The sequence below is a fragment of the Oncorhynchus kisutch genome, linkage group LG14, assembly GCF_002021735.2.
Source record: "Oncorhynchus kisutch isolate 150728-3 linkage group LG14, Okis_V2, whole genome shotgun sequence".
NCBI classification, from domain to species: Eukaryota; Metazoa; Chordata; class Actinopteri; order Salmoniformes; family Salmonidae; genus Oncorhynchus; species Oncorhynchus kisutch.
The window spans coordinates 49099568-49236256 of NC_034187.2; the positions used below are offsets into that span (position 1 = coordinate 49099568).

At 42.2% G+C, this 136689-nt stretch overlaps 2 protein-coding genes across 2 annotated transcripts; both read left to right on the top strand.

Moving 5' to 3' along the window:
* Positions 1-11278: 11278 nt before the first annotated feature.
* LOC109903780 (sodium/hydrogen exchanger 3) lies at positions 11279-73401 on the top strand. Its single transcript, XM_020500716.2, has 16 exons — positions 11279-11617; positions 22430-22732; positions 23026-23186; positions 26977-27055; positions 27657-27834; positions 55907-56127; positions 63866-64068; positions 64213-64302; positions 66136-66206; positions 66357-66486; positions 66796-66947; positions 67884-68004; positions 68107-68280; positions 68381-68435; positions 69169-69249; positions 72131-73401. The coding sequence occupies exons 1-16, from the start codon at positions 11416-11418 to the stop codon at positions 72436-72438; spliced, it is 2529 nt and encodes an 842-aa protein (XP_020356305.1). The 5' UTR covers positions 11279-11415; the 3' UTR covers positions 72439-73401.
* A 43267-nt stretch (positions 73402-116668) lies between these two features.
* Positions 116669-133656, top strand: LOC116352859 (protein argonaute-3-like). The gene is made up of 4 exons (XM_031788480.1): positions 116669-117255; positions 132853-133024; positions 133198-133318; positions 133444-133656. Exons 1-4 carry the CDS (start codon positions 117237-117239, stop codon positions 133654-133656), a joined length of 525 nt encoding a protein of 174 aa, XP_031644340.1. The 5' UTR covers positions 116669-117236.
* Positions 133657-136689: the final 3033 nt, after the last annotated feature.

The window sequence follows — 136689 nt, forward strand, 5'->3', positions numbered from 1 at the left end:
ATGGTGCACCTGTAGAACTTTTTGAGGATCTGAGTGCCCATGCCAAATATTTTCAGCCTCCTGATGGGGATGTGGCATTGTCGTGTCTTCTTCAAGACTGTTGGTGTGTGTGGACTATGTTAATTCCTTAGTGATGTGGACACCAAGGAACTTGAAGCTCTTAACCCGATCCACTACAGCCCCGTTGATGTGGATGGGGTGTGCTCAGCCCTCCGTTTCCTGTAATCCATGATCAGCTCCTTTGTCTTGCTTACGTTGAGGAAGAGGTTGTTGTCCTGGCACCACACTGCCGGGTCTCTGACCTCTTCCCTATAGGCTGTCTCATCGTTGTCGGTGTTCAGTCCTACCACCGTGAAGTCATCAGCAAACGACCACAAAGTCATGGATGTTTTATTTATTACACTCATATAGCAGTCAATACAAACTGAAAACCATGAGTTAATGGATAAGAGCAAAAAAAAGGGGGGTTTTATCCAGATTCCAAGAACACAGGATGAGATGTTACTATCCTTTGTGCAAGCACTTCCAAGAGTTAATCAAGAGTGAGCCTGGTGAAATTTGGGGAGCGCATCGTCAGTAGTGTACCTTTGGTTCCTAGGGTGTTTCGGCCTTTCACACTATACACCCTCCCCAAAGGTGGCCAGGGTGATCAATCCTACGCTTGCGTCCCATTCCCAATTAGTCATAGGAGTTGCCTTGTTGATGATAGCCAACATCCCATGGGACTATGCATGGCAGGGGCGTCCTCCTCCCTGAGTCAAGCATTGTTGACCGCATACCTCCTGGCCCTCTCACTTCGGGGCCCAGCTGGGGTCTTTCCTCTTCATCCAGAGCCACTGACTGCTGCCTTCTGCCGCCTCGAATACAGCTTTGCCGAACGCTGGCTCTGGCCCTAAATTCCAAGGTCTCTAAGCAGTCTGGTTGTAGATGTTGCCACAAAAACTCAGCCCACCTCCACTGGTCGGACTTCTGTGTTCCAGCCATGATGCCGTGCTTCGGCAGCTAGATCGGCATAGCGCAGATGCTTTCGCTCATAAGCCTCATCTACTGAGTCCTCCCAGGGTACTGTGAGCTCAATGATGAAGACCTTCTTGAGCGAACGGGACCAGAGCACCATGTCAGGTCTTAGGGTGGTGGTTGTGATCTCCGGAGGAAACACAAGTTGCCGGCCAATGTCAGCTAGCATTTTCCAGTCGCGGGCCAAGCGCAGCTGGTCTCGCTCTAATGGTGTCGAGCCGCGCTTCGGTGGTTTAGCCCCTTCGCGGACAAAGTTTGTCCGTAAGGGGTGTGATGCTGCTGGGGGTGGTAGGGAGTTGGTGGCAGCTCGCTTGTCCCCCAGGGCGGATGCAAGGTTTTTAAGGACTTGGTTGTGACGCCAAGTGTAGCGTCCTTGGGTGAGGCTTGTTTTACACCCTGTGAGAATGTGCCTGAGGTTGGCTGGCATGGAACAGAGGGCACAGTCCGGATCTTCACCATACCATTGGTGAAGATTAACTGGAGTTGGAAGGACGTCATATGTTGCTCTGATGGAAAGCTCAACCGCCTCACTTCCATGGCCCACAGATCCTTCCAGCTGATCTTCCTCTTCTCCACACTGTCCCATCGAGTCCATTGTCCCTGTTTGGAAAGAGAGACTGCCTTGGCCCACCTTGCAGCCTCCTCCTGATGGCGTACTTCCTGCACTACCATCTTCCACCACTGCAGTATTAAAGTGACTCCTTAATCATGTACCATTCAGTTCTAGACTTTGGTATAGTCAGTTGGTTCTGGCTGCGGGTGTTCCCGGCTGTTACTGTGATTCGATCAGGGGGTAGCCAGTCTCTGAATTTATGTTTTAGGAGGCTGACAGAGAAGTCATGCAGAGTTGTGTCTGTCTTTCTTGAAGCCAGGGTAGGGACAGGGTCTGAAGTGCCTCAGTATAACTGGAGTATCCTCCTAGAAGAGTGTGGCATGCTCTCTTCTGAATAGACTGGAATAGACTGGGCCTGGGTCAGTGAGCTGTTCTAAGCGGTAGCAGTATACTCCAGGGTAGGGAATATGTAGCCGGTGTAAATGCTCACCAGTTCTTCCTGTGGCACATGGAACCTTTTAAGGCGGCAAAGGAGAAAACGCTTTCTGTTGCTCTTGGTAGCAACCTGCTCTTCACATTGTCCTTCTGTACCTTCTGTACCATTACCCCTAAAACATTCACACTAATTGATTGATCAAATTTCATAGACCATTTAAAAAAAATACATACGTAAGGGCGCTCCAGCAGGTGACGCATACAATTTAAGAAAATCATCAAGGATAACACAATGAAGCTTAAAAGCTTATTTCCATGGTGGTCCTTTTGGGCCACACACTTTGAGATCCTGGCCCTCGATCTGTAGAGGGCATGGGACAGTGACGGTCACTGATATGGACCTTTTACTTGGCAGGGTTCAGTGACATTCTGCTTGCATGATACCATGTGTCGAAGTTGTTCAGGGCCTGCTGTGGTGTACTGATGTTTCTTGTTGTACACGTGTGGACCAAATTTAGATTGTCAACATATTTCCCCCTATTGTGGACATCCTGGGCTGCACTGTCTATGACCGCAAGGAAGATTAGAGGACCCAGAAGAGTTCATTTAGCCACACCTCCCGTCAGCTCCTGCCAGTCTGAGAGGCCGTCTTGGTAGCGTACCTATTGTTTGCGGCCGGTCACAAAAGTGCAGCCATGCTGTGAGGGCAGGTGTGACACCCAGTTGTATTAGGTGTTCAATGGCGAAGGTGTGGTCAATTTTGTCAAAGGCCTTGTAGAAGTCAGTGGTGATTTAGTGATTTTGGTTATGGTGGAGATGATGTCTGATTGCTTGTATAAACAGTCCAGGAGGCTAACAAATGCAGGGGTACATGATCTTTCTGGTCTGCATCCAAACTGTCTGCGGTCTATGTTGCGTGTAATGTCTTCCTTCATCCAGGTGGCAGTGAAGCTCTCAGCAATTTTTGATAGTTGTGGTGTCAGGGATATTGGCCGTAGCTGGTCGATTTATGGAGGGTGGGTCTTGGGGATGGGCACGATGGTGGCTTCTTTCCACTGGGAGGGGAATTCACATTGCTGGATTGAGGATGTCACAGATGGGTTGACTCAACTTGCAGGCAAATTCTCGTAGGATCCGCTGTGGCACACCGCGGGCTTTGTTGGTTGTGATCACATGCAGCTTGTCATACACCTCCAAGGGTTCGAGGCTGGGAGGATTGTTGTGTCCAGTGATTGGCTGACCTGAGAAAACTGGTTGTTAATTTAATTTGCTATTCCAACTTTATTGTTCTGATCACGTCTAGGAATATAGATTTCAGAGGGGCTTTTTTTATAAAAACATTTTTTAGGATGAGCAATCTGGTGAGAATAAAATGTCTGTTTAGATGACTGATGGCTTTCTGAACTTTGTTCCCGTAGAAGCTTTCCAAGCCCATATTCCTTTTGACAACAAGTGATCAGGTTCTTGATATCAGCTGTCATCCAAAGTCTGTCAGTAGGGTACATTTTCACCGCTAGGACAGAGAAAGTGATAGTTACACACAGAGGTCAATGTGCTATAGAAGGCAGCAGTCTTGGATGTTGCATCACGGATGTTGTGTACAGTTTGGTTGTGATCCACTTTCCAAAACTGTTCAGGTTCGATTGTCTGATTGGGCAATACTCTAGCTTCTGGTTTTTTTGGCTCTTGTTTATGAGACCATAGGACTGCCTGGTGATCACTGAGGACAATGGGTGGTAGGATGGTTGGTTTATTGTACAATTGTGTCATTTTTGTAATGATTAGGTCCAGTATTGCCTCACCTCTGGTACCATCTTGCACAACTTGCGTTAGCCCATTTCCTTGATAGACAGTGTTTGGGTAAAATCTATTAGTCTTAGAGTGTGACAAGACCATAGTTAGGATACTCCATTTTTAATAGGTCTGATGATGGTCTCTATAAGATGGTCTCAACGCATTTTGGTGAGGAAACTGAGGGGGGATGTAAACAGTACATATGGCAATAGAGAGGAGGTGAGGCCGGTGGCAAGGTCTCACCCAAAACCACAGGCACTCCAAATATTCTGGGACAGAGATATATGACAGCTTGCGGGATGGGATGCTATCTCTAATGCACAGAGACATGCCTCCTCCGCTACTAAAAATATTTAATTTTCATGAAATCACAAGTGCAATATAGCAAAACACAGCTTAGCTTGTTGTTAATCCACCTGGCGTGTCAGATAAATAAAAAAAACTGTACAGCGAGAGCAAACCAAGTGTTTATGTGAGGACATCTGTCCCAGCAGACAAAACATTACAAACAGCTAGCAGCAAAGTAGATTGGTCACAAAAGTCAGAAAAGCAATAAAATTAATCGCTTACCTTTGATGATCTTCGGATGTTTGCACTCACGAGACTCCCAGTTACACAATAAATGTTCCTTTTGTTCGATAAAGATTAATTTTATATCCAAAAACCTCCATTTGGTTGGCGCGTTTTGTTCAGAAATCCACAGGCTCGTGCAGGTCATGACGAGCAGACGAAAATTCCAAATAGTATCCGTAAAGTTCGTAGAAACATGTCAAATGTTTTTTATAATCAATCCTCAGGTTGTTTTTACAATAAATAATATTTCAACCGGACCATAGCTTTTTCAATAGGAGAGAGAGAGAAAATGTCTGCTCCAAGCTGTTGCGCATGCAAAACTCTGGGGACACACAGCCATCCACTGACGCGATGTGATCGTTCTCGCTCATTTTTCAGAATAAAAGGCTGAAACTATGTCTAAAGACTGTTCACACCATGTGGAAGCCATAGGGAAATGAATCTTGTTGATATCCCTTTAAATGGAGCTAAGGCATGCAATGGAACTGGGAGCTTTCCAAATAAGAGGCACTTCCTGGTTGGATTTTCCTCAGGTTTTCGCCTGCAATATCAATTCTGTTATACTCACAGACAATATTTTTTACAGTTTTGGAAACTTTAGAGTGTTTTCTATCCTAATCTGACAATTATATGCATATTCTAGCTTCTGGGCCTGAGAAATATTCAGTTTCATTTGGGTACGTTTTTCATCCAAACATCAAAATACTGCCCCCTACACTCAACAGGTTAATGGACAAGGTTGCTTCTAGCCCCCCCACACAGCTTTTTTGCCCTACAAACAGCCTCAATTTATCAGGGCATGGACTCTACAAGATGTCAAAAGCGTTCCACAGGGATGCTGGCCCATGCTTCCAATGCTTCCCACAGTTGTGACAAGTTGGCTGGATGTCCTTTGGGTGGTGGACCATTCTTGATACACATAGGAAATGGTTGAGCATGAAAAACCCAGCAGCGTTGCAGTTCTTGACACAAACCGGTGCACAAACTGGGATCTTGTTGGTTTACAATGGTCTAGATGTCAATTAAGTTCCGCGAGTTTGTCTGATGTGGGAGTACATTATTTAAAGTTTGGGAGCACTCGGAGGGTCTATTTCCAACAATAGTTTGAATATACAGGGAGTTACAACTTGCTCTCTTCCCTCTCCGGCATCGTCTCTGGCGAAGTATACTGTGAGCTTTGAGAAAATCCTTAATGTCGAAAGTAATGGGTGTCCGCATCTTTTGAAAACTTCTTAATTAAGAATGTCAGTGAGTAGCTCAGGGGATGCTGAGCAGTTTGATGAAGAAGTCTGTTTAATCATCCAGTTTAGCATTTTCCTTATAGGATTTCAAGATATTTACTATGTAGACTTGATAAGCTACCATAAAATTAAAGTTTAAGTAAAATGTGTACATAGAAAAACAATTGAAGATTAAATTAGCAGGAGTAAATTAGGAGTAAACAACCAAGGCTGCCATATGGCGCCATGGCATCCACGGAACCTGAGTGAACAGAGAGTGCAGGAGGAGACTAAGGGGCCCCCATGTTGAGGGTCAGCGTGGTGAATATGATATGCCTATGCTCACAACTTGAGGACGGCCCGTCAGGAAGTCCAGGATCCAGTTGCAGAGGGAGGTGTTCAGTTGAGCTTGGAGGGCACTATGGTGTTGAACGCTGAGCTGTAGTTGATGAACAGCATTCTCACATACACTGTAGGTGTTCCTCCTGTCCAGGTGGGAGAGAGCAGTAATGGAGTGCAATAGAGATTGCGTCAGCTGTGTATCTGGTGGGGCGGTATGTGAATTGGAATGTGTCCAGGGTGTTTGGGATGATGATGTTGATGTGAGCCATGATGTGATGTGAGCCTTTCAAAGCATTTCATGGCTACAGATGTGAGTGCTACGGGGCGATAGTCATTTAGACAGGTTACCTTCACGTTCTTGGGAAATGGTACTATGGTGGTCTGCTTGAAATATGTAGATATTACAGACGGTATCAGGGAGAGGTTACAAATGTCAGTGAAGACACTTGCCAGTTGGTCAGTGCATGTGCAAAGTACGGGTCCTGGTAATCTGTCTGGCCCCGCGGCCTTGTGAATGTTAACCTGTTTAAAGGTCTTACTAACATCGGCTATGGCTATGGACAGTCATCGGGAACAGTTGGTGCTCTCATGGATGGTTCAGTGTTGCTTGCCTTGAAGCGAGCATAGAAGGCATTTAGCTCGTCTGGTAAGCTTGTGTCACTGGGCAGTTCGCAGCCTGGTTTTCCTTTGTAATCCATTATAGTTTGCAAGCCCTGGTTCATTTGACGAGCATCAGAACCGGCGTAGTAGGGTTCGATCTTAGTCCTGTATTGAAGGTTTGCCTGTTTGATGGCTCGTCGGAGATTGTAGCGGGATTTCTTATAAGTGTCCGCGTCAGCGTCCCGCTCCTTGAAACCGGCAGCTCCAGCCTTTATCTCAGTGCGGATGTTGCTTGTAATCCATGGCTTCTGGTTGGGATATGTACGCATGGTCACTGTGGGGGCTACATTGATGCACTTGGTAATGAAGCCGGTGACTGATGTGGTAAACTCCCCATTGTTATCGGATGAATTCCAGAACATATTCCAGTGCTAGTGAAACAGTCCTGTAGCTTAGAAACCGCTTCATCAGACCACTTTCATAATTGTTTCTTCCTGTTTGAAAAAGCAGGAATCAGGAGGATAGAGTTATGGTCAGATTTGCTAAAGGGACGGTGAGGGAGAGCCTTGCATGTGCTTCTGTTTGTGAAGTAAAGGTTATATAAATGTTGTTGCTTCTAGTTGCACAGGGTGACATGCTGGATTATTTTGGGGGTAAAACGTATTTTAGTTTCTCTACATTAAAATCACCGGCCACAACAAGCATTGACTCTGGGGTGCGCATTTTCTTGTTTGCCTATGGCCCTATACAGCTCGTTGAGTGCGGCCTTTGCGCCAGCATCTATGAAAATTATAGATGAAAACTCCCTTGGTAAATAGTATGGTCTGCAGCTTATCATGAGTTATTCTAACTCAGGTGAGTAAAAACTCGAGACCTCCTTAATATTAGAAATCGCACACCAGCTGTGGTCAACAAAGACACACCCCTCCCCCCTCATCTTAACCAAGGCTGCCAAGAAGTCTTGACGATGCATGGAAAAGCCAGCAAGATGTATATTATCCATATCCTTGTTCAGTCTCGACTCTGTGAAAGATGGAATATTACAGTTCTTCAGGTCCCGTTGATACGATTTTGAGCAGAGTTCATCCAGTTTGTTCACTAGTGGATGTATGTTAGCAAACAGAACGGAGGGTAGAGGCGGTTTATTTGCACACCATTGAGGTTTAGTCAGGATGCCTGCTCTTTTGCCTCTGCGCCGTCACTTCCTTTTTTGAATCCCAGGGATTAGGACCTGGTCCGTGACGACTTGTTGAAGTAGAAATTGTCATCCAAATCGTGGTTAGTGATCGCTGTTCTGATCTCCAGAAGCTGGTTTTGTTCATAGGAAATGATAGGGGAAACATTATGTAAAAAAATTGGAAATCAGCATAAAAATCTAAATAAAACATCTGATATCCCCTGTAATGCCATCTTAGATCAATTGAGTTTGATTTGACCACTAAGCTACTCTCTGTTTGCCTGTTTAATGATGTGTGACAACATGTGCGCAATGATGTGTCCAATATGTGATTTAGTGCATTATTACTGGGTAAGCATAATAAGCCACCTAAATTGCCTATTTTCAGCCATAGGTGGTTTTTTAAACATTGGCATCTTAGTTACATTGATATGTCTTAGTTGTAATGACATTCTAAATCCCCCTTCCAGAGGGATCAAGATAATCCAGATTTTCAGCATAAAAAAAAGACATTTAATTATTATTAAAGGTCAGATTGGATTAACAAATCCGAATCCCTATCCAGAGGATCAGAATCAGTTCGCCACTAAGTAGCCTGAGTTATTATACTCGACACTGCCATAAATGTTTCAAATCGTGAATTCAAATTATTTGTGTGATTGGTGTAGCCTTACCTTGGCCTTTTTTTGATAGCCGTGTGGTCCAATCTTGGACAAGTTGTGGGTTACCTGTCAAGAGGAGACACACGGACGCCCGGCTGGCTTAGCTAGCCCAGCTAGCCTGGAGCCTCAAATGGAGGATGCTATCTAACATTTTCAACGCTGCAGGAGCTGTGTTAATTTTGCTTTATTCCGGGACAATATGGACCACCCAGACTTTCAATGTAACAACTGTTTGCTTGCAGAGGACTACAGGTGCGAAGTGGCAAACAAGTAGTGAACCTGGACAAGCTACTGGGGAATCCATGGGCGCCTACTTTTTCTTTCACTTCTACCCCAGTAGCCGGACGCCGCTCTGGTCTAGTGGAAGTGTTGCCGCCGTTTCGGCTCTTCACAGCCGACTGGCTGGTACTCTGTAGGAATCCCTCCCGAATGGGTCTCCCCTTTCCCTAGAGAATGGAGCTAGAAGGATAATCCTGGATGACTTGATGGATGTTCCTGTTCTCGAGCCTACCAAATCAAATGTATTTGTCACATACACATGGTTAGCAGATGTTAATCAAATCAAATTTATTTGTCACATACACATGGTTAGCAGATGTTAATGCGAGTGTGGCGAAATGCTCGTCTGTTTCTCTGTTTACCACCCAGCCATATATATGTCACTCGACGTGGAAGTCAAAGACAGCGTCCTCTGGCAACGACGTTTCCTTGGAGATGTTAAGCTTGGACCGGACACAGACCAGAAACATTCCTTTGATCAGGGACTGGGAGAGTATTCAGGGTCGAGGCAAAGATGAACGGAGCAAAGTATAGAAAGATCCTTGATGAAAACCTGTTCCAGAGTGCTCAGGACCTCAGACTGGGGCGAAGGTTCACAGCCAAGTCAATGCAGGAGTGGCTTCCGGACAAGTCTCTGAATGTCCTTGAGGGGCCCAGTCAGAGCCCAGACTTGAACCAGATCGAACATCTCTGGAGAGACCTGGAAATAGCTGTGCAGCAACGCTCCCCATCCAACATGACAGAGTTTGAGAGGATCTGCTGAGAAGAATGGGAGATACTCCCCAAATACAGGTGTGCCAAGCTTGTAGTCATTACAGAAGACGACTAGAGGCTGTAATCGCTGCCAAAGGTGCTTCAACAAATTACTGAGTAAAGGGTCTGAATATTTATGTAAATGTGATATTTCAGTTTTAATTTGTAATAAATTAAGAAACATTTCTATAAACCTGTTTTTGCTTTGTCAATATGAGGTATTGTGTCTAGATTGATGAGGGGAAAAAAACGAATTAATCCATTTTAGAATAAGGCCGTAATTTAACAAAATGTGGAAAAAGTCAATACTGAATACTTTCCAAAGGCACTGTAATCCAAGTAGTATTAGGAATTCCACAGGACAGCTGTCTAGGCCTCTTACTTTTTAATCTTTACTAATGACATGCCACTAACTTTAAGTAAAGCCAGTGTGTCTATCTATACGGATGACTCAACACTATACACGTCAGCTACTACAGCGACCTAAATGACTGCAACACTTTTTTTTTTATTTCACCTTTATTTAACTTGAGTTGCAGTTATTTTCAGAGTGGGTGGCAAAGAATAAGTTAGTCCTACATATTTCAAAAACTAAAATAATTATATTTGGGACATATCATTCACTAAACCCTAAACATTTTAATGAATAATGTGGAAATTGAGCAAGTTGAGGTGACTAAACTGCTTGGAGTAACCCTGGATTGTAAACTGTAATGGTCAAAATATGTTGATACAACAGTAGCTAAGATTGGGAGAAGTCTGTTGATAATAAAGCTCTGCTCTGCCTTCTTAACATCACTATCAACAAGGCATGTCCTACAGGCCCGAGTTTTGTCACACTTGGACTGCTGTTCAGTCGTGTGGTCAGGTGCCACAAAGAGGGACTTAGGAAAATTACAATTCGCTCAGAACAGGGCAGCACGGCTGGCCCTTAAATGTACATGGAGAGCTAACATTGATAATATGCATGTCAATCTCTCATGGCTCAAAGTGGAGGAGAGATTGACTTCATCACTACTTTTGTAAGAAGTTTTTAAAAAGTATTGACATGTAAGAAGTATTGACATGCTGAATGCACCGAGGTGTCTGTTTAAACTACTAGCACACAGCACAGACACCACATGCATACCCTACAAGACATGCCACCAGAGGTCTCTTCACATTCCCTATGTCCAGAACAGACTATGGGAGAGGCACAGTACTACATAGAGCCACGACTACATGGAACTCTATTCCACATCAGGTAACTGATGCAAGCAGTAGAATCAGATTTTAAAAACAGATAAAAATAGACCTTATGGAACAGCGGGGACTGTGAAGACACACACACACAGGTACAGACACAGGTATACACACACACATGCTAGCACACGCACTCTATACACACGTACATTGAAATATTGTTGTATGGTGGTATTATACATTTTGTATTGTATATATGTAGTGGTGTAATGTTATATGATGTACTGTTTTATCTTTTGTTTTATGTGTGATGTAAGTGCCATAATGTGGTTGGACCCCAGGAAGAGTAGCTCCTGCCTTACAAATAAATACAAATAGTAAATAAAACTTCATAAAAGTGCTAGGTGGATAGTAGTATTACAGAGAAACAACAACAAAACTAACAAAAAAATGTAATAGGTTTTTCTTATTATTATATATATATATTTTAAACAGGACAAATATGAGGGGGCACGTACCCGTTTGACCCCTATTGGGATGATGCCTCTGGTGTCCTGAGCCAATGAAAAACAACAGGGTGGTAAGGTTGGGTAGAACTGCACCCTGGTATCGAAGAAGTGGCCCAACTAGCCTGTCTGGCTCAAGAGTGGGAGGGGCTTTCACCTGCAGTGAAAAGGTGTACTCTAACCTGAGCAAGGACAGAGAGGAGCAAACATACTTAGGGCCAGCAGTGACAATTCAGATAGTCAGTGACAGAGGACAGAGAGGGAGAGAGACAGACACCAAGATTGATCAAAACTCAAGATTTGAAAAGCATCCAGCTTGAAGATGCCAGCTCTGTTGCGCTCCACTTTCGTCCTAGTGATGGTACTGCTTGCCATTAGTAGGCCCAGCCTGGCATCTGAGGCCACAGGAAATGGAACAGAAAATACAATCACCACCCTGCCCATCGTTATCTGGAAGTGGGAGGAAATTCATTTCCCATACCTGGTGGCACTCTGGGTCCTGGTCAGCTGGCTCTGCAAACTCGGTGAGTTCCATACATGTACATCAGTGGAAGCTGGTGACTTGAAAAATTAAGGAGGATGGGAGACTCACGGTATATGCTCGGAACACACGGAGACGACAAATGAGGGTATGAGGCATGAGTTGGGGTGTTCAGAGGCTTGACGTCAGTGCAGGACAGGGGTTGAGGTGTTCATAGGCTTCAGTGCAGGACATGCTCATCATGGATGGATGGTGTTGGAGAAGAGCTCAACTCTTCCACTGAGGTCAGGACAGGATTTGACAGGGAAGACAAAAAAACAATAACACAATACACTACACAGTTACACAAAAGATCTGAGAATGAGTTTGTCCAAGCAAGTAAAATCATTGATGTGTAATAATGTGATTGTATTTGTGTGTGTGATTGACTCTACATACAGTAATGAGATAAAATTGATATGGGTACTCACAGTGCTTGGAGAGGAAACATTCAATGTGCCAGTAGATGAGCAGGTACATGAGAAGTGGCATCAGTTCATATCAGGAGAGAGTTGACAATAGTTGACAGGAGGGGACTTAGCTGTAAATACAAATAGCAGATTCCATTACAGCTGTGCCATCGTAGGTTTGGGCAACGAGTTTCTCCATGAAGTGAAACTCAGACATATCAGAATTCACAAAGTCAAACACAGACTGCACATCTTGCCCAACCAACACATCAAAGTATACAAAAAAAAACATTCCTGAATAAAGCCCTGATCATCCACATACCTGACAATAACTGACAACTGCAAGCAGACTGGTTGCACCATCCCTGCCTATGAAGGGACCCGTTTTTCCTAATCAGGTGACATGGTTTAAAAAAACTCCTGAAAAAAACTCCTGGCCCTGGGGGGATGAAAATCCTGTCAAACTGCAATAACCTTAAAACTTGTGTATATGAATTATATTTAGACTAGATTAAGAGGGGGATTTCCTCTATCCAGATGCAGAGATAACAACTGATAGCGAATTCAACTCACAGGGCTGAGCTTGCTTCATGCATGTTTGCATCATGCAGGCCTATGCAACTGTAGACCTATCATCACTATTATGTTGGTTGATTAATTCCAGTTAATTATTTTGAATTGAAAACGTATAGGCAGCCTAGCCAAGTTGGAATATAAACCAAATTTGATATAACATTCACATTTTCTCCTCACACAAATGGACTATAAATACATAACGTTACCAATTTGTTTAACCTGAGCAGATGGACAGGGTGCATAGGCTGTATGCAGCTGCTATTATTAGTAGCCTACAGTTGATCAGACTGAAAAATCGTCTCGTTTTCATCCCATACAGTATGTCAGATCTCTAATGCAGGGGATCTTAAACATGTTCAGCCTGGGACCCAAGCTTCGGAAAATATATTCAACTATACATAAATATCGGTACATTTCATTCCCCTTATGCCTAAAACAAATGCAATATAGACAAAAACAAATAACAATAAAATTAAATAAATAGCAATATCTATTCATGTTTATTTTCCCCCATTAAAAACACTGTTGCTTGTAAAATACAATACATCATTTTCAGTCTGAACTGGAATTAACCGATTGATCACATCACACAGATGAATAACAGAACACACACACACACAGACACACACACAGGCTTTTTGATAGTGCAATCCTAACTAACAGTACAGATGAAAAATGACCAGGCCTACTGTACATCTTACTGTTGAAATTATTGTTGAAAGAAAGTCTAGGTTGGAACTGCTGCTGTTAAAATAAAATACATATTTTTTATTCTGAACTGGAATAAACTGATTGGTCACATCACACAGATGTAGACCATAAAACACACACACACAGTCCTAATGAGAGCATGTCTATTCTGGGTTCCATTTTCTCCTGTAATTTGAAGAAACTAATTTGAATGGAATAATATTTAAAAAATGCTCAACTATCACTTTTCACTCTCAATCTCTAACCAATAATGTCAAGGACTTACCAAGCTTCTCAACACATATAACCCCCCATAATGCTCTGCGGCACAACCCCAATACAACACACTAGGATCATTCTCTGATCCTAATCTTATGATTGGATGGACAACATGTCAGTTCATACTGCAAAAGCTTTGATTGGTTGGAGGTCATCCTCCAGAAGTGGTCATAATTACCATGTAGGTCTATGGAAGAGGGTGAGGCCTACGAGACTCCTAGGTTTTGTATTGAAGTAAATGTAGCCAGAGGAAAATGGAAGCTAGTTTTCAACCGGCTTCACCATAATGCTACCCCAGAGAGTGCTGTTGAAGTTACTATAGACCTTAATTGAAAAACAGTGTGTTTAAATAAATTATTTAATGAAATATTAATATATTTAGTATAGTTTTATCTATAAAGGATAACTTTGTTTAACTATTTTTATTTTTATGAAATTTCATTGAGGAGGACAGTCCTCCCCTTCCTCTTCTGAGGAGCCTCCACTGATTTACATCCCCTTACCCAGACTACTCATCTTTATAGTATTTCATCGTACCATAGATTGCCACCCTCTATTCACGCTCTGAGAGTTTGTTTGCTAACGCTTTACTTTACCCTGAGTCATAAGAACCAACATTAAACTGTCATAATCAATACATAACAGATGTTATAAACCAAGCTGGTGTCAGCTTAAGACAATGACTTTACACTGTCATGACACAGCAAATTAACCGTGTGTTAGTGTAAAATTGTTCTTTGCAGATTTGGACGTCAGGTGACCATTTAATTGATGCAGGACTTATTTATGTGTTTCGACAGAAAACGTATATGCGTATGTACAGATATGAGCTATGGAGTGTCATCTTTTGAATGTTAACTGTTAAAGGTAATGGAGCATCTACCTTGTTTAGGTCTTGTTTGTTGTGGTGACATGGTGGTCAATAGCAATGTGAGTGTACACACCAGACACAATTGAGTTGTGACATTGATTACACTTTTTGTGTGTTTGTGTAAATGTGCATACACTGTGCATAGATAGGTACAGTGCCTTCACAAAGTATTCACACCCCTTGAATTTTTACACATTTTGTTATAACAAAGTGGAATTCAAATGGATTTAATTGTATTTTTTTTCCAATTATCTACACAAAATACAACAAAAAAGTGGAAGAAAAGTCCAACATGTCAAAATAAATATATACAGTATATATGAAAATACACTATACTGTATCCTGATAAGATAAGTATTCAACTCCCTGTTGGAATCAACTTTGGCAGCGATTAAAGCTGTGAGTCTTTCTGGGTAAGTCTCTTAGAGCTTTGCAAACCTCTATTGTTCAATAGTTGCACATTATTCTTTAAAAATAATCTTCAAACTCAGTCAATATAGCTGTTGATCATTGCTAGACAGCCATTTTCAAGTCTTGCCATAGATTTTCAAGCCGATTTAAGTCAAAACTAGAGGTGTGCCGAGCATTTTTTGTAATTATCCGTGATGGGAAACATTATTTTCAGCAGCCAAGCACGCATCTCTCTTTCACTCAAATAGAATCTGTATCTAGTCATTGTTGTTCAATCTACTTATTTCTTGTTGACTTTGCTGAGGCCATATGGCTGTTATTGTCTGTCTACTTGGTATTGTTTAGTAGGCCTACTTTGTCATTATAATTATTCCATTGCTGACAACGTCTGTGTTATGTTGTGATCCAAGCCCATGCTTGCTTGCTATTATTATTTATTTGAATGCGCACAGGCATGTTCACCGAGAGACAAATCATTAGAAAATAAAATGCCAAATGTATATGGTTCATTTTTAATCGACATTTTTATAGGGGTAGATTGTTTATTTTTGTAATACAAACGTTTTGCTCCTCTCAAATGTGAAACAATATATGGGGCAAACAAATTAGCCTACCTTCATCTAAATCTGTGTCTGGAATAAATGCAGGCAGTAGTAGCCAGCCATGCATTAGGCTATTTTTGTGCATTTTTATCTGTCGAGGTCGTTTAACAATGTGTGTGAATGAGTGAAAGAACAACGATGCGCTCTGAGATGCACTCTTGAGTGATAGCGCACACTTGAGGTATAGGCTTTACCGGCATTTAAAGCTTTTGGGTTTTCCAATCACGAGTAAATCCGATTATGAGTATCAAGTGTGATAAAATGGATATGATTATGAGTATGAGTATGACGAATCAGTACACCCCTAGTCAAAACTGTAACTAGGACATTCAGGAACATTCAATGTTGTCTTGGTAAGCAACTCCAGTGTATATTTGGCCTTGTGTTTTAGGTTATTGTCCTACTTAAAGGTGAATGTGTCTCCCAGTGCCTGTTGGAAACCAGACTGAACCATGTTTTCCACTAGGAATTTGCCTGTGATTAGCTATATTCTGTTTCTTTTCATCATAAAACCTTCCTAGTCATTGCCAATGACAAGCATACCCTTAACATGATGCAGCCATCACGCTTGAAAATAAATATGAAGAGTGGTACTCAGTGATTGTTGTGTTGGATTTGCACCAAACATAACAGTTCGTATTCAGGACATAAAGTACATTTCTTGCCACATTTTTTGCAGTTTTACTTAATAACTTATTGCAAACAGGATACATGTTTTGGAATGTATTTATTCTGTACAGGCTTCCTTCTTTTCACTCTGTCTATTAGGTTAGTATTGTGGAGTAATTACAATGTTGTTGTTCCATCCTCAGTTTTCTCCTATCACAGCCATTAAAATCTGTAACTGTTTTAAAGTCAACATTGGCCTCATGTTGAAATCCCTGAGTGGTTTCCTTCCTCGCCGGCAACTTAGTTAGGAAGGATGCCTGTATCTTTGTAGTGACTGGGTGTATTGATACACCACCCAAAGTGTAATTAATAACTTCACCGTGCTCAAAGGGATATTCAATGTCTGCTTCTTCTTTGCGAGGCATTGGAAAACCTCCCTGGACTTTCTGGTTAAATCTATGTTTGAAATTCACTGCTCAACTGAGAGACCTTAAAATTGTTGTATGTTTGGGGTACAGAGAAGAGATAGTCATTCAAAAATCATGTTAAACACTATTATTGCACACAGAGTGAGTGTGACTTGTTGTGACGTATGTGACTTGTTAAGCAAATTTTTACTCCTGAACTTATTTAGGCTTGCCAAAACAAAAGGGGTTGAATACTTATTTACTCAAGACATTTTAGCTTTTAATTTGTGATTAATTTGTAAACATTTTGAAAAACATAATTCAACCCCTTCAACTTCAACTTCAGCATTATGGGGTATTGTGTGTAGGCCAGTGACAAAAAAATCTCAATATAATCAATTTTAAATTCAGGCTGTAACACACAAAATGTGGAAAAAGTAAAGGGATGTGAATAGTTTCTGAAGACACTGTACATAAAGATACTGCTATGGCTGTCGTTGGAATGAGACCAAGGTGCATAGTGTACATTTTGAATGTATTATTAAACGACATGTAAAGTATAGTAGCGCTAAACCAGCAACTAACAAAAACAAGATCCCACAATAGAAAGTGGGAAAAAGGGCTGTCTAAGTATGATCCCCAATCAGAGACAACGATAGACAGCTGCCTCTGATTGGGAACCATACTCGGCCAAAAACAAAGAAATAGACAACATAGAATGCTCACCCCAAATCACACCCTGACCTAACCAAATAGAGAAATAAAACGTCTCTCTAAGGTCAGGGTGTGACAGATACAGTACATGTGGGGAGTGTGTTTGCCATGCATATGATGGAGGAAATGCACAGCATTTAGTATTGCAGGCAGATATAGACTACATATAGATTTACATATGGGCTCTCCTTGCAGATTACCTCAAATTTTTCTGGTCATTAATCCCTTCATTTTACCCTATGCTGACGTCTGTGAAACAGCCCCTCAAAACGTATCCACAGTATTTACACTGGTGACTCTGAGGAGCACTTATTAAACAGCTTCAATATACAACACAATATACAACACAAGCTAATACTTATTTGACGCCATTGTTTTACAGAACTAATAGAAAAATTTAACTACATAAGCACAGTTGAGTATAACACCTTGAAGGTTATGAAATCAGTACCTTGCGTGTCCGTGGTTATAAAGGAATACACAGAATGCATTATGCTCCATACATAAATACTGTGTGTTACAGTAGAAATGACATAACACGATATACAGAAACATTATTATAATAAGATAATAAGGCACTTACTTTGATAGAAATGCCCACAGTAATTATTAGTAAGGAAAACAACAATGAAGGGGCTAAAAGTTCTGTCAGGTTCTGTTTTGACTGGAGATGCGCAAATGTCTGCATACTTGACCTGAGGAAACAATGGTAGAGTGTTTGGGCTTCATCGAAGAGAGAAGTTTGTCTGACTCATCTAGCTAATCCTTGCCTTGCATGAGCCTAGAATTCCTCCACCACAGTAAAATGGGCTACTTCTATGTGAATTAATGAGGAGGCGGAACGCACCTACCTCACTGTTACAAAATAATGTACAATTGACTAGTTGAAACATTTTCTATAGATAATTAGCAGGCAGGGTGCCTTTGTTTGAGGGCAGCTATGGTTAAATATTCTTTATTTGTCAAAAAGCAGTCAAGCATCGATCATCAAGTGACCAGAATCAGACCCTCAATATTTATTTGAAAGGACCTTCAAGATCACTGTGCACTTTCAACACCCTGTGAAGTTCATCATAAGTTATTTCATCTGTAGCCTAATCAATTGCATGGTTTCCCGAGTCTAAGTGGGATGGCCACACACCATATCATCGAGTGACTCCAAGTTTACTTTGACATGATGGTTTTTCTATCAATATATTTGCACATACAGTGCCTTGCGAAAGTATTCGGCCCCCTTGAACTTTGCGACCTTTTTGCCACATTTCAGGCTTCAAACATAAAGATATAAAACTGTATTTTTTTGTGAAGAATCAACAACAAGTGGGACACAATCATGAAGTGGAACGACATTTATTGGATATTTCAAACTTTTTTAACAAATTAAGACTGAAAAATTGGGCGTGCAAAATTATTCAGCCCCTTTACTTTCAGTGCAGCAAACCCTCTCCAGAAGTTCAGTGAGGATCTCTGAATGATCCAATGTTGACCTAAATGACTAATGATGATAAATACAATCCACCTGTGTGTAATCAAGTCTCCGTATAAATGCACCTGTACTGTGATAGGAGAAGACTGATCAGAGATGCAGCCAAGAGGCCCATGATCACTCTGGATGAACTGCAGAGATCTACAGCTGAGGTGGGAGACTCTGTCCATAGGACAACAATCGGTCGTATATTGCACAAATCTGGCCTTTATGGAAGAGTGGCAAGAAGAAAGCCATTTCTTAAAGATATCCATAAAAAGTGTTGTTTAAAGTTTGCCACAAGCCACCAGGGAGACACACCAAACATGTGGAAGAAGGTGCTCTGGTCAGATGAAACCAAAATTGAACTTTTTGGCAACAATGCAAAACGTTATGTTTGGCATAAAAGCAACACAGCTCTGAACCCTGAACACACCATCCCCACTGTCAAACATGGTGGTGGCAGCATCATGGTTTGGGCCTGCTTTTCTTCAGCAGGGACAGGGAAGATGGTTAAAATTGATGGGAAGATGGATGGAGCCAAATACAGGACCATTCTGGAAGAAAACCTGATGGAGTCTGCAAAAGACCTGAGACTGGGACGGAGATTTGTCTTCCAACAAGACAATGATCCAAAACATAAAGCAAAATCTACAATGGAATGGTTCAAAAATAAACATATCCAGGTGTTAGAATGGCCAAGTCAAAGTCCAGACCTGAATCCAATGGAGAATCTGTGGAAAGAACTGAAAACTGCTGTTCACAAATGCTCTCCATCCAACCTCACTGAGCTCGAGCTGTTTTGCAAGAAGGAATGGGAAAAAATTTTGGTCTCTCGATGTGCAAAACTGATAGAGACATACCCCAAGCGACTTACAGCTGTAATCGCAGCAAAAGGTGGCGCTACAAAGTATTAACTTAAGGGGGCTGAATAATTTTGCACACCCAATTTCAGTTTTTGATTTGTTAAAAAAGTTTGAAATATCCAATAAATGTCGTTCCACTTCATGATTGTGTCCCACTTGTTGTTGATTCTTCACAAAAAAATACAGTTTTATATCTTTATGTTTGAAGCCTGAAATGTGGCAAAAGGTCGCAAAGTTCAAGGGGGCCGAATACTTTCGCAAGGCACTGTAAATGCATTTCCACTGCCATTTCTACCATAATCAATTTTACCAGCACAAAAAGATCCCACCATGTCGAAGGAACCAATTATCTGTCAGCATTTATATCTTACTCGCATAAAAAACTGTAGACAGAAATGGGGTTAGTGAATTAATTCTGACATCACATGCATAAGAAAACTCACTCAGGGGGGACTGTTAGAGATATCCATAATATTTATAAATATTTATTTGAATTGCGCGCCCTCCAGTTTCACCAGAAGTTGTCCCGCTTGCGGGAAGCCTAGCCCTATTAACTGAGCTTCAGGCTGCCAGAGGCAACATTTAAAACGCCTAAGCAAAAGATATAGCCCTGAGTCCTCTGGTTGGATGACAAATCCAGAGGTTACTGTTCAGTTAGTGAAAATGTTCACTTTGAGATAGAAGCCAGCCGGCTTGGTAGGAATTGATCCTGTGGACGAAGTTAAAGAAGGAGTGATGGCATGGAATCTGAAAAAGCATTACCGACTTTAAAAACTTGCCTCTCTCTGCTAATCCAGACTGAGTGAGTGATGAGAACATTTATAATGGCACATTGATGGTTAATCATACTCCAGGGACAGAAAAAATGACACTTTCTCAGTCTTCTGAAATGGTTGATAATTTGCAAGTTTCGCAACCTCACACATTTGAATCCTTTTGCTTTACCTTTTAGTTCCGGCTTTGAGTTTCAACACCTGCCTTTGTGTAAAGCCCAATAATGTTGCCAGGTAGGAACAGATGTCAATGTCAGACTCCCTTGTATCCTGTGGACATTTTGATCCCGTTATTGATAAACAATCAAAAAAGTGTAAGGAGGCCGCAGCCTAATCATAAAGCGTCTTAGAGTAGGAATGCTGATCTATGATCAGGTCCTCACAGTCCATGATATATGCAGTAGGATCTTTAAGCCACAACAGAGGATATAGTATATCAGCACTCATACTCTAAGATTCTTTATGAATACAACTCCAGGGATCAAGAAAGTGTAAGGAGGCCTGACTAATTAGCTAACTACGCTAAAATGATGCCAGCATCTTGGCTGTGAAAAATTTACTTCAAAGATTTATCAGGCAGTGAGCAGCATTTTTGGGACCACAGCCCAGATTCACAAAACCATCTTAAGAAGACATTTCTTCCTAAGTGCCATTTTTTCCTTAACTTTATTCTTATTAAGAAGAAACTTACAAAAAGTTGCTATTCCTCAATAAAGTTCTTGAAAATGTTGTTAAGTTTCTTCCCATGTTTCATCTTAAGGAAGTAGTTAAGAAAAATGTGATTTTTGAAAATAAAGTTATTGGATTTCTTAATGTTCTTAAGATAGCTTATTCTCAAGCTAATGAAAGAAATTGAACATGTTTAATTGAAAAAAATCTGTATTGATTGTTTGAAACCCCCCCCCCCCAAAAGAAATTGACCAGTAATATCAGTAAGAAATATGCTAGTTAGTAGGCTAACTCGGTTGCATAGCAACAATCATCTTAAGATAGTTAAGAAGATCATAAGAAAACTTTGAGAAGTTTTAAGAAAATCATAAATTCGTAAGAAATGTTTAGGTGCAATTCCTCAATTGCACCTAAACTTTCTTATGAACTTCTTTTTTTTTTAAGAAGCTCCTTACGTTTTTGCGTAAGAAGTGTTTTGTGAATCAGTGCCCAGGGCCTGGTTTTGCAAAAGCATTTTCAGGCCAAGTTGATTGTTAGAACCTTCGTAGGAGCATCATTAAATCTCTGAGCTGTTTCCCAAAACCATTGTTTCTAAAGTGTCTCTTGAAAAAGCTTGTTATTTAATGACTGCCTCAGACCACTCGTAGAACAGCTAAGGTTGTCGTTAGATACTTTTGCGCCCTTCCGCGTCACTTTATTCTCAGAAGATTTCCGCTAAACATAAAATCAAGATATTAATCTGTCTTCCTGTGAGCACCTATAACTTCAGAACAAATGTGACTACACAAAGTTACCAATTTCTTTTCATTGTTACTAACAAACGAAAAATACAAATTTGATTAAATGAAAACCGAGATGACTGTATTAGAAATATAAATACAGTGTAGGCTACACACTGTATCTCTGTTATTTCAATGACCTTACAATCAATTTCATGCTCATTCAGTTGAGTTTAATTGAGCTATTTGTATGTTACTGTCTGTAATTTTTGCTTCAATATATTTCAGTATGTTTAACATGTGCACAATAATGTGCCAAATCTTGATTTTGTGCATTATTATAGGGTAAGCATTATAATCAGCCACCTCAATATTTGTTGCCATAGGTGATAATATCTCTCTAGGATCTGATCCCTTGTCAGTATTGTGGATTAATTGTAATGTTAGGTAAAATATGAAAAGTAGAATGCTGATCCGAGAGTAGTGCTGCCTTTATTTCAATCCACGACGCACTTAGTCAACATTTCTCTGCATGATGTTTTGGGAAATGCGTGTTACATATTCGGCCATTGTGGAAAAGATGCATCATTAAAACATTCGTAAGCCTAAGTACAATCGCTATGGGGAAACCGGGCTCAGGTCTGTTTGACTTGGCGCCACCTGAATCTACCAAATTATTAACTTTTGTCTTTCATTCACTCTGCGTATCTCTGAATTTGTCTCTTTTGTCCTTGTCTTGCTCTGTTCACCAACAGTATTCCAGCTGAACCCGTGTCTAACCAGAGTAATCCCGGAGAGCGGCCTCCTCATTTGCATCGGTTGGGTCCTGGGCGGCATTATCTATGGGGCAGACAAGGTGCAGACCTTCAGGCTGCAGCCCTTCACCTTCTTCTTCTACCTGCTGCCCCAGATCGTCCTGGACGCGGGCTACTCCATGCCCAACAAGCTGTTCTTCGGCAACTTGGGTGCCATCCTGGTTTACGCTGTTATTGGCACCTGCTGGAACGCTGCCACTTTAGGACTCGCCCTTTGGGGGTGCTGGTTGGGCGGGGCCATGGGTAAGGCAGGCAACTTATGCGTCCCAAATAGCACCCGATTTCCTATGCTAGTGCACTACTTTTGACCAGAAGACCCTGGTCAATAGCAGTGCACTATATAGGGAATAGGGTGCCATTTGGGACAGGCCCAACCAAAGTCTGAACTGACCACCATAGAGCAGATCAACATAAAAGACAGGTTCTTCTATAGTTTTACGATGACTGAAACTGGCATTTGTGAGGTCCTCAGAGTTAATGTGTAAGGTAGATCAAAGGTCTGAGATCATAACACCTTTTACCCTGGGCCTCTGTAGGTAATATCGACACTGGTCTCCTGCAGTTGTTGTTGTTTGGGAGTCTGATTGCTGCTGTGGACCCAGTGGCTGTGATTGCCGTGTTTGAGGAGGTCCATGTCAACGAGGTTCTGTACATCCTGGTGTTTGGGGAGTCCCTTCTCAACGACGGCGTCACAGTGGTCAGTCTCACAAACTTGATCATCCTCATTCATCATTATTAGGATGCGTCCCAAATTGCACACTTTTCCCTATATCAGCCATACTCAATAGGTGGTGTCAATACGGACTGTGGGCCTCAAGCTGCAATGTCGTTATTTGGCAGGGCATCAGCAGTTTTACTTTTTTATTGTCAGTCATTGCTTACTTTAGAGAGCTATTTATTACAGTTAATCAACTAGCCCATGTCAACATTTTTAGCTAGGTTTTTCAGACCATTGATTTTGTTGTAATGTTCGAGTTGCTCAGATATCACATGAACATACAAAAGAAAACATGGAAAAATCTATTTAATTGCAGGATATCAGCCATGTAAGAAAATTGACATGCAGGCTAATGAAATCATTATGGAGAGCAGACCAAGCTGTAACAGTTTGAACCTGACCTATGGCACAATAGTTGGGCCTGTCATCCCACTGGGCACACCACGTCATTTCAATGTGGACATTTAGGTCATATTTGCTTGAGATGTTGATCAATGAGATTTCAACCATTATTCACCCACTCAAAAAGGCAGACGGAGTTTGTTGAATTCCCAATATGTTATAACACTTCTTTCAACCATCTAAAAGCACAAGCACATACCAATGGAGTAACAATGTCTTATTTTTGGTTTAGTTGTCATCTAAATATGTTTCAACCAATTTAAATGCACAGAAAAGTTAAATTGTCTTTATTTATACCACAACTTAATGTGTTATCACTGTTCTTCATCTAGAAACACAATCAAATGACCTGAATTGCAGTTGAGATTACATTAAAAGTAAATAGTGCAAGTAATCAATGCTGTTTGAGATTCTGCGCAGATTATTATAGCAATTGTGAAGAGCTCTAAAAAAATACCTGCATCCCTTTCATGCTACAGTGTCTTCAGAAAGTATTCATACCACTTGACTTATTTAAAAAAAAAAAAGTGTTCCAGCCTGAATTCAAAATTGATTAAATATACACTACCGTTCAAAAGTTTGGGGTCACTTAGAAATGTCCTTGTCCATTAAAATAACATAAAATTTATCAGAAATACAGTGTAGACATTGTTAATGTTGTAAATTAGTATTGTAGCTGGAGGCCCGGCGTACAGAGGCCCATTTTCAGCAACCATCACTCCTGCGTTCCAATGGCACATTTTGTCTAGCTAATCCAAGTGTATCATTTTAAAAGGCTAATTGATCATTAGAAAACCGTTTTGCAATTATGTTAGCACAGCTGAAAACTGTAGTCCTGATTAAAGAAGCAATAAAACTGGCCTTCTTTAGAGTATCTGGAGCATCAGCATTTGTGGGTTCGATTACAGGCTCAAAATGGCCAGAAACAAATACCTTTCTTTTGAAACTCGTCAGTCTATTCTTGTTCGGAGAAATGAAGGCTATTCCATGTGATAAATTGCCAAGAATCTGAAGATCTCATACAACGCTGTGTACTACTCCCTTCACGGAACAGCGCAAACTGGCTCTAACTAGAACAGAAAGAGGAGTGGGAGGCCCCGGTGCACAACTGAGCAAGAGGACAAGTACATTAGCGTGTTTAGTTTGAGAAACAGATGCCTCACAAGTCTTCAACTGGCAGCTTCATTAAATAGTACCCGCAAAACACCAGTCTCAACGTCAACAGTGAAGAGGCGACTCCGGGATGCTGGCCTTCTAAGCAGAGCTCCTCTGTCCTGTGTCTGTGTTCTTTTGCCCATCTTAATCTTTTCTTTTTATTGGCCAGTCTGAGATATGGCTTTTTCTTTGCAATTCTGCCTAGAAGGACAACCATCTCTGCAGAACTCCACCAATCGGGCCTTTTTGGTGGAGTGCCCAGATGGAAGCCACTTCTCAGTTAAAAGGCACATGACAGCCTGCTTGGAGTTTGCCAAAAGGCACCTAAAGGACTCTCAGACCACGAGAAACAGATTCTCTGATCTGATGAAACCAAGATTGAACTCTTTGGCCTGAATGCAAAGTGTCACGTCTGGAGGAAACCTGGCACCATGGTGAAGCATGGGGGAGGCAGCATCATACTATGGGGAAGCTTGAAACCGTAGGCATACAGTATATGTGTTGTCTATTTTATATGGATCCTGGGTTGAAACACTATATATACAAAAGTATGTGGACCCCTACAAATTCTGGATTCGGCTGTTTCAGCAATACCCGTTGCTGACAGGTGTATAAAATTGAGCACACAGCCATGCAATCTCCAGTAGACAAACTTTGACAGTAGAAAATCCTAACTGAAGAGCTCAGTGAATTTCAACGTGGCACTGTCATGACGCCACCTTTCCAAATAGTCAGTTCATCAAATTTCTGCCCTACTACAGCTGCCCCTGTCAACTGGAAGTGATGTTATTGTGATGTGGAAACTTAAATTACATTTAAAAAATGTAGATATGAACACACTAGTAATAGATAATTTGTTGTATATCTGAGAAAAGGGGACACAGTCTTCCAGTCATCCACTGCTCCACACACATGAACTGAAATTTGGCTAACTATTAGAAGTTTAGCAACCATAGCTGTAGATAGATCAACTTTCCAGTAGGAGGTGCTGCCTGGCATTAACTTTTCTGATATTGGATATAATGTTGAAGATCTGACTTTGTTTCATATTTTATACAAGGTTTCTCTATGTTGAAAATGGGTTACCATAATGACATAATCCTGGGGTAGAAATGTCACCCTCAAAACAACAGTTGTTGACTTTTTACAAATCCAATATATTTTCCAGTAGATTCCACATCACAATTTGTTGACAAATTACATTGAACATTAATTCAACATTTTTTGTGCCCAGTGGGATTGTATTTAAGTAAAAGTTTAACCCTCAATTCAATCTTTGCGACGCTGGTAGAAATTAGATCAACCAGTACTGTTTTCATAACTTTTGCAAATCTAAATGTGTTTAATGCTCACATTCCATATCACAATACGTTGATAAATTACATTGAAACAATGCTGATTCAACCTTTTTTTACATTTTGTGCGTAAGGCGCTCTAACTGTATTTGTCCCATGATGCAGCCTAAGGTTGATGAAAAATAATATATATTTCACTCTAAGTGTTTTTAAATCTACTCATGGGTTTTGAAACAGATGAATATGCAGATGCATCTCCATTCTGAACACCTTCTCCATAAGCTACATACTAATGTTGTGCCGAACAAATTCAGTATTTAAAGGGATTTAGATAAATGAACCGAAAAACTCCTTGATCAAATTGGTAGGCCACCCAGTGGGTGTGTTTTCTGGCATTTAATTAAATGTATTCAGTGCTCACAAGGGTGCCACACACACAAACCTTGTTAAACACGTGCATAGGGTAAGTCTGAATTACGCCCCTTGGTAAGGAATAGGGTGCCATTTGGGACACAGTTAATGTGTATACTACAGTTTTTTTGCAAAACACATTCACTTAACTTTTTGTAATGTGTTAAATAAGAAGTATGTGGACATCCAAGTGTAATGACATTCATCATTGGAAACCTTAACCCGACAAATGAAGTACAAAGGCAATACACAAGACAAGGCACGTTGACTGAACTGCACCGGTCAGTCACATGCTTTACTCCAGAGAATGCTGTCTGCTTGTAGGCCTATATAACATAAATCATATACAAATAGTCCAAGAATACCATTTTAAATCTAATGGATTATATTACACAATTTATTCAATTAATTGTAACACATTAAATAATGTAATGTTCAATTTATTTGGTTGCTTAACCCCCCCAACTCCTTAGTGACCGGTCATCTTTATTTCCATGCTCCCTCAGGTGCTGTTCAATGTGTTTGATGCATTTGTGTCGCTTGGAGGGGCACAAATCGACGCTGTAGAGATCATCAAAGGCATAAGTGAGTAAGAGCGCCCCACCTTGGCTGCGTCCAAAATTGCACTCTAGTCCTTATATATTGCAATTATTTTACATTTGACATTTTAGTCATTTAGGAGACACTCTTATCCTGAACAACTTACAGTAGTGCGCTATGTAAGGAATAAGGTGCCAGTGTTTGATTCTCAGGCCAACAAATAGAGCCCTGTCAGATAGTCAATAGGTACAGCTTATTGTGCCATCTTTAAGCAAAATGTAAAGGTAATGCAATAAGCAATAGAGTATGTAATCTGTCTAACCCAGGGGTAGGGAACCCTGGTCCTGGAGAGCGTTTTTTATTTAATCGACCTGGAAGACCAGGTATGTTAAATGTAGGCAATCACTGAACTGATAAATAAGCTCAGTTGGTCAGGTGGGGTATCTAGTTGAGAAAAAGTCCTGCATTACCTGAGGCTTTCCAGGAACAGAGTTGCATACCCCTGGTCTAACCAACATTTGATGTATTCATTTAATAATGACTTACTTTGTTCCCTGTTTGCCCCTATATGTCCTTCTGACTCTCTTCTTCTTCCTCCTCCTCTTTCTTTTATCACCTTCCTCTCTTCCTCCTCTGCTCTGTGTAGTCTCATTCTTCGTGGTGGCGGTTGGAGGCTCCCTGGTTGGTGTCGTCTTTGCTCTGCTGATCTCGCTCCTAACCAGATGCACCAAGAACATCCAGATTATCGAGCCAGGCTTCATCTTCGTCCTGGGCTACCTCTCTTACCTCACAGCCGAGATGCTCTCCCTATCCGCTATCCTGTCGTAAGTCTTTCTGACTGTTATTTTGATTTATTAGGCCATTTACTGTATACCCTTTCTGTTAGGTTTTCAGTGGAACACCCCTTAACATGATATTTCCACTTCCCTTGCCTTAGTTTTTAGATATGTGTTTCAGTTACTTAGTACACTCTTAAAAAAAAAGGAGTTATTGTAGGGAAGTCGGCTGACTAAAGACCAGGCCAATTTCAAATGCCTCTGGCAGTTGGCAGACCATACCCACACATCTACAACGGTAGAGATGAAAAGACGTGACACTACCCAGCAAATCTTTTCCCCCATTCCCAATGCACTTTGGATTAAGGCTTCTGCATGCTTCCCAGACGAAACAGTTTGGAAGAGTTTGTGCATATATTATGATAACATTTTGTGACGTTATTGTTTGTTTTGGACTTTTTGGCTATTCGGTCACACCAATTTGACCGAAGTCGGTAGCCATAGTCTATGCACCTTTTTTGGTGATTGGTCAACAGTAGGGATTCTTCAATAAAGACTTGGGTGTCATTCAACGAGAGATGACTCGATTTCATGCACATTTTTTCATTGAGAAATGCTGCACCAAACATGTAAAATTGCGTAACTAAGATTTCCTTGGCAAAAAGGTCAAAATTAATGAAGGATTTCTTGAGTTGGGTGGGTGGTTATGGCATCTCAAAATGGACAAACAGTGCTATTGTCACTTTTTCTCGTTTATCAAGTGAAGGTCTTAAGGGAGTATGCAAGCTCATGGTTCGTGTGAAACTGACTGAAGTATGCTGATGCCTTTACAGTCCAGAGGGCCATTACATGGCAGAACATCCACTTCACACGTTCTATCCAAGACAGGGTGACACAGTAATAGCAGGGGCCCACCAATGGTTTGCCCTGCTCTAAAAGGACAGAATCCAGACCATTCAAATGGAATCAGGAAAACATTATTGTTAACACCAAAAACCTTGCTTTGTGGGAGAAATCATTACATAAGGATCCAAGCTGGGAGGCAAGAAGTGTACTGATGCATGCTATGATCATTGTGTGCTGTAGAAATGCTAAATTATATTGTGTATTCTAAACTTTGTGAATAACTTCTATTTCAAAGAGAGCAGGTCATGTTTTGTATCATTATGTAGGGGACATTATGCCCTGAACAATGACCCACCTTTCCCGGTTGTAAAAAGGATTTATCCATCAATAATGGAACAATATTAAATTCCCTAATGAAAGGAACTCTGCTCCCTGGGGCTGGGTGCACCTCCTGCTAAGCGGGACCACGGAATGTTTCAGCCAATCAGGCAAGGAGCCTCAGCACCTCGCCCTCACTGTCCATTCGACCTGAACAATAAAAGCATGGCTCGAATAACAGCCACAGCCGACCAAAATCCTTCTGCTGCCCGGACATCAGCGTAGTTGGTAACTGGAAAGCGCCCCTTGCTTATTGATCCCCTCGATCTCAATGAGTGGTGGCCAAACACCAATATTGGATTTTCAATGTCACAATGGCTATCACAATAAAGATTGCAGATTACACACCTGTTTTTAGGGTAATGTAATATACTTTTGATTCAAATCCAATTGCCTTTTACTTCCCTTGAGGCATCTTTGTAATGTAAGATATGAGGATGACTCACCATTATGTGGAATAGTAAGAAAGGAAAGTTCCGGCCTTATAAACAAACTATTTCATGCAGAAAGCACAATAATCAACATTAAACAAAACTTGAAACACTTCTTAATGCTATTCATTAAAATCTAACATCCAGTAATGTCTCCATTATAAAAATTATATATTATGCCCACATCTAGAGATGAACAACATTGCAAGAAGTTGTAACAGCCCATAGAATTTACAGAAGGGAGGGAGAGGGGAGGAAAGTAATGCGTGGCGGCCTGAGGCAGGAGAGAAATAGTTCTTGTTAAAATGTTCTTGTTAACAAAAACATCACTGTACTCTGAGAAATGAACCAGACTTTAGCATCCTCACACAGGCATCACCATAATGTAGCGGAGTGGCCTAACATTATTATAATGTCTAATTATTTGGGTAATTAATTATGGAATATAAAATATGTATTGAATAAAAATATGATTTGAATGGATTGCCAAGAGTGTGCAAAGCTGTCATCAAGGCAAAGGGTGACTACTTTGAAGAATCTCAAATATAAAATATATTTTGATTTGTTTAACACTTTTTTGGTTACTGGGTCAAAGACGTGTAAGGTTTTCAAAGTAGCAATTACAATTCCCTAAAATACTTTTTTATGTTAATTTGAGTGTCACCTATGCCCTTATTTGAGTTATATTCAACAATAAAGCCAATAATTGAATTTATTTGCAAATTATGGTGGAAAATAAGTATTTGGTCACCTACAAACAAGCAAGATTTCTGGCTCTCACAGACCTGTAACTTCTTCTTTAAGAGGCTCCTCTGTCCTCCACTCGTTACCTGTATTAATGGCACCTGTTTGAACATGTTATCAGAATAAAAGAGACCTGTCCACAACCTCAAACAGTCACACTCCAAACTCCACTATGGCCAAGACCAAAGAGCTGTCAAAGGACACCAGAAACAAAATTGTAGACCTGCACCAGGCTGGAAGACTGAATCGGAAGACTGAATCTGCTATAGGTAAGCAGCTTGGTTTGAAGAAATCAACTGTGGGAGCAATTATTAGGAAATGGAAGACATACAAGACCACTGATAATCTCCCTCGATCTGGGGCTCCACGCAAGATCTCACCCCGTGGGGTCAAAATGATCGCAAGAACGGTGAGCAAAAATCCCAGAACCAGTGAATGACCTGCAGAGACCTGGGACCAAAGTAACAAAGCCTACCATCAGTAACACACTACGCCGCCAGGGACTCAAATCCTACAGTGCCCCTGCTTAAGCCAGTACATGTCCAGGCCCATCTGAAGTTTGATAGAGAGCATTTGGATGATCCAGAAGAAGATTGGGAGAATGTCATATGGTCAGATGAAACCAAAATATAACTTTTTGGTAAAAACTCAACTCGTCGTGTTTGGAGGACAAAGAATGCTGAGTTGCATCAAAGAACACCATACCTACTGTGAAGCATGGGGGTGGAAACATCATGCTTTGGGTCTGTTTTTCTACAAAGGGACCAGGACGACTGATCCGCGTAATGGAAAAAATGAATGGGGCCATGTATCGTGAGATTTTGAGTGAAAACCTCCTTCCATCAGCAAGGGACAGTGCAGGGACAGAACAGGGTGCAGGGACAGTGCAGGGACAGGGACAGTGCAGGGACAGAACACCTCACCATTGTTCCATTGTTCCTGTAAACAGTCAAGGGACAAGGGTGGAGAAATGCAACCACTCACAGAGAGTCATGGCCACAGACCGACCATCCACTGGATCCCAAAAAAAGTTTACAATGCTTTAAAATAAAAAAATAAAAAAATAGATTGATTATTCATGTAGGCGTGAACAAAATGTAAAAATAACTGGGAAAAACAAGCTCACACTTCAGTCTCTGCCCGGGCAAGATGAACAAGGCATCTGCGGATCACAATCAATAAGCACATGGACCTTAATGCCCCCACCAAGCAAAAACACAGAGAGAAGCTCCTCCAACCCTTAAGTCACAGACTTATTTTAGTATTAATTGGAATGCCATCAGAGGATGGACTGTTTAAAGTAAGACCGGAATGGAGCCCAAGCCTCAAACAGTTTGGGGTTCCCACGTGAATTGAATTGAATTATTTCTAGTTTCAGAGAGCACAACACATCCCTCACCCAATATTTATAAGATGGGGGAGCTGCCATCTTCCAGTTCTGTAGTATTAGCCGTCTAGCTAAAAGAGTTGTATAAGCAACAGTGTCCGACTGGATTCTTGATAGGGGGGTACCCATGGGCAGTACTCCAAAAAGGGCTGTAAAGGGGAGACGGATCTATAACAGTGTCATATATCAGAGAAACATTTAAATATTAATTCTCAGAAACCTGTTAAATGAATGGCCTTCGGACACCAAATGTACATGTCTCGTCTTTGACCCTACTACATGATTCCATATGTGTTATTTCATCCTTTTGATGTCTTCACTATTATTCCACAATGTAGAAAATAGCAAAAATAAAGGAAAAACCCTTGAATGAGTAGGTGTGTCCAAACTACAGTAAACGGGGCCACACCTATCATTTAAGTCAATGGGAAACTTTCTTAGCAAGTAGGTGTCATAAACCGCAGGTGTCACAATTATAATCTGAAGGTTCTGTAGACTTCTTTTAATGACAAGTCGGATTCTAAATCTCAGAGACAGTGATATTTTTTAGATATTTTTTTAACTCTGTTTATTAAGTTTTACACACACACACAGACAAGACAAAGCAATATAAATAATATACTCAACTAGAAAAAAAATACAAATAAAAATACAAATAAAAAAATAGCTCTAAAGATACCATACTTTAGACAAGTTAAACACACCAGGCAGAAGGCTACAGAGGTTAAAGGGCTATCTATAGTGCAGGGACAGAACACCTCACCATTGTTCCTGTAAACAGTCAAGGGACAAGGGTGGAGAAATGCAACCACTCACAGAGAGTCATGGCCACAGACCGACCATCCACTGGATCCCCAAAAAAGTTTACAATGCTTTAAAATAAAAAAATAAAAAAATAGATTGATTATTCATGTAGGCGTGAACAAAATGTAAAAATAACTGGGAAAAACAAGCTCACACTTCAGTCTCTGCCCGGGCAAGATGAACAAGGCATCTGCGGATCACAATCAATAAGCACATGGACCTTAATGCCCCCACCAAGCAAAAACACAGAGAGAAGCTCCTCCAACCCTTAAGTCACAGACTTATTTTAGTATTAATTGGAATGCCATCAGAGGATGGACTGTTTAAAGTAAGACCGGAATGGAGCCCAAGCCTCAAACAGTTTGGGGTTCCCACGTGAATTGAATTGAATTATTTCTAGTTTCAGAGAGCACAACACATCCCTCACCCAATATTTATAAGATGGGGGAGCTGCCATCTTCCAGTTCTGTAGTATTAGCCGTCTAGCTAAAAGAGTTGTATAAGCAACAGTGTCCGACTGGATTCTTGATAGGGGGGTACCCATGGGCAGTACTCCAAAAAGGGCTGTAAAGGGGAGACGGATCTATAACAGTGTCATATATATCAGAGAAACATTTAAATATTAATTCTCAGAAACCTGACAGTTTATGACAGCCCCAAAACATATGCAACAGTGTGGCTGGTTCCACTTTACATCTGACACAGGTAGGATCAAAATCAGAGAATATTCTTCCAAGTTTGGCCCCCGATCAGTGGATACGGTGAACCACCTTGAATTGAATGAGGCTGTGTCTATTGCTAAAAGAGGACGAGTGCACCCTGTGCAGCACAGATTCCCAGGCGTCTTCCCCAAGTTCCTCCCCCAAATCCTTTTCCCATCGAGTCTTTAAAGGCACCAAAGAAGGGTTCTGTAAGTCATGAATGATTGCATATACATCTGTAATTGCGCCCCTAGGAAGCTTCAAGATGCTCTCTATAGCTGTATTCGCAGGCCTATTGGGAAATCCAGGTGTGTTAGCTCTGACAAAGTTTCTAGTCTGGAGATAGCGGAAAAAGTGGGATTGGGGGAGATTGAACTTTTCCTGCAGCTGAGAAAAAGAGGCAGATGTATCATCAAAGAATAATTGGGCTAGCGAGGAGAGGCCTAGTGAGTTCCAAATGCCAAAAGCCCCATCATTCAAAGATGGAGGAAATAAAATGTTCTGATTGATTGGGCCTGATAGAGAAAAGCCTCGGAGGCTAAAGGCTAAACGGAACTGATTCCAACATTTTAAGAGACTGCTTTACAATTGGGTTGACACACCTTTTGCCTAGGGACACTGGGAGAGACGAGCACAGCACAGAGGAAAGTGCTGCAGGTTTACACGATTCAGACTCCATCTGGACCCAGAGTGGTCTAGGGCCAGTAGGATCAGTCTGCAGCCAGTACAGAATGGCTCTGAAATTCGCAGCCCAGTAGTATGTCTGAAAATATGGTAGAGCTAAACCCCCCAATGACCTAGGCTTCTGTAAATGTTTTCTACCAATCCGTGGTACCTTGCCATCCCAAATAAAATGCATGTTTTTGAATGTTTGATCCAGTGAAATAAAAAAAGATTTTGGAATAAAAATGGGTAAACATTGAAATAAATATAAAAATTTGGCCAACACATTCATTTTAATGACATTAATCCTTCCGATAAGAGAAAGGGGTAGCGAATTCCAAAAAGTAAAAGATTGATTCAATCTGTCTGCTAGAGCAACAAAGTTTTCCTGAAACAAATTTGAATATTTCCTTGTCACTTTCACTCCCAAGTAAGTGAATTGATCCTGGACCATCCTAAACTGAGAACTTGTAAAAGAGCACTTTAAAGCAGCCTTGTTTACCGGAAAAAGCTCACTCTTGCCTAGATTCAGCTTGTACCTTGAGATTGATCCAAACTTTTTAAGAACAGATAGGGCACGTGGCAATGAGGTATCGGGGTTGGAGATAAACAAAAGGAGGTCGTCAGCATATAGCGAGACTTTCTGCTCCCAGCCTGCCCTGATTATGCCTTGAATGGCATCATTAGAGCATAGTGCAATGGCGAGAGGTTCGATTGCCAAAGCAAACAACAAGGGGGAGAGTGGGCAACCCTGTCTGGATCCGCGGTGCAAGGGAAAATAGTCAGAGGACAAGTTATTAGTCCGTACCAAAACCATGGGGGAAAAATAAAGAATCTTTATCCACGCAATGAATTTTGGGCCAAAGCCAAATCTATAAAGGGCAGGTGTTAGGTAATCCCACTCAACACGGTCAAACGCTTTTTCAGCATCAAGTGAGACCACCACCTCCGGGTCCTCCGACGCTGGGGAGTACAATATATTCATAAGGCGCCTAATATTGAAAAATAAATGCCTATTTCTCACAAAGCCAGTCTGGTCAGAGTGTATTACTTGGTGCAGCAAGCCTTCCAGAGGCCCCAGATTTACGGATCTGATGCGCAAGGAGTTTACTGGCCTTGTCGCCTTGTTCATAGACTTTGGATCGAGCTCGCAAGAGTAACTGTTCAACTTGCCTGGTAGAAAGCTCATCAAATTCAGATTGGAGTAGTTTGCGGTCTTTATGCAGATCAGAGGAAGGATCCGTAGCATACTTCTCATCCAATGTGGCTATGGACTCGCTCAGGTCCCGAAGTCGCTGGGAGCGAACTCTGTTTTGGTTGGCTGTATAAGAAATAATTTGGCCACGTAGGTATGCTTTGAGAGACTCCCATATGGTAGAGCAGGACATACCTGGTGTTGAATTAGTTTCTAGGAATAAGGTGATTTCAAAAGAAATTAAATTGACAAACTCCTTATCTGAGAGTAAAATGGGGTTGAGACGCCATTGATAACACGTAGGAGGTCGCTGGGGAAACTCTAGTTCAAGCACTAATGGTGAATGGTCAGACATAACAATACTCTCGTAAGTACACTGCCGAAGGTTAGGCAGAAGTTTTTTGTCCAAAAAGAAGTAATCAATCCGGGAGTATGTTTGATGAACATGAGAATAAAAGGAATACTGTCTATCTGTAGGATGTAGGAAACGCCAGGCCTCAAACATAGCATATTTCTGAAGAAAGGATTGAATAAGTAGGGCACATTTAGATGGGCCTGTATTTGTTTGTGAGGACTTGTCAAGAACTGGGGACATTTTACAGTTGAAATCCCCCCCTAAAATCAACAAATGAGAATCTAAATTGCGAATAGCAGACAGAAAGGAAGAAATGAAAATTGTGTCATCCCAATTGGGAGCATAAACACTAGCCAAAACAAGAGGGGTAGAAAACAGTTCACCGGTTACTATGACGTATTGTCCCTTAGTATCAGCAATAACCTCAGAAGCTACAAAGGGAGTAGCTTTATCAACCAGAATAGCAGCACCTCTTGATTTACTATGAAAGTTTGAGTGGAACACTTGACCAACCCAGTCCTTACGCATCCTAAAATGCTCACCAGTCCTAAAGTGAGTCTCTTGTAGAAATGCAATATTTGCATTCAAACCCTTTAAGTGTGTCAATACCCTCTTACGCTTCACCGGGTTGTTAACCCCTTTGGTGTTCCAAAAAATGTACTTGATCACATTATTTCGGCCCCTCTGGGCATTCCCGTTATTCAATCCTGTCATTAGAGCATAGAATGGAAAAGCAATGAGCACCCAAAACCCCCAGAATAACTTGTCTCAGAGTAATAATGTACGGTGGTAAACGTTTGGAAAAAGTACAGCAAAAAAACGGGGAAAAAAACTAAAAAGACAGAATGACAACATTAGAACTGAACAATTCAACCTGCCCCCACCCCCTCCCCCCATCCCAGACAATACCTCCCCAAACGAGGTACAAGCCTAAATAGAACATGTTCTCTTCGCACAGTATGTCTGTGAGAGTGCGGTCTTAAACATAAACCCACAGTCCCACTCTTTAAAGTCGCATTCTGTTCGTGGATCAAGCAGCAAAAAGAAAGATTTGTATGTTTTTTTTTCAAAAACAAAAAAAGGCGAATCCCTTGTGCAAACGGAATGACAAAGCACCACTTGTAGATGTATATAATTGAATTCCCAGTCTCATAACAGGCATTGAGAGAGAAAATAAATCAAATGTATAAAGGCTCTCAGCCAAAAATCTAATTTGAAGTAAGGAAATCGTAGTAAGACAATCAAAAATAATAGTAATTATAATAGTAGTCTAGTTGACGCTGAGACAGCTTACAACCAATACCAAAAAACTACGTTTGCTGGGCATAAATGACGCTCAAAACTTTTAAAATTAAAGTGAGGCCCCAAAAACCGTGTAGCCTCAGGAGACATTTACTGTTTACTGGGTCAATGCAAACGGATGCAGTAAACAAATAACCAAAATATTTTGAGTCACTGAGACAATGTGTAAACAAACTAAATAGGTGAGCGAGATAAGGCACGCACACTAGATGATCAAAACATTAGATCACATCAAATAAGCCTGAATAGTTTCGCCAACTATACAAGACTAGCCTGTTATATCTAAACATAATTTTACCACAGGTGGGTTACTTACTATCCACAGTTCGCAAGCAACAGTTGCTGAATTGTGAGCATATTCAAGACTTCTTGATGTGACGTTGAATGTGAGCCATAGCCTCATCCGGAGATTCAAATGTGTAGTCTTTACCCTCATGAGATATCCATAAACGGGCCAGGAATCGCAGTCCATACTTCACACTTGGATGGTCCCGAAGTACTCGTTTGGACTTTCCGAAAGCTGCGCGCTGCCTGGAAACAGTGGGAGAGTAGTCCTGGTAGATGGAGAAGCTCTGTCCTTGAAAGCTCAGAGTGGTATTGCGGGCTCGTCGGAGGATCTCCATCTTCTCATGAAAAAAGTGCACTCGAAAAATTATGTCACGGGGCCTCTCCCCATCCCGGGGCTTTGGGCGCACGATGCATTTCCGCGGACTCTGGGACCGATACAAGTCTTAGATTATTGCGGCGAGAGAATCCCTCTAAACTCACACAGCTCTCCTTCACCTTTTTCAAATCCGCAGCTAGGCGTTTAACTTCAGCCTCCAGGGATGTAGTTAAATCGGAGACATTAGTAGCGGAGGTCTCCAGTGCTGCAATTGTTGTAGTGTGTGACGCAGTTGTTGTTTTGAGTAATGTGATTGCTGGCACAGTCTCGTTCCGCAGGATGGTTAAATCTGCTTTTAAAGTATCAGAAACCGGGCCCCCGTCCCCGGGCCCTCAGACTCAGGAGAGGGCGGTGATGAGAGCGGGTCTTGTAGGCCGGGTTTTCTCAAAGTCATGCTTTTGGCCTTATGTTTGGTCGACATGCTGACATTCGGAAGCAAAGTAGTCTTGTTTTTTACGGAAAGGGATCACCAAATTAATATTTGAAAATAAATACGGTTCTGCTGCAGAATTGACATAAACTTTAAGAATACCACGGGAGCAAACAGAAAACACGTCAGTCGCACATGGCGTCCCCTACCATTCCCGACAGTGATATTTTTTGTTGATGTTTTTTATTGATCATTATTATTGATCTACCTACAGTGAAGCCGCTCAACATTTACATTATATTCAGTTATCTAACAGACTACCATCCAAAGCAAACCACAGGAGCAGCCAGGGTCAAGCGTCCCGCATAAGAGCATGTCGACAGATCTCCCATCAAGTCAAAATGGGGATCTGAACCAGCGACCTATTGGCCACCGGCCCAAGCTCCCAACCGCCAGGCCACCAACTATCCAAGATCCCCCAACAGTTACCTGAGAGCTGCCCCTCAACCATCCTAGACCATTGTAGCTCAATTTCATTGTAGTTCAATCTCTCGGGTTCCTGTTCAAACAGTTACGGGTCGGCATCTTTGTCCAACTGGGATCAAAGCTAAATAAAATGACAATCTGGCTCCCTGTGGTGTAAAACCCTTTTGGTTCCCTTGGAAGTGAATAGCAGTAAAGGAGCAACCTCTCAAATTCTATTGTCACACATGAACAACCTGTAGCCTAGATAACTGTAAGATCTTCCCTAGTCCTCTATAGTCTAAAATTGTCATCTCTAAGTAAGCATGGATAACTTGACTGCCACTGAAGCCATTGTAGCAGATTTGACCTCTACGGCAAATCCGTGTTATGTGGAAACACTAGAATAATTAATTAAATCAATCAGACCGCACAGGATATCATCACAGGCGCTTCAGACCCTCATTTAACCACATAGTATAGTGTTAAATGTCTCTGCCCAATTTAGGATAGCCCTAAAGGAAGTAGATGCGGCCAGAGGATGAGAAACTAGCCAAGTAATAAGCAGTTATCGAGAAACAGAAAGGTGAACTACTACTAGCCCAATTGCAGAATAAAGAGTTCAAAGGATCCAAAGACACTCTGCAAATTGAGCTGGATGAACAAATGGCTCAAGCCCAGCAAACAAAGAAAGAAAATTACACACTCAAACAAGAACATGATACCTTACAGAACTCGGTACTAGTTAGAGGAGGAGCACAAAGACATGACTAGACAACTGGATGGCAGGACTGAAAGACTGACTATGTCTCCCTGTCATGGCTTTTGCGCCATTAGTATAGATACCAACATGAGCAACAGCTACGTTTGGCTAGATTAGTGGAATTCCCAAGATCAAATCAAATTTATTTATATAGCCCTTCGTACATCAGCTGATATCTCAAAGTGCTGTACAGAAACCCAGCCTAAAACCCCAAACAGCAAGCAATGCAGGTGTAGAAGCACGGTGGCTAGGAAAAACTCCCTAGAAAGGCCAAAACCTAGGAAGAAACCTAGAGAGGAACCAGGCTATGTGGGGTGGCCAGTCCTCTTCTGGCTGTGCCGGGTGGAGATTATAACAGAACATGGCCAAGATGTTCAAATGTTCATAAATGACCAGCATGGTCGTATAATAATAAGGCAGAACAGTTGAAACTGGAGCAGCAGCACGGTCAGATGGACTGGGGACAGCAAGGAGTCATCATGTCAGGTAGTCCTGGGGCATGGTCCTAGGGCTCAGGTCCTCAGAGAGAGAGAAAAAAAGAGAGAATTAGAGAGAGCATATGTGGGGTGGCCAGTCCTCTTCTGGCTGTGCCGGGTGGAGATTATAACAGAACATGGCCAAGATGTTCAAATGTTCATAAATGATCAGCATGTTCGAATAATAAGAAGGCAGAACAGTTGAAACTGGAGCAGCAGCACGGCCAGGTGGACTGGGGACAGCAAGGAGTCATCATGTCAGGTAATCCTGGGCATGGTCCTAGGGCTCAGGTCCTCCTCCGAGAGAAGGAGAGAATTAGAGAACGCACACTTAGATTCACACAGGACACCGAATAGGACAGGAGAAGTACTCCAGATATAACAAACTGACCCCAGCCCCCCGACACATAAACTACTGCAGCATAAATACTGGAGGCTGAGACAGGAGGGTCAGGAGACACTGTGGACCCATCCGAGGACACCCCCGGACAGGGCCAAACAGGAAGGATATAACCCCACCCACTTTGCCAAAGCACAGCCCCCACACCACTAGAGGGATATCTTCAACCACCAACTTACCATCCTGAGACAGGGCCGAGTATAGCCCACAAAGATCTCTGCCATGGCACAACCCAAGGGGGGGCGCCAACCCAGACAGGATGACCACATCAGTGAATCAACCCACTCAGGTGACGCACCCCTTCCAGGGACGGCATGAGAGAGCCCCAGTAAAGCCAGTGACTCAGCCCCTGTAATAGGGTTAGAGGCAGAGAATCCCAGTGGAAAGAGGGGAACAGGCCAGGCAGAGACAGCAAGGGCGGTTCGTTGCTCCAGAGCCTTTCCGTTCACCTTCCCACTCCTGGGCCAGACTACACTCAATCATATGACCCACTGAAGAGATGAGTCTTCAGTAAAGACTTAAAGGTTGAGACCGAGTTTGCGTCTCTGACATGGGTAGGCAGACCGTTCCATAAAAATGGAGCTCTATAGGAGAAAGCCCTGCCTCCAGCTGTTTGCTTAGAAATTCTAGGGACAATTAGGAGGCCTGCGTCTTGTGACCGTAGCGTACGTGTAGGTATGTACGGCAGGACCAAATCAGAGAGATAGGTAGGAGCAAGCCCATGTAATGCTTTGTAGGTTAGCAGTAAAACCTTGAAATCAGCCCTTGCTTTGACAGGAAGCCAGTGTAGAGAGGCTAGCACTGGAGTAATATGATCAAATTTTTTGGTTCTAGTCAGGATTCTAGCAGCCGTTTTTAGCACCAACTGAAGTTTATTTAGTGCTTTATCCGGGTAGCCGGAAAGTAGAGCATTGCAGTAGTCTAACCTAGAAGTGACAAAAGCATGGATGAATTTTTCTGCATCATTTTTGGACAGAAAGTTTCAGAGTTTTGCAATGTTACGTAGATGGAAAAAAGCTGTCCTTAAAATGGTCTTGATATGTTCTTCAAAAGAGAGATCAGGGTCCAGAGTAATGCCGAGGTCCTTCACAGTTTTATTTGAGACGACTGTACAACCATTAAGATTAATTGTCAGATTCAACAGAAGATCTCTTTGTTTCTTGGGACCTAGAACAAGCATCTCTGTTTTGTCCGAGTTTAAAAGTAGAAAGTTTGCAGCCATCCACTTCCTTATGTCTGAAACACATGCTTCTAGCAAGGGCAATTTTGGGGCTTCACCATGTTTCATTGAAATGTACAGCTGTGTGTCATCCGCATAGCAGAGAGAGAGTAACGGTTAATGTGATTGGATATTAATTATTTGACTACCTGTATTTGACATTGTGATGTTATTTTGCTGAACACTAGATTGTTTAATTTTATTTTTGGCAGTGAAACGAGGCTACTCAGGCGAGGAAAAAAAACTCAACCCAATGTATAGCCTGTTGGAAAATATAAATAAATGTTTTTAGATTTTTTCCTGGAATATATCATTTTTAATGCGAATCACATTTTATTTGGCAAACCCCCGGCGGCATTGCGCTTAACCCTGTTTGGGAATACCTGGTATAGATCTATGCAAAAATGGTATCCTTAGAGAAACAAACTCACTGTGAATGATTATATCAAAGGATTGAACTCAATGTTAAACATTTATGACAACATCAAAGATGTTACCCTGGAAAACAACTGGTTCAGACATCCACAAGTTCATGGCAGAGTTTCCACCTGAAGCGACAAAAACGTACCCTGGCATATGCAATGATTGCAGAATGGGCGAAATGCATTGATGCCATTACAAATCTTCTGCAGGCATCTACCGTGAGCCAAACACGACTAGAAAGCCCTAAAAATGATCAGAACCGTCTTAAGAAAGCATTCTACGGGGATCGGGAACCAGACCCTGTTGCTGACAACCTGAAAGTTATTAGATAACTGTAATGTGTACGCTGGGAGTCGGGAAGCAGGTACAGGGAGTGAATTTAATAAATAAACGAACATGGAACAAAACAAGAAACATGAATAGTGTACAGACATGAAACACAGAAACAGAGTAAATAACTCCTGAGGAAAGAACCAAGGGGAGTGACAGATATAGTGGAGGTATCAGAAAGGTGATGGAGTCCAGGTGAGTGTCATTAGGGGCAGGTACGTGTAACGATGGTGGCAGGTGGCTGTAATAATAAGAACTGGCCACAACGAGCACCAGAGAGGAGGAGTGGGAGTAGACGTAACATTACCTCCTCCCTGACGCACTGCTCCAGCTGCAGGATGCCAACAGAGGGACGGTTCCGAGAACCAGGAACGGGCCAGATCGCTTCTGCTGAGGCGCGGGACCCTGCAGAGCCAGCTGAGGCACGGGAACCTGTAGAGCCAACTAAGGTGCGTGAACCAGTCGAACCGGCTTTGGCATGGGATCCCGACGAGCCAGCTGAGGCATGGAAGCCTGACGAGCCAACCAAGGCTTGAGAACCTGTCGAGCCAGCTGAGGCATGGAAGCCTGATGAGCCAGCTGAGGCATCCCCGGTTGCTTCGGCAGCCACTCTTGGACCTGACATCACCAGTAAAAAAGCAAAAACAATCCCTGTTGCTTCCCTTTGGTGAGGCGTTATTCTGTAACGTGAACACTGGGAGTCATGAAGAAGGTACAAGGAGTAAATTTAAAAAATAAACGATCATAGAACAAAACAATAAACATGAGTAGCGTACAGACATGAAACACGGAAACAGTCTGAAAGTACAGATTACTTACAAAGTAATGTTGTCACCGCATGCATTCCGAGACCTTGCCCATGAAACATGGAAAAGCCAGACAGACAAAACTTACGTACACTAAGCCCATAAGTGTTTCTCCTCGAAACAACCTCCTTGCTTCAGTTGAAAGGGAAGAAACTCCACAACAAAGATCTCACCCAACTCACTCCAATCAGAACTAAGACAGAAACTCAAGATACTAGAATACCAAACAAAATAGAGACCAAATCAAAGGGTCAAAGCACATCCTAAACACTGATGGAGTGAACCAATCAGAACCAAACACCCACGGAGTGGAATCCAAACCAACCAACCACCCAGGGACTGGTTTCGGAACCCAGTGCCCAGGGAATACAGTACCAACCAATCACCAAAAGAAAGGCTTTCATCCAAGAGACAACCCCTCAATCCCAAACGTTGACATGAACCAACCATCCCTCAGACAGTTCTGAGCTCTAACAAGAAAAGGTAATGTTATGGGCATTTATGTGCCTATCACCCTTGAAGGTATAATGATGTGTGAAGCATTATTATATACGGGGGCTGAAATCAGCCTCATGTCACAGACCTTATTCAGTAACCTCCAGAGGATGGCTGAATCCCAGGGTAGGTGGCTTAGATTAGAGAGGTGTGACTTTAACATAACAAGCTCCACTCAAGACAAGTCTCCGATCACACAACAAAGTCTGGATTGAAATGACCTTTGGGAAAATTAAGTGGTACATCCTGTCCTTGGCTCTAAGTTAGAGATTGAATAGCTGCTAGTTTGGCAAGACCTACTGAACAGGTTGGCCCCACTAATTGACTGAAGCCGAAATCAATTGTGGGCTCAAGTCAGAGATCCTGATATCATGACACCACATGACCTCCAGGGCGTACACTGTGATGTGGTTAAGGCAGACAACACTGCTAACCACGATGCAGGTCTTTACATGGCAGAAGAGCTATGGGAATCTGGTGGCACCCACTTGCAACACTCAAACCCATACAGATCAGTTGCCTAAGCAGTTGCCTAAGCAGTTGCCTAAATTCCTCAAGTCATGAATTAATGGGAATCTGTCATTCATGTGAAAACACTGGGAGTCCCACTCAGACCGAATCTAAAACTAGGTCAATCACTCAATGGTTCACAAGCCTTCTTTAAACCATCTCACAAGTTCTATGACTTAGGTATAACAGTGTGCGGATATCCCTTGCTTGAAATAAACAACCGTGTTATGTACCTTCTGGTACAAAACCTCCAAGAGACAGACATCCGCATATCCTTGCGAACTGCTTTGATTGTCAGCTCTTTCCATGACTTTGAGCTGATAATTCCATTAATAGGGGAAATCCCTCCCTCCCACCTTTGATTTGATTTATTAGGATCCCCATTAGCTGACGCCAATGGCGACAGCTAGTCTTACTGGGGTCCGACACATAACGAAAAAGACACTGCAGACAAAAGAAATACATTAACATGTAGTGTGTGTGTGCATCTATCAGTTACATACACTCAACAAGTACACTCAACAAGTAGGTCGCATTGGAGAGAGGCGTGCCGTGAAGTGCTGCTTTATTTGATTTTTGAAACCAGGTTTGCTGTTCACTTATGCTATATAAGATGGAAGGGAGTTCCATGCAGTCATGGCTCTGTATAATACTGTACGTTTCCTTGAATTTGTTGTGGAACTGGGGATTGTTAAAAGACCCCTGGTGGCATGTCTGGTGGGGGTAAGTGTGTGTGTCAGTGCTGTGTATAATTTGACTATGCAAACAATTTGGAATTTCCAACACGCAGTCAGTCTTTCCTCAACTCTCAGCCAAGAGAGACTGGCATACATAGTATTAATATTCGCACTCTAATTGCAATGAAGAGCAAGACGTGGCACTCTGTTCTGGGCAAGCTGCAGCTTAACTAGATCTTTCTTTTCCACTTCATGATTGTGTCCCACTTGTTGTTGATTCTTCACAAAAAAATACAGTTTTATATCTTTATGTTTGAAGCCTGAAATGTGGCAAAAGGTCGCAAAGTTCAAGGAGGCCGAATACTTTCGCAAGGCACTGTATTTGTCAGTTCCCCAGCTCTGTTCCTGGCTGCAGCATTGTATTGTTTTTGTCTTTGAATTTGTTTCTGATGCTGTTCCTGTCTCGTCTATGTCAGTTGTTTATTAAAACTTTTTAGGGCTGAGATCCCTTTAACGGGATCGATATGCCAACAGCCAGTGAAAGTGCAGGGCTCCAAATTCAAAACAACAGAAATCCCATAATTCAAATTCCTCAAACATAGAAGTATTTTACACCATTTTAAAGATACACCTCGTGTTAATCCCACCACAGTGTCCGATTTCAAATAGGCTTCACGGCAAAAGCACCACAAACAATTATGTTAGGTCAGAGCCGAGTTAAAGCAAAACACAGCCATTTTTCCAGCCAAAGAGAGGAGTCACAAAAATCAGAAATAGAGATAGAATAAATCACTAACCTTTGATGATCTTCATCAGATGACACTCATAGGACTTCATGTTACACAATACATGTATGTTTTGTTCGATAAAGTTCATATTTATATAAATAAATCTCAGTATACATTGGCACGTTATGTTCAGTAGTTCCAAAACCATCCGGTGATTTTCCAGAGAGCCACATCAATTTACAGAAATTCTCATAATAAATGTTGATGAAAATACAAGTGTTATGCATCTAACTTTAGATACACTTCTCCTTAATGCAACCACTGTGTCAGATTTAAAAAAAGCTTTACGGAAAAAGCAAACCTTGCAATAATCTGAGTACGGCCATCACATAGCCCTGACCTCAATCCTATAGAAAATTTGTGGGCAGAACAGAAAAAGTGTGTGCGAGCAAGGAGGCCTTCAAACCTGACTCAGTTACACCAGGAATGGGCCAAAATTCACCCAACTTATTGTGGGAAGCTTGTGGAAGGATACCACAAGCTTGTGGAAGGCTACCATTGTTTGACCCAAGTCAAACAATTTAAAGGAAATGCTCCCAAATACTAATTGAGTGTATGTAAACTTCTGACACACTGGGAATATGATGAAAGAAATACAAACTGAAATAAATCATTCTCTGTGCTATTTTTCTGACATTTCCCATTCTTAAAAGAAAGTGGTGATCCTAACTGACCTAAAATAGGACATTTTACTTGGATTAAATGTCAGGAATTGTGAAAATCTGAGTTTAAATGTATTTAGCTAAGGTGTATGTAAACTTCCAACTTCAACTGTATACAGCAACACATCCCCAATAAGCATTATTGTCTCTTCAATAGATGTTATCTCCTTATATTGCTACTGATATCAAAATAATTTTCTAAGTGAGTCTCAGAAGTTTGAAGTCAGAAGTTTGAAGTCAGAAGTTTACATACACCTTAGCCAAATACATTTAAACTCAGTTTATTGAGAAAATAGGGGCCTAGGAAGCCCTAAGAAGTTTTAATTTTAATAACAAACTTGTATGCCATCTGTAAATACAAATAAAATTGTTAAATTACGAGCCTAGATGATTTGGCCACAGAAAAAGCCAGGAACCTTCCCGCTAGCCATGATTGCCTAGTTAAATACGGGGTTAAATCAAAATAAATAAAAACATTTTTGCTGAGATAATGGGTGGACTGGATATGCCGAGAGATAAGTTTGGATTGGTCTGCCATGTAGCACGCTTCTGTCTATAACAAGAGCTGGCCAGTGTGTGTAGGTAATCCTTTCTAATGTGGCTTTAAAAAATATATATCACGTACTGTAATAGAACTGCAAAGGTGTTGCAAAAGTGTTGCTCTCCACTTTCTGGAGGACCGAGTTTTGATATCCGTGGAATGCACAGTGGAAATAGAGTATGATAGCTAAGAAGATGGAGGAAATTCTGGCGTTTGATTGCAAATATGCAGACAGAGTCGTGTAGTAAAATTATTCGTATCTTAGAGCCATTTGCATTGCTGGTTATAGCCTAATGTTTGCTAGCTAGCTAACATTGAACCTGGTTGGTTAGCTACCTGCAGCTAGTAACGTTATGAGTTGGGATTATGGTTCATTGTTTAGCTAGCTAGCTACATGTCTAAACAGGTTTGCAATGAATGACAATGCAAGTAACCATTTCAATAGAATGTTCATAATGTCACTACGACAACTGTCGATAGACGTAGCTGGTAAATTTGCTCTGGCTATCTACTCCAATTTCAGAGCATTCGTCTGAGTGTGCCAAAGCTCATAACAACTGACGAATTTACGAACACTCAACACCCGTTGAATATGGCCGGTGTCAGTAAATGTTGGCAAAATAGCGTAATTAACTTGTGTAACTACCCATCCCGGATCCGGGAGAATTGTCATCAACTGACACTAAGTAGCATAACGCAACGGACAAAAAAATCTTCATATTCATATTCATGAAATCACAAGTGAAATATATTCAAACGCAGGCTTAGCTTTTTGTTAATCACCCTGTCATCTCAGATTTAGAAAATATGCTTTACAGCCAAAGCAAGACAAGCATTTGTGTAAGTTTATCGATAGCCTAGCATAGTATTATGCCTAGCTAGCAGCAGGCAATCTGTTCACGAAAATCAGAAAAGCAATCAAATTAAATCGTTTACCTTTGATGAGCTTTGGATGTTTTCACTCACGAGACTCCCAGTTAGATAGCAAATGTTCCTTTTTTCCAGAAAAATTATAATTATAATATCGACAGAAACATGGCAAACGTTGTTTATAATCAATCCTCAAGGTGTTTTTCAAATATCTATTCGATAATATATCAACCGGGACAGAGCTTTTTTCAGTAAGATCGAGTGGAAACATGGCTACCTCTGTCTTTTGCGCGAGAAATACACAAAGAGCCATCAGGTGGACACTGACGCAATGTTGTCGCTCAGCATCATTTTTCAAAATAAAAGCATGAAACTATGTCTTGTAATACTAGACACACTAAGGAAGCCATAGAAAAAGGAATCTCGTTGATATCCCATTCACTGCTCAATAGGGAAGCATAGGAAGGGACTCTTATTTAGAAACCACTGCGTTCCTCATTGGATTTTTCTCATTCTTTTGCCTGCAATATCAGTTCTGTTATACTCCCAGACAATATCTTCACAGTTTTTGAAACTTTAGAGTGTTTTCTATCCTAAGCTGTCAATTATATGCATATTTTATTTTCTGGTCCTGAAAAATAGCCTATTTACTTTGGGAACGTTATTTTTCCCAAAATAAAAAAAATGACCCCTAGATTCAAATTGTTGGCAGCAGCACAGTTGCAGTCACTAATGCTATGGACAACATAAAAACAGCCTAACCAGCTAGGACAAGTAAAATGGTCAGAGTGAGCTGGTCCCTTATTTGTGTCTGAAAGTTTCTAGCAAGCTAGCCAACGTTAGCCAGTTAGCTTGGGTGTTTGACTGCTGTCGTTAGGTCAAAATGCTCAGATCAACCCTACTCCTTGTTCAGTGTTCAGTGTGCGCTCTGAGCGCTTCGAGAGCGAAAGACTCTGAATTTACGAACAGAGCTCACTCTGGCACTCCAGATTGAATTTACAAACACACCGTAGTACTAAACAAGCCTTTAGTCTTGAAATCTTTGGTTGTTTGGTACATGGCCTCACATGTGAATCCTTAAAGAGCTGGGTAGGGCTAAAGCTTAAGAGGGGGTGAACGAACGATGCAGAATGGGTGAAGGCAAAGAAGAGCTCTCCAGTAGGTGTACCAAAACATTCAAGGGACATTTTCTCAAAAGTGAGGTACAAGTTTATCAACTTTCAAACTGCTTTCAAAGCAGTTCTTCAACTGTAGTGTATGATATACAATTTTCTAGCTCGAGTCTCTACTTTTATCCAATGTAAAAAACATTTCAAATTCTGCTACATAAGACCGAATTGTGCTGGTCGGTCACATATATGAATGTTATCTGATGTTAGCAAGTTATTGATTTCATTAACCTTATTTCTAACGCAACATATATTAATATGGGCTATTTCAGCCCTTCCTGAGTAGCTTTTAAAAGATAGACATAATGTGGAAAAGAGCAAACAAAGCAAAATAAAACACAGAAATGTCCTTGTTTTTGAAAGAAAGGTACATTTTTTTTGTCCATTAAAATACCATCACATTGATCAGAAATACAGTGTAGACATTGTTAATGTTGTAAACGGCATATTTTTTTTATAGGATATCTACATAGGCGTACAGAGGCCCATTATCAGCAACCATCAGCAACCATCACCATCACTTCCAATGGCACGTTGTGTTAGCTAATCCAAGTTGATCACACCATTCTGTATACTTCCGGCCCTTCTTTGGACACTGTGTTAACAACCCTCCAGGCAAGCTTCAATGCAATAGAACTCTCCTTCCGTGGCCTCCAATTGCTCTTAAATACAAGTAAAACTAAATGCATGCTCTTCAACCGATCGCTACCTGCACCTACCCGCCTGTCCAACATCACTACTCTGGACGGCTCTGACTTAGAATACGTGGACAACTACAAATACTTAGGTGTCTGGTTAGACTGTAAACTCTCCTTCCAGACCCATATCAAACATCTCCAATCCAAAGTTAAATCTAGAATTGGCTTCCTATTTCGCAACAAAGCATCCTTCACTCATGCTGCCAAATATACCCTTGTAAAACTGACCATCCTACCAATCCTCGACTTTGGCGATGTCATTTACAAAATAGCCTCCAATACCCTACTCAACAAATTGGATGCAGTCTATCACAGTGCAATCCGTTTTATCACCAAAGCCCCATATACTACCCACCATTGCGACCTGTACGCTCTCGTTGGCTGGCCCTCGCTTCATACTCGTCGCCAAACCCACTGGCTCCATGTCATCTACAAGACCCTGCTAGGTAAAGTCCCCCCTTATCTCAGCTCGCTGGTCACCATAGCATCTCCCACCTGTAGCACACGCTCCAGCAGGTATATCTCTCTAGTCACCCCCAAAACCAATTCTTTCTTTGGCCGCCTCTCCTTCCAGTTCTCTGCTGCCAATGACTGGAACGAACTACAAAAATCTCTGAAACTGGAAACACTTATCTCCCTCACTAGCTTTAAGCACCAACTGTCAGAGCAGCTCACAGATTACTGCACCTGTACATAGACCACCTATAATTTAGCCCAAACAACTACCTCTTTCCCAACTGTATTTAATTTTTATTTATTTATTTATTTTGCTCCTTTGCACCCCATTATTTTTATTTCTACTTTGCACATTCTTCCATTGCAAAACTACCATTCCAGTATTTTACTTGCTATATTGTATTTACTTTGCCATCATGGCCTTTTTTGCCTTTACCTCCCTTCTCACCTCATTTGCTCACATTGTATATAGACTTGTTTATACTGCATTATTGACTGTATGTTTGTTTTTACTCCATGTGTCGTTTTATCTGTCGAACTGCTTTGCTTTATCTTGGCCAGGTCGCAATTGTAAATGAGAACTTGTTCTCAACTTGCCTACCTGGTTAAATAAAGGTAAAATAAATAAATAAATAGTTTCTCAAATCACATCCCTCTCTTAGCAAAAACACTCCAATAATTTTTCATATTTCATGCACAACGCATAGGATGGAAACTTTGTACATATAGTGGGTATAATTTCCAAGTTACAGTATTTCCTTTTTATTTATTTTTTATGACATCACAAAATAGCAACCAAAACAACATTCCCCACGTTCTATGTTAGAAAAATTGTTCCAGTATTCGCTTTTGAACGTGTTAGAGTTTCAGCTGGAAAAGTATCTTGAAACAAAGGCACATTCCTTGGGTGAATTTGGAGAGGGAGAATTGAATCTTTTCGGTTTGATTTACAACAGGACGTGAGTTGTTAACCCCCACCAGCCCCCCACCCCCCCTGCGTGTGAGATAGGGTCTGGTTAAAGGCATTCATTGCAAACCTGATCTGACCTATTTGGATCCTCACAGGACAGTCACAGGACAGTCATGACAGAGACAATCAGGAACATGATAATGCCCTATTTCATGGTTCAAACAAAAATAAAAACAAAAATTGCGGTGGTACCTAGACACACAGACTGCTTTAATTAGCAGCTCATTTTCCAAGCCAAGTGCCCAAACAGACAAGGATGGAAACTTAATTGGGGAGATTTCATCACTTACTGTACAGTCTGATACACATAATGCATGTTTCCAGATGGTGAAAGAGGCGGCCGTGCTTAAGGATGCTAGGCTAACACTAAGTGTTATTGAATTAAGAAATATATTAATGTGAGTTGTAAGCAGCTGCTCACCTAGGTACTGGCGTGGTCCTGTATGCCTGGCATCTGATGAGCACCAGTGTCCTGACCTTTGGTTAGGAGATTTCTGTCTTTTCCTATGCCGATGTGGGTCGTCCGACTGTTCAGCACTGTGATGTTCTTAACAGAGATAAATCCATCATGCCACACCTCATTGGCGAGGTCTCTTAGCTCATGGGGTGACATCGTATTGTCATACTCTTTGCGTATGATCACGAATGATCTGAGTGATCTCTGCATGTTATCTAGGAATAAGGTTTTTAAATGATCCTCTTCCTATGCACTGGGTGTATATGCCCATGTATATGGAAAGAGGGCCCATTTCATCCTATCATAGTAAGTTCTAGGGTCCTCGTGGTATCCTGGTTTTACCTGAATAGCTTTTAAGAAAGATTCTGTGAAGTCATATTTAAAACTTATTCAGGATGCGGGGACGGTTGAGCTAACGTAGGCTAATGCAATTAGCATGAGGTTGTAAGTAACAAGAACATTTCCCAGGACATAGACATATCTGATATTGGCAGAAAGCTTAAATTCTTGTTAATCTAACTGATATACAGTAGCTATTACAGTGAAATAATACCATGCTATTGTTTGAGGAGAGTGCAAAGTTATGAACATGAAAAGTTATTAATACATAAATTAGGCTCATTTGGGCAGTCTTGATTCAACATTTTGAACAGAAATACAATGATTCATTGGATCAGCCTAACTCTGCACATACACTGCTGCCATCTAGTGGACAGTTTCTAAATTGCACCTGGGCTGGAATAATACATGATGGCCTTTCTCTTGCATTTCAAAGATGATGGTACAAAAACAATTAAAAGAGAAATAGTTGTAATAGTAGTAGATCTAATGTGTTATATTCTCCTACATTCCTTTCACATTTCCACAAAGTGTTTCCTTTCAAATGGTACCAAGAAAATGCATATCCTTGCTTCAGGGCCTGAGCTACAGGCAGTTAGATTTGGGTATGTCATTTTAGGCGAAAATTAAAAAAGGGGGCCGATCCTTAACCGTATATGAAGTTCCACACCCATCCTATGGTTGATTACCTAGAGAGTAATCCTGACCTGTATCTGACCCCAAATCTAATCATGTGTCCCGGTAAACCCTTCATCCGAGATAATGCAGATTGTCTGTGCGGCCGTTTTCTGAGGATGAACGATGTCAAGCTGTGGTGTCCGCTGAAGATGACGTAACAGCCATGCAGGTTGAGATAGCTGGCAATTCGTGGTTTGTCAGTACTCCAGCCAGCCACGTCATAGTCACATATGATCGTCATGACACTGTCACTAAGCTGCCCCTCCCAAATCAATCTTGAAGGAGATATAGTACACCTAGGTGATGTCGCAATGTACTACTTAGACTCAGATAGACATGATACCGCCATTGAAATATCTGATGCGGGACACCCTCTTGACCTTGGTAAACCCATTCAAAATTAGATTCTCTATGAAGGTACTAAACTCCTTGACTTTAAGCTGACTACCCAGGGACTGCACATCGCTCCAGTTAAACCTAAATTCCTTAGGACATCCCTCACCCATTCGTAGAGTCCATCAGACATCATCCTATGTGTTTCCTGCGCTTAGGAGTAGTATGACTGCCAACCATAGTCTCATGAACCGAGAAACGTTCCAACTGAAGCCTTGCTCCTCTCAACGCCTATCGGGATCCCGACAGGCCAAGGAGAGAAGGATGACACTCCAGAGGACCATTAAATAGGAGAACATCCACTTCAAACGTTCTATCCAGGGCTGGACTGCACCCAGACTTAGTGACCCTAACCCTAACCCTGTTTTAAATCAGTTTTATAGTAAAGACATGCAATTTAACTATAAACATTTATATTTTTTAATGTGCCATGAACACAATGAGTCTTGATGTTTCCATCCGATTGTCAAACAATTCACTTCAAAAAGTTGGTTACCTTCACACGTTCATCCCCAAAATAATTCCAGCATCTCAACAGTGCACTGTGCACCAGCCAACTTTCCTTCAATTCACAAGTGGCTAAAACAATCTCACTGGAGAAAGCATCAGAGCGAGCTAAACACCCCTTCTGTCTTACTATATGTAGCCCATGTATCTGATGCTGTCTGGCCAACAAGAGTATGACATGCCATATTATTTTTGGCCAGACAACATCAGATACATGGACTACACATTAGAGGCCTTCATGGGTCCAAAAAGGACCTGTTCTGAAATGGACCTGGTGCTTTCCTACCCAGACCCAATATGCATAGATACATTTTTTAAATAAAGGTACCGGTTCCGAACGGACCCGAGGACAACTACACCCGTTCCAAATAGACCTGATCAGACCCAGTCCGATTTGAGTGAGGGAAGCAGCAGAAAAGTATATTTTTAAGCTTTAACTTTATTAACCGGGGGTGATAAAGTGCAAGCGCAATGCACTTTCTGAACTGTTAAAGGCAGCAATATGCAACAAAATCTTTAGTCTACTGGAAAACCACACGAAGAAGAAGAAAAAGGAGAGCGAGTTGCCACTCATAGGCTGGACAATAGAATGAGTCAAAATTCACCCAAGGCTGAAAATGGCAAAATAATGTTGGCTAAGCTGGAACACTTGCGCGAGCCCATAGCAAATGAATGGAATGGAACGTTCTCCAGGGTTGTTTTGAGTGATGCTTAGAATTCCATTTCGCCTAAATGTCAACAAAAAATGTATCCCTTTTTATTTTACCACTACAATCTGTTCTTAGGACGAAAATGAAAATGAACAACTTGTGTAGAAAGTTAACATCCGCACCTCGATGGTGCCAAGTGTGCTTATGCCTGCATAGCTAGGAAGTAGGAAAAAAATGGCAACTTCTGACTGTTTCTGGTCTAGCGTTTGATGACAACGAGATACACTGCCCAGCCTTACATAATTCAAGAGAGGAGATTCTCATTATTGAAATGGTGTCCGAATTGAAAAAATCTAAATATACACATTGCGAGATATTTGGCGAAATATACCAGCATGCTTCTCCATAGGAAAAGAATGGGGGGAGCTCAGCGTTCCAATGGCAAAAGGTATTTCGGAGCTAGCGTTTGATGACAACGAGATACACTGCCCTTACATAATCAGAAAGAGGATATTCTCATGATTAAAATGGTGTTCAATTTAAAAAAATCTAAATATACACATTGCGAGATATTTGCCAAAATAGACAGACATACCTATATTTCCCAATAATAAACAAATGGGACGACCTCAGAGTTTCATTAGTAATTTTTTGTTGTTTACATTTGAACCATAAACAATGTGAGCAGGTCTCCATTGCCAACAATAGCAAAGCAGGAATTGTGACATAGTACAATAAACTTGGATTAGAACGTTCGGAAGGCAAGTTGGTGCCACATTGTTCAATAGAACTAATAGTAGCTGGCAGGGTGAAAAATGCCCTAAAATAAGGCCTGTTTTTTTGTGATTACTTCAAAACTACGTCAGGCAGCTGGGTATATGGTAATATTATGAAACTAAACTCCACCGCGGATGCAATGAAATCGTTTTTATTAGAAAAAAAGCATTGTTAAAAATGTAATGTGTCCAGCCGACCACTCAGCAGGCGGGGGAGGGGCTGTGCTACTGCTGTGCACGAGTAACACAGGGAGCAGGGAGGGAGGAGGGAGGGAAACAGCTATCAACCAAGCCGACTTGCGCTATAGTTGAATAATAGCTGCCATAGGTAGGTTATTTATCATCCAATAGGAGTATCTTGACGGCAGCAAATTGGGAGATGCAGGGTCCTCAAGAGGATAATAAAAAATATTACTATTATTATTATTCCCAGCTCCTTGATGATGTGAGGCCTGAGGCAATTATAACTCCACCAGTAACAGCACCGTAACAGCAGGGGCCCGCCAAATGGTTTGCCCTGCTTTTAATGGACAGAATCCAGACCGTTCATATGGAATCAGGAGAACATCCTTGCTTTTTACATAAGGATCTAGGCTGGGAGACAAGAAGGAAACTGATACTCTGAACAATGACTCACCTTTCCCGGTGGGCAAAGGATGTATCCATCAATAATGGAACAATATTCAATTCCCTAAGGAATTCCCTAAGGGATTCTTCTCCCTGGGGCTGGGTGCCCCTCCTGCTACCACGTAACATGCTACCACAGAACATTTCAGCCAATCAAGCAAGGAGCCTCAGCACTTAGCCCCGACTTCACTTACCTCACTGTCCATTCGAACTGAGCTATCAAAGCGTGGTGCGAATAATAGCCATGGCCGACTGATATCCTTCTGCTGCTCAGACGTCAGCGTAGTTGGTAACTGGAAAGTGGCCCTTGATTATTGATTCCCCCCGATCTCAATGAGTGGGGGCCAAACACCAATATTGGAATTTGAATGATTGTCCTCTGCTCTCGCTTCGATCTCAGTTGGACGAAGACACCAACCTGGAACTGTTTGAACAGGGACCTTTCGCACTGAAAGGATATTTGTGAATCCGAGAGATTGAGCTATTACCGAATTACACGTTAGCACATTCAATTTAGCCTTTTCTCACTCTTTTAATCCCTCTGGGTATGAGCGTGTAACTTTCTTTCACCTAAATTCCCTGCTTTGTCTCGTTTAGAATCATCATGACTTTAGTTTTTCTATCCTTGTGAGTTAAAAGAAACCATCCTCCTATCCCTACTTGCTAAGAAAGTTTCCTCAGGACTTAAATGATAAGTGGTGCCCCGTTTACTGTACAATATGGATACATTCATATTTTATATTCCATAATTAATTACCCAATTAATTAGACATTATCAAAAGAACCTAAAAAGGTTATTCGGTTGTCCCTATAGGATAACCCTATGATGAACACTTTTTGGTCCAAGGTAGAACCCTTTTTGTTCCAGGTAGAACTATTTTGGGTTCCATGTAGGACCCTTTCCACAGAGGGTTCTACATGGAACCCAAAAGCCTTCTACATGGAACCAAAAAGGGTTCTTCTATGAGGACAGCCAAAGAACCCCTTTGGAACCCTTTTTTCTGAGAGTGTATGGATGAGCCATTTATGACCCTTGAGGTCAACTATGTCAGAGCTCTCTATTTACCATTATATACAGTACCTACTGCATTTTAGTATATGTTCTAAGTGACATTACCCTTTTCTTGCTGTGCCATAGGTGTACATTCTGTGGGGTCTGCTGTCAGAAGTATATCAATGCCAACATGGACGAGAGGTCGGTCAGCACGGTACGATCCACAATGAAGGTGTTCGCAAATGGCTCAGAGACCATCATCTTTGTCTTCCTCGGCATCTCGGCCATAGATCCGTCTATATGGGTGTGGAACACAGCCTTTATCCTCCTCACACTCCTCTTCATCTTTGTGTTCAGGTTCATAGGTGAGTTTGGGTCATAATCTTTAGTATGATTTTGTGAGAGGGGGAATCAATGGAGATTCTATTTCGCTCAATCTCTATAGGATGAACAATATCGTAGTTTGGAAGTATAGGCAATTGCCAACTTGCAATCCCTGTGTGTGTAGTTCAATATTATACACAATAATTCTCATTGAAGGCTTCACATTACCAGCACTGACACGATGTGTGTGTATGCAGAGATTGGAAAAAGATGCATCTAAAAATAGCTTGTTTCAAATACGAAATACCCGACAGACCACTATATCGAAATAAAATAAAAGAGTACTTTGTATAGTATTGTATCTAGATTAAATTCATGCATTTTAATATATATATATATATATATATATATATTCTCCCCAATTTCGATGTTGTCTCATCACTGCAACTCCCCAACTGGCTCAGGAGAGGCCAAGTCATATATTCTCCGAAACATGACCCTCCTAACCGCACTCCTCATCACCCGCCAGCTTAACCTGGAAGCCAGCCGCACCAATGTGTCAGAGGAAACACAGGTTCAACTGGTGACCGGGGTCAGCCTGCAGGCACACGACCTGCCACAAGGAATCACTAGAGCGCGATGAGCCAAGTAAAGCCTTCTCAGCCAAACCCTCTCCTAACCCGGGCCGGCGCTGGGCCAATTGTGCGCCGTCCTATGGGAGTACCGGTTGCAGCACAGCCTGGGAATGAATCCAGGTCTTTAGTAACGCCTCTAGCACTGCGATGCAGTGCCTTAGACCACGCCGTCACTCGGGAGGCCCCAAATACAGTCATTTAGGTAACTTTATATTCTCAAAATACAAAATAAAACTACAAGAATTTTCTCAGTAACGATAATCGTTTTACTTGCTATGACTTTGAAGTGTTTGTTTTTTTACAACTTTATTTGATCAAGACTGTTTGTTGCTATGGATAGAGTGTCTGCTAAATGACCAAAATATACATAAAAACATGTACAATAGCAAAGCACACTGGATATTATTATTGGTCTCATTTCGGGGCAGGAGCTAAATAGAATAATAACGAGCATGCTTTGCGAGTGTTCATTTGAACATTTGCAGTACATGTACATTTTGGTAATTTAGCTGATGCTCTCATCACACCAGTGCCTTCAGACATCTAATACCAATGCATGGTAAAGGGATCACAAAATTGTGAAGGGGACCACAACATTGTGAACTGCTTCTAAAAAACATGGATGGAAAAGTATTTAGAATTTTTAAAATGCAAAATACAGCTCTCGAAAGTATCTTGTTACAAAGTTATTCAAAATTAATAGAATACATATTTGAAATACTGTCGCTAGTGAAAGTCTACACACCCCACATGAAATTACTATACTATACTTTACTGTAGTGTTTTCACATTATTCTACAGAATAATAGAAAACTCTATAGTAAGTACTACACTTGAGCAAGGGATACTACATTGTGGAGTATAGTATTCTATAGTATACTACATGATTCTATAGTAAGCACTACACAATCGAGGGATACTACAGTGTAGAGTATAGTCGTCTAGAGTATATGTAACGGCATTCCTCCTCCTCTCCTGAGGAGGAGTAGCGAGAAGGATCGGAGGACCAATGCGCAGAGTGGTAAGTGTCCATAACGTTTATTTTAGGACATAAGTCAGGTCTCCTACCTGACTTAGCCACACTCCCCGTGTGCCCCGCCTTCGCTGCCTCCAGCTCTGCTTTAGGGCGGTGATATTCCCCTGCTTGTGCCCAAGGTTGCTTGCAGTCGAAAATCTCCTCCCAAGTCCAGGAGTCTTGTGTTTTCGGCCGCTGCTGCTGCTCCCTGTTACCACGCTGCTTGGTCCTCTTGTGGTGGGTGTTTCTGTAACGGCATTCCTCCTCCATTCCTCCTCCTCTTTTAAGACATAAACTGAACACTATGAGATACAAAACAATAAACGTGAACATGAACGAAAACCGAAAAAACACTCACACGGAAACAAACACCCACAAACCAAAAGTGAAACCCAGGCTACCTAAGTATGATTCTCAATCAGAGACAACTAACGACACCTGCCTCTGATTGAGAACCATACTAGGCCGAACACAATACCAACATAGAAAAACAAACAGACTGCCCACCCCAACTCACGCCCTGACCATACTAAAACAAATAATACAATAACAGAACTATGGTCAGAACGTGACAGTATATTACTGTTAGTACAGAATTCTATAGTAAGTACTATAATATTCTGTAGTAAACTGTAGTATTCTCCTTTAACTTTGCTCCTTTCATATTTATTTTGATCCTGACAAACTGCCAAGTCCCTGCCAGTGTCAATCATGTCCATATCATGATTCTGCCATCACAATATTTGAAAATGATCAACAACATTACATTCACTCCACATTACTTGCCTGTGTAAAACAATCCACTCCAAATAATCCATTCTGTTTGCAACAAGGTTGTAAAGTAACGCTGCAAGACAACGCAGCAAAGAAAATTTATAGTAACTTTTTAAAAACGGATTTAAAAACTGTGGTTTTGGGTCCAATACAACACATGGAGAAAGGCGGGATACCTACTCAGTTGTACAACCAAATGCATTCAACTGAAATGTGTCTGCTGCATTTAACACAACCCCACTGAATCGGAGAGGTGCGGAGGGCTGCCTTAAACGACATCCACATCTTCAGCATCTGGGGAACAGTGAGTTAACTGCCTTGCTCAGGGGCAGAATGACAGAGTTTTACCTTGTCAGCTCGGGGATGCAATCCAGCAACTAGGCTACCATAGTGAAATTCTAGGTTATTTACATAATAACAGAGAACTGGGGTTATCAGTGAAATATTTCACAATAGGATTTTGTTTCGGAATTCCCATAACTTGAAGAACCAAATCACAAATGTATGGTGGAGACAGACCGGGAGAACATCAAAAAGGGTGTGACTTCACCCTGCATAAAAGAGCTCTCCCACTCACTGATCATTTTCAAAAGGTGCAGTGAAATACTTCACTGAAAATATCTGAATTATTAATACCAGGATTATGTAAATAACCTTGTTCTATATTTCAAATACTCATTCAATATTTCACAATGGGATATATATGTCGTGTCTTTGGCATCATTAATCTGAAGATGAATCTTTATCAAATAACTCTCTGTAATTATTATTACGCGATTAAACTGTAATTAACTAGGAAGTCGGGGGACCAAGGAAAATATTCCGATTATAAAGTTATAATTTTCCTAAAATAACTTTCAGATATTTTAATATCTGATCAATTAGTCTTCTAATTAATGAATTATTCTTTACCTCATGTTATTAGTCTCATTCCAAACGTTGTAAATTGTTGGATATCTGCACGAACCCAGTCTTCACTATGAGTCATCCATACATCAATTGTCTTAAATAATTTATTTACGAACTAAGTAATTCACAGAAATGCATAAAAATAAAGTAGATAGTTACAAGGAAATGATAACGGAGTTTCCCTAGTGGGATAAGAATGGTTAGTTCATAGTGACATTCATTCATGTCGTAATAAAATAGATGTTTCGGCGGTTGTCGGTCTTCTCGTTCAATGATACCGAATTCCTAGCTGCAGACTAGTAATTAATATCAAAGACTTTTTCTTATTCTGTCGGTATCGATAGTCTAAGAGTTTAACCACGTGGTATGGTTAAAATATTCAGCCATCTACTCAAACCTTAGCTTATACTCAGGTTTATGGTCTCCTCTCAAACCTTGGCCCTCTCGTTATCGAGGTAAGCTGGTCTGGTGATAGAAAACCCAGGTGGGGGTTTTATTCGGAAGAGCAGAAAAGGGCCTGTCCCAGGACGCAAGACCATACCTGTGCTCATGGGCGGTCCTGTGATTTAGTTAAACTCCAAAGGGAATTGGAGTTTCCTTCATTAAACAGTCCAAACAGTATTAGCCTCACTGATTCATCTTATACAACAATTAGATGTAAGCCTCATAACTGAGGCTATTATATAAACAGCATAAATGTAATGTGGTCGTATTGTCTCCCATGAGTTTCACAAAATCTTTTATACCTTCTCCAGAACATAAATGTTGTTCGGACCAAATGTTGTTCGAACCTCATGTTCTTTGAGGTGGAAGAAATTGCTTTGTTCTCTCTATGAAAACTCACTCTCTCTCTATACTGTGGCCATGAGGAGATAATCTCCTCCAGGAATTTATGACCTGAGGTCGCAGCAGCCTGAGTGTAGGAGACAAAGAGAGGGGGACGGTGCTCGCTGTACCCAAAGAGGGCAACGTAATGACCTAGTGAACTCCTGTATCGCAACATGCTCTCTAAAAGATAGGAGGTCCCGGCACAGATGACCGTCATAGGTCCCGAAACAGATCTCCCAGAGGAAACACGCCCAGTTCTCTGTAGCAGAGGGCCATAGCAGGCCCCCTTCGAAGGCCAACACCCAACTATTAGAATAAATCCTAATAGCCCCCACTATCCCAGCAGGATAGTGTAAGAGAAGAGAAAGGTATCCACCTTCTGTTGAAGGCAGGTACCAAGGAGAGCATAACAGCATAGTATGAGGGTTTCGTCCACTCCAGCAAAGGTACAGACCACACTTTGGAACAAAAGGAGATGCTCTTCTGGGAAAGGCAGCAGACAGGAAGTCAGAAAGAATCCCAAGAGCCGACCATGAATAAACTATTCGACTTGAGCCACAGAGAGAGGTTAAGCAGACTACATGTAGGTAACCCAACTAAAACAGACCGGGCAAACAGTGTGTTAGCAGGGGACCGAAGGAAAATGGTCCACATACCGGTCGTGCGCAGGGCATGTAGCCGCCTGGCGACCGGGGCAGACACACGGGTCATAGGGGTCCGGGTCAAAGGGTACCATATGCAAGGCTGCCGTACGAGACCCTGCAAAAGCCAATCATATCAGGACTGGTCATAAGGAGGTAGAGAACTGCCTGACTGGAATGTCACTTGTTATCAAGATGAGCTCGTAGGTCGAGGTGCAAGCCTAAATCCCCCATTATGTGACACGGAGAGGTTATGAAATGAAAGTAGAAAATGCATGGTGTCTCATGGGTAAAAATCTATGGGTAGAGATTCTGGGGGCTGTGGAAAATAGATGAAAAATGGAACTCGAAGGTAATGTTTGAGCCTTTTCGAGACTGAGCCCATAGTGCATGGTGGAAGGGAGGTTAACCATGTTAACCCACGGGGCTACTGTGAGTGAGAGAGCAATTGCGTCACACTCTCCATACGGAGCCTCTGCACCATATAGCCAGATCAAGCATAAATCGGCTTTTAGAAGGGTAGCACCCGGATTCCGGGTCCAAGCTCGATTGCTTGTCCAAGCTCGAGGTGCCTTAGCCAGCACTTTGTCAGTAAGGGACTTATAGTATCCCACAAGCACTTAAAATCCCATAGGCAAGCTGGAACTGCAGGTAGCAGTTGTTTTATTGGGGCTGAGCTAGTGGAAACTCTTCTCCCATCGTGCAGATCCCTTTCTCGGTCTGTTCCCCAGGGAACCGGTCACTCACTCTGGTCGTGGCTCGGCTATAGACATCAAAGAACCCAAATTACAGTGGCGCAATGGCGTCTTCTCTGTCTTTGGGGCTGTCCCGCCTAAGAGACTGGGACCTGGTTGACCTTAATGTCAGTTGCCGTCTCAAAGAGACATTGTAAATTCAAAGTCAAAGTCAAAGTCCTTGAGCGCCATCTTGGCATGTTTCTGTCCCAAGCACATGATGCACAGAAGGTCATCATCCTTTCTAGCAATCCTAGAACAGAAGGCACAAGAATATGGGGATTTGAGTGCTGAGCAAGCTCATTTTGAGTAGGGATAGTGGTAGCCATTGTGGAGAAAGAAGCCATGATGGCTAGCAGTGATTAGCACAGTAAAGAACCCTATAGCAATGAGGCTGAACTGCATTAGCTAGCAGCTACCCGGAATTGTACTGTAGCTAGCTCGGTGCTAGCTGAAGGGGTTGAGCTAGGACGACTGAAAGAGCCGTGTGGCCGGGTCAACAGTCTAGTTAGTACTGGGAAATGAACGCAGGTTCATGAGGGGGAGAGCTAGCAATTCTACTGTGTTGCAGGTAGAATTGTGAGGTTAGCTTGCCTTGCAGCGAGCTAGCCGAGTTAGCTTAAACATTGCAGCATGGGCTAACCGAGTCACACTAGCTAGCGATGTATCTAGCTACCAGGAGGGAGGACCGAGGTAGAAAAAGATTTTTACATGAACAATACTACTGTGTCGCAGGTAGTGTAGAATAACATGGTTAGCTTGCCTTGCAGCATGCTAGCCAAGTTAGCATGAGCCATGCAGCATCGGATAACTGAGTCCCATTAGCTAATGATCAGGCTAGCTAGAAAAAGTAGAAAGGTGAATTTCTACAAGAAATACGGTTACTACTCAGCCTCATGACTGGGTCCAAAGTCACACTTTTGCCAGCAATAAGCCTGTGAACTTGTGAACTTTTAAGAGGGAAAACAAACCAGTCATGCTAAAGGAGAGCAATAGTTACGGAAGAGAAACAACAATTGTCAGTGAGGGGGAGAGTGGCCTTTTTATGCTTGCTAATAACATTGCTAATAATAAAGATATCTAGCTTGCATAAAGGCATGCTCCCAAACTTTGGCAACCAATAAGTATTTCTTAAACCTTCCGCTTTGGGCTGGATTTATCAATGTGTAGTTCATACAAGAGAAACACAAATTGTCAGTGAGCAGGAGAGTAGCCCTTTGATGCAGATTTAGGGCTTGATAAGCTTGCTAATAACATTGCAAATAATAAAGTTAGCTAGTTTGCATAAAGACATGCTCCTTAACTTTGGCAACCAATAAGTATTTTTTAAACCTCCTGCTTTGAGCTGGATTTGTCAATGTGTAGTTCATACATGCATAATCTATGAGCAGAATTACTCAAATTACTCAATTTGCCTTGAAATCTCTAGTTTGAAAGCTACAGTTTTTCTGGAAGCTTTGCTGTGCCATTTTACCCCACGTGCGGGGGGGGGGGGGGGGGGGGGGGGGTCAAGTTCAACCAATGAGCTTTAGCCCTTTGCCAGTGACTCTTGCTAGCTGTCACTGAGTGACAGCAAGCAAGAGTCACATCACAGCAGAGTGAGTGAAAGAGAAATGATGTGGTGCAGATATCTGGACATATGTGGCGCAGTCCGCAATTTTTGAGGATAACTTTTGGCTCGTGAGTGCTACTTTCAGAACTACTGGCTGAAAAGTAAACAAAAGTACCAGATAATCTCTTTAATATTGACAATATGGTCAGAGTAGCTACATTATTCCTATTGATAAGGTTGTCATTGTCAAAAAAATGTATGTTATCTTTTGGTTGAAAAGGTCAAACATCACACTCGGCAAATCTGGTAACAACATTTTCTATTGAGTTTACCACTTGTAATTCCAATTTGGAGGGTCATTCATTTCCCACTGGGAACTAGGAGCTTCCGATAACTCCGATAGCATGTGAACGTGGCATAACTCTGAGGTGTGAAGACATACGCAATCAAGACGTCTTCATTTTTTTATTTAAATTGAATTAATTAGGAAAAATATGTATAATTTTATTTCACATTGAAAATGTGAAGTAGGTTGTATAGATCTGAATGGAAACACTCTAATTTAATCCCTTTTTAGAAGTAATTTTATGGCAGCAAAATGTGAAGACTGCAAGGGGGGGGTGTAGACTTTCACTAGGCACTGATCATGTAACAGAAATACTGCCTATCTCTGTGTGTATTTATATCACAGGGGTCTTTTTACTGACCTGGATTCTGAACCAGTACCGACTGGTTCCCTTGGACTTTATTGATCAACTAGTGATGGGCTACGGTGGCCTACGTGGGGCCGTAGCCTATGGCCTTGTGCTCCTGCTGGACGAGAATAAGTACAAGGAGAAGAAACTGATGATCAGCACCACCCTCATAGTGGTGTACTTCACTGTCATGTTGCAGGTAAAATAGCTCATTTAAATGTCAAATGTCAGTCCATACATATTTCACCATTTGTAGTTTTCTTTCATACACTATATGTCTTGAACAGACTGGTATGTGTTCATTTTCTACCGGTTTACTATATTTTCTCCTTATTTGTTGCAGGGAATAACCATGAAACCACTGGTCACCTGGCTGAAAGTGAAGAGAGCAGCAGTGTCAGAACGCACACTAGCAGAAAAAATACAGAATAGGGTAACTATCTGATCAGAAGTCTTTGTTGTTCATCAATCCCAAAGAATCAGACAACAAACCTTATATCTCTGTAATAAATCCCCAAAGTAATGTTTCTACTTTTATAAACTGTACGACACACTTTTTCAATCACAGGTCTGTCAAATGAATGACAGACCTGTCAGGGGAGAACACAAATAATTTAGTAGCAGGGCAAGATTCATTTGGACTTTAAATAAAGCGCACTCGTGATGATATACTCTTTGTAAGCTAGTACACTCGTGATGAAACAGTGTGAGATAGCGCACTCGTGGTATAATACTCTTATAGGATAAGCAACCTGTGGTAATTGGCATGAGAATGCATACTCTGCTTTCAAATCAAATAGCTCCCTCCTAAGAACAGCTAGCCCAGGAGGTCTCTAGGAAAGAGTGGTGACACAACATACAACAAACATATATATAAACAAAGAAAATGTAATTAGTCCAACCTTCTAATGCAACCCAAGTATTTTACATGGATACCAGCTCATTTGCGTCAGGGTCCTGACACAAAGCCTGCTTCAGGCTGTCTGTTGGTCCATCCCCCACTGAAAGGGAGTATTGACTGCCATTTGGATATCAGAAAAAACGACTTTGTCATGAAGCCTGCCTGGCTGATTCTGCGCCCGAGGAAGGTAACCTCTTTCTGCATGAAAATGCACTCAGCCCAGCTCTTTGGATTTGGCCCAGAACTTCCTTAACGTTTTCCAACGACGTCTCAGACCTTGTCCCACGCACCAAACATTGTTCCAGGCACACCTTTGAGAACCTACTCCATAAACACTGTCTTTGGTTTGTCTTCGGATGCCAGAGGTACCTGCCAGTATCCGCTCCGTAAATCCAGGGAGGAGAATCAAGCTGAGCCATCAACATAATCAAGGCATCTGTCTCTCCGAGGCAGTGGATAGGTGTCTTTCACAATCTTTTCGCTAAGTTGCCGATAGTCAGCAGAGAACCTATAGGTTCCATCCTTTTTGGGGACCATGACTACGAGGAGGCTTATCAAGGTTCGTTGGTGTCAGTAGATGCTATCTGTTCTATGAGCATAGGGCATCCATCTGGCGCATTGGCAGATGGGGCGTGTGTTGCCTGTGTCAATGGTGTGCTGCACCAAGTGGGTTCGATCTACATCATTAAGGGTGACAGGAAAGCGGAATGTGTAAAGTAGGTCCCAGACTTGTTGTCGCTCCCACATGGCTTTGACAGTGGCGACTGCTGCTGATTCTGTGTCTGTGGTGACACTTGCCGCCTGTAGAACTGGTGTAGGCGGGAACTGTAGTTCCTCATGGGGCTCCATGGTGGTGGCTATCATTGGATAGGGGAAACATGCACTCTGCAAAGGGGGCTTCCCAATGAAGGCTAGGGCTTGTCAGTTGGCACGGTTGGTTTGCTCGTACTGGGGAAGGCAGACTCACTGAAAAGGGGGATGGGTTTATCATGTTGGAACATAATGTTATTTGTCTGGAAGTCAAGCTTTGCCTCAGCCTTAGTCACCCACCTGCATCAAGACTTCACAGCGTCCCAGTATAGGAGCTCTTTCTCCAGTTACGGAGATCAAGGTTAAGCCCCAGTTGGTTAAGGGTCACTGTGGAACCTGTGTCCAGTAATGCACATGTCAAAAATAACTTGACAGCAGTTAGTGGCAAGGGGGATAGGTGTACAGAGGCGAAGGGTTCTGGAAGATGAAGGGTGTTCATCAAGGGCTGAGTGTCAGTAGCTTAACCCTTCTTTTATAAAGCATCAACCAGTTCATCTAAAAGTGTTGAAATTGGTCAATTGAAATATAATCTTTACAAAATAAATTTTATTTCAGACCTTTGACCACATGCTTGTCGCCATAGAGGACATTTCTGGACAAATAGGAGATAACTACATGAGAGACAAGTATGTGGACACTAACATCATATTATCAACTTCAATAAGTTATTATTATCATATAAGTATTATTTAAATAAACGTATTACATACCATACCTTCAAAGACTAAAGTTAGCACTAAATTGTTTTCTTTACTCTCTTCTCGTATCCTTCTAAGGTGGAATAACTTTGAGGAGAAGTGGTTGTACTGGCTCTTGATGACACCCATTGCCAGGAAGTCTTGTGACCCCATATTCAACATTTTCCACAAGCTCAACATCAAGGATGCCACAAGCTATGTGAAAGAGGTAAGAATGACTCACAAGGTCAGAGAAAGCCATGACAACTTAATACTGTAGTTGCAATGCTACACAATAGATTAACCTCCAGGATCACTGATTTACTGTAACATTACAACAAATAGGAAAATTGGATGGCAGACCATGAAATATGTGTATAGCAGATGTTGCAGCGGGTGCAGTGAAATGGTTGTGTTATTAGAACTGTTATGAGCTAATAACACAAGCATTTCACTGCATGCGCTGCTACATCTGCTATACTGTGTACGTGACCAATAAACTTTGATTTGATGAAGAATTTGTATCCCATTATTATAGGGAGAACGCAGAGGCTCATTGGCGTTCGTACGTAATGAAAGCAAGGCCGATGTGGATTTCAACAAGAAGTTTGGTGCCGATTTTTCAGAGATGATGCCTTATATCATGACAGAAAATATGGGACCAGATCATGTTCCAGTCTCCTCCATCTTGTAAGCAACATTTGCTGACTTAGTCTGCATCCCAATAGCACCATATTCCATATTGCTGATGTCAAAAGTAATGCACTATAGGAAATAGGGTACCATTTGCCATAAAACACATGCATCATTAACTTGGGATGGCGGAAATGTAAACTTAAACCCTGTTGTGGGATTCCACTCCAGCAAAAAATATGTTTGCTATAACATTGGTTATAATAAAGTACATAAAGTATATTGGATGGAAAGACGTTTGACATGGCAACAGCTCTAAAAAGAGGCTATAGCAAGCACTGCTACCTTTAGGCACAAACACGGGTTTAGTTTAAAGCAACCTCGGACAATCGTGGGGCAAAGTACAGGCACTGAAACTGATAGTGTGTGCAGCTTACTCACCCGTTTGGCAGATGTAATGGCTAAGTAAAGCAATATTAAATTAGAGAACTCATTTCCATGCTTTCCAATGGCGCAAACTATCTGCTTGGTCAATCTCCATTCAGACGCCCACTTGCAGCTAAAAAGCTGCTGTACGTGATGCCAGAAAGACTGGCAGGGCTGGGAATGGGACCATAGAAATTGAGATTTAGGCATGTATAATGCAATCCCTCATTAGAACAACCTTTCATAGCGGGGGGGGGGGGGGGGCTTGGTGTCATTGTCCATTTGTAAATTCCAGTTGTAATTTATTAAACGCCTTTTCAAAATCTGCTATGAAGACCAGGCCTGGTATCTTCGGTGTTTCATATATTATCTCCAATAAAGTGCAACTTTATTAAACAATGCTTTTTGGAAACAGCTTGGAGATTTAACAATGCTCCCACGAGGGTTCAAATGATGAACTTAGACTTAAGATGCTTTTGGGAAACTGGGCCCTGGTACTTTTTCAAGTCTGCCCTCCAGTGGCCAGCAAATGATCAACAGTGAATATGTATGTTTCTTCCCTTCCAGACGGGACAGTGTGCCCTCTGTCTGCCTGGACATGCATGAGCAGGACCTGAAGATGAGGGAGTCAGAGGACTTTGACGCACACCATTTACTGCAGCAGCACTTGTACAAAGGCAGGAAACAGGTATTGCTTAGTCAAAGACAATTAGATCCTCAAAAATCCCAGGGGCGCTAAAAAACACTATTTTTGACCCTCTTCTCTTGCTCTCATTCCATCACCTAACAGCACAGACACAGGTACAGTCGGAAGCACCTCGAAGTCAACAAAGACGAGCATGAGGTGCAAGAGATCTTCCAGAGAACCATGAGGAGCCGTCTAGAGTCATTCAAGTCAGCCAAAATGGGTGTCGCCCCACCCAAGAAGATAAGCAAGCATTTAAAGAAAGACCAGCCACAAAAGGTCAGGGAAGCCTGCACTTTTTCCTCCTTCCCCCTTGTCTTCATAACCATCCTCTTGGAGGCAATGTGATAATATGTATGTTTGACTTTGTCATTTTTAGATGCCAAATGGAAAATCTGCAGATACAAGTAAAAGCCATGCTTATGGGGATGAAGGTACTTCTTTGCTCTTTGCTTTTCACTTCTCTTTTGCATTATATGAGAAGGTTGAGGTCGAGGGTCGTTCTTAATCTACGGTGGTGTTTTTCTAGATTTTTTTGGGGGTACCTATTCTAAATCAAATAAAACGGCAGCTTAATGCCTTTTAATAATTTGCACCATTATGATAACATTTTGCCACCAGTAGGAGTAGTAACACCAATGACACGTTTTAGGCACATATTCTCAAGTAATAATTTACTAAAATGAAATGGATAACCATTTTGCATAAAATGTAATTTCCCTTATTTTACATTGAGTAACACCAATGACACTTTGTATTTATGTAAAATGATTGCTTCCGCCCCTCTCTTGCCTCAACCTGGGCTCGAGCCAAGCAAGGGAAACAACTACTTTGTCTCGAGTGACGTCACCAATTGAAACGCCACTAGCTAACTAGCTAGACATTTCACAATGGTTAAATGTATCAATGGAATCCTCAATTTTATAACATATTAAATGGGTGTGATTAGCTAATACTTTTCTTTAATATAAGCCCCTCCCCTGATAACAGTTTGCCACTGGAGGGAATGCTCAAGGTCCTTGAATACAGTATCCTTGGAGTGATTTTCAAGCCAGTAACAGCAATGACATAAACATTTGTGACACATAGGAAGAGGACATGGCTGCTTGCATTAGTAAACAACATAATTTAATTGTTTTCTGATTGACTGTCTCTCTCTGCCTCCAGATTTAGAGTTTTCTGAAGGAGACAGTGCCTCTGGTTGCGAGGCTGCTGGCGGTTCATTCCCCATGAGAGCCTATAGAGGAGGTAAGAGAGTCTTCTTCACATCAACTCAAAATGAATTAAATCAACCAAGTTAAAACCTCTTACAGCCCCCCCCCCCCCTACTTTGTGCAATTTCCGCCTAAAGACATACCCAAATCTAACAGCCTGTAGCTCAGGCACAGAACCAATGATATGCATATTCTTGGTACCATTTGAAAGAAAACATTCAGAAGTTTGTGTACATGTGAATTGAATGTAGGAGAATATAACACAATAGATCTGGTTTAGATAAAACAATGAAAAAAAACATGTTTTCTATTTTTATTTTTGTATCATCATCTTTAAAATGAACAAGATAAAACAAACATTCAGATAGGATGATGGGGATAATTTCAGTGAAAAATATAAGAGGGCAACAGTACAAAGTTGCAGAATGATAACTTCCAAAATGAGTGTGCTACATGACATTTATCATGAAGTCACCCAGGTGTCCCACACAAGTAGCCCAATTGTAACCAAGTGGACAAATTGGTGAAGGTATACATTTTGAAACAAATAACTATATACAAAATACCAAAATGGTATTCTAAGACCCCCCCCCCCCCAAAAAAAAAATTTGAGAAAAAAAATTATTATTGATTAAAAAAAAAAATATATATATATACACATTTACAAAATAACATGGGTAACTATTTACACACGTTCAATATTTGGAAGACCCTCAGTCCTCTATCAAATCAAATCTATTTATATAGCCCCAGCCTAAAACTCCAAACAGCAAGTAATGCAGGTGTAGAAGCACGGTGGCTAGGAAGAAACCCAGAGAGGAACCAGGCTATGAGGGGTGGCCAGTCCTCTTCTGGCTGTGCCGGGTGGAGATCACAGTGGTTGTAGAGGGTGCACCTCAAGAGACAGCACCTCAAGAGTAAAAATTAACCGTTTAGGGTTCCATAGCCGCAGGCAGAATAGTTGAAACTGGAACAGCGGCAAGGCCAGGTGGACTGGGGACAGCAAGGAGTCATCATGCCAGGTAGTCCTGACGCATGGTCCTACGGCTCAGGTCCTCCGAGAGAGAGAAAGAGAGAATTAGAGAGAGCATACTTAAATTCACACAGGACACCGGATAAGACTCCCATTCGGAGTCAGTGTCACTGTGAAAGAAAATGTTCAGTTAGAATAGTTTCACATATGAGCCCTGTATCAACAGGTATAATAAACAGATATATATAGAGAGTTGAAGGTTGAATATATTAGGTTGAATATATTATTATATTATTATTACCTGCTAGATCTACTGTCTCTTTTATATTGTGATATTTCAGCTAGATCTACTGTCTCTATTATATTATGACAGACCAGCTAGATCTACTGTCTTTATTATATTACAACAGACCAGCTGTATCTATCTAACCTATCTGTCTCCATTTCACTTTGGTCATTGATGTGGTCCTGCCCTCTCCTCAACAGCCTCAAATAGGCTATTTCATGTGGGTTGAGGTGGGGCGGCATACACACGCATCTCACATTTCATGACATTACATGTTTATATATTGCTTCTAAAATAAAATAAAAATCACAAATAATATTTTATATTATTAATTTCAAACAAGGGCATTAGCATGATAAGAACTTACCAGTCCAAAACGATGTCCTCTCCCGTTCAAAAAATATTCCTCCACAATCGCTAAATGAAGCATGCTACAACAATCTCTGTCTCACCTTCCAAATCAATTTATTCTAAAATTGTGTGTACATCTGTATATCTAGACTTAGATTTAGCTTTCCCTGACTTAGTCACCATAATGATTGATATATACCAAACAATGCAGTGTGTAATATGTGCTTCTCCTTCCGGTATGAAACTTCAATAGCGAATGACTCACTTTACGCCGGAGCTTACTACATGGGTTGGTCTTGCAACACATAAACATGGTGTATTGCCGTTTAGCTCAGCTCATTGGCTATCTACCCAGCTAGATTTCAAGACGATCAGTGGTCATTGAGTTAAAAGACAGTCAATCAACGAAACAGCGGGCAAATCATTGGTGCACAATGATGTCATGACTTTATGTCTTCAAATCGGTTTCTTTCAGTCAATACGTCCCCGTGAAATGGCCCATCAGGTTTGATTGTGTTACAAACAAACTGTGTTACAAACAATGACCAGCTAGATCTACTGTCTGTATTATATTACAATGATGTCATGACTTGTTGTCTTCAAATCGGTTTCTTTCAGTCAATACGTCCCACCAAATGGCCCATCAGGTTTTATTGTGTTACAAACAGATTGTTTTACAAACAAACCAGTTGATTGCAGTGAAACCAAACATGACTGGAAAAGTCACGTTCTGTGTGGGTTATTTACCTGGAATGTGTCGTCGAAAATGGAATGAGACAGAATTCACGACACAAGCGGTTCACAAAATGTTTTGTGTTAGGCTATAAAAACGAATTTTATCAAACAAAAGATCATTCATTGTGTAACAATGAGCATTGGAATTGCAAACAGACGAAAATCGTCAAAGGTAAACGATTTATTTTAATGCAGTTTGTGATTATGTTATGCCTGTGCTGGTTAAAAAAAAATTTTATGGGGCTCTATGCTCAGATAATCGCATCGTATTCTTTCACAGTAAATCCTTTTTTAAATCTGACAACGCAGTTGGATTAGCAAGATTCTAGGCTTTCGATACATGTGAGACACTTGTATTTTCATGAATGTTTAATATGACTATTTATGTAGCGATCACCGTATGTTGTGGAATTTCAGCCCGCTAGCGGGTTCCGTGCGCAGAGGGGTTAAACATGTCTAAATCAGACACTAAAACACTTCAGTCATGAAACAACAATAAACTCACCTCTTAAGAGACCTTTCAATCGATTAAATAGTTTCTAATTAATTTAAATCTCTCTCCTGGTCTAGCTGGAATCGTCAACCCAGCTTTCATGGCGGAGATGGACACCATGGACCCCATGCCACCAATGCAGCAGATTCCTTCATGGCTGGCTGAAGCCGAGGTGGACAGCAGCAACATGGTCCCTTCTCAGAGGGCTCAGCTGAGACTGCCCTGGACACCGAGCAACCTCCGCCGCCTGGCTCCGCTGTGCCTCAGTACCCATTCCAATGACTCCTTCCTGCTGGCTGACTCCCCTGCCACACAGGAGGGCATCTCTGAGCTCCCACCACCACCTCCCCCACAAGACGGACAGGGTCAGGGAACCCACAAGTAGTCCTTCCACAAACGGACCTCTTTTGACCCCTAATCCAGGTTCTGACCTCAGTTGCCAAAGATCAAACTGCAGACATCAGACTTGTTTTTTGTTCTGTTCATTTGTTTAGTCATAGTCCTGTATACCCAGACAAAACAATCTAGGTCGTCACCCTTATGCTCTCCGAATAAGGCTTTGGGAATTGCACAATTTACTGAATTCTTCTGTGTTTAATTGTAGGTTAGGTTTTTTAAAGGGGACTGCACTGGATGCAACTCCATCTTAAGACAGGGAGATCATGAGACCAACACCAAATGAGAATAATTAGACATGTGACCTTGCCGTCCAAATCCATGGACTCAGTTTACCTGACAAAACCATTCCCTTAAAACAACTCACTTAGATCCAATGTTGACCGACAGTAACAGAAAGTTTAACAGCACTCCCCGTATTTAAGTCCATTGAATGACACCAAACATGCAAGTTTATGCATGGTTTCAGACTGTCCTTTTTGTGACCACACCACCTCAGCCCTTTATGTGAGAAAATCATCTAAATTTATATTGCAGATTTAGAAATGTTAGGCCTATTGAAATTATGTCTTAATCACTTTGTGTGTGTTTTTTTGAGAGACCTGTAGCCACTATTTATTCACGGATAAAGTGTATTGGCCATCTGTATCTTGTATCAGTTTGTTTGCCTTTTGTATTACACTAATCTAAGCAGAATAATGTTCAGGTGAGACATTCACAGATGGTGAGGGGCTGCAACAATCATTCACTTACAATGGTGTCATTCATAATAGCCAGGTATTCCACAATGACTAGCTTTGTGTCTCTTATGGTAAATATATTTTTTTCGTAAGGGTGTTGATTTCTTTTTGAATAATATCAACAGTAGGGCATTTCCATGTGAAAAGCCCCATGAACACTAATGTGAAGTTCAAAGGATCAAATTAGGTTTCAAATAAAAGCTAAGAGTCTATATTTTGGAAAGATTAAGATATTCTGAGAGTATTCAGACCCCTTCACTTTTTCCACATGTTGTTACGTTACAGCCTTAATCTAAAATCGATTAAATAGTGTTTAACCCTCATCAATCTACACACAATATCCTATAATGACAAAGCAAAAACAGATTTTTAGAATGTTAGAACATTTATTAAAAATAAAAAACAAATCACATTTACTTAAGTATTCAGACCCTTTACTCAGTACTTTGTTGAAGCTACAATATGATGCTACAAGCTTGGCACACCTGTATTTGGGGAGTTTCTCCCATTTTTCTCTGCATATCCTCTCAAGCTCTGTCAGGTTGGGGAGCGTCGCCACACAGCTATTTTCAGGTCTCTCCAGATGTTCGATCGGATTCAAGTCCAGGCTCTTGCTGGGCCACTCAAGGACATTCAGAGACTTGTCCCGAAACCATTCCTGCATTGTCTTGGCTATGTGCTTGACGTTGTTGACCTGTTGGAGGGCGAACCTTAGCCCCAGTCTGAGGTCCTGAGCGCTCTGGAACAGGTTTTCATCAAGAATCTATCCCTCGATCCTAACTAGTCTCCCAGTCCCTGCCGCTGAAAAACATCTCCACAGCATGATGCTGCCACCTACATGCTTTACCGTCGGGACGGTATTGGCCAGATGATGAGCGGTGCCTGTTTTTTTCCAGACCTGGCGCTTGGCATTCAGGCAAAAGAGTTCAATCTGGGTTTCATCAGACCAGAGATTCTTTTTCTCATGGTCTGAGAGTCCTTTAGGTGCCTTTTGGCAAACTCCAAGCGGGCTGTCATGTGCCTTTTACTGAGGAGTGGCTTCCGTCTGGCCACTCTACCATCAAGGCCTAATTGATGGAGAGCTGCAGAGATGGTTGGAAGGTCTGGAAGGTTCTCCCATCTCTACAGAGCAACTCTGGAGCTCTGTCAGGGCTCCCTGACCAATGCCCTTCTCCTCCAATTGCTCAGTTTGGCCGGGCGCCCAGCTCTAGGACAGTCTTGGTTGCTCCAAACTTCTTCCATTTAAGAATTATGGAGGGGAGACCTTCAATGCTGCAGCAATGTTTTGGAACATTTCCCCAGATCTGACCCTTTCTCAGAGCTCTACAGACAATTCCTTCGACCTCATTGCTTGGTTTTTGCTCTGACATGCACTGTCAACTGTGGGACCTTATATAGACAGGTGTGTGCCTTTCTAAACCATGTCCAATCTGTTTAATTTACCACACGTGGACTTCAATGAAGTTGTAGAAAGATCTCAAGGGTGATCAATGGAAACAGGATATACCTGAGCTAAATGTTTTGTCTCATAGCAAAGGATCTGAATAATTACAGTACCAGTCAACAGTTTGGACACACCTACTCATTCCAGGATTGTTCTATATTTTTATTATTTTCTACATTGTAGAATAATAGTGAAGACATCAAAACTATGAAATAACACATATGGAATCATGTAGTAATCAAAACAGTGTCCTACAAATCAAAATATATTTAATATTTGAGATTCTTCAGAGTAGCCACCCTTTGCCATGATGACAGCTTTGCACATTCTTGGCAGTCTCTCAACATGCATTTCAATGAACAGGTGTGCCTTGTTAAAAGTTAATTTGTGTAATTTGCGTTTGAGCCAATCAGTTGTGTTGGGACAAGGTAGGATTGACATACAGAAGAAATCCCTACTTGGTAAAAGATCAACTCCATATTATGGCATGAACAGCTCAAATAAGCAAAGAGAAACAATAGTCCATCATTACTTTAAGACATGAAGGTCAGTCAATCTGGAAAATTTCAAGAACTTTGAAAGTTTCTTCATGTGCAGTCGCAAAAACCATCAAGCAATATGATGAAACTGGCTCTCATGAGGACCGCCACAGGAAAGAAAGACCCAGAGTTACCTCTGCTGCAGAGGATAAGTTCATTAGCTTTACTAGCCTCAGAAATTGCTGCCCAAATAAATGCTTCCACGAGTTCAAGTAGAGACACATCTCAACATTAACTGTTGAGAGGAGATGTAGTGAATCAGTTCTTCATGGTCTAATTTCTGCAAAGAAACCACTACTAAAGGACACCAGTAATAAGAAGAGCCTTGCTTGGGCCAAGAAACACGAGCAATTAGACAGGTGGAAATCTGTCCTTTCGTCTGAGGAGTTCAAATTAGAGATTTTTGGTTCCAACCGCCGTGTCATTGTGAGACGCAGAATAGGTGAACAGATGATATCCGCATGTGTGGTTCCCACCGTGAAGCATGGAGGAGGAGGTGTGATGGTGTGGGGATGCTTTTCTGGTGCCACTTTCTGTGATTTATTTAGAATTCAAGGCAAACTTAACCAGCATGGCTACCACAGCATTCTGCAGCGATATGCCATCCCAGCTGGTTTGTGCTTAGTGGGACTATCATTTGTTTTTCAACAGGACAGTGACCCAACACACACCTCCAGGCTGTGTAAGGGCTATTTGACCAAGGAGGAGAGTGATGGAGTGCTGCGTCAGATGACCTAACCTCCACAATCCCCCGACCTCAACCCAATTGAGATGGTTTGGGATGAGTTGGACTGCAGAGTGAAGGAAAAGCAGCCAACAAGTGCTCAGCATATGTGGCAACTCATTCAAGACTGTTGGAAAAGCATTCCAGGTGAAACAGGTTGAGAGAATGCAAAGAGTGTGCAAAGCTGTCATCAAGGTAAAGAGTGGCAACTTTGAAGAATCTCAAATATAAAATATATTTTGATTTGTTTAACAAATGTTTGGTTACTACATAATTCCATATGTGTTATTTAATAGTTTCGATGTCTTCCCTATTATTCTACAATGTAGAAAATAGTAAAAATAAAGAAAAGCCCTGGAATGAGTAGGTGTCCAAACTTTTGACTGGTACTGTATATCAGTAACAACAATAACAACTACGGGTTATTAGTAGGTGATGTAAACACACAGATTACATTTTTTTAAATGATGAAAAAAAATATATGTTAAAATCATCCAGCTACTGTAGCTGCCTCCTTAACATCAACAGGCTGTACTAGTAGCGTAACAAAATACAAAAACCAAAAGGAAAGTTATTTGCGATCTGATTCCCCCTTTCTGTCTGAACTTGGAACATTCCTGTTCACGGGCTTGGGCCACTGACCCTTAACCTTGATGTTCTGTTCTATGTTGTGTACTTATCTAATAATTTGAAGTAGGATGAAATAACTATTTTAGCTCTCTTACAAAAGGACGACGAAAAGAATGACTGTATACATGAAAATTCACGTTCCCATGGACTTATAAGGATTCACGAGCAGGAAGGTTAAAACTAGATGGTAACAGAGAAATGGCTGCCACGGTAGGATCGGTATCTCCCTTTGACCCAATTGTGCGAAAAATACTGTGAAGTACTTGGTAATTTTTTGGATCCAAACAAAATAGAAGCTGACAAGAGTTCCGAGGGAAGCCAAACCAACAGTCTTATGAGAAATCTGCTTAGTCCTGGTAAGCCTGGAGATCAACACTTTGAGGAGCTAGTGATGTAGCTAAAAGCACATTTCAACCTGAAGCCTAGTGAGATCATGCAATGGTTGAACTTTAATTTAAGGAACAGAAATGTGGAGGAGAGTGTTGTGGACTATGTAGCTGTGTTGCATAAACTGACACAAGATTCCAGTTATGGGGACATTATGAAGGAAATGCTAAGAAATTGGCTAGCATAAATAATGACCGGATCCAACTGAAGTTATCCGAGAATGGACTTTATTTTGATACAGCATTGGTCTGTGCCCAAGCAATGGAGACTGCCAACAAGGATGGAAAAGAAATCCATGGAAAATGTGTGGACAGTGATAATGTGAGACTTGGAAACAACGGACAGGCCAGGGAAGTGTGCGCATGTCAGAGAGCGAAACCAGCATGAGGTGAGCACGTGAAAGCATGTTACAGATATGAAGGTGATCACATGGCGAGTGCCGTTTTCAGGATGATAAGTGCCATAAGTGTGGTAAACAAGGACACATAAAACAAGCATGTAAGACTAAATCACCTGCAGAGAGTTCCAATCCAAAAGGGGAGGAAAGCAAAAGCAGGAAAAAGGAGTAAGAAAGTATGGGACACATCACATCAGCAGGGAAGCTGAATAAAACAAAGAGGAGGAGGAAGATGATATGTTTACAGGTTTCAGTATTTCAGAGAACTTTCCAAAAGTGGCTCCTATCACATTAAAATTGAAAGTCATTGAATCAGATGTGAAGTTTGAAGTGGATACAGGGTGCAGTGTCACCATAATGAACAGATCTGAGTACTCATAGTTGTGGGACAGTGCAAAAGTTCCAGACTTAAATACTTGTTCTCTACATCTCAAAACGTACACAGGTGAGAGAGTAGACACATAGCGTCACAGTGACTCCGCTTCCTGTAGTAGTCATATCAGGTAACGAGCCAAACTTGCTAGGTCAGGGCTGGATAAAATAACTGAATTTAGATTGGGGAATAGAACATCAGATTGATGAGGGTTAATTGTGAACATTGGGAGAGGTGTTGACAAAGCATGAGAATGTGTTCAAATATGAACTTGGAACATTGAAAAGCCCCCCAGCTAAAATATATGTAGACACAAGGAGGACACACCAAGGTTTACAAATCAAGACCTGTGCCTTATGTCATGAAGTCAAAGGTAGAGGCAGAGATTGACCATCTCTTGAAAGAGGACATTATGGAACCAGTCAAATTCTCAGAATGGGCAGCTACCATAGTGCCTATTTTGAAACCTGACAATACTGTCTGGTGGACAGAAGTTCACAAAGTTAGATATGAGCATTGCATATCAACAGATCACTCTGGATGAAGAATCAAAGGAGTATTGTACAGTAAACACACGCAAGGGATTGTTTATGAACGTTTACCTTTTGGTGTCTCCAGCAGTCCTGCTATTTTTCAGAGGACCATCGAGGGCGTACTTCAAGGGATTCCACATGTTGCCATTTACTTGGATGTCATCCTGGTGACGGGGAGGAGTGACCAGGAGCATCTGAGCACACTGACTGAGGTACTACAGAGTTGAAGAGTGCAGGCTTACATCTCAAGCGAAGTAAATGTACCTTCAAAGGGAACGAGGCAGTGTTCCAAGGACACAGAGTATTTGCCACTGGTAACCATCCTCTCAATTACAAGGTACAAGCAATCCAAATCGTGTCTGCTCCTATAAATGTGACTGAGTTAAAAGCTTACCTGGGACTGCTAAACTATTATAAGAGGTTTTTGCCAAACTTGTCAACAGTGTTAGCACCTCTTCACACACTACTGTGTAAAGAGACAAAGTGGCAGTGGGGGAAAGAGCAGGAGCCTTTATTTTCAAAATCAAAGAAACGGATGCAGTCATGGAATGTGTTGGTTTACTACGATGGAGAGTGTGATGCGTCACTCTACGGGGTGAGATGCTCATGACTGCACAGCCAGGCAACACCATAATTAAATTTGCCGATGACACAACAGTAGGCCTGATCACCGACAACAGCGAGACAGCCAGGAGGTTAAGTAAGCATTTCACCTGTTGTATTCGGCGCATGTGACTAATACATTTTGATTTGATCTGATTTAGGGGAGGTTCCGCAAATACATATATGGCGGGAAGTTTACCATACGTACAGATCATACATTTTACTGTCTCTTTTCGATTAAATAAATGAGTAAGCATTCATCTGTACTGCCAGTTTCGCCAGTTCATTTGAAAATGGATGATATGGAGCAGATGTCACATGCACAATACCGTTGTTTCTGAAGAATTCTTGTGTTTCTGTACTCATGAAACAGGTTGCATTGTCACTCACCACCATCCCCGGTATCCCTGGGTTACTTAAACTCTGTCGTAAGCAGAACTAACAGGATACACATCCATCCATTTTGAATGTGCATTGATGATTATCAGAAACATTTTCTCCTGGAAACTCCCAAGGGTGAAGTGGAGCTGCTGTGTTCCTGACACATGTTACATGTCTTGATTAGTTTCTCTATCTTCTGATCTAGTTTTGGCCACCATAAGTAACTCCTAGCCAATGTTTTCATATGCGAGAGCCCAGGGTCACTCTGATGTAACTTCTGTAGGATAGCCTGGCGTGCTGACTGTGGAATAATCAATTGTGCTCTTCACAAAATGCAACCATCCTGTACGCTGAACTGTTTTCCTGATACTCGATCTATAAAAAAGTGGTCAGATGAAGCAGATGCTAAACTACAGGACTGTTTTGCTATCACAGACTGGAACATGTTCTGGGATTCTTCCGATGGCATTGAGGAGTACACCACATCAGTCACTGCCTTTATCAATAAGTGCATCGAGAACGTCGTCACCACAGTGACTGTACATACATACCCCAACCAGAAGCCATGGATTACAGGCAGCGTTTGCACTGAGCTAAAGGGTAGAGCTGCCGCTTTCAAGGTGCCGGGACTCTAACCCGGAAGCTTACAAGAAAAACTGCTATGCCCTGCGGCAGGGCTTGCAAACTATTACAGACTACAAAGGGAAGCACAGCCGCGAGCTGCCCAGCGACACAAGCCTGCCAGACGAGCTAAATCTCTTCTATGCTCGCTTCGAGGCAAGCAACACTGAGGCATGCATGAGAGCATCAGCTGTTCCAGGCGACTGTGTGATCACGCTCTCAGTAGCCGGTGTGATTAAGACATTTAAACAGCTCAACATACACAAACAAGGCTGCGGGGCCAGATGGTTTACCAGGATGTGTGCTTCGGGCATGTGCTGACCAACTGGCAAGTGTCTTCACTCACATTGTCAACATGTCCCTGATTAACTTCTTTGGGCTAGGGGACAGTATTTTGACATCCGGATGAAAAGAGTGCCCAAATGGAAACTGCCTGTTACTCAGGCGCAGAAGCTAGGATATGCATATAATTGGATAGAAAACACTCTGAAGTTTCCAAAACTGAAAATAATGTCTGTAAGTATAACAGAACTGATATAGCAGGCAAAACCCCAAGGACAAACCATCAAAATTCAGCCTACCACTGTTTTCAATGGCTGTCATGTTTATTATGAGGTGAAACCCTCCCAAATTGCAGTTCCTAGGGCTTCCACTAGATGTCAACAGTCTTTAGAAAGAGTTTCAGGCTTGTTTTTGGAAAAATTTGCTAGAATTTTTGTTTTTCTAAGTGGCTCCCATTTTGGCTGTTGTGTTTTCATGCGTGTGGATGAGAGTGCGTTCTTTGTTGTTTATCTCCGGTAAAGACAATAACGATTCTCCGTCTTAAATTTGATCGTTTATTTACATATTAGGGTAGCTGAGGTTTGATTATAAACGTTGTTTGACCTGTTTGGAGAAGTTTATTGGTAACGTTTGGGATTCATTTTGTATATATTTTGAAGGAGGGAAACCGGTTGCCTATTGAGTGAAGCGCACCAGAGTTTTTGGGGTTATAAAGAAGGACTTTATCGAACAAAAGGACAATTTGTGATGTAGCTGGGACATTTTGGAGTGCCAACAGAAGAAGATCTTCAAAGGTAAGGCTTTTATTATATCGCTATTTCTGACTTTCGTGGCGCACCTGCCTGGTTGAAAAATGTTTTTCATGCTTTTGAATGCGGGGCGCTGTCCTCAGATAATCGCATGGTGTGCTTTCGCCGTAACGTCATTTTGAAATTTGACACAGCTGCTGGATTAACAAGAAGGTAAGCTTTATCTTGATGTATGACACTTGTATTTTCATGAATGTTAAATATTTATATTTCACGCTCTGCAATTTCACCGGATGTAGTCGAGGTGGGTCGCTAGCGGAACACCTGCGCCAGAAAGGTTAAGTCTGTAATAGCGACATGTTTCAAGCAGACCACCATAGTCCCTGTGCCCAAGAACACAAAGGCAACCTGCCTAAATGACTACAGACCCATAGCTCTCACGTCTGTAGCCACAAAGTGCTTTGAGAGGTTAGTAATGGCTCACATCAACACCATTATCCCAGAAACCCTAGACCCACTCCAATTTGCATACTGCCAAAACAGATCCACAGATGATACAATCTCTATTGCACTCCACACTGCCCTTTCCCACCTGGACAAAAGGAACACTTACGTGAGAATGCTATTCATTGACTACAGCTCAGCGTTCAACACCATAGTACCCTCAAAGCTCATCACTAACCTAAGGATCCTTGGCCTAAACACCTCCCTCTGCAACTGGATCCTGGAATTCCCTACGGGCCACCCCAGGTGGTGAGGGTAGGTAGCAACACATCTGCCATGTTGATCCTCAACACTGGAGCTCCCCAGGGGTGCGTGCTCAGTCCCCTCCTGTACTCCCTGTTCACCCACGACTGCATGGCCAGGCACGACTCCAATACCATCATTAAGTTTGCAGACGACACAACAGTGTGATCATCCTGATCACCAACAACGACGAGACAGCCAATCAGGAGGAAGTCTGAGACCTGGCCGGGTGGTGCCAGAATAACAACCTATCCCTATCCCTCAACGTAACCAAGACTAAGGAGATTATTGTGGACTACAGGAAAAGGAGGACCGAGCACGCCCCCATTCTCATTGACAGGGCTGTAGTGGAGCAGGTTGAGAGCTTCAAGTTCCTCGGTGTCCACATCAACAACAAACTAGAATGGTCCAAACACACCAAGACAGCCGTGAAGAGGGCACGACAAAGCCTATTCCCCTTCAGAAAACTCAAAAGATTTGTCATGGGTTCTGAGATCCTCAAAAGGTTCTACAGCTGCAACATTGAGAGCATTGGTTGCATCACTGCCTGGTATGGCAACTGCTCGGCCTCTGACCGCAAGGCACTACAGAGGGTAGTGCGTACTGCCCAGTACATCACTGGGGCCAAGCTGCCTGCCATCCAGGACCTCTATACCAGGTGGTGTCAGAGGAAGGCCCTAAATAACCCCAGCCACCCCAGTCATAGACTGATCTCTCTACTACCGCATGGCAAGCGGTACCGGAATGCCAAGTCTAGGACAAAAAGGCTTCTCAACAGTTTTTACCCCCAGCCATAAGACTTCTGAACAGGTAATCAAATGGCTTCCCGGGCTATTTGCATTGTGTGCCCCTCCAACCCCTCTTTTTACGCTGCTGCTACTCTCTGTTTATCATATATGCATAGTCACTTTAACTATACATTCATGTACATACTACCTCAATTGGGCCGACCAACCAGTGCTCCCGCACAGTTACTAACCGGGCTATCTGCATTGTGTCCCACCCACCACCCGCCAACCCCTCTTTTACTCTACTGCTATTCTCTGTTCATCATATATGCATAGTCACTTTAACCATATCTACATATACATACTACCTCAATCAGCCTGACTAACCAGTGTCTGTATGTAGCCTCGCTACTTTTATAGCTTCGCTACTGTATGTAGCCTGTCTTTTTACTGTTGTTTTATTTCTTTACCTACCTATTGTTCACCTAATACCTTTTTTGCACTATTGGTTAGAGCCTGTAAGTAAGCATTTCACTGTAAGGTCTACACCTGTTGTATTCAGCGCACGTGACAAATAAACCTTGATTTGATTTGAATTTAAAGTTGAATTCCCAGATAGCCTATCCAGGTATGATGAATCATTATAATTGATTCATTCAATTTGCTTTTGCAAACTCATTCATGTCCAACTCCCACAGTACTGGTACTGTTGGTTCATTAACATCTATAAATAGATTAAAATCATCTTTGCTGCTCCCAACATATTCCAAAACCAAAGTTTGGAAATTTAGGAAAAACATTTTCCTTTCAAATGTTCTAATAATGTTCAAGCACCTATCAGAGGGTGTAGTCCCCACTCGCCCGCAAATTTGTGAACCTCGACCCATAAATGGATTGATCTCTGACCTCAGCAGCAATACCAACCCTAATTATGCCATTAGCGGAAAAACAGCAGAAAACAACGCTTTCCAAAGTCAACCATTGGATGCAGGTCTCGTAGAGGTTCTCACCAGTCTAGCCCTGATGTCTTGCCATCCAAGATTGGCATCAGTCCAATACCGCAGTGCACAATTGAAGCACGAGCAGATAATGGTAGACATAAAGAGACAGGTGGAGAGAACCGGGAAACAATGACAAATGCAGGAAAGGGAACAATGGAACGCTATGGAACTGCGTTTGAAAACGGAACAATTAAATGTAATAGCCGGCTGGCTAAAACCGGCACTTTTACTGAAATGTTGATTAATGTGCACTGTCCCTGTAAAAATAAAAATAAATAAAAATAAACTCAAAATAAACTAAACTAATTGCAAAAATGTATGACGATGAACAAGCACAAACTCTTCAACAAAATCGCCTTCTACAGGAACGAAATCACCTTCTACATTAACAACTCGATTTAGCCAAAACTAAAAATGATGATGTCCACGCCAAACTAGATAAGTCTGATGAGTTATCTACAAACAGGAGCGCTCAACTTGATAACATGCATGCAGTTTTGTTGAATGTTACTCAAAGTAATACGGTTCTACTCAAAACGCTGCAGACAAAGACGATCAGTTAATGAACACAATGACTAAGTTGGATGACAAATCAGAAGAACTTATTGAAATCGCTGACCAAATGAATGATGAGAGAACTCAGGTGATGAAGATGGAAATATTGATTTCTAAGCAAGCGGAGGAAATCTCATCACTGAATCTCTCACTCCGTACTCAAGACCTCTATCTGCAAACCATGACAGATAAGTTTGAGACCGAAAGGTGCAAGTGCGACACTCACGTGTCCAAAATCAGTACTCTAAGAGCTCAAGTGGACTCTGCAAAGCAGCAGAATATCACCCTTAGGTACCATCTGGAGGAAGACCAGAATGGTCACGCTCTACAGCGTGACTACCAATCCAAGCAACTGGTGCCCTGTACTCACAGGAGTAAAGACGATAGGTTTCGGACTTTGCCTCCCTCATCTGTCCCTCAGTCTTCTCCTCTTTGCCATTTGGCACTGAGTAATATGGCTCCTTTTGGCCAATAACAACAAGGCTTGGCTTCTCCTCTTGGCCTTTCACCCTCAATCTCCCCACAGGATGAAGCCAACCCTCTCCGCCCCGCTTGGTGCGGAATACCTTGACAAACTCGTCAATAATTTCATAGTGAAGACTGGGTCCGTGCAGATAACCAACAATTTACAACGTTTGGAATGAGACTAACGTGAGGTAAAGAATAATTAATTAATTAGAAGACTAATTGATCAAATATTAAAATATCTAAAAGTTATATTAGGAAAATTATAACTTTGTAATCTGAATATTTTCTTTGGTGCCCTGACTTCCTAGTTAATTACATTTACCTGGTTAGTTTAATCACGTAATAATATTTACAGAGAATTGATTTGATGAAATAACAGTCTTCAGTTTAATGATGCCAAAGACACGACATCAGATGGGAGGGAACAACAAGTGAGCTATCAGTTGTGACGGCAGAGAATAGGCTTCTTTCTCTCTAGCTATCCAAGTTCTTCTGTGGTGCATGTTCCACAGACAGAGACTGTAACAGGGGAAACAGTTCACCAAGAGGAGAACCCAGTCTCAGAGTCAGATACTCTGAGCCCGGCTCAGAAACAGCTGGTGGCTTTTCTACCTTTGAGAATGATCACTACCCCTAGTGTTCTCTGTTGCCAGAAGCATACAAAGCTTCCAAGCCGCTTAAAAGACTTTGAACTCTGAGCAAGAAACTTCCTATGACTTAACACAGACAGTGAGGGAAAAAAGTATTTGATCCCCTGCTGATTTTGTACGTTTGCCCACTGACAAAGAAATGATCAGTCTAGAATTTTAATGGTAGGTGTATTTGAACAATGAGAGACAGAATAACAACAACAAAAAATCCAGAAAAACGCATGTAAAAAATGTTATAAATTGATTTGCATTTTAATGAGGGAAATAAGTATTTGACCCCCTCTCAATCAGAAAGATTTCTGGCTCCCAGGTGTCTTTTATACAGGTAACGAGCTGAGATTATGAGCACACTCTTAAAGGGAGTGCTCCTAATCTCAGTTTGTTACCTGTATGAAAGACACCTGTCCACAGAAGCAATCAATCATTCAGATTCCAAACTCTCCACCATGGCCAAGACCAAAGAGCTCTCCAAGGATGTCAGGGAAAAGATTGTAGACCTACACAAGGCTGGAATGGGCTACAAGACCATCGCCAAGCAGCTTGGTGAGAAGATGATAACAGTGTGTTCGATTATTCACAAATGGAAGAAACACAAAAGAACTGTCAATCTCCCTCGGCATGGGGCTCCATGCAAGATCTCACCTCGTGGAGTTGCAATGATCATGAGAACGGTGAGGAATCAGCTCAGAACTACACGGGAGGATCTTGTCAATGATCTCAAGGCAGCTGGGAACATAGTCACCAAGAGAACAATTGGTAACACACTACGCCGTGAAGGACTGAAATCCTGCAGCGCCCGCAATGTCTGCCTGCACAAGAAAGCACATATACATGCCCGTCTGAAGTTTGCCAATGAACATCTGAATGTTTCAGAGGGCAACTGGGTGAAAGTGTTGTGATCAGATGATGGGTTTTGCGTGATCAAGATTCGCGGAGCTGCGTCTCCCCTGTATATATGCGTCTCCGACTGCATCCTTATGTAATACATGTATCACTAGCCACTTTAACTATGCCACTTTGTTTACATACTCATCTCATATGTATATACTGTACTCGATACCATCTACTGTATCTTGCCTATGCTGCTCTGTACCATCACTCATTCATATATCCTTATGTACATATTCTTTATCCCCTTACACTGTGTATAAGACAGTAGTTTTGGAATTGTTAGTTAGATTACTTGTTGGTTATTACTGCATTGTCGGAACTAGAAGCACAAGCATTTCGCTACAATCGCATTAACATCTGCTAACCATGTGTATGTGACAAATAAAATTGGATTTGATTTGATACAGTGAGGGATGAATAGGGCCCTGCTTTTTGGGGCAGAAATGGAGGCACTGTGCTTTTACTGGTATTATAACATTATTTGATTGCTTGAGCCAGGGGAGACGCAGCTCTGCGAATCTTGATCGCGCAAAACCCATTATTTGGCGGGAATACTTTTCAGAGATTCTATACCTCATTTTGCTCAACCTGATCCTCTCCAATGGACTCGGAAGTTGTAGCAAAAAATGGAGAGATTACTGTAGGTGTCAAAATTACTGGCACCCTTAAAGATTCTTATAAATTAATGTAGTTTATTTTTATCATAAATAAGACTCCCTAGTCCTTGCCGGTGACAAGCATACCAATAACATGATGCAGCCACCACCATGCTTGAAAATATGAGGAGTGGTACTCAGTGATGTGTTGTGTTGAATTTGCCCCAACGGTTTGTATTCAGGACATAATTTTTTGCTGTTTTACTTTAGTGCCTTATTGCAAACAGGATGCATGTTTTGGAATATATTTTCTTCTGCACAGGCTTTCTTCTTTTCACTTTGTGTATTAGTTTAGTATTGTAGAGTAACTACAATGTTGTTAATCCAAACCCAGTTTTCTCCTCTCACAGCCATTAAACTCTGTAACTGTATTAAAGTCAACATTGGCCTCTTGGTGAAATCCCTGAGCTGTTTCCTTCCTCTCCGGCACTGCTCGACTGAGGAACCTTACAGATCAATGTATTTGTGGGGTACAGAGATGAGGTAGTCATTCATGTTAAATACTATTATTACACACAGAGTGAGCCGATGTAACTTATACTGAACAAAAATATAAACGCAACATGCAACAATTTTATTCAGTTACAGTTCATATTAGGAAATCAGTCAATTGAAATACATTCATTAGGCACTAATCTATGGATTTCACATGACTGGGCATGGGCTCAGCCATGGGTGGGGAGCCAGGTCCAGCCAATCAGAGTATGTTTTTCCCCACAAAAGGGTTTTATTACAGACATAAATACTGTTCAGTTTCATCAGCTGTCCAGGTGGCTGGTCTCAGATGATCCCACAGGTGAAGAAGACGGACGTGGAGGTCCTGGTTACATGTGGTCTGCGGTTGTGAGGCCGGTTGGACGTACTAACAAATTCTATAAAATGACATTAGAGGCAACTTATGATAGAGAAATTAAGATTCAATTCTCTGGCAAGAGCTCTGGTGGACATTCCTGCAGTCAGCATGCCAATTGCGCGCTTCCTCAAAACTTGAGACATCTGTGGCATTGTGTTGTGACAAAACTGCACATTTTAGAGTGGCCTTTTATTGTCCCCAGCACAAAGTGCATCTGTGTAATAATCATGCTGTGTAATCAGCTTCTTGATTTGCAACACCTGTCAGGTGGATGAATTATCTTGGCAAGGTAGAAATGCTCACTAACAGGGATGTAAACACATTTCTGCACAACATTTGAAAGAAATAATAATTTTGTGCATGTGGACAATTTCTGGGATCTTTTATTTCAGCTCATGAAACATGGGACCAACACTTTACATGTTGCATATATATTTTTGTTCAGTATATGTGTCACGTTCTGACTATAGTTCTTTTGTGTTTTCTTTGTTTTAGTGTTGGTCAGGACGTGAGCTGAGTGGGCATTCTATGTTGTATGTCTAGTTTGTCTATTTCTATGTTTGGCCTGATATGGTTCTCAATCAGAGGCAGGTGTTAGTCATTGTCTCTGATTGGGAACCATATTTAGGTAGCCTGTTTTGTGTTGGGTTTTGTGGGTGGTTGTCTTCTGTCTTTGTGTTTATGCACCAGACAGGACTGTTTTGGTTTTTTCACATTTGTTATTTTGTAGTGTTCACATTTATTGTCCTTATTAAACATGTTGAACACCAACCACGCTGCATTTTGGTCCTCCTCTCCTTCAACGCAAGAAAACCGTTACAGAACCACCCAAGGACCAAGCGGCGTGGTAACAGGTAGCAGCAGCAGCAGGAGAGGCAGCGATGTCAGGACTCCTGGAAATGGGAGGACGTTTTGAACGGCAAGGGTTGCTACACATGGGAGGAGATCCTGGCTGGAAGGGATCGCCTCCCATGGGAACAGGTGGAGGCAGCTAGGAGAGCGGAGGTAGCCGGAGAGCGGAGCCAGCGATATGAGGGAACACGGCTGGCAAGGAAGCCCGAGTCAGCCCCAAAAATGTATTTGGGGTGGCACACAGGGAGTGTGGCGAAGCCAGGTAGGAGACCTGCGCCAACTTCCTGTGCTTACCGGAGAGCGAGAGAGACCGGGCAGGCACCTTATGCTGTGGAGCGCATGGTGTCCCCAGTGCGGGTGCATAGCCCGGTGCAGTACATTCCAGCTCCTCGTAGCCTGTTTTGTCTTGGGTTTTGTGGGTGGTTGTCTTCTGTCTTTGTGTCTATGCACCAGATAGGACTGTTTCGGTTTTCACATTTGTTGTTTTGTATTTTGTAGTGTTCCTGTTTATTGTCCTTATTAAACATGTTGAACACTAACCACGCTGCATTTTGGTCCTCCTCTCCTTCAACAAATGAAAACCGTTACAGTATGTGATTTGTTAAGCAAAGTTTTACGCCTGAACTCATTTAGGCTTGCCATAACAAAAGGGTTGAATACTAATTGACTCAAGAGATTTCAGTTTTAATGAATTTGTAAAAATGTCTAAACATAATTCCACTTTGACATTATGGGGTATTGTGTCTAGGCCAGTGAACAAAATCTCAATTGAATCCATTTCAAATCAAATTGTATTTTTTCACATGCTTCATAGTGAGGTAGTTATGTACTGTACATATAGGTAGGGGTAAAGTTGGAAGCAGCATATGTGATGTGTGTGTATTTTGGGGTGTGGGTGTGTGGTTAGTCACGTGTGTGTGCAAGAGTTAGTGCAAAACGGGTCAATACAGGTAATCCGGGTAGCCATAGGACCATAGGACTGCGCCATTGAACTTCTCCCGAGCATACACCCTCTCGGGGGCGGCTTTACTCCCTGTCGGGACCGGAGACCAAAGCTTTGGAGGAGTACATTGAGAACTCTCTTGCTGCAGAGTATTTGTCCATCGGCCTCTCCCGCCAGAGCAGGTTTCTTCGTGGAGAAGGACAAAACCCTGCGCCCATGTATCGACTACAGGGGCCTTAATGACATCACAGTTAACTGTTACCCCCTACCAATCTTCTCCTCGGCTTTTAAACCACTTCAGGGAGCTACCATCTTCTCTAATTTGGACCTTCGGAATGCCTACCATCTGGTTCGGATAGGGAAGGAGATGAGTGGAAAACAGCCTTTTACCACAGCTAGGGGCACTATGAGTACTTAGTTAAGCCATTCGGACCGACCAACGCTCCCGTGGTGTTCCAGGCCCTGGGCAACGATGTGCTCCGGGACATGCTGAACTCATTCGTGTTGGTCTACCTCAATGACATCCTTGTCTTTCAATGTCCGACAAGTCCCTTAGCATCTCCTGGAGAACCAGCTTTTCGTTAAAGCGGAGAGTGTGAATTACATCGTGGGTGGAATACACCATTCCCTGCTCAGCCACTAAAGTCAGAATACGCTCTGCCCAGATGTTCATCCAACGCTATCGCTGTACCTGGAAGAGAGCCCAGGCCGCTCTTTTGAAGACTACATCCAGGTATCGGCGAAAAGCGGATTGCCACTGGACCCCTTCTCCCTACTATCGGTTCGGGCAGAGTGTCACGGGTGTCGTTGGAAGTAGACCAAGGTGCAGCGTGGTAAGCGTGCATTTTCTTTTATTTAAATAAAATGTCGCCAACAAAACATCTGTGAAGCTTAACAGGGCTAAGTGCCACAAACACAGTTAACTACCCACACTGAAAGGAGGGCAAAAGGGCTACCTAAGTATGATACCCAATCAGAGACAATGATAGACAGCTGTCCGCTGGACATCACTGTAGGCTTCGTGCCATGGATCATCACTGTAGGCTTCGTGCCATGGATCATCACTGGAGGCTTCGTGCCATGGATCATCACTGGAGGCTTCGTGCCATGGATCATCACTGGAGGCTTCGTTCTGGGCTCAGGCACAGGACTCACCAGGCTGGGGAGACACACAGAGGGCTGGTCCTTGAAGCATTTACAGGACTCACTGGACTGGAGAGACACACAGGCGATCTGGTGCGTGGGGCGGGCATCGGACACACTGGGCCATGAAGGCGCACTGACGGTCTCGAGCGCAGAACTGGCACAACCCGTTCTGGCTGGATGCCCACTTGCACCTGGCAAATGCGGGATGCTGGCACAGAGCACACCGGCCTGTGAATGCTCACTCGAGACACTGTGCGCATCACCCCATAACACGGTGCCTGACCAGTCACATGCTCCCCACGGTAAGCACAGGGAGTTGGCTCAGGTCTAAATTCTGACTCCGCCAATCTCCCCGTGCCCCCCCCCCCCCTATTTTTGGGGGGAGCTGCCTCTCAGGCTTCCGTGACCGGGTCTTGTCTCCTGCCATTCTCTCCTCCCCGGTCCAGCTCGTCCTCCTGGTTGGCGCACGCTGCTTGGTCTTTTGGTGGTGGGTTTTTCTGTCACGGGTGTCATTGGAAGTAGACCACGGTGCAGCGTGGTGAGCGTACATTTTATTTTATTTAAATAAAATGTCGCCAACAAAACAAGAAATAACAAAACAACCCTGATGCTTTAACAGGGCTAAGTGCCACAAACAAAGTTAACTACCCACACTGAAAGGGGGGAAAAAGGGCTACCTAAGTATGATTCCCAATTAGAGACAACGATAGACAGCTGTCCCTGATTGAAAACCATACCCGGCCAAAATATAGAAATAAAGAAATCTAGAAAACAAAAAATAGAATGCCCATCCCACATCACACCCTGACCTAACCAAATAGAGAAATAAAACGTCTCTCTAAGGTCAGGGCGTGATACAGAGGGTATGGCTGTCCACTCGGGACATGTCCCTCCGTGTGGAGTCCCATAAACTTTCCCCCCATTTTTCATCGGCCCTTCCCCATCTCTAAAATCCTTTGTTCGTCTTCTGTTGACGCGCACCCTCCGTATCCATCCTACCTTTCTTGTGTCCAAGATAAATCCTGTCTCACTGTCCTTAGTCTTCTGTTTGTACTTGTCTCCATCCCCCTCCAGGTTTCCCCCATCTTCCCCATTATCCCCTGAGCATTTATACCTGTGTTCTCTGTTTGTCTGTTGCCAGTTGTCTTGTCAGGTCTTACGCGTGCAATCCTGTTTTACTGTTTCTCAAGTGTTTGTTTCCTAGTTTTTCCCAGTTCTCTCCATTCTGCCTTCCCTGACCCTGCCTGCCATCCTGTACCTGCATGACTCTGACCTGATTACGAACCTCTGCCTGTACTCGACCTGCCCTTAGCCCCATGCTATAATAAAATATTGAGAACTGTACTATCCACCTCCTTTTATTTATTTAATTTATTTTTCCGTTGTTTTACCAGGTAAATTGACTGAGAACATGTTCTCATTTGCAGTAACGACCTGGGGAATAGTTACAGGGGAGAGGAGGGGGATTAATGAGCCAATTGTAAACTGGGGATTATTAGGTGACCATGATGGTTTGAGGGCCAGATTGGGAATTTAGCCAGGACACTGGGGTTAACACCCCTACTCTTATGATAAGTGCCATGGGATCTTTAATGACCTCAGAGTCAGGACACCCATTTAACGTCCCATCCGAAAGACGGCACCCTACACAGGGCAGTGTCCCCCATCACTGCCCTGGGGCATTGGGATATTATTATTATTTTATTTATTTTTTTAGACCAGAGGAAAGAATGCCTCCTTACTTGCCCTCCAACACCACTTCCAGCAGCATCTGGTCTCCCATCCAGGAACTGACCAGGACCAACCCTGCTTAGCTTCAGAAGCAAGCCAGCAGTGGTATGCAGGGTGGTATGCTGCTGGGTGGTATGCTCCTGTGTCTGCATTTGGGTCATATTCTGAGTCGTGATAGAGATTGGTAAATAAATTATACATTTGTAAACCATTCAAGTCAATGGCCCATTTTCCCCATTGAAATGCATTGGGAGCTTATTTAAATATTGTTATAGTTCAAAAAGCATAAGTGCTATCAAAAATTTAAAAAATCTTAAGCAACCCGAGTTGGGACAGTCTGGACATTTGGAAGTTAGTTTTGTGTTAATAACTATTCTGCCCTAGAATTGCGGTCCAATGCAAAACTAGACAGATAGCTAAAAACTGAGTCTTCAATAAAACTCCCAAGGTGTGACTTTTCTAGAACGAATATATTGAAAACGTTCATGTTGTGAAACTGCAAAATACATAAAATAATATACTTTAGTATTCAATTCACATTGACATACTGTAGCTGTACATTAGACATTTCAAGTTGAAGTTGCATGAATACAAAGCACATGCTAAGGTACCATGTATCTGGCATGACACTAAACCAGATAGATAATTACCATATGAGTAGCAACTAGCCAACTCCTTTCATTCCTCTAATAATATGCAAAGACCTCTGTACAATAACAAAGCATATTACACTAGAAATAGTAACAAAACTATAGTATGTTTTACAAAACTCATACAGCTGACAGCATACATGAAAGGCAAGGCAATTTGCGTGAGTAAAATGTAACCAACATTGATAAGTAAGCAATTCTATGAATAACAATATTATCATCACTAACAATATGCTTGAATTGAACTTACAAACAAATATTTTCAGAGACTGTAGCGTGACAAGAAATAGCTGCACTGAAAGAACTGCACCTTAGAGTTGTTTTAGCTGCTTGTCTGCATAAAGAATGACTACTGTACTTGTACTGTGTGGTTTATTACAGTGATGCCAGCCTCTGCTGTTGGTGTCGTCCACACCGTTCATGGAAGGATCTGACAACATGAATGAGTCGTGCTGTGGCTCGATGGAGAGCTTTCCAGCTTGAGAAGCTCTCAAAGCGATGAGTGCAGAGTTGAGCTCCAGAAACCTTATTGGCGTAGGCAGTGATGTCTCGTCAAATCTCTGCGTCTGCGTCAGGCTCTACAAGGTCAAAATTGATCGTCTCAGGCTCATTTGAGTTTGCTTGGGCCAGGAAAGGTGGACCTGAGAGCCAACTGGTGTGCTTCAAGAGTGCAGTTAGTATGGACCTGGTTGAGTCTTCAGTGTCTTCTGGATTGCTGTCAGTGTTTACATAACACCACTGATCTGGATGGGTAGACTTCCTGATGCTAGTTACCTTATTGGCAACATACACATAGAATCTTTTGGTGACATAGTTCTCGGTTACATCCACAGTCTTACTGTCTGTGTAGAACTTGGACATATTTACATCAGTGTCCATTTTGTCTTTGATCAGTTCATACATCTCAACAGCTAGCACAACCGCACACAATTCTGGGCGTGGGATAGTGTGGGCCGGTCGAGGAGCCAATTTAGATTTCCCCATGACAAATCCAACATGGCATTGAACCTTTCGAGTCAATACATCTCAGGTAGGCTACCGCTCCGATAAAGAGTGTCGTGGGGCCCATTGATTTGCTCTCGTACCTTGTGTCCCCTTAAAGAGTCTTGTCCTAAGAGCAGGAGGATGGGAGCGTCTGGGTCCACGGGTGGAATTTTGTCCGCCACTGGTTGCAGATGGGGATGATGATGCGCATTGTCTGGGGAGGGAATCTCCATCCTATCGTCTGGCATCATGTCACACTCTATCAGAGTATGGAGAGTGAGCTGCATGTGTCCGTCTATAGACTCCACCATGAAGTTGACCGTTCTCCTGCCTGATGTCTCTGTTACCCCAGAACAGGTCTTCATGATGTATGGAGCAGAGTTGTCATTGATTTTAAAGAGGTTGAAAAAAACTGTCTAGGCCAGAGATTTGAGGCTCTGTTCATCAAGCACTACAAACATTTTGACAGCTTTCCCTCATTTCCCAGCATAATAAGCTTTGACTAGGCACATTTTCGGATCTTAACACACTACACTTTTTAAGAGGATGAGGCATGTTATGTGTTGGGCAGTGATAGTCAGGGCTTTCAACCCTTGTCTTACTGGGTTTGGTTTGGTGGTTTGAGAGCTCAGATGACATGTCTGTTTTGAATACAGTCATAGGTGTCTTGCTGCTGTACCTGACAGGTTTCTTACTTTTCATGGACACCTGGGTAGTTGAGGTGAGCACACTCCAGTTCAAGAAGAATGTCACCCAGTTCTCTTAGCTTGTGATTGTCTTTGTTAGACAGTTTTGTAAAATCATACGTTTTCTTCAACAGTGCATTCTTGATCACTTCGGGTGTACCATAGCACTCTTCAAGTTGTTGCCAGACCATGTTAAACCTCTACAGGATCGGTGTACATATACCGAGATAGTTGAGCTAACGTGTGTTCTGACCTCCCTGTAGGCTGTCTCGTCGTTGTCGGTGATCAGGCCTACCAATGTTGTGTCGTCTGCAAACTTAATGATGGTGTTCGAGTCGTGCCTGGCCATGCAGTCGTGGGTGAACAGGGAGTACAGGAGGGGACTGAGCACGCACCTCTGGGGAGCTCCAGTGTTGAGGATCAACGTGGCAGATGTGTTGCTACCTACCCTCACCAGGATTCATTTGCAGAGGGAGGTGTTTACTCCCAGGATCCTTAGCTTAGTGATGAGCTTTGAGGGTACTATGGTGTTGAACGCTGAGCTGTAGTCAATGAATAGCATTCTCACATAAGTGTTTATTTTGTCCAGGTGGGAAAGGGCAGTGTGGAGTGCAATAGATTGCATCATCAGTGGATCTGTTTGAGCGGTATGCAAATTGGAGTGGCTAGGGTTTCTGGGATAATGGTGTTGATGTGAGCCATTAACAACCTTTCAAAGCACTTCATGGCTATGGACGTCGGCCAGAACAGCTGATGCCTCAGTGTTGCTTGCCTCGAAGCGACCATAGAAGGGATTTAGCTCGTCTGGTAGGCTCGTGTCACTGGGCAGCTCGCGGCTGTGCTTCCCTTTGTAATAGTTTGCAAGCCCTGCCACATAAGAAGAGCGTGAGAGCCGGTGTAGTATGATTCAATCTTAGCCCTGTATTGACGCGTTGCCTGTTTGATGGTTCGTCGCAGGGCATAGCATGATTTCTTGTAAGCTTCCGGGTGAGAGTCCCGCAACTTGAAAGCGGCAGCTCTACCCTTTTTTATAGACCGAGTCACTGGTGCTTCCTGCTTTAATTTTTGTTTGTAGGCAGGACTCAGGAGGATAGAGTTGTGGTTGGATTTTCCAAATGGAGGGTGAGCTTTTTGTGTGGAGTACAGGTGATCGATCATTTTTTCCCCTCTGGTTGCACATTTAACATGGTGTTAGAAATTTGGTAGAACGGATTTTCTGTTTCCCTGCATTAAAGTCTCAGGCCACTAGGAGCGCCGCCTCTGGGTGAGTGGTTTCCTGTTTACTTATTTCCTTATATAGCTGGCTGAGTGCGGTCTTAGTGCCAGCATCTTTCTGTGGTGGCAAATAAACGTATAGCTGAAAACTCTTAAGGGAAGTAGTGTGGCCTGCAATTTATCACAATATGCTCTACTTCAGGCAGGCAAAATCTAGAGACTTCCTTAGATTTTGTGCACCAGCTGTTGTTTACAAATATGCACAGACCGCCCCACCTCATCTTACTGTGCTGTTATCTCTTGCTGGAGCAGCGTATATCCCGCTAGATGAATATCCATGTCGTCATTCAGCCACGATTCCGTGAAACATAGGATATTAACATTTTTGGTGTCCCGTTGGTAGGATATTCGTGATCGTACCTCGTCTAATTTATTATCCATTGATTGCACTTTGGTGAGTAGCATTGATGGTAACGGCAGCTTTCCCACTCGCCTTCTCCGGGTCCTGACCAGGCATCCGGCTCTTTGTCCTCTGTACCTGCGTCGCTTCCTCTTGCAAATAACGGGGATGTCGGCCACATTAATAATGTGAAAAAAAAACATAATAGCGCAATTGGTTGGGCGCCCTAAAACTTCTGCCATTTCTTCCGGCACCATTTTATATTCTTGGAGACAGGGCGGGGCCGACAGAACAGCCCGTCAGGGGTGGTAAAAGCAGTTTTCTCCACGACTCGGGCGCAATGGGCACCTGCCAATAACCCTTTGTCAGGTCGAGCATGCTGATAAATTGGGCGGTCCCTAGCTGTTCGATTAGATCGTCAATTCGGGGCATGGGGTAGGCGTCAAACTTTGAGATTTCATTTACCTTTCTAAAATCATTACAGAAGTGAATGGTGCCATCTGGTTTCGGCACCAACACTATGGGGCTGCTCCACTCACTATTCGACTTCGATAATATCAGCTTCCAACATCATTTTTTACCACCTTCCTAACAGCCTCTCTCCATGCTTCCGGTATGCAGTAGGGTCTCAACCTCACCTTTTCCCCGGTTTGGGGATGATGCTGTGCTGTACCAGATTGGTGTTTCCTGGTTCACTGGAGTACAAATCCTGGTTCTGGCCGACCAACTCCGTCAGCTCCTCCTTCTGTGCTTGGCTCAGCTGCTCCCTCAGTGGCGCCTCCGCCGGCTTGCTCTCTATGGTAGCCTTCTTCGGGGAAATAGAGTAGAGTACATCACGTGCATTCCATTTTTTAAACAAATTCACATGGTAAATCTGGGTCAGATGCCTATGTCCTGGCTGTCTGACCCTATAGTAAACTTCACCCACCTTCTCAAGGACTTCGTATGGCCCGTTCCATCGGGCCAAAAATGTACATTCTGAGGTGGGGACCAACACCAACACTTTGTCTCCTGGCTGGAAGACTCTTTGTTGTGCCCCTCTGTATACCCGAGCTAGGGCCTCCAGCATGTGTTCCCGTACCAGGGGCCACAGGATTGCCATCAGTCTGTGTGAGACACTGAGGTGCGCAACTGGGTTATTTTCATTAGTTTGCAGAGATTCTTCATGAATCGCGACATGAACGGGGTTCCTTGGTCAGCTAAGATCTCCTCAGGGATGCCTACTCGGGAGAACAGCATGACTAACTCATGTGTGATTCCCTTGGTGGCCATAGCGAGCAGGGGATTGGCTTCCGGGTACCTGGTGGCATAATCCAGAATCGCCAGGATGTATTGGTGCCCACAGTTGCTCTTGGGTAGAGGTCCCACCAGGTCCATTGCGATCCTGCTGAAAGGGACTGAAATAATGGGTAGTGGAATTAAGCAGTTATGCATTAGGGGGCGCTATTAACATTTTTGGATGAAAGACGTTCCCGTTATATTTTGTCACAAAAAGATGCTCGACTATGCATATAATTGACAGCATTGGAAAGAAAACACTCTGACGTTTCCAAAACTGCAAAGATATTGTGTGTGAGTGCCACAGAACTGATGTTACAGGCGAAACCCACATAAAAATCCAACCAGGAAGTGCCACATTTTTTAAAACCATCTCATGCTATGGCTGTGAATGAGCTACGAATGAGCTTACGTTTTCCACGTATTCCTCAAGGTGTATACAGCATTGTGACGTCTTTTTAGGCATTTCCATTGAAGAATGGCCGTAAGGGACCATATATAGCATGTGGTCACATGGTGTCTCCCGCAGAAAATCTTGCGTAAAATACTGAGGTAGCCATTTTTCCAATCGCTTCTTATGAGAAACCAATTGCATCGACGGATATATTATCGAATATATATATGTTAAAATCACCTTGAGGATGGATCCTAAACAACGTTTGCCGTGTTTCTGTCGATATTATGGAGCAAATTTAGAAAAAAGTTTGGTGTTATAGTTGTAGCATTTCCGGTCGATTTCTCAGCCAAGCGTGATGAAGAAACGGGAGCTATTTCGCCTACAAAAATAATATTTTGGGAAAAAAGGAACATTTGCTATCTCACTGGGAGTCTCCTGAGTGAAAGCATCTGAAGGTCTTCAAAGGTAAATTATTTAATTTGGTTGCTTTTCTTATTTTCTTGAAAATGTTGCCTGCTGCCAGCAGAGCTAGCATAGCATTATGCCATGATAAACTTACACAAATGCTTGTCTAGCGTTGGCTGTAAACGCATATTTTGAAAATCTGAGATGACAGTGTTGTTAAAACCTCTTAAGTCGACCCCCTCCTTTTTCGAAAATTCTGTTAAAAATCGCGCAACATTTCAGCGCCCTGCTACTCATGCCAGGAATATAGTATATGCATATGATTAGTTTGTGTGTATAGAAAACATTCTGACGTTTATAAAACTGGTTAAATCACCGTGACTTGAACAGAGCGTGTGTTTCAGCGAAACGCGCAAGAAAATCTGGTCACTGAAAACTGAAAAAAGTATCAATCCGCCACTTCCACTGATTGTTAAATGGAAACTACATTACTTATGGCCTAGATTGCAATTCCTACAGCTTCCACACGATGTCGCCAGTCTCGTCATTTCCGGGCTGTTTATTTCTTGGTCAAACCAACCTGGGAGATCACTTTCCATCCGGTCTCCGACTGCAAGGTATGGAAGAGAGATTTTGGAAGATGATTTGAAATCGTGGAGCTATTGAATACACATCGCCCCGTGATCATTTTGATAGATTATTAACGTTTACTGATACCTAAAGTTGGATTAGAAAAGTATTTCGAAGTGTTTTGTGAAAGTTTATCGTCAACTTTTTTAATTTAAAAAAATGACGTAGCGTTTTCAAACTGTGTTTTTTTCTGAATCACACAGTTTCCATAGATGGCTATTTTAGGTATATATGGACCGATTTAATCGAAAAAAAGACCCAATAGTGATGTTTATGGGGCATATAGGAGTGCCAACAAAGAAGATCTTCAAAGGTAATGAAAGTTTTATATTTTATTTATGCTATTTGGGTAGCGCCGGCTACGCGAAATCTTTTGTTTACGTAGCATTCAGGTATTTCGTGGTGTTGCATGCTCTCTTATAATAGCTTCTTATGCTTTCGCCGAAAAGCATTTTAATAATCTGACTTGTTGGCTAGATTCACAACGAGTGTAGCTTTAATTCAATACCCTGCATGTGTATTTTAATGAACGTTTGAGTTTTAACGAGTGCTATTAGCATGTAGCGTAGCGCATTTGCATTTCCAGATGTCTAGTTGGGATGTTTATGTCTCAGGTAGGAGCGAGGTTAACAAAAGGCTAAGCTTGTGTTTGAATATATTTATTTCATTTAATTTGCGATTTTCATGAATAGGAAAAGTTTCTAGGGGTATTCATGTCCGCTGCGTTATGTTAATGCGTTTGAGGCTATGAATACGCTCCCGGATACGGGATTGCTTGTCGCAAGAGGTTAAGGGGCTGCAAAAGTGTGTTTTTGGCCACACCTGCTGGCACTCCGGGCAACTGCGGAAGTAATCTTCCACTGTTCTCTTCACACCCGGCCAGTAAAATCGTGCCTTGATCCGGTCTAAGGTCTTCTCCACCCCTAGGTGAGCCCCAAGAAGGTGGGAGTGCGCCAGCTGCAGGACATATTGTACAAAGGGACGGGGAACCAACAACAACTTCATACATTCATCATTCTTCTTCACGACCTGATACAGCAATTTCTTCTTTATAGAAAAATGGGGGTAGGTGATCTGACTTACCCCCTCCATGGGCTTTTCGTCCACCACGGTCACCTGCTGGAGAGAGTTAGCCAGGTTGGGATCTTCCAATCGGTCCGTTCCTAACCGGCCCACTAGAGAGGTGGGCTCTGGCACCACCTCATTGTCTTCCAGACTTGCCACACCTTCCTCTAGTCTTGCTTCACCCGAGTCACCCTCTGAGAGGGGTTCTGTTGAAGACTGGGGGTCCACTTCCTGGAATCCACACCTCTCTTTCCTGCATTCATCCCACCTCTCCGGCATCCTCCTCCCTTCTGGTTCCCTCGGTTCCCCACGTCTCCGGACATACTGGTCCACCAGGGAATCCCTCCAGATGAGTACCGGCAGAAGCGGTTTCAGGGCGACTCCCACTTCCCCTGTGTTGTCCCTTTGTGGTCTGGCCACAGTGTCCGTTAGGTTCGGGTACTGGGCGAAGTCAGGTCGGATCAGGGTTACCATACTCCTGGAGTCCACAAGTGCCGTGGTGTCCTTTCGGTTGGCTCTTACCGGGGTGACAGGGGAAGGACCACTCTCCCGGCTCACCACACTCGTAGCACTTCCTGCTGTCCAGGTTCAGGAAGGGGCGTCATCTCGGGGAGCTGGCTGTTGGTGTCCCCCCATCCTTGGCCGGGATCCCTGCGTGGTCCTCCACTGTTTTCTGCTCCTTCGGGCGAGTGGAGGGTTCAGCCTTCAGTGGTTGTCTGCTGCGCAGGACCTCCAAAGCCACCTGTTGACCTTCCACCAGTTCCACCACTCTGCGGGTTAGCTTGGCGTGCTAACTTTTTAGCTTTGTTAGGTTCTTATTTTTCAGTTTAAATAACCCACGGACACTAGAGGAGCTTTAGCCAAGTTTAATTCTTCCCAAAGGTTCTGTACAGCTGTAATCAGACAGCAAAACATTTCTCACATCACAGTTATATACCTCCTACTTAAGACACTCCCTCTCTACAATCCTTAGTTTATGGTTTAACAGGAAAAGAGTAACAAGATCCCAAACCCTTATTACTCCCTTCAGGTGACCTGTCCTCATCTCCTCACCTCAACCCCTCCATCTAATACACAGATGTCCATCTGTCTTTCCTGTATCAACACGGTGCTCTGCTCCCGTCCCCCAACACATTCCAACACATTCCACAGCTATCTGTCCTTCTACAGAGAACCCCTAACTTTCTCCTTTGATTCTATCCATCATTTATTTAATATCTCAATGTTCAAAATTTCGAACACAACAGCTTCGAATGGGAGAGAGTGTAGAAATGTGTCAATGACCACTTTCTCAATGGGTGTGAGCATCAGTGGTTCAGCAGTTAGCCAGCTCTTGGCCAGCCTAATTAGATCATGCATTTGCGATCGGGGGGGATGCTATAGCATCATACGCTCAATCATGGAATCTTTGTGCCTTGCTAATCAGGGTGTAACCATTCTGGCGCAGGATTTCCTTTTTCAGCCCCTCGTAATGCGGCGCCTGGTCAGCTGTCAGATCCTCATAGGTCTTCTGTGTCGCATCTGACAGAAAGGGTGCTAGCAGGCTGGCCCATTGCTCATGGGGCCATTTCTCCCAAGCCACCGTCCTCTCAAAGTCTTTCAGGTAAGCCTCAATGTTGTCAGCCTCTGTCAACTTTAGTATAAACCTACTGGATTTGGGACGAGTGACTGCTGTGCCTGGGTGGCTGTCAGCTGGCTGAGTTCAGCTCGCAGGAGAGCAGTTCCCGATGCATAGCCTGCTGCACTATGTTCGCCTCCACCAGCTGTTTCACCAATGTTTCCATTGTGCTATGTGTCCGTTTAGTTATTGAGCCTGGTTTGGGGTGCCCGCATTCTCCACCACATGTAGCAGGCTCAAGGGGGTGGGGTTTCCACGTCACCAAGTTCAGTAACCAAACACACACGAAGCACAACTAGAACACAAATGGGGAATTTATTAGGGAGATTTGCACACTGGGGGAAAGAGGGGAATCCAGCAACCAGTTCACAGTCCACAATCCGTTCTTAGTGTTCGTTCCGTTCTCCAGGAATAATCCTTAAACTCGGGTCCTCAGCCTAAACGGTTCGGTACACAGTGGGGGTAATCAGACATTCCAGGTCACAACGATTAATCACACAGATAATTATTTCTCTTTTTGCACTCTCTTTTCGCACTCTCCTCTCAGTCCTCTCTCTGTTTGTGCAGCCCGCTTCCTATTTTATCCCCAAGCACTCCATGGCTTAATAATCCACAGGCTTTCCTCGTTGGTGCAGGAAGTCCATATAAGGCTCGGGGGTGGAGCCAGTGGGCTGAAAGATATCTCCCTTCAATCACCACTCCCCTCACCTCTCCCTGCCATCTGCCACAATATTGTAACCGTTCATGTTGTGAAACTGCAAAATACAGAAAATAATATACTTTGTATTCAATTCACATTGGCATTAGACATTTCAAGTTGAAGTTGCATAAATGCAAAGCACGTTGCCAAGGTACCATGTATCTGGCATGACGCCAAACCAGATAGATAATTACCATATAAGTAGCAACTAGCCAACTCCTTTTATTACTTTAATAATGTGCAAACACCTCTGTACAATAACAAAGCATTTAACACTAGAAAAAGTAACAAAACTATAGTAAAGTATGTTTTACAATTTGCTTACATAACACACGAGGAAACGAATACAGCTGACGGCATGCATAAAAGGCAGGGCAATTTGCGTGAGTAAATGTAACCAACATTGATAAGTGAGCAATTCTATCAATAACAATATTCTCATCACTAGCAATATGCATGAATTTAACTTACAAACAAATATTTTCCGAGGCTGAAGCATGACAAGAAATAGCTGCACTGAAAGAACTGCACCGTAGTTTTTAGCTGATTGTCTGCGTAAAGAATGACTAATGGTAATTGGCTTTCAGATAGCAATCCAATAATGCAATATTTTAGTAATTTAAGAAGTAAGACAGAGCGATTGAGCATTGTGACTTAAATTAGAGGTCGCTCACTCTTCAAGGCCTGGTCCACTGCTCTCGTGTTTAAGTCATCTGTTGTTTGTGTATGAAATAACCTTCCTGTGGAACAGTAGATAGCCGCCAGTACACACTGAACTCAAACAGAATGTAAGAGACACAGTGGGGAAATTTTAGGACAGAGGTGAATAATTGACTAAGACATGTTATTTACAATTTATTTCTTAATTCTATAGTTTGGGTAGCACCAGGGATTTAAGTTAGAAGGTAATGTCATCTAAAACAATTATCTGTTTCCATTACGTGGAACTGTGTCTAGAATGAAGTAGATCCAAGTAAATGTTTTTAGTATCGAATATTGACTTGATAAGCCAGCACCAACCTTTTGAAGCTCCTATTAGATTTGTTAAACATTAGGTTTCGTATTATGACAAGTTTTATTATGTTCCTGGGACAGTTTGTACATAATTGTATGTCAATGCAACAGGTCAAAAATATTAAGATTACAGGAGGGGCTCTTGGATTGTTTACTTTAGAAGGTACCTAATTCAGCTTTACGGGACACTGTATCATCTGATGTGTCTGAGGTATAAATGTGTCTGAAGTATAATTCTGTATACTCATGGGTTTACTAAGACTTCCTGCTCAAGATGGAGTCAGCTCGATTATGTTTATTTTCTTTCTTCCAGGACTGATGGAATATCCGCTAATGTCACGCCTTGGTCTTAGTATTTTGTGTTTTCTTTAATTATTTGTTCAGGCCAGGGTGTGACATGGGTTTGTGTGTTGTGTTTCGTATTGGGGTTTGTAGTATTTGGGATCGCGGCTGATTAGGGGTGTTTTATAGGCTTGGCTGCCTGAGGCGGTTCTCAATCAGCAGTCAGGTGCTTCTCGTTGCCTCTGATTGGGAACCGTATTTAGGTAGCCTGAGTTCGCTTTGTCTTTCGTGGGTGATTGTTCCTGTCTCTGTGTAGTTTCACCAGATAGGCTGTAATTAGGTTTTCATTACGTTTGTTGTTTTTTGTATATATATCGTTATTTCATGTACCGTCACTTTTTTTCATTAAAGACATGAGTAACCACCACGCTGCATTTCGGTCCGACTCTCTTTCAACAAACGAAGAACGCCGTTACAGCTAACAAGTTTTTATTTTTATTTTTACATGTTCATCAATGATTCTGTATCTCTCCCCTTTCCTGAGGCCTTAGGAGAGCAGTTAAAAGTACCCGGATCCAGCTGTTAAGGGACCTCCCAAATTAAGCAAGGCCTGGCCATTTTGTTTGTGTTTACCCACGAGAACAGAGAAAGAGTGCTGCCCCTGAATGAGGGACACCTCTCTCTAGTCTATTTTACCAAACCCTTTGGGATACAATTATTTCCTTATGGAGTTATCAAGAGTGATCATTTGATTTGTTATTCTAATTTGTTTCTTTTTTATTTAACATGCAGTGTTTGTTTTTCCCCCCAGGGGGAATTACCAGTCCCCTGGGGCCCTTTGGTAAATATGCAACTGGTTTCAGCTGTCTGTTATTGCCTTTGACATTTGTTTTAGAAATCTGGATTAATAATATTGGTAGTAGTAACAATTTGTCATACAGTAAATAGTTTGTCTAGATTTCCTGAATCAGAAATGCCCTTAACCTAACTGTTGTTCTGGTCTGTCCTGTCTCGAGGTTATGGCGAGGCAGACAACAGATGTTATCTAGATGCATGGAAGGGATAATTTGACCAAGAACAGTATGAACCTCAAACCCCACTAACCAGCTGAAGTAATGGCGAAAATGGCGTTCAGTATGGTCCTTCACAACTTCTACCATGAGACCTGAGTCTGAGCCAGCAAAGTACACAGCATCTAGTCGAAGCTATCAACTGCCTTTTCACTCAATCCTTTTTTCTCAGGAGTGCGACAGGAGTCCACGGTGTGTGAGCATGGAGAGAGATCCCGTCCAAAGTTCTCTAATGCTGCTGGTGTAATATGTTTTCTAGGTGTTGTGGAATATGAGAGTGATCATTGTCCAGAGGAAGGATTGTTGGAAATACACTACCGTTCAAAAGTTTGGGGTCACTTAGAAATGTCCTTTAATGGTTCCATTAAAATAACATCAAATTGATCAGAAATACAGTGTGACATTGTTAATGTTGTAAATGACTATTGTAGCTGGAAACGGCAGATTTTTTATGGAATATCTACATAGGCCCGTTATCAGCATGTTCCAATGGCACGTTGTGTTAGCTAATCCAAGTTAAGCATTTTGAAAGACTTATTGATCATTAGAAAACCCTTCTGCAATAATGTTAGCACGGCTGAAAACTGTTGTTCTGATTAAAGAAGCAATAAAACGGGCCTTCTTTAGACTAATTGAGTATCTGGAGCGTCAACATTTGTGGGTTCGATTACAAGCTCAAAATGGACAGAAACAAAGTACTTTAATTTGAAACTCGTCAGTCTATTCTTGTTCTGAGAAATGAAGGCTATTCCATGTGAGAAATTGCCAAGAAACTGACGATCTCGTACAACTCTGTGTATTACTGCCTTCACAGAACAGCGCAATCTGACCCTAACCAGAATAGAAAGAGGAGTGGGAGGCCCCGGTGCACAACTGAGCAAGAGGACAAGTACATTAGAGTGTCTAGTTTGAGAAACAGACGCCTCACAAGTCCTCAACTGGCAGCTTCATTAAATAGTACCCTCAAAACACCCGTCTCAACGTCAACAGTGAAGAGACGACCCCGGGATGCTGGTCTTCTAGGCAGAGTTGCAAAGTAAAATTAGTCATTTGGAACGAATCCGTGGCTAACTGCAAGCAGTGCAATGCAACCAGTAGCCTGCTATTCAATTGAGTGGCTGTGTGTTTTTTTTCCTGAGTACCCACCATTAATCCAGAGAATGCCAAACTTTGATGACAAAATTTGATGACAAAACCGCTGAGCCTCCTTCAAGTTTAAGTGGGCACATCCCAAGCCAAGGTGAGCCCAAAAATGTATTGTATGCTGCTGCATAAATTATAAAACATGCAAGGAAGATAGTATTACTTTCTTAGCTGCAGTATGCCTAAGTATGTTATGTAGTAAGCTGTTAGTAGCCCATGTGCCTCACCCTAATAATTTGGTCTATTTTCACCTCTCAATTTCGCCTAACGTTACTGTTCTGACTCGGTGATGCTGCACATGTAGCCTATAACCTGTTTTTGAGAAATGTCATCATCTAATATTGTAAGAGGTTTCATTGTCTGCTTATATGCCCCCTTTATTTATCCTACGGTTCTGACTTACTGTGAGAGCAGTCCATGTTCTGCATTCTGTCGCTGTACATTTCAAAAGTGCTGAACACATAGTTATATCGACTACGTCCATCGTCGCTCGCTCATTAGTCTTAATCGAAATTACGGAATGCCTCTATCCGCTCATCGTTCCCTTATGCCGTAATTTGTACATGTCAATTGTCAGCTATGTTTTTTTTAAAGTCAGTAAACGAGGCTGAATTAATTGTTTCGCTGCCAAACAAGGCTCCGCTGATAGCCAGGTGTAGCAGTGGTGAGGATTCACTCCATTGTGCTGGAAAGAAAGCTCTGCTGTTGGGACAGCTTTATTTAGGACCTAGCAGTTTGTCGGCACCACTTGCCACCGTTATAGTGTAATTAACGTATTGTTTAAAGTTGTGTAGTGTCTTTGCTGGCATGCATCTAAACATTTTTGGAGGAGTTTGCCCCACCAAGATTTACATTCTAAAATCGCCACTGATTAGGATTCTGATGACATTGTAAAACAAAACCCCTACTCTCAAAGTACCCCATCATGGTTAGCCCAAGCTATTATCTAGTGGGTTCTGTAATAACCTCCCTCTCGGAGGACATGATAAAATAAGGTTTAAAGGGAGGAAAACCCTCCCTAGACTCATTAAATTCGAGCAGTGCACCCTCCCAATTTTAGAATGACAGTCCTTAGTGCTTTGCTTTGAGTTGATCACTCGAATTCGAGACCCTCAATTTAGCACACACCGACAGTTAGAATGTACATTTACAAAACAGGGAAAATATATAAACAGTATGTACTACAAGATAGGAACTTTTCTCATTACGTCCCATTTGTCCCTGTTTATTTTCGCGAGTGGCATGTTTGTGTTTGTATTTATTATGGATCCCCATACTCTTCCTGGGGTCCAGCAAAATGAAGGCAGTTAATAACAGATCGGTATCTCAATGCTGTCACGTTCTGACCTTAGTTCTTTTGTTATGTCTTTGTTTTAGTATGGTCAGGGCGTGAGTTGGGTGGGTTGTCTATGTTCCTTTTTCTATGATTTGGGATTTCTGTGTTTGGCCTGGTATGGTTCTCAATCAGAGGCAGCTGTCATTCGTTGTCCCTGATTGAGAACCATACTTGGCCTCCAACTGCTCTTAAACGCTAGTAAAACCAAATGCATGCTTTTCAACCGATCGATGCCTGCACCTGCATGCCCGACTAGCATCACCACCCTGGATGGTTCCGACCTTGAATATGTGGACATCTATAAGTACCTAGGTGTCTGGCTAGACTGCAAACTCTCCTTCCAGACTCATATCAAACATCTCCAATCGAAAATCAAATCAAGAGTCGGCATTCTATTCAGCAACAAAGCCTCCTTCACTCACGCCGCCAAGCTTACCCTAGTAAAACTGACTATCCTACCGATCCTCGACTTCGGCGATGTCATCTACAAAATGGCTTCCAACACTCTACTCAGCAAACTGGATGCAGTCTATCACAGTGCCATCCGTTTTGTCACTAAAGCACCTTATACCACCCACCACTGCGACTTGTATGCTCTAGTCGGCTGGCCCTCGCTACATATTCGTCGCCAGACCCACTGGCTCCAGGTCATCTACAAGTCCATGCTAGGTAAAGCTCCGCCTTATCTCAGTTCACTGGTCACGATGGCAACACCCATCCGTAGCACGCGCTCCAGCAGGTGTATCTCACTGATCATCCCTAAAGCCAACACCTCATTTGGCTGCCTTTCGTTCCAGTACTCTGCTGCCTGCGACTGAAACAAATTGCAAAAATCGCTGAAGTTGGAGACTTTTATCTCCCTCACCAACTTCAAACATCAGCTATCTGAGCAGCTAACCGATCGCTGCAGCTGTACATAGTCTATTGGTAAATAGCCCACCCATTTTCACCTACCTCATCCCCATACTGTTTTTATTTATTTACTTTTCTGCTCTTTTGCACACCAATATCTCTACCTGTACATGACCATCTGATCATTTATCACTCCAGTGTTAATCTGCAAAATTGTAATTATTCGCCTACCTCCTCATGCCTTTTGCACACATTGTATATAGACTCCCCCTTTTTTTCTACTGTGTTATTGACTTGTCAATTGTTTACTCCATGTGTAACTCTGTGTTGTCTGTTCACACTGCTATGCTTTATCTTGGCCAGGTCACAGTTGCAAATGAGAACTTGTTCTCAACTAGCCTACCTGGTTAAATAAAGGTGAAATATATATATTTTTTTTAAATACTTAGGTAGCCTGGTTTCACTTTTGAGTGGTGTGTGATTGTTTCCTGTGTCTGTGTTTGTACCACAAGGGACTGTTTCGATATTCGTTTGTTCATTCACGTTGTTATTTTGTATTTTTGTAGTGTTCAGTTTTATATATTAAAATGGACACTTACCACGCTGCACATTGGTCCGACCTCTCTTACTCCTCGTCAGAAGAAGAGGAAAATCGTTCCAGAATCACCCTACCACCAAAGGACCAAGCAGCGTAGTAACAGGCAGCAGCAGCGAACTCTGGGCACAGGCTGGGGAATACCGCCGCACCAAGGCAGAGCTGGAGGCATCGAAAGCCGAGAGGCGGTGGCATGGGGAGGCAGCACGGCAGTGCGGTTGGAAGCCCGAGAGGCAGCCCCAAAAATGTCTTGGGGGGAGGCACACGGGGAGTGTTGCCAAGTCAGGTAGGAGACCTGAGCCAACTCCCCGTGCTTACCGTGGAGAGAGGGGGACCGGGCAGGCACCGAGTTATGCCGTGAGGCGCACAGTGTCCCCGGTGCGCAGGCATAGCCCGGTGCGGTACATAGCAGCGCCTCGTATCGGCTGGGCTAGAGTGGGCATCGAGCCAGGTGCCATGAAGCCGGCTCAGCGCATCTGGTCTCCAGTGCGTCTCCTCGGGCCGGGGTACATGGCACCAGCCCTACGCATGGTGTCCCTGGTTCACCAGCACAGCCCTGGCTACAGGGAGCATTCAGCCAGGTAGGGTTGGGCAGGCTCGGTGCTCGAGACCTCCAGTGCGCCTCCACGGTCCGGTCTATCCGGTGCCTCCTCCACGCACCAGCCCTCCAGTGGCAGCCCCCCGAACCAGGCTGTCTCTCCGTCTCCTCCCTACAGGTGCTCCCGCCTGCTCAGCGCTGCCAGAGTCTTCCTCCTGTCTAACGCTGCCAGAGTCTCCCATCTGTCCTGAGCTGCCAGAGTCTCCCGTCTGTCCTGAGCTGCCAGAGTCTCCCGTCTGTCCTGAGCTGCCAGAGCCGCCCGTCTGTCCTGAGTTGCCAGAGCCGCCCGTCTGTCAGGAGCTGCCAGAGCCGCCAGTCAGTCAGGAGATGCCAGAGCCGTCCGTCAGCCAGGAGCTGCCAGAGCCGTCCGTCAGTCAGGAGCTGCCAGAGCCGCTCGTCTGTCAGGAGCTGCCAGAGCCGCCAGTCAGTCAGGAGCTGCCAGAGCCGCCAGTCAGTCAGGAGATGCCAGAGCCGTCCGTCAGCCAGGAGCTGCCAGAGCCGTCCGTCAGTCAGGAGCTGCCAGAGCCGCTCGTCATTCAGGAGCTGCCAGAATCGCCCGTCAAGCCGGCGTTGCCGGAATCGCCCTTCACTCCGGAGCTGCAGGAGTCTCCCGCCTGTCCGGTGCTGCCGGAATCTCCCATCCATTCGGGACCCGTGGCTTGGGTCCCCAGTCCGAGGTCGGCGGCGAGGGTCGCTGCTCAAAGAGGCCACGGAGGCGGTTAAAGAGACGGAGAAAGACTATGGTGGAGTGGGGTCCACGTCCCGTGCCAGAGCCACCACCGTGGACAGACACCCAACCCAGAACCTCCCCTATAGGTTCAGGTTTTGCAGTGTTCAGTTTATTATATTAAAATTAACACTTACCACGCTGCATTGTTCCGACCTCTCTTACTCCTCGGTCAGAAGAAGAGGAAAATCGTTACAAATGCATTTGAATCTAAATGACAATATGCGTGTGTAGACCTCCAAAATCAACATGATACCCTAAATAAACATTTTACAGCAACCTTAAATCAATTCACAGGCACAGTTGACCACCCCCTCCTTCCCCGTACTCTTTTTCCGGTGTTTATTCATGTTCTGCTTCAGATAGTGTGTCAGTTTGTCCTCCCAATGTCACATGTTCAAAGTCGATGGTCCATGATAATGTATCTCACCTGAGCCGCCACTGTTTTTTACATTCCATTATAACTTGTACATATTTCAACCAGTACACCAGCATCATGAAAGAAGATTGGACGGGATCTCTCGCCATGCTCACTCCACATGGACTCATGCCACACTCCTGAGAGAATAGGCATTAGAGAAAAAGGCAGTTGACAGCTTTGAATGGATGCTGTGTACTGGTTGCTGGCTCGGACTTAGGTCTCAGTAGAAGTGGTGAAAGACAAGGTCGTAGTGAACGCCTTTGTCACTATTTCTTCAGCCGGTTGGGGGGGGGTGAAGCTCATACTGTTCTCATCGATTTATTCCTTCCATGCATCAAGATACCATCTGCAGTCACTATCACCATAACTTTGAGAGAGGATAGACCAAAACAACAGTTTAAGGAATTTCTGAATCGGAAAACCCAAACAACTATTTACCGAATGGCAAATTATTACCTTCCTAATTTTCTTAATACAACATTTCTAAGACAAATGTTAAAGAGCATACCAACACACTGCTGACAATATTTTCCAAATTGGCTTATACACCCTTATCATACTGGCAATCTCACTGCAGTTACCGGGTCAGGGATTTGGAGAGCTAACCCTTAGGGAGAAACCCCGACCATACAGCAGACCCAATCTGGTGAGATTTGTATCGAAACAAAGTTAAAAACCAAAACATAAACAGCTATACACTTCTTCATATTATACTTAAATCTCACCCAACGTCTCTATCCTTTCTAGTGAGGTTGATCAGGCCTCACCAGAAAGTTAGAACAAAGGTCATTCAACACCATTAAGTATTTTCTTTCCCTTGGTTTAAAAACCATTTCCATCATTCTGCATACCCAATTTATAACCAAATTCAAAAGACCCCACACAATAAATCAAACACGGTACTAACACCACTAACTAATATTCATAACCGTTGTTTTGTGTGTGTGTGTGTGTGTGTGTGTGTGTGTGTGTGTGTGTGTGTGTGTGTGTGTGTGTGGTAAAAACATGGAGCAAAAACACACAAATGGCCAGGCCTTCCTTATCTGGGAGCTCCCTTTGCGGCCGGATCCGTATACCTTTAACTTTATAAAACTGCAGAATTTCACTAACTGCTCTTCCAGGACAGTCTCGGGAAATACTTCAAAGAGAGAGATAATGACCCCCCATCCTCTCCTGGAAGAGAAAGTGTACATTTCGTTAGTATTCACTTATGCTAAACTTAATCAGCAACACAAACATTTGAATTACAAACAAAACACGATAATGCTAAGACCACTGTCCTACCATGCCCTTAATGTTCAAAATTGTTAAAAGAATGAACAGAATTGCTTTTTCAAAACTCTACTAACAATTACTCACAATATTAACTCTAATTCTCCCCCGAGCTTGCAAGGAGTCTTAACTATTTTCAAAGGTAGCGATACACACTTCTCCGGGGAGTAGTTATGGTATTTGTGCATATTAATTGGTCACAGCACCTAATACCTTTCACTAGAACCAGTAATGAAAACTCTGCCAATTTACTATTGGAGATTACGGTTGACATAATGTCTTATACCAGTGTTACGGCTGAAATATCACTGTTGTTAACTGTTGTTAACAACACACATTACCGAAATTATTCACAGTCGTTTGCTATTTCCATATAATCTGTCAGTGTTCCCTGTCCCAATAGGGCATAAACAAATCTCTCTCTTTATTGTTAGTGTTAATCCACACAAATCACTTTCAAACAACGTTTGAATATCTTCTTACTTTTCTAACCATGAATGTATGAATGTGGCTCTCCTCCAGAAATTATATGCAACCTTTTATCACGTGGACTTCTCTACAACCTACCTAAGCATGACAATTTATCCATACACACACAGACTCTACGTCCTCATGGCCACCACGGCTGGGTTTTCACCCCCCTTTCGGGTCTAGTAGGGAACCAACCCAACTCGGGATTTACCCCCTAGGATGGACCCTTTGCAGGTACCAGCCTGCTCGGGCTTACCTTCCGGGACTTACCCTACTCTTTATGGTACTCGCAGGAACCAAACCACTCAGGATTTAACCCCTAGGACTTACTCTCTGCAGGTACCAGCTTGCTCGGGTTTACCTTCCGGGACTTACCATATACCATGAATCTACAACCGGTCGTAATACAATGAGATTACTGAATAAATGTAGGCTTTCCAGGTCCATATCCTATAATTAGTTCAGCCTACGACTCTTATCTCCCCAAGATGTCAGAATGAGTGGTAAATGTGTGTACCTTGATTTTTGGTGCCGGCTCCTGTTTCACTGTTTTGGACTCTCTAGTTCGACTGTAAATTGTGGTGAACCCTGTTAGGTTCTAAATAAACTGAGCAAAACTCACGGGTGACTAGTAAAGCTCAAACCAAGTGTATTCACCCACCGGGTCACACAGCTGCATAAAACAAAGACATGTTTCCATCAGCAAAAGTGTTTATACGACCCCTCCTCCTTTTCTCTAAACACTACATCTTTGTTGCTAGGCAGGACGTTAAGTGATGTGGGTAATAAACTGTTCCTTCTCCCTTCATGTGACCTTACCTAACCTCACCCCCCATTCCTCACTAATCCACAGCTATCCATCCTCATCAGTGACCATGTGATTGCCTTTTCCCTTACTTAGTAACTCTCAAAGCCCTGGTTCATATCCATCCTCCATTGACCCGACCATATACATTCCTCCAACATATAACCATTAACTTATGGTGTAGCAAGTATTTGAAATTACAACCCAACAGCATGCTTGATAAAGTGCTTAAACGACTTCCTGACCAGGTCCCCGTCGATGTAGCCACTGTTTGACCGTCCATACAAGGCTTGGGGGGGGGCCCTCCCAGTGTGTAGTGGCCTCCGGGGTCCCAGTGTGTAGTGGCCTCCGGAGAAACACTTGGGGTAGATGATAAATAGGGGGAGGTCCTCCCCAGCTGTGTTGAAGCACTGTGATATGCTCCTTGGCCCCCGGAGCCTGCGGGTACACGTGTTTTGCGCCCTTGTATCTGCTCTGGCACCTGTGCCTGCTCTGGCCGCTACAAAACCCAGACTCATCGCAGTTATAGATTTGTCTGGGTTTCTCCCTCAACCAGCTTTCCTCCAATTGCTTCTCATAAGAAGTGAAGAAGGTGTCCATAGTCAGACGGGTGGCACGCTCAGCTCCCCCCGTCCAGGGTGTCTGGCCTCCTCCTGAACATTTCCCGTCACCTCTTCCCCAATGGTGTGATTGTCTCCCTTGGGTGCCGAAACCTAGAATAGAATATAAATTGTCCACGCAGAATGATGTTTATTTTGGCCTCACATACATTAAGAACAGTCAGCATAGCATTCTTCATACATGAACACATAAAACACTAAATACTTGCATAGTTTGTCGGCGTATTTCATCAGCCTCTGTCTGGTGAAGCTGAACCAATAGCTGACACAGTAGATACAGTACTGCACCAGATAATAGTAATCCTCTGGTGCAAGCAATGTTTGCGGTCCACTGCAACAACCATGGTCACCCGGCCGCCCAGCCCTTCCACCAGGGTCTGCCGAGGTACACCATGCACCTTGGTTGATAAGAAAAGAAAACTGTTATTAACAGGTGAAATTCACATACATGTGGTAATCTCCTAAAAACAAAAGATGACTATCCTTGGCAGCCCGGCAGATAGCCATCCCTGCCCTGCACTCCTCCATGGCTTGGAACATGTCCACCTCACTCCACTGCTTCCTTTTGACTTTCTCCATACTGTTGTGGGAAATTCATGTAGCTAAATAACTTGGCATACTATATACATTTTAGAAAGATAACTCCATCTGAATATGTACTGTTATTTTCCAGTCCATTAAAAAGTTGAGCTCAAAGTGATTTAGTCCTCCAACCACTATAGAGGGCGTCTGAAGTTAGGGGGAAATTAGTGGGATGTCTCATAGAATGGCGTGGTATGCAAAATAGGTCAACTTTGAGCACCTTTATCCCTTGAATGTTTGCCATTCAGGTCCAAAAAGTCCCTTTCTGAGCACTTCTGCAATGGGCAAATATGTATGGAAGGTTTCGTTCAACTCAAAAGGGGTGCTGTCAAAAAGTCATTGAATTCAAACGGATTTACCTATACATTTTACAAAGACAAATATGATTCTTTATGTTCTGAATTGTTCAGTGGGGTCTTTTTCTAACATTAACATTATATAAAAATATATATAATGATTTCGTAACCTAATACATCCGATAATAAGCACAGAGCTCTGTCGACAGTGTGGTGCGGCTTCTTGCAGCGATTTTTTTGGATTTGACATGTTTTGGTCTTCTGCAAAATTGGTTCCGCGGGTCGCAAAAAGCTAAATTAACATGACACAAGCTGAATGTAAAAGGATTCTAAAATTAAAAGCTTACGGTATGCCCAATTGATAAATCTGAGCTATAGCGCACTGCAAGTCTTGTCTCTCCCATCTTCTCATTGGTTTTTAGAAGTATATACCCACTTGCAATCTTCTCATTGGTTTTTAGGAACACCCATCTGGTTGATTGAAAGATGAACTGAGGTCGGTTGTGGTAATGCACCTTATTATGAAAGTTAGTTGCCAATCGCAATATAAAGTCCAAAGAAGAAAAAGAAGCCTGGGAGGAGAGATGACTAGAAACGATTCTGTTGACCGTTTTATGTGTGGATTAATTGTTGGAGTAGAGGACAATGTGCATTTCAAGTAAAATAACAACTCAATGTTTATATCCCAGGACAAATTAAATAGCAACAGCAAGCTAGCTAGCTAAATAGGAAACATTTGCTAGCAACTGCAAGCTAGCCAGCTAAATTGCCATAAATGTTTAATGCTTTTCGACATGTTCCCAAATTAATGTATTTGGTTCAGGTTTTTTTTGATATTGCAACCTGTGTGTCGTGATCGCGTTTGGTGTGGGGAGACTAAATCAATTTGCGCACATGTGCGAATAAACGACTGGAAACGACTGGCTGTGGTCTAATGAAACAAATTAGTCATAGTGGGCAGAACAAGCAAGGAGATGGGCAGAGCCAAGCACGAGCTAGCGTGATCCTATTGGCGTGTTGTAGCATCATCTGCATATTTCCGTTAGGAAACGCCTACTCAATGAAGTGTGCGAGTGCTTTAACTCAATTTGTCTTTGCACTCCTACTAAATAACGCACTTTTAAAAAACTTTAGCAAAGGGTAAAGTCTACAAAGCGTAGTCCACTCTGTTCATTACATATTCTAGTTTTGGGAACAGAACTATTGAGATCAAATGTTTCAAATTTGCAATGTTGGCCAAAATCCATCTCGTTCCATCTTCTCCCACTGCTGGCCAGTGGGCTTCCTCTGACTACCATATTAGTAGTGAGTGGAAACACTAATCAGATGCTTCACATTTATACATCCACTGAAATATGTCTTATGTTCTATCTGTGATGTTTCCTCGCAATCAGCTGTTGTTCGGTTAGGCTCTGCGATATTGTCCTAGTGTATGTCACGTGCGAATTGCACCAGTATTGAAAAAATTAAATAAAGGAAATACCCACAATTGTACATACTAGTTTACTGAAAATCAAGCTAACAAGGAACCCAAACTGGCTGCGCGCATGCGCCATCGTGCATACATGTATTTCGTCCCCCCATCCCAAACGCGATCACGACACGCAGGTTAAAATATCAAAACAAACACTGAACCAAATATATTAATTTGGGAACAGGTCGAAAAGCATTAAACATTTATGGAAATTTGTTAGCTAGCTTGCTGTTGCTAACTAATTTGTCCTGGGATATAAACATTGAGTTGTTATTTGACCTGAAATGTACAGGGTTCTCTACTCCACCAATTAATCCACACATAAAACGGTCAACCAAATCGTTTCTAGTCATCTCTCCTCCTTCCAGGCTTTTTCTTCTCTTGACTTTATATTGCGATTGGCAACTTTCATAAATTAGGTGCATTACCGTCACTGATCTCGTTTGTCTTCAGTCACCCATGTGGGTAAACCAATGAGGAGATGGGAGAGGCAGGACTTGCAGTGCAATCTGCGTCAGAAATAGAACTGACTTCTATTTTAGCCCTTGGCAACGCAGGCGCTCGTTGGCGCAATAATTGAATAATATAGATTTCTACATTTATTTTGCAACGCTTGCGTTGTAATAACAATTCACTGTGGATATTTTGTCTCATATTACCTCCTACATAAAGACAACATCTGCAGACCATAGGTAAAGTACATTCAATTAATTTTTTTCAACAGTCTGATTTGTGAAAGGGCTCCTGAGTGGCGCAGCGGTCTAAGACACTGCATCTCAGTGCTAGGGGCATCACTACAGACACTGGTTCAATTCCAGGCTGTATCACAAACAGCCATGGTCGGGGTTAGGGTTTGGCCGGGGTAGGCCGTCATTGTAAATAATAATTTGTTCTTAACTGACTTGCCTAGTTAAATATATTTTTGTATTTATATATTTTTTTTATTGTTAATTTTCAAAGTATAGAAAGGACTCTTATTCTGAAGGATTCCAAAAACCGTGACCCGGAAAGTACTTAATTATTCTTGTCTGCTTCACAGCGGTAGTACCGAGAACGTACCGGGGTGTGAAACACAAATTTGCCGGCAGAACAACACCAAAAGAGCGGCAAAGTGTTCACGTTTATCGTTCGAAGAACAAATGTCAAGTAATTGTTATTATCCTGGCAACTGATGACGAGGCAAAACGCCGAAAGACTGAGGTATCATTAAAGCCGTTCAGGAATAGGCGCCGTCTGTCGAGTCTCCGTGAAATATTTTCAGAGACTTGTCTTTGAAAATAAATAGATTTGTCTGCTGGAAACAATTAATACTCCAACGATCATAATGGGATACGTCGTTTAACTTGTGCGGGTTGACAACAACTGGGGAAATTTGTGAGGACCTCTGGTTAAGTGTACACCGCAAGCGGCCCGTGTCCACATCAGCGACAGAAGCCGGGGTGTCGGCTTGAGAGTCTTCGGGTGGAAAATCTCCAACACTAGAGCTACAGCGCTGACTAAATAGCGTCGTGCGAACAGGAGCTGCGCCGATATTTGACCATTGGGAGCCGGGGAGTATCCGGACAGAGACCTCATGAATGGAAATCGGAACTTCAGGTATATTCTTACATCGTCTGTGGAACGCCATATTAAATTGTTACATTTGGTGTTGAAGTTTTGTAGGCTGACTAACGTTACCAGTTTAATTCCTTAAAGGATATAGCATACGATCAAACCTACTATGCCAATCAGATGAAATTAAATATAAACTCATTCAGTCCTTTCACTGTACTGTCTGGGTTAGAAAACTAATTTGGGTGACCAGATATACTGTCGTTGGTAAGATTGTTTGCTGGTTGGTAGCCTCTGACGGGTCCCCTTCAACCGAGGGGTCCAGCTGCGACATAATCTCTGAGCAGTCATCTCTCATGGTCTCTATGCTGCCACCTACTGATATGTAATCTCTCAGGAAAAGTGGGGGATTCGAACGGAACCATAGAGTGCTTGCAGTTGCGTCACAAATCACCTAGCAACCCCAAACTTCGTGTTGGAAGACCAAACTCACATGCTGACCAGACAGCTCGCTCGCCATTGCACGCATGTTGTTTTTGTCCACGCACACCTTGAAATATCAAAACAAATTCTGAACTAAATATATTAATTTGGGGACCGGTCAAAAAGCAAGCATTTATGGCAATTTAGCTAGCTGTTGCTAATAACAACCCAATGTTTATATCCCAGGACAAATTAGCTAGCTAGCTCTTGCTGGCTAAATTGTCCTGGGATACAAACATTGGGTTATTATTTTACCTGAAATGCACAAGGTCCTCTACTCCGACATGTAATCCACAACAATTAATCTGCAGATAAAAGGGTAAACCAAGTTTGTTTCTAGTAATCTCACCTCCTTCAAGATGCTTCTTCTTTGGACTTTATATTGTGGTTGGCAACCAACTTTAAGGTGCATTACCACTACCAACTGGACTGGAGTCTGGACCTCAATTCATCTTTAAGTCACACACGTGGGTATATGCTCCTAAAAACCAATGAGGAGATGGGAGAGGCAGCACGTCAACTGTCACAAATAAAACCAATATCTATTTTAGTGCAAGCACTCATTGAAGTGCGCAAGCAGTGTGGGTGAAATGATTGAATAACATGTATGCGACGCGAGCGGTGTGGTCAGCATGTCAGTCTGTTGAAAGTTCTCCAATTGTCCAAATGGCTTGCTGTGTTTTGCAACCACCATGAACATTGGAAAGATTGCCCGTTATTTTGTTTTTCAAGGACCCAGAAAACAGGCAGGGTACAACCTATTCAAGTAAGTAAACATATTTTTTAAATGATCAATGTATTATTAGCTAGCTAGCTTGCTACAGAAACTTAGTGTGCAGGCTAACTTAAATGAGCTCCTTACGTAATGTTCACTAGCTAGCTAACTTTACATACTGTATAGGTAGCTAGCTACGTGAATTAAATATCACCAGTTTACGAACGTCATATTAGTTAGTTATCTTTACGTATTTGTTGTAATTCCAAATGCATTTGTAGCTAGGTACTGTAGATAGCTAACTAACAGCCATGGAAGAGGGTGACAGGATTAGCTACCACTTCCAGTTGTCAGAGAAGGGAGAGTAGGCTACTCTGGATATGGCAGGTAACTTTGTGGGAGGACACTATGAAACTTCTCCAGTTCCAGTCCCTAGTGAGGAGAAACTGAGGACAGATTTTTCAGGGATGTCTAACTTTTTAGTATAATGCAGCCTGTTTCTTTTGTGTTTTCTGTCTTCAGATACAGAGAGCTGTCAAACCCTTGTCTGCAGATGAAGAGCTCACGAGAATAAGGATACATCCTTGTATACCATGGATATGTTAGCAAATTTTGTCAACAAAAATAGTTTAAAAGCCACACAATGTATAAACCTATTACAACTGGAGCAGGCCAACCTTGCTGGGTGTGCAGGCTTCTATTCCAGCCCAGCACTAATGCACCTTATTCAATGTATCAAACCTAATTAGTTAATCAAGTGAGCTACTGCTGGACTGGAGCAGAACTCTGCACACCCAGTAGACAGGGATCGGTGGAGCGAGGTTGGTATTGACATTTCCACTCCCAAAATTGTTTTAGTAATGGTAGCCTATTTGTTGCTAAAATGTCTACACGTTTACATATGGATTAGCTTACTTGTACACTTTTAAATTATATGAAAGTGTTGATTTTTTGAAGTGAAGTGTTTTAAACTTGTTTTAATTGTTAACTTAACTATTATTCAGGATGAATTAGCGCTTATGTTGAATTAATCACAGATCGCAATCCAGCAATAAAGAGGGGAAGGTAATCTGTCTCTAATTTGTCTGTTCCTTTGTTGTATTCTCAAATTAACATCACCTTTCTGTTTAGTCATAAATTCTCCAAATAGTTTTATTTGATTGCCACAATGTTTACAGGATATCAGCCTTGTGAACCCATTTTTTAAATTGCATGCAATGCCAATGCAGCCAAAGGCCTACAGCAGTGGTTCCCAACTCTAGTCCTTGAGTACCCCCAATAGCAAGCACTTTTTCTGTAGCCCCTGACAACATACTGATCCAACTCATTGAGGGCCTGATGATTAGTTGAATCAAGTGTGTTTGCTGCTACAGTAAAACTGTACTGTTGTGGGGTACTTGGGGACCAGAGTTGGGAACCACTGGCCCACAGTATGATGGCATTAAAGCAAATGTATGCATGATCTGAAAATGTGGTCGAAGGCACCTTTTGGATGATATGACACAATGTGTAGCCTCCGGAGGTACGCAGAGGCCAACTTGAGATCCGTACCGCATCGCCGTGCACCTCTCAAATTTTGTAACAATGTGGAGGGCTCTGTATAACTCTGCATTGACATGATTGGTAGGTGAGGGCGGGCGGGAGGTCCTGTATAAACACACTCACTTCCTTGACAACTTCCTTCACAACAGCTCTGCTCCACGTACCGCAAGAATTATGAATGCCCCGACTTCTGCAGAGGCCGTATCAGCGAAAATGCTGCATGGCCAATGCAGATGTCGGATTGACCATGTAGTGCCTTTAAGCCTCATGGGCGTTTGCAATCCACCCCTTGACATTGTCCATCTGAAGCAGAAAATAGCTTAACTCACACACTGTTTACATATTGTTCAGCTATATGTTCTCAATTTAAAAATGATACCAGTAGACAATGTATATGTGGCTAATCATTATACTGGATTTTGTACATGCCGTGTACTGATATTACATTTTTGGTTTAAAAAAATTCAACCCTTGTAATCTGGGTGGTGAAATGTCTGAAAGCTGGAGATAAGATCCTTAGCTTAAAACATACACACAATTACTACTACCAAGTTCAATGCCAGATACTTTTCTCCAAGAAGAGCTGAGTGGCACTTAGAGGTGCCACTGTGATAACTACAACAATTACATTGTCAATGCTAAATATGTTTTTATGAGGCTAGGCAAAGCAGAGATGACAATGATTTTCTTTCACCCATACAATAATATTCGCTATAATTAAAGTACAGTATGTTTACAATAGTCTTTCACATGTTCCAAATTATATTTTAGATATTCATACGGTTTAAGGGGGCACTTTTGTCCTGACGACAAGGTAAAGGTGCTCTACTCAAATGGCACAACCGACTCGCTCAGATTTGACCAAAGTGCAGCATATAACAACCATCTCGTATAATTGGAGGGACGTCTCTTTTCATATCTGGAAAAGGACCAAGTAGTAGAAACTAATGCTGCTGCAGCACTGCACATCTTCACAGTGGGAATCCAGTCGACATGGGTGTCTTGATAAAGGTTAGCTGCTGAACCTACAGTAGTACATAATCAAATGAATCACGGTTGATGAATCAACTAGTTTTAGGTTCTGTTATCATGCAGTTTGCGGTAGTCACTCGGGTGATAATTAATGCGCTGCTCTTCCTATATGGCCGTCAGGAGTCAGCAAGCCCTCTATATAAGGAGTTTCAAAAGTTGCCACTCAACGTTATTTGGGTTATCGGACGTTAGTCTGCAGAAATGACAGTATGGAATTTCAGTAATTAAAAAAAGTATGTATTCACTAACTGTGAGCTGTGTCTTTGAATGTTACATCCATGGCTACCGGATGGTAAACTTAGTTTTTTCGTAAATGAAAATGCTAGCTAACGTTAGCTACCTTTTTTTTTTTTTTTTAATCATACATTCGACTATTTTATTAATCAATATTTTAAATAATAATAATAGAAATATCAAGTCATGGCGGTTCTAGTAGTTATGGAATTCCAGCGCTTCTAGTGATAAGACTCCTTGAAAACCCCCACTTCTCCTTATGTGGTTCCTTTCACACCCCCACTTTTCCTGAGAGATGCACTGCGCTAAGAGATGACATATCAGTAGGTAGCAGCATAGAGACCTGAGGGATGACTGCTCTGAGAGATGATGTTGCAGCTGGACCCTATTGCATCAACCGGATGTTTGAGTTTTCAGGGGAAATGGAAAGAGAGCCTGTGACGTGACTTCCGCTTTTGGACATAAACAAGACGACACTCCATCTTAACTCCTTCTCCACATTTACTCGATTGGTTGAACAGTGTAGTAGAAAACCTGCTAAGACAGCTATTTAAATATTTTTTTTTATCTTCTTGTCAAGACCAGTACACTGAACATGCCCTCCAAGGACCACCCATGTAATATCCAGGAATTTATTTAAATTTCCCTTATGAACTGTAACTCAGTAAATGATTTAATTGTTATGTTATATTTTTGTTAAGTATAGTTTCAGGGTTTATTTTATGCCTGCTACGTTAGCTTAGCCAGTTGGTAAACGTTTTGCAGATGTCTGTCATAGGCAGGTGGAAGGCCCATCAGGTCAAATCAAAATTTTATTTGTCACATACACATGGTTAGCAGATGTTAATGCGAGTGTAGCGAAATGCTTGTGTGCCTCATCTGGAGCCTGTGAGAGACTGGCTGGCTGTGTGTGTGTTTGGAGGTTGCCTGCCTGCCTTCCACACCATCTGGTGTCAGAAGTTATTGAGTGGTGCTCACTGTAGCCTCGCTCAATAATCAGATCAGCCACAAAGTCTGTTAACTATAACCAATGGGCAGCTGCTTTGAGAGTAATGGTTGTTGGCATACTTTTGAGCTGTTAACATTGAAACCAACCATGATTGGAGATGGATATGATTTGTGCTGTCTGCTTTCTTAGCACTCATTCGACTCGACACAGTCTGGTGGATCGGCATGTTTTCTGACGAACAGGATGACTGCTTACGAGACTATGGGAATCAAGAGGCCATGTCATTAGGTTAATAAGGTCCATCTTATTCTATCAGTTTAACATCAAATCTTAAAGTGGCAACGTTTTGGGCGACCTGACCAAATTCACATAGAAATGTGAGTTATAGCGCTGTCGTTCTCATCGAAAGCAAGTCTAAGAAGCGGTAGATCTGTTCTATGTGCGCTATTTTTATACTCCCCGGTCTTTTTTACGTCTTTTTATTTACACCTTCAAACAGCTGAAAATACAGTATTTTTGGATATGGAAAATAGATTTCACAAATGTATTACTCTACACTATAATTGCTTGTCTTGTAACAACTGAATTAGGCTATTAGAATTTTAGCAACCACGAAATGGAAGAGCAATTTCTGCATAGTTCTGCTTTAATCTGTATTTTGTGTCTTAAATGAGGCGTGGTAGATAAATTATGCATAGATTAATAAAATTGCCTACTTCCTCCAAAGGAGGTGTTTTTAGGGGAAAAAAGGATACATTTTGCACACACCAAATGACACGTGTGTTAATGTGGCTCGAGAGAGGAGCCAAAGGTAGGATACAACTGCCGATAGCTCTTGATCATGACTCTCCGTTCCATTACTTTACACGTAAGAGCCATTGGACAAAGGCGTCTTCTGTACAAGGGAGTTTTGTTAAAAGGTCCGACGCTCGGTCTGAACATTAACACGCATTGCTTGTGGTAGGGTTTTGGATGCATAAGGGCGTTTTATATCAGCAAGACTAAAATGGCATGAAGGTTAACTTGATATACACCTTTCTAGGGTTAGTGTTCCCACAGGGCCATATCTCCATGTTACAACAAGGGTGTACGGAAGACCGAGGGACCACCGGTGGTAATTAGCTATCTAGCATGCACCGAAAACCTGTGGCCGCCAGAAGGTGTCACTGAAAAATACTGTTGGCTGCAACTGTGGTAAAGCTGGTTAAAAATGTGAAATTATTTTGATGTGATATGAAAGGCCTTATGTTTCTAGAATTGTTTTGCAATTGAGAATCAATCCACATGTGGATGGAATATTTGGCTGTTTTGGCTCCCGGAGCCAGTCTACCAAAGTATTTTTTCCCCCCACATTTTGTTGTTACAGCCTGAATTTAAATATATTAAATAAAAAATTTGTCACTGGCCTATGCACAATACTCCATAATATCGAAGTGGAATTCTGTTTGTAGACATTTTTTACAAATTTAAAAATTTAAAAGCTAAAATGTCTTGCGTCAATAAATATTCTACCACTTTATTATGGAAAGCCTAAATAAGTTTAGGAGTAAATATTCAAACAGTGAATTTCAAACAGATTCAATCACAAAGACCAGGGAGTTTTTCCAATGCCTTGCAAAGAAGGGCACCTTGGTAGATGGGTCAATGTTTTTTAAAGCATATGTTGACTATCCCTTTGAGAATGGTGAAGTAATTAAGTATGCTTTTGGATGTTGCAGCAATACACCCTGTCACTACAAAGATACAGGTGTCCTTTTTAACTCCGTTGCCAGAAAGGACAGAAACCGCTCAGGTATTTCAACATGAGGCCAAATGGTGACTTTAAAACAGGAACAGGAGTTTAATGGCTACGATGGGAGAACTAAGGATGGATCAACAACATTGTAGTTATTCCACAATACTAACCTAAATGACAGTTTGAAAAGAAGGAAGCCTGTACAAAAATTATATTCCAAAATATGCAACCTGTTTGCAATAGAGCACTAAAGTAAAACTGCAAATCCAACACATCACTGAGTACCACTCTTCATATTTTCAAGCATGGTGGTGGCTGCATCATGTTATGGGTATGCTTGTCATCGGCAAGGACCAGGGAGTGTTTTAGGATACAAAAACAGAATAGAGCTGGGTATCGGCAAAGTCCTAGAGGAAAACCTGGTTGTCTGCTTTCCAACAGACACTGGGAGACAAATTCACCTTTTCAGCAGGACAATAACCTAAAACACAAAGCCAAATATACACTGGAGTTGCTTACCAAGATGACATTGAATGTTCCTGAGTGACCTAGTAAGTTTAGTTTTGGCTTAAATCTTCTTGAAAATCTATGGTAAGACTTAAATGGTTCTCTAGCATTGATCAACAATCAGCTTGACAGAGCTTGAAGACTTTTAAAAATAATTATTTGCAAATATTATACAATCCAGGTGTGCAAAGCTCTTAGACTTACCCAGAAAGACTCACAGCTGTAATCGTGATTCTAACATGTATTGATTGACCCGGGTTTGAATACTTAAGAAAATGTGATATTTCTGTATTTCATTTTCAATAAATTTGAACACATTTCTAAAAACACCACGTTTTCACTTGTCATTATAGTGTATTGTGTGTAGATGGACGAGGAAACAAATATATCTAATTTGAATTCAAGCTGTAACACAAAGTGGAATAAGTCAAGGGGTATGAATACTTTCTGAAGGCATTGTAATGTCCTTGGAGCTAAAGGATTAACGATAGGGTCCTTCAGAGTACATCTTCGTCAAAGCTGCCGAGTGCCTGTACCTGGCTAAAAACAACTGGCAGACTCACTATGTTGAAAGCCTACAGCTTTCACATGGTGTTTGTTTTGTATGTGTAAACCAACAGAGCCCTAACTATAAAGGGAAGGAGAAAGAAGAGGCAGTTAACCATCCACACCTCCATTGCTGCCCACTTGGTTGTTTAGGTTCAGTCGGTGTATAAAGTTAAGGTTTGAGCGCATAGGCTATTTCTGTTCCAACACACCATCTTCCTTTCCACAGGTAAGCTAAGCTAGACCCTTGATGAGATCAGTTTGTGTTTTTGTCCATTTTTCCTTGTCAGCATTTTCTACATATAACATTTCAAATTACATCACTACATGGTTATTTATTTTTTTAGCTGTTATTTTACCAGGTAAGTTGACTGAGAACACGTTCTCATTTGCAGCAACGACTTGGGGAATAGTTACAGGGGAGAGGAGGGGGATGAATGAGCCAATTGTAAACTGGGGCTTATTAGGTGACCATGAAGGTTTGAGGGCCAGATTGGGAATTTAGCCAGGACACCAGGGTTAACAACCCTACTCTTACAATAAGTGCCATGGGATCTTTAATTACCTCGAGAGTCAGGACACCCGCTTAACGTCCCATCCGAAAGACAGCACCCTACACAGGGCAATCACTGCCCTGGGGCATTGGGATATTTGTTTTAGACCAGAGGAAAGAGTGCCTCCTACTGGCCCTCCAACACCACTTCCAGCAGCATCTGGTCTCCCATCCAAGAACTGACCAGGATCAACCCTGCTTAGCTTCAGAAGCAAGCCAGCAGTGGTATGCAGGGTTGCTGCTGTATGTGTATTTTTTCTGAATAAACATAAAATAGCATTAAAAGTGAAAAAATGAAATAGATTGATTTTAAAAGTTAAAAGAAAATGACCAAAAAATATGAAAGAAGCCAGGGGTTATAGTTGTATAAACTTATGATAGAGTTGTAAGAATTGTGTTTTTTTGTTATTGACTAATTCTAGAGATTTTATTAGATATTGGATTTCAAGTGAAAATATATTGCATTTAGGGACAGATTTCAAATATTTGTTTTTGTGTATATACAATTTACCAGCGAGAATGAAGAAATTAACGACTAATTCAGTGGTTTTGTTTTCATTTGAATAATAACATTTTACATCTTTCATTGTAAATACATGGGTCTTATTGATTATATAAAAATTGTAAATACTTGCTCCAAAATATCTTCACAGAGTCACACACACAGAATGTGTATGATAGTTTCTCCTTTATCACAGAAAATGTCCTCTAAATTCATAAAGTTATTGCAAGGATATTTTTTGTGCCGGATTTTAAAGTGATTTTAAAAAAAAACTACAACTTTATTTGACATACAAAATGGGTGAGGGAGCAACCAAGCTTTCTTCCATTCAATTTCAGTAATATGTGCGTTCCAGAATATTTTCCCTCTAGGAGATCTTGTTCTCGGAGTGAAAAAGTTATCTTATGAATGTATTACATTTCTTATCCAGCAGGGGGAAACCTTGTAACATAAGTTGTGCATCTATCATGACATGTTTGCCAAAACACAAATGAGATTTCATTAATTAAGTCCTGAAGATATTGCTTTGCATATAGAATTAAATTCTTTATAATGTATTGGGAAGTTGTGTTTCTAAGAACTTTCTATAAGAGTATATTTCCTTCTTTATCAAATAGATGTTCCACAGAAGTGGCTTGTGTGGGGAGAAGTTGTGGACATAACATCGTTTCCAGGCTAAAAGGGCTTGTTCATGAAATTTGGACAGTTTGATGGGTAATTTTGCTGGAGAACAATTGCACTTCCACAAATTGAAGACCACCCAATTTCATAAAAATATGACAGGGAATGAAGTACCATATAGATTCTGATCTAAGTATACATATTTTTATCCAGTTTACTTTAAAGGTATTGTTGATGTCAATGAAATCTAGTACTTCAAGCCCACCATCAGCTCTTTGGTTTGATATTACAGACTTCTTAAGTTTGCGTTTTATTTTTCCATATAAAGTCTAGGAAAGTTTTTTGTTGTTGTTGATATCCTTGCTGGTTTGATCAGCTACAAATAGGGATAGCAGGGTAGACAAAACGTGACAGACCTTCTGCTTTGGACAATAAAACCATTCCAATAATACGTTGGAGACAGTTATTAAAGGTGGATTTTGTTTACTTTAATCTCATATGAAATTGAGACGTTGACGGACAATATGGTGTTTCACCATGTACACCCCTAAATATTTCACATTGTCTTTCACTGCAATATTCTCAACAGATTGGTAATTTGAGTCATGCAGGGACAATATTTCGCATTATTTAAAATCCAGATCAGAAGCAGAAGAGAATGATTTCATAATATTAAGTGCAATAGCAACTTGATCCTTGTCTTTTAGAAACAGAGCTGTATCATCTGCTAATTTTATATTAGTTATATTCCAAATATTGAAATACCTTTTAATTCAGGGTTGTTTAAAATGTTAGATATTTATTTTAGTTGTAGAAATAATATAAGTGCTGAAATAGGGCAACCCTGGCGTACACTATGGTGAATATTAAATCTTTTAGATGTGTTACGATTAATCATAATGGAACTATTAATATCTTTATAAAACATTGATAACAGAGACTTAGTTAGTCCCGAAACCAAGTGTACAGCGAATGTATTAGGAATTTGTGTTCAATTGTATCAAATAGTTTATCAAAGTTGAGGAATAAAATAATAGCCTCTGGGTCAACTGACTCAGCGTAATCAATCAAGTCTAAAACTAACCTAATGTTACAGCTGATGTGGCGACCTTTCATGAAACCAGTTTTAGTTTCATTAATAAGGTGGTTTAGGCCCATTTAAGTCTATTAGCATATGCTAAAGTTATCCATTTCTAATCTGTATTTAATAATGTAATGGGTCTCCAATTACCTATGAAAAGGATCTTTATCAGGATTTGGTATTAAGGAAATAACCCCTTGTTTTATGGTAGTAATCATCTCACCCATAGCTAGCCATTCTTGGAACATGTTGAATACTGGTCCCTCTAAATGTTCCCAAAAGTGTAAATAAAATTCCACAGAAAGACCATCTGTTCCAGGTGCCCTTCATAGATTTAAGAGCATCTCTAAATCTATACAATCGAAAACTCCTCTTCACATATGGACTTGAACTCATCAGAAATCATTGGAACATGACCATGGACATGTTTTATAAAATGTTCACATTCAATCCCATTCAAATTGGATTTATACAGATTTTCACAGAAAGAATACACAAAGTTAGAGATTATCTTTGGGTCTTTACACAAGGTATTGCCAATATTTAGGGGGGGGGGGGTAGCCTAGTGGTTAGAGTCTTGGACTTGCAACCGAAAGGTTGCAAGATCGAATCACTGAGCTGACAAGGTAAAGATTTGTCGTTCTGCCCCTGAACAAGGCAGTTAACCCACTGTTCCTAAGCCGTCATTGGAAATAAGAATTTGTTCTTAACTGACTTGCCTAGTTAAAAAAAATTCTCACCCTCCTCAACCCATTTTGCTCTAGATCTAATAAAGGCCCCTTTAGCTAAATAAATGTACATTTGATCTAGTTCTAATCGAGATGTATTCAAATCCGTTTCTTCTTCTGTTGAAAGGGTATCCTTTTCTAAGAGAACATTACATTTATTCATAAGCTAATTTAAAAAAAATGTTTTGCTTCTTTAGTTCCTTACTGCGTGTAATGGCGATTTAGATCTTTTCTTGAATTTAAATATTTCCCAGTTACTTCCATGCTTTGGTTCTAAATCATTTGAGTTAAACAAGTCTATGGTCAAGTTATGTATGCTCTTGTTAAAGACTGGATCATTTAGGAGTGAATTATTACATTTCCAGTATCCTCGAATGTCACTGGATTTTTCAGAACATTCTAATAATATAATTTTATGATCAGTCAAAGGAGCATGTTTATGATTTACTTCTTGTACATACTGTAAAAGTGGGGGAGAAATTAAAAACAGATCAATTCTGGATCTGATTCGTCATTGACCTATTACACCAGGTGTATTATTTAAGTTAGTATTAAAGAAGCGCCATGTATTGATCACTGTCAGTTTACAGCAAAATGAGACGTCACTATTCTGAGATCTTTGAGCTATTCTAGGTGGAAATCTATCTAAAGAGTATCAGGTGTTTCGTTAAAGTCTCCAGCTATTATAAGCCATGCATTTTGTATTCTTGTTTTGCAGCTCAGTAAGCTTATCAGCAAGATCCAAAAAGAAAGTCTTATATGAGGAGGAAGAGTTTTACCCATATACAGTTGAAGTCGGAAGAATATATACACCTTAGCCAAATACATTTAAACTCAGTTTTTCACAATTGCTGACATTTTAATCCTAGTAAACATTCCCTGTCTTAGGTCAGTTAGGATCACCACATTATTTTAAGAATGTGAAATGTCAGAATAATAGTAAAAGAGTGACTTATTTCAGCTTTTATTTCTTTCATCACATTCCCAGTAGGTCAGAAGTTTACATACACTCAATTAGTATTTGGTAGCATTGCCTTTAAATTGTTTCACTTGGGTCAAATGTTGCTGGTAGCCTTCCACAACCTTCCCACAATAAGTTGGGTGAATTGTGGCCCATTCCTCCTGACAGAGCTGGGATAACTGAGTCAGGTTTGAAGGCCTCCTTGCTGGCACATGCTTTTTCAGTCCTGCCCACACATGTTCTATAGGATTGAGGTCAGGGCTTTGTGATGGCCACTCCAATACCTTGACTTTGTTGTCCTTAAGCCATTTTTCCACAACTTTAGAAGTATGCTTAGGGTCATTGTCCATCCAGAACCATTTGCCACCAAGCTTTAACTTCTTGACTCATGTCTTGAGATGTTGCTTCAATATATCCACATAATTTTCCTTTCTCATGAAGCCATCTATTTTGAGAAGTGCACCAGTCCCTCCTGCAGCAAAGCATCCCCACAACATGATGCGGGCTTCACGGTTGGAATGGTGTTCTTCGGCTTACAAGCCTCCCCCTTTTTCCTCCAAACACAACGATGGTCGTTATGGCCAAACGGTTCTATTTGTGTTTCATCAGACCAGAGGCCATTTCTCCAAAAAGTACGATCTTTGTCCCCATGTGCAGTTGTAAACCGTAGTCTGGCTTTTTCATGGCGGTTTTGGAGCAGTGGCTTCTTCCTTGCTGAGCGGCCTCTCAGGATATGTCGATAAAGGACTTGTTTTTACTGTGGATATTGGATATAGATACTTTTGTACCCGTTTCCTCCAGCATCTTCACAAGGTCCTTTGCTGTTGTTCTGGGATTGATTTGCACTTTTCGCACACCAAGTACATTCATCTCTAGGAGACAGAACGCGTCTAATTCCTGAGCGGTATGACGGCTGCGTGGTCCCATGGTGTTTATATCTGCGTACTATTGTTTGTACAAATGAACGTGGTACCTTCAGGCGTTTGGAAATTGCTCCCAAGGATGAAACAGACTTGTGGAGGTCTACAATTATTTTTCTGAGATCTTGGCTGATTTCTTTCAGTTTTCCCATGATGTCAAGCAAAAGAGGCACTGAGTTTGAAGGTAGACCTTGAAATACATCCACAGGTACACCTCCAATTGACTCAAATTATGTCAATTAGCCTATCAGAACCTTTTAAAGCCATGACATAATTTTCTGGAATTTTCCAAACTGTTTAAAGGCACAGTGAATTTAACTTAATGAACCTCTGTCTGCAATCAACTGTTGGAAAAATGTATTGTCATGCACAAAGTAGATGTCTTATCCGACTTGCCAAAACTAAAGTTTGTTAACAAGGAATTTGTGGAGTGGTTGAAAATCGAGTTTTCTCCATAAGAAACCTGGACTCCTTGGCTTCTTTCCATACGACATCTCTGCAGATTCTCACAGTTTTATTATATTTAGCTTTTATTTAACTAGGCAAGTCAGTTAAGAACAAATTCTTATTGTAAATGACAGCCTTGGAACAGTGGGTTAGCTGCCTTGTTCCGAGGCAGAACGACAGATTATTATCTTGTCAGCTCGGGGATTCGATCTTGCAACCTTCCGGTTACTAGTCCAACGCTCTAACCGTTAGGCTACCTGCCGCCCCACATTGTGAACCACATGATGGTTGTCCGTGGAGATCTGTCATCTCTTTGCTTTCCCAGGCGGTGCACCACGTCGATGACATCTGGGAGCTTGTCACGAATCCTGGGTGCTACTTTCCCGAGGATGTCAATGGTAACGCTCCGTATGCTCTCCCAGTCCTCAGTTTCAGGTTCCATCTCCGGCTGTGGCGCTGGACTTCAATGACATGATATTCTGTCGCATTTGGAGATTCACCTGTTGCAGTTTCTGTATTTCAGCTTCAATGGTCAATATTTTTTTTTGCTTTGGGTTGACACCTGGTTGAGATGTTGCTGCACAGTGGCTGAGAGAGACTATTGATTTGGAGGTAGTCTGTTTTTTTTTTTAATGATGGCCAGTTTCTCAAAGATGGCTTTGGGAATGTCAGGGTTGGTAGAACCATTTTTGACTGCTCTGTATTTGGCTGGAGGGCTCTTTACCGCCCCACATTGTAGGTGGCAGTAGTGAGAATAATTAGAAATTTTGCCTTGAGTTCTGGAAAGTCTTCACGTGGGCTACTAGCATCTGAGGTGATAAGCATCTATTCAGCCATGCCTTGTCCTTTTCGGTTTCTTCTGCCCATGTAGTCGTGTGATCACCGTGTTTTCCAGTCACCTTCTGTTACTTCATATAGGCAAGGTTCAGATTACCCCCCCAAAAAAGATTACATCTTCGAATATTGATCATAATCTTCCTGGTTTATCGAGACATACGTTCAAATACACCCGCTCTTGGACTCCCTCTTGTTAGCATGGTCTGTGTTACCATGGAGAAGTGGCAACAACATAGGTGATGTTGGCATGGAAACGACACAGGAGCGAGTGATAAGACACTGGGGGACGCGTCATCACAGACGATCCCACTCCACTTCACCGTGTTTCTGGGAGTAGGGTGAAGTTGCCCCTAAATGCTGGGTAATTTCCCCCATGAGGCCTAATGGTTAAGTTTAGTATTGGGGTAGGCAAGCTTATCTTAGATCTGTACCTAGGGGAAACTTTATCCCGGAGCACTTTACTACAGGGTCCTTCTCTGACCCTGACACAGTGCTATGAACCAGGACAGCCTCACCTTTTCAGTTTCCCCTTTAGGCCTAGTCATCTTTTTTTTTCAATTTGAGGTCATAGAGATCCTATAATAAATGTTCTACATGTAATTCTACGTTTAAGGTCTACAATATGTGAAGAATACATCCTATTTAACTCATAGGTCAAAAATATGGTTTATTATATTCTTCTTTCCACATGATTTTGATTGGATGTTTTCCAGTATATGAGTGGATGTCATGTCTTTTGTGTGGGTGTCGGAGTAGGTCGTTTACGGCTCATCTGAGTGTGGGTAGTGTGTGGTTTTGTGACGTCATGATTACCGGAGTAGTTTCCGATGAGGCTGTCAATGAAAGTGCTTTGGTAGAATTGGCGTAGTGTGGCTGGCACACCCCTACTCTACTCTCATCCAAAGCTTGTGTTTGTCAGTTAGGATAATTCAATGCCTTAACGTGGTGAAATTGACCATAAAACTCTGGCCTTTAGTGTCAATAGCTCTGGGGAGGAAAAAAAAACTAGGCTACTCATGACTCCTATTTCATCACCACCTTAAGTGGGATCCCACAATACCCTCACAGCCTTTTTATAACTGCCTTTCGCCACATTATCTACTACTTCCTATCTACAGTTTGATTTTGCTCTTGTTCTCACTTCGTCACACTCACTCTCTCTTGATCCCTTTCTTTCCTTCTCCCCCACAACCTCTTTCATAAGTGTTTTTATATTGAGTACTGGCACCCTCTCTCTCTCTCCCTCTAGGAGATGTTGGGGCCCAGGCCCTGTTCTCAGTGCCACGGAGGCCTGGCTTTGGCACCATGGGGAAGCCTATCAAGCTGCTGGCCAACTGCTTCCAGGTGGATATCCCCAAGATGGACGTCTACCTCTATGAAGTAGACATCAAGCCCGAGAAGTGCCCACGTCGCGTCAACAGGTAAACAGCTGTCCGTCAGTCAGCGTCAATATTCTCAAACCCACACAAACTGGCTGCAGATCTTTCACGTGATCTCATGAACTGTACTTTGCATCACTTTACCCACTTAAAAGACCAGGGTTATGGAGCAGTGTTGGAGAGTTTATATATTTGTCTCTCTGGTGCCCCTATAGGGAGGTGGTGGACTCCATGGTGAAGCACTTCAAGGTGACCATCTTTGGGGACCGAAGGCCAGTCTACGATGGGAAGAGGAGCCTCTACACAGCCAACCCCCTACCAGTCGCCACAGCGGGGGTGAGTTGCGCGCGCACACAAGATACACATGATAACATTTCTAGTGTAATTTACAATGTTGAATGTCAGATGGGTGTGCTAGTGATACATTGAGTTGCTTGAGCTCCCATATATATTCTCCTCAGGTGGATCTGGATGTCACCCTGCCAGGGGAGGGGGGTAAGGATCGCCCCTTCAAAGTGTCCATCAAGTTTGTGTCGCTAGTCAGCTGGCACCTGCTGCACGAGGTCCTGATGGGGCGCACCATGCCTGAGCCCTTGGAGCTGGACAAGCCCATCAGCACCAACCCTGTACACGCAGTGGATGTGGTGCTGCGACACCTGCCTTCCATGAAGTGAGTGACTGCTGCCGCCCTAGTGGACAGCACTGGCATACAGATTTATCTATGGTCTGAGGGCCAAGGCGTGTCCACGTACTGTAGAACTGCTATAAAAGCTCTATGCTGTGTTTTATTTTTATTTTTTTCGATGTGGAACAAGCTATTCTGTTTGGTGTGCAGTTTAAGAGTATAAATGTATTTATATTAGAGGTCGACCGATTAATTGGAATGGCCGATTAATTAGGGACGATTTCAAGTTTTCCCAACAATCGGAAATCGGTATTTTTGCACGCCGATTTTGCCTATTTAAAAAAATTTATAAATAATGTACAACTTTATTTAATAAGCCAAGTCAGTTAAGAACACATTCTTATTTTCAATGACGGCCTAGGAACGGTGGGTTAACTGCCTTGTTCAGGGGCAGAACGACAGAATTTTACCTTGTCAGCTCAGGGATTCAATCTTGCAACCTTACTTTTAACTAGTCCAACGCTCTAACCACCTGCCTCACGAGGAGCCTGCCTGTTACGCGAATGCAGTAAGAAGCCAAGTTAAGTTGCTAGCTAGCATTAACATATCTTAGAAAAAACAATCAATCAATCATAATCACTAGTTATAACTACACATGGTTGGTGATATTACTAGTTCATCTAGCGCAGTGGTTCTTAACCTTGTTGGAGGTACTGAACCCCACCAGTTTCATATGCGCATTCACCGAACCCTTCTTAATTGAAAAAAAAAAATCACATTCAAAACATAGGTATATATTTGACTGGTGCACAAAATGAACCGTGCATCATCATCACTGTGTTCAAAGAACAAAATCATCAAAACATTTTCACACAGATGATCATTTTCACACAAAACAAAAACATAATAATTAATATTTACTGCAAATCAGTGTGACTTCTGCTGTTGCCTTTCAGAGACCAGTTCAGAAATGCGCGGCTTCACCTTGGCAAGTGCCACTCTCATGTCATTTTCGCAACAAAGTCGGTTCCTTTTCTTCGTTTTTATGTCCAGCATCCTCGAAAAGGATTGCTCGCAAAGATATGTTGTAACAAACGGTATGAAAATCTCCAGAGCTTTCTTAGCAATAACAGGGTACGTTACCATTTGTTGACACCAAAACGTTGAAAGCGTTGTTGTTCTGAAGAGTTGCTGTTGAACCTGGCTCTGCTGAATTTCAATGATTTCATCGAGGTATTCATCATTGACATCTGTTGTCTCAACACTAAACGTGAACGGCTGTCTCACCCATGCCTGGATATGACTCTCTTGTAGGGAAGTATCCGTCGAGAGACTTTGCAAGCTCATCTAAGTGCGTGGCAATTGCTTGCTTCAGTTCAGCGGGTACAGAAATGTCTCCGATTCCAGATACATCTTCGATCTTACTTACACAGTCGTCCAGCAGGGGAAAGTTTGCGAAGTTATTGTTCTCTGTTCGTCGTTTCCATAACGGTAGCTTTTTTTAAAAAGCCTTCAGGTTTTCCTCCGCTTCGATGATGTTGACTCCACCGCCCTGCATCTTTTGATTGAGATGATTGAGAGCTGCGAAGATATCGGCCATGTACGCTAAAATGAGAATGAACCCAGAATTTTTTAAGCAATCTGCATGACAATGTTGGTGCTCTTGCAAAAACAGGGCTAATTCCACACGCATGGCAAAAACACGATTCAGCACCTGTCCCCGGGATAACCACCTAACGTTAGAATGGTACAGAAGTACCTCGAATTCAGAGCCCATTTCTTTACACAGCACACTGAAGATGCGATGCCGCAGAGCACTAGTTCGCACATAGTTCACGCATTCCACTACAATTTTTAATACTTCTGCCAGTTTTGGAGGCAAGGTTTTTGTTGCCAACGCATGCCTGTGCAGAATACAATGCGTAACAATGATGTGTGGTGCATCGGCTTTCACTAGCGCACCAAAACCAGACTTTCTTCCCAGCATGACTGGAGCTCCGTCCGAACAAACTGCAGAAACCATATCCCATGAAAGATTGTTGTCTTTGAAGAAGTCATCCACAAGTTTCTTCACATCGGCTGCCTTAGTTGTTGTTGTAAAAGGCTTACAAAATAAAAATCGTCTTTCACATAGCGCACGAATACAGCAAGCTGGCTTAGATTGGAAACGTCTGTGGTCTCGTCGAGTTGAAGGCTGAATTTTGCCGGGCTTGAAATCAGATCTGCAACTACTTGAGCCAAGATGTCTTTGCTCATGTCCTCTATTCTGTCGCTGCATTTGAAAGAGGAATTTGGGATAACTTCGGCCTCTTTTCCCAGCATGATATTCGCCATCTTCAACACAGCTGGTTTTATGAGTGTTTCACCAATGGTGTGTGGTTTGCCCTGCTTTGCGATCAGGTAAGCAACTTCGTACGATCTGTGAGGACGGTTTGTTGATGGGTACAAAGCCGAGAACAGGCAGAGTAGCCTTTTCATCGAATCTGGTTCTCTTCACCTTGAATTCAGCAAGCGTTGTGTTCTTGTATTTTCCATCTCCATGCAGCTTAAGGAAGTGCTCTCTTAGTTTTGCCGGTGCTAGACTATAATTGCACAACTTGGCATTGCAAATCATGCAGTTAGGACACTGACTCCCATCACGTTCGGTTATACATGGAAATCCATATTGTACATATTCGTCCGACCACTTTCTTTTTTTGCTCGACATAGTAAGTATGAAGGGATTAAAATATTAAGAAAGAAATCACAAGACGTACCATCACGACAATCACAAGTCGACTACTGAGCGCACCAAATTCCCTGCAGCACAGATAGGCCAAGCGATGTAGTGTGATCACCTGCAGCCAATGATGGCCAAGCGGAGCGTGTCATCACGAATCATATGAATCGGATGTGTGTCTTGACCTCCACCGAACCCCTGAGACTGACTCACCGAACCCCTGGTGTTCGATCGAACCGAGGTTAAGAACCACTGATCTAGCGCGTCCTGTGTTGCATATAATCAATGCATTGCACAATCGCGAAAAAGGACTGTCATTGCTCCAACGTGTACCTAACCATAACATAAATGCCTTTCTTAAAA

Coding starts and splice junctions, on each gene's coding strand:
- LOC109903780 (XM_020500716.2), top strand. CDS start 11,416: ATGCCAGCTCTGTTGCGCTCCACTTTCGTCCTAGTGATGGTACTGCTT. Junction 27,056..27,656: donor AGAGATCATCAAAGGCATAA/GTGAGTAAGAGC, acceptor TGCTCTGTGTAG/TCTCATTCTTCGTGGTGGCG. Junction 66,487..66,795: donor CCACAAGCTATGTGAAAGAG/GTAAGAATGACT, acceptor CCATTATTATAG/GGAGAACGCAGAGGCTCATT.
- LOC116352859 (XM_031788480.1), top strand. Junction 133,025..133,197: donor TGCCCACGTCGCGTCAACAG/GTAAACAGCTGT, acceptor GTGCCCCTATAG/GGAGGTGGTGGACTCCATGG. Junction 133,319..133,443: donor TACCAGTCGCCACAGCGGGG/GTGAGTTGCGCG, acceptor TATTCTCCTCAG/GTGGATCTGGATGTCACCCT.